Source organism: Oncorhynchus mykiss, chromosome 3 (assembly GCF_057628025.1).
Source record: "Oncorhynchus mykiss isolate SJ-2025 chromosome 3, ASM5762802v1, whole genome shotgun sequence".
NCBI lineage: Eukaryota > Metazoa > Chordata > Actinopteri > Salmoniformes > Salmonidae > Oncorhynchus > Oncorhynchus mykiss.
Genome location: NC_143024.1, coordinates 26261875 through 26396631, shown reverse-complemented (window position 1 = coordinate 26396631; position 134757 = coordinate 26261875). Strand labels below are relative to the sequence as shown.

The 134757-nt window shown below is 45.2% G+C and overlaps 2 protein-coding genes, 1 long non-coding RNA gene and 1 pseudogene across 4 annotated transcripts; 1 reads left to right on the top strand and 3 right to left on the bottom strand.

Moving 5' to 3' along the window:
• Window positions 1–7875: 7875 nt before the first annotated feature.
• On the bottom strand, window positions 7876–23642 carry LOC110510950 (uncharacterized). Its single transcript, XM_036969876.2, is given in 14 exon segments — window positions 7876–8338; window positions 8575–8762; window positions 8862–8940; window positions 9658–9713; window positions 9716–9777; window positions 10381–10426; window positions 11046–11171; window positions 11990–12031; window positions 12292–12430; window positions 12618–12755; window positions 14436–15383; window positions 15532–15781; window positions 16231–18244; window positions 23378–23642. Coding segments are annotated over 11 exon segments (1071 nt in total). The 5' UTR covers window positions 14508–15383; window positions 15532–15781; window positions 16231–18244; window positions 23378–23642; the 3' UTR covers window positions 7876–8215.
• Window positions 23643–28553: 4911 nt separating this feature from the next.
• On the bottom strand, window positions 28554–56586 carry LOC118944476 (uncharacterized). Its single transcript, XR_016493270.1, has 4 exons — window positions 56282–56586; window positions 55359–55516; window positions 31287–31346; window positions 28554–28664 (listed from the first exon to the last, which is right to left on the bottom strand). It is a non-coding gene; the product is annotated as an uncharacterized LOC118944476 (long non-coding RNA).
• A 928-nt stretch (window positions 56587–57514) lies between these two features.
• On the bottom strand, window positions 57515–79858 carry LOC110510982 (nephrin-like). Of its 2 annotated transcripts, XR_016493263.1 has the most exons (6): window positions 79691–79858; window positions 75233–75988; window positions 73345–73548; window positions 60284–60389; window positions 59597–59678; window positions 57515–58488 (listed from the first exon to the last, which is right to left on the bottom strand). XR_016493263.1 is itself a non-coding variant. In XM_090226758.1 (5 exons), the coding sequence occupies exons 3-4, from the start codon at window positions 73496–73498 to the stop codon at window positions 60313–60315; spliced, it is 231 nt and encodes a 76-aa protein (XP_090082884.1). In that variant the 5' UTR covers window positions 73499–73548; window positions 75233–75988; window positions 79691–79830; the 3' UTR covers window positions 59577–59678; window positions 60284–60312. The 2 variants fall into 2 exon arrangements, 1 of the variants encoding a protein (XP_090082884.1); XM_090226758.1 differs by lacking the exon at window positions 57515–58488 and having other exon boundaries at window positions 59577–59678; window positions 79691–79830.
• Window positions 79859–100105: 20247 nt separating this feature from the next.
• On the top strand, window positions 100106–101218 carry LOC149984485 (uncharacterized; annotated as a pseudogene).
• Window positions 101219–134757: the final 33539 nt, after the last annotated feature.

Genomic DNA, 134757 nt, shown 5'->3' with positions numbered 1-134757 from the left:
ATGTCTCTTTTTTAATGTCTCTCTCCATGTCTGCATGTCTCTTTTTTAATGTCTCTTTCCATGTATGTGTGTCTACACGTCTCTTTTGAATGTCTCTCTCCATGTATGTGTGTCTACATGTCTCTCTCCATGTATGTGTGTCTACACGTCTCTTTTTAACGTCTCTCTCCATGTATGTGTGTCTACACGTCTCTTTTGAATGTCTCTCTCCATGTCTGTGTGTCTACATGTCTCTCTTTTTGAATCTCTCTCTCCCTGACTGTGTGTCTGCATGTCTCTTTTTGAATGTCTCTCCATGTCTGCGCCTGCATGTATCTTTTTGAATGTCTCTCTCCATGTCTGTGTGTCTGTATGTCTCTTTTTTAATGTCTCTCTCCATGTCTGTGTCTGCAAGTCTCTTTTTGAATGTCTCTCTCTATGTCTGTGTCTGCATGTCTCTTTTTGAATGTCTCTCTCTATGTCTGTGTCTGCATGTCTCTTTTGAATGTCTCTCTCCATGTCTGTGTGTCTGCATGTCTCTCTTTTTTAATGTCTCTCTCCATGTCTGTGTCCACATGTCTCTCTTTTTGAATCTCTCTCTCCATGTCTGTGTGTCTGCATGTCTCTCTTTTTTAATGTCTCTCTCCATGTCTGTGTCCACATGTCTCTCTTTTTGAATGTCTCTCTCCATGTCTGTGTGTCTGCATGTCTCTTTTTAACGTCTCTCTCCATGTCTGTGTGTCTGCATGTCTCTTTTTGAATGTCTCTCTCCATGTCTGTGTGTCTGCATGTCTCTTTTTAACGTCTCTCTCCATGTCTGTGTGTCTGCATGTCTCTTTTTGAATGTCTCTCTCCATGTCTGTGTGTCTGCATGTCTCTTTTTGAATGTCTCTCTCCATGACTGCATGTCTCTTTTTGAATGTCTCTCTCCATGTCTGTGTGTCTGCATGTCTCTTTTTGAATGTCTCTCTCCATGTCTGTGTGTCTACATGTCCCTTTTGAATGTCTCTCTCCATGTCTGTGTGTCTCCTTTTGAATGTCTCTCTCCATGTCTTTGTGTCTGCATGTCTCTTTTTGAATGTCTCTCTCCATGTCTGTGTGTCTGCATGTCTCTCTTTTTGAATGTCTCTCTCCATGTCTGTGTGTCTGCATGTCTCTCTTTTTGAATGTCTTTCTCCCTGGCTGTGTGTCTGCATGTCTCTTTTTTAATGTCTCTCTCCATGTCTGTGTGTCTGCATGTCTCTTTTTTAATCTCTCTCTCCATGTCTGTGTGTCTGCATGTCTCTTTTTTAATGTCTCTCTCCATGTATGTGTGTCTACATGTCCCTTTTGAATGTCTCTCTCCATGTCTGTGTGTCTACATGTCCCTTTTGAATGTCTCTCTCCATGTCTGTGTGTCTACATGTCCCTTTTTAATGTCTCTCTCCATGTCTGTGTGTCTGCATGTCGCTTTTTTAATGTCTCTCTCCATGTCTGTGTGTCTGCATGTCTCTTTTTTAATGTCTCTCTCCATGTCTTTGTGTCTGTATGTCTCTTTTTGAATGTCTCTCTCCATGTCTGTGTGTCTGCATGTCTCTTTTTTAATGTCTCTCTCCATGTATGTGTGTCTACATGTCTCTCTTTTTGAATGTCTCTCTCCATGTCTGTGTGTCTGCATGTCTCTTTTTGAATGTCTCTCTCCATGTATGTGTGTCTACATGTCTCTCTTTTTGAATGTCTCTCTCCATGTCTGTGTGTCTGCATGTCTCTTTTTGAATGTCTCTCTCCATGTATGTGTGTCTACATGTCTCTCTTTTTTAATGTCTCTCTCCATGTCTTTGTGTCTGTATGTCTCTTTTTGAATGTCTCTCTCCATGTCTGTGTGTCTGCATGTCTCTTTTTTAATGTCTCTCTCCATGTATGTGTGTCTACATGTCTCTCTTTTTGAATGTCTCTCTCCATGTCTGTGTGTCTGCATGTCTCTTTTTGAATGTCTCTCTCCATGTCTGTGTGTCTCTTTTTGAATGTCTCTCTCCATGTCTGTGTGTCTGCATGTCTCTTTTTGAATGTCTCTCTCCATGACTGCATGTCTCTTTTTGAATGTCTCTCTCCATGTCTGTGTTTCTGCATGTCTCTTTTTGAATGTCTCTCTCCATGTCTGTGTGTCTGCATGTCTCTCTTTTTACATCCTCTTGTACCCAAAAAGTTTAAATAAAAAAAATACTTAATTCTCACAGTCCTCATACATTTAAGCATCATCTAAGATTAGTGGGAAGGGAACTGTCCTTCACATATTCAATTGGTGCAGAACTTCCAGTAAGAAAGTGCATTGAAAAGCACAGTACTGTACTGAGAAACACAACAAGGAAATTAGCCCCACTGGGCACAGACGTTGTCAACTAAAGTGAATTCAAAGTGAAATCAACAAATAAATATCACGATGTCATTGGATATAGGTTCAAAGTTAGTTGAAAAAAATACTAAATACCCTTTTGTTCATGATAATTTTTTTCAAATGCAATTTGTTTTCCATGTTGATTCAACATCATCACATTTATTTTTGTGGGTTGAAATTATGCAGAAACAGCATTGGTTCCATCAGTTATAGCCCAGTGGGGTGATGCTCTTGGAGAGTTGTCAGCACAGCCTCTCCAGCCACTACAAAATTACACAACAGTGAGACACCAGTCCAGGCCGGTCACAATGGACAATGGGGCCAATTCAGGCCCTCAAACAGAGGACACAGTCTTCGCTGCAGGAGTTGGGGTGGCTTTTGGACTGTCCCCATCCAGTCACGTTCTTTACTTCTCAACATGCTGCACATCCTCCTTCTCCTCCTCCTCACAAGACATGCCAATGGCCACACTGCACCAGACCACTGGATATAATACATTTTCTTAACCTTTTCTTCTCTTGAAGATGTCAGCAGGTAGTCTTCAAATAGGTGAATACGATCCAAATCAAATCAAATCAATGGTATTGGTCACATGCACATGGTTAGTATATGAGGTTGAAGACTATACTGTCTATGTGGGTGGAGCATTTCAGTTTGTCCGTGATGTGTACGCCGAGGAACTTAAAACGTTCCACCTTCTCCACTGCTGTCCCGTTGATGTGGATAGGGGGGTGCTCACTCTGCTGTTTCCTGAAGTCCACTGACCATGGCTGAGAATCACAGGCACATAGGCTACTGTATTCTACAGATGTCTGCAGCAAGCTTACAGTAATGCAGTGCTGTCAACATATTGTAAAATGGTGAACATTGGACATTGAAATAATACTTTACATTCAATAAAAGACTGTCAGTTAAGCATTGTTTTTCTATTACCTCTATGGCTATTGAATGGCAAAAGACATACCTCAATGCGTGTTACACATCTTTAAAAGCCCTGTGCTGTTGTAGCCTACCCAACATGCAAATGCATTTAGTCACTATGTACTCTAAATGCAATGCTAGAATAACTGGTTTTATTGTATTCTGGTGTTCTTTAAACCAAGTGGTCCAGACATGACATTAAATCCATTAGCCAACATCAATAGTTAAAGAGGTTCACCATACTCCTTTAGCTTTAGCATGTATTCAAATCAGCCTTCATCAAATATTAACCATTAATTCTGTTTTTATTTCAAAGCTGCCTTTCATAAGACAACTCTTCTATTTTCTTTTTAGTTTCACCCAAATCTAAAACTCACTTTGCATTCTCTTTGCTCACAAAACCCGCTCCAGGAAACTGTGCTAAAGATGTCTGTATGCACTCTCATGTTTTTGTAGAGCAGGACTGGGGTCATTTCTATTTCAGCTCTACTTAGTTCAAGAAGTGAAAATGTGGTGCAGCATGTAGGGAAAGGTTTTACTGATTGTATGGTTTGTGTTACTGCATTGGTTCAGCGACCTTATTAGACACCTGGGATTGACAAATGTGTATTCACTTTTATTCCAGTGTATTTTGTTCTATTGTGTAGAAAAGGGGTATAGAAAAGAGGTGTATAAAGAGGAAAAACCATCTCATATTAAGCTAATTAATTTCTCAATTTGTTTTCCATTCCTACTCATACCGTTGGGACCTTCTTCTGCACATAATACATCAAACTACCCATGACATGAGAGAAGAGAAATGGACGTTGCCGTGCCTGTATTAGGCTGTCAAACCTTCAATTTAGCAGATTATAGTTCCTCTCCACTCCATGATGCATCGGCAGGAGAGAATAGATTTCTATTTGAATACCTGCTTGTCACTTTGACTGGAACTTAAGACAATTTTTCAGTAATGAGACAAATGTGTCTTGACAGTCCATGATGGAAAATAACACACCTAATTGAGAGACAGCACCAGCCGTCTGGTGAATCATTGGAATGAATCTCTTTCATATCTGGGTAGCTGGGTAGAGAGAACCGCAGATGCCTGGCAATGTGGGGGAAACTCATGTAGAATAGACTGTAGAAGAACAGACTTCATCATTATCAGTCACGTACAGTGGGGAGAAAAAGTATTTGAAACACTGACGATTTAGCAGGTTTTCCTACTTACAAAGCATGTAGAGGTCTGTCATTTGTATATCATAGGTACACTTCAACTGTGAGAGACGGAATCTAAAACAAAAATCCAGAAAATCACATTGTATGATTTTTAAGTGATTAATTTGCATTTTATTGCATGACATAAGTATTTGATACATCAGAAAAGCAGAACTTAATATTTGGTACAGAAACCTTTGTTTGCAATTACAGAGATCATACGTTTCCTGTAGTTCTTGTCCAGGTTTGCACACACTGCAGCAGGGATTTTGGCCCACTCCTTCATACAGACCTTCTCCAGATTCTTCAGGTTTCGGGGCTGTCGCTGGGCAATACGGACTTTCAGCTCCCTCCAAAGATGTTCTATTGGGTTCAGGTCTGGAGACTGGCTAGGCCACTCCAGGACCTTGAGATGCTTCTTACGGAGCCACTCCTTAGTTGCCCTGGCTGTGTGTTTCGGGTCGTTGTCATGCTGGAAGACCCATCCACGACCCATCTCCAATGCGCTTACTGAGGGAAGGAGGTTGTTGGCCAAGATCTCGCGATACATGGCCCCATCCATCCTCCCCTCAATACGGTGCAGTCGTCCTGTCCCCTTTGCAGAAAAGCATCCCCAAAGAATCATGTTTCCACCTCCATGCTTCACGGTTGGGATGGTATTCTTGGGGTTGTACTCATACTTCTTCTTCCTCCAAACACGGCGAGTGGAGTTTAGACCAAAAAGCTCTATTTTTGTCTCATCAGATCACATGACCTTCTCCCATTCCTCCTCTGGATCATCCAGATGGTCATTGGCAAACTTCAGACGGGCCTGGACATGCGTTGGCTTGAGCAGGGGGACCTTGTGTGCGCTGCAGGATTTTAATCCATGACGGCGTAGTGTGTTACTAATGGTTTTCTTTGAGATTGTGGTCCCAGCTCTCTTCAGGTCATTGACCAGGTCCTGCCGTGTAGTTCTGGGCTGATCCCTCACCTTGATCATTGATGCCCCACGAGGTGAGATCTTGCATGGAGTCCCAGACCGAGGGTGATTGACCGTCATCTTGAACTTCTTCTATTTTCTAATAATTGCGCCAGCAGTTGTTGCCTTCTCACCAAGCTGCTTGCCTATTGTCCTGTAGCCCATCCCTTACACAGTGTTCTGGTCTTGGCCATTGTGGAGAGGTTGGAGTCTGTTTGATTGAGTGTATGGACAGGTGTCTTTTATACAGGTAACGAGTTCAAAGAGGTGCAGTTAATACAGGTAGTGAGTGGAGAACAGGAGGGCTTCTTAAAGAAAAACTAACAGGTCTGTGAGAGCCGGAATTCTTACTGTTTGGTAGGTGATCAAATACTTATGTCATGCAATAAAATGCTAATAAATTACTTAAAAATCATACAATGTGATTTCCTGGATTTTTGTTTTAGATTCCGTCTCTCACAGTTGAAGTGTACCTATGATAAAAAAGTACAGACCTCTACATGCTTTGTAAGTAGGAAAACCTGCAAAATTGTCAGTGTATCAAATACTTGTTCTCCCCACTGTACGTGCATGATCTCAAATAGACCCTAACTGTAAATATTATGTTTTCAGACCAATTTGGTGAGAATGTTCCCAATACAGAGTAGTAATAATAAATAATATCTGAGATCTCATGGGAGACTTCCTACAGAAATAGAATAGGTCTTAAAGCAGGCAGAATGATCCTCATTAAAATAGAACCAGTGGTTATTCTATTTTCCCCCTTGGAATAAAGACTACGTTTTCGACTCTGTCTGTCTGTCTGTCTGCCTGCCTGCCTGCCTGCCTGCCTGCCTGCCTGCCTGCCTGCCTGCCTGCCTGCCTGCGTGCGTGCGTGTGTGTGTGTGTGTGTGTGTGTGTGTGTGTGTGCACTCATGTGACCGTATGAAAAATCAAGCTGAAGGGAGAATGAGGAAGTAAGGTGTTGATTGGTAGTGTCTGTGTGTATTATATTGTATGTTTTGAGTGTGTAAGTATGTGCGTGGGTGTTCAATGTGAGTTTTATGCAATTATCAGAGGGCTATGAGGAAGTAGTGTTGTTCTTTGACGTCCTGGGACACGCACACACACATATGCACGCACGCACGCACGCACCTGCACATACACCCCCCCCCCCCCACATGCACACACACACACACACACACGCACACACACAGATATTATGGGAAGTAGGAGGAAGAACAACCCTGTGTGTGCATGTGTAGATGCTATTTTCTCAGGACAATGTTGCGTGATTCAGATTCCTAATCTGAACCCTCACCTGAACAACACCACCAAGTCTTTGTAACCAGGTACATTGTCAAAATGTTCATATCAGTTCGATCTGTACACACCAGGGAGCAATATCCTGCAATGAACTTAAACTACCTTGAACTAACTACAGATCTGCACAATAAAACCAAGTTAGAGGGCTATCTGAGGGTAGACTTTCTACATAGATCTTAAATTACATCTATCTCTCATACTCTCTCTCTCCACTCGCTTAACCTCTCTCTCTGCCTTCCTCCCTTCCTCTCTCTCTCTCGCTCTCTTTCTCGTCGCACAGTAGGACTAATGGCCTGCATGTTCTCTCTCTAGAATGATGAGTTGAAACTGAAATGTGAAAGACAACAGGATTAGCAGGAGGGAGGCAGCATGTAGATACAGTGTGGTGGTTTTACCCTCACAACACATTACCACGCTCAATTACTGTCTTCATCCCCGACCTTCAGAGGCTCACCCCAGGGCTGGAGGGGCGCACCGGGAGGACTCACGGTCTCTTTGTTTCAGAGGAGGGGGGAGAGGGAGGGAAAGGGGGAGGTTGAGGGGAAGGGAGATGGAGGAGGCTTGGGCAGTGACCATGTGTTGTAATAATCCCAGGCTTCGTCTGCTGCTGTGAAGGACGTGTGTCACAGACAGGCAGGTTGTTCAAAAGGGCAAGGTGCCCACGGCAAGCAGGCGTATGGAGATGGTTTCCGCTTGGGTGACACTGCGAGTCCTGCTTCACATATGGCCCAAAAGTGCCAGCGGATGTCTGACTGTCTACCTTGACTGTCTGTGTCACTGTCTACCTGTCTGTCTTTCTGCCTGTCTGAGTGCAGGCTCTGTAGGATGTAGTACTGACTGGTCTAAAGGGAAGTGGGAGGGAGGAGAGTGGGAGAGAAGAGCGGAGTGGGAGGGAAGAGGGTGGGAGAGAGGAGGAGAAGGAAGTGGGGCATTGGGGTAGGAAGATGGTCTGGGGAGGAGGGAGGGAAACCTGTGGCCCCACGGGACTGAGAACTTGATTGAAGTTTCCTGTCATCTTCTCTGACTTTGTCTCTTCCTCTTCATCTCTCATCTTGCTGGAGTGACATTTCCAGTAAAGGCTCTTGTTGGAGAAATATTTTGGATTTGACATGTATCTGTATAAAACACTGGAGGCATGTTGGAGTTGTGTATCAGTTGGGCCTAGGCCTAGATTATCCATTTTATTTGTACAGTAGAGTATAATCAACTGTTACTAGAAAATATGTACGAAAAACTCTGCATGTTTAGTTGCTTCATCTTTTACATTTTATATCTTTGAGGTCTTTGGATCGATGGTAGGCCTAATTTGTATTGATTGACTGTCCCACAATATCACCTACTGTAAATACTGTACCTTTTGGTAGTAACAGTTGGAAGGCTTCCTATTCATATTGTACTCAATACCAACACAGCACTAAGAGGTTGTATTTGAGTCTGAGGTATTGTCCACAGTCTGGAATCAAGGCCTAAGCTTCCTAAACTAACTGTCCTCTGAGCTCAAAAGGTAAATCATAGTCGCTTCTCTCTGGGCATCGCTCATCCACCGGATTCTTCCTTCTGATTGGCTGCTGCAGGGCAATCATGTCCCTCCCACTTCCCTGTTGGAGAAGAAAGCTGTGTCAAGAAGGTGAGAGACATGACAGTACTATATAGCACTGTAGGCCAAATCCTAACTTGAAATAATTTTGATGCGAAACTTCCCATCCAATCTCTATGTTATTTGGAAAAAACCCAAGGTGATAAAACATATCTAGTCCAATATGTGAAACTATAATGGTCATCACCCCACAGGGGATCAATAACTAGTACTTCATCCCAGTAGGGTTGTGCTGACCTGAGGGTAACTGGGTGGGGGTGGTCTCCACTCTCGCCTCTGCTCTGGTAACCAGGGGTCAAACTGGGAAGGAGACAGTGGGAGAGACAACCCCAGCATGTCCTGATACAGCATGTCCTGATACATGCCCCAGTCTCTCACCTCCTCATACTCATGGCCTATGGCCTCCAGTGGGTAGTGGCGGCCATCTTGAAAAAGAGAGCCAAAGAGGTAAGTTAAACAGAGAAATGTCTCTGTCTTTGCTCTTGTGATGTATTATTCATAGGTAGTATTTTCATTTCACTCACCTTGCCCTTGTGCTCCCTCGGGGTGGGGGTAGAGAGAGGGGCAGTAGTCACTGGTGGGGTAGTAGTAGTGGGAGCTCTCCTGGGAGGACAAAGACCATAGGTGAATAACAGAGACAGATGCTGTACTGTACGTGGTGACTCTGTAGAGAGATACCTGACAAACAGTATATTTTGTAGCCTAGACTAGATGTATTGTTTTATAACTCAAGGTTAGCTAACATCTCTGAGGAGAATTTGCTTGCATTAGAGCCTATTCTAATAGTCTCTTTCTGACGGTGTTGTTATATTCTACTTAACATTTTTCTGCAGGGTTCAAAGCCTTGTTGGCCTTTCACAATGTGCAATTTCCCCAGGATCGAAGTGTATTTTGAATGCTAATTGTGGACTATCGATCTCCCTTTCCTACTCTGAGAACAGCCAAAGGTGTTTATTCGTTTATCTCTCCTCTGTTTCCCTCGTTATGCCTGACTCCTCCACTTCCTCTCTTCTGACCGATCTCCCTCTTCCTTAATCCTTCCTTTTCTGTTCACCTCTCCACCTCTGTCTGCTAGCATCCTCCTACCTCTCACCCTCCTGTTCTCTCACTTTATTCTTCTCCTATTCCTCTCTAAGCCCCTCCATCTGTCTCTTTATTTTGTCAACTTCCTCTTCTCTCCCCTTCATCCACCACTCTACTTTACTGTGTTTTTCACTCTCTCTATTATCTCCCCCTCTGCCAACTTACTAAGTATCCCCCTTTTTCCCCTCTCTTTCCTCCCCCAGCCTCTCCGCACCCCCCCCCCCCCCCCCCTCTTACCCCAGCATAGCACCCATATACGCTGCTGTCTGGTTCTGACCCGCTGTCGATGAACCCGCAGGGTTCACCAGCCCTCTGACCTCGTACCTGGTGGAGCCGCTGGCAGTGAACACAGTGAACCTGGAAATGACAGACAGAACAAAGCATTTAACCTCCATTCTTTTTTCTTTTTTTTTTATTAGAAAACAAAGTATCACATCCCAACTCCCTGACCACCCACCCACATCCTCCTATCCCAATCTTTTATTTATTTATTTTCCCATTTTTAAATGAAGGCATCCAATCAACACCCTCCATCTCATCACCCACCCACAACTCGTATGTCACTCTTTCTTAATCCTCAGGGAGAAAATAGCTAGATACAAAGACATGAACACTACAGTACAGTGCACAAGAGCATAGCACTGTCAATGCAATGTGGCGTATGGCATTTGAAGTATTTTTGGATGTGACACCTGGATTTGCCCCCAATTGCAAATTTAGACTGACAGGAGCGTCTGCGTTACTCTTTTGTTGATACACTACAATATACAAACCAGGAGACTTTTGTCCATCACAGGGTCCTGTAGTTTTGCTGTTGTGGGTCCTGCGTGGGGTCTGTCAGTAGGGCAGGGTTTAGGCCTCTGAGAGGGGATTGGACGGTTAGTCATTTGTCTGTACCCACTGGACTGGATTGGGTGCTGATTAGCCTGGACACAGAGACAGACTAAGATGATGACTCACCCATTACCTTCACTCTTCTTCCCATCTGAAACACTGCCTTTACTCTCTGGAGAAGAGAGGGAGGGAGGGAGGGAGGGAGGGAGGGAGGGAGGGAGGGAGGGAGGGTGGGGGATGAATGAGTGGGGATTAGAAATGGGATAGGGGCTCTATTGAAGAAGTAAAAGAGGTCTGACAGAGAAGGATGGATGAAAAAAATAGAGAAGTTGATGGTAGGTGAGAACGAGGGGTGGAGAAGAGAGAGTGAGATGAGAGGTACGTGAGATAGACGACCTGACAGTTGTAGGGAACCGAAACGGAGGGAAACGGATAGAGAGATAAAGGAAGTGAGGGAGGGATGGAGTGAGGGAGAGAGAGAAAGAGAGGGAAGGGGAGAGAAAACAGAAATTAAATAAATTAGATAAAGGGAAAGATAGAGGGAAAAAGTGACAGCCTTGGAGGATGGTTGCGGATGGAGGGAGGGGCAGATGGGTGTGTTTGGAGGGAAAGGAGGAAGAGAAGAGAAGAGGACACAGAGAGAGAAATTGCGGGAGAGAGAAAGAAAGAAATACATGAGAGTTGCATTAAGATTCAGGCTCAACTCTTTGGTAACTTGGGCAGAGGTTTCTGAGACTGAGATACAGAAGAAAACAGTCACACAACCTTGACCATGGTATTGCCACGGTTACCTGTCTGGCCACGCCTCTTCTTCCACCTCAGACACAGAAAGCAGCCCAGCCAGTTGAGAGCCAGCAGCAGAGCCCCACCAACCACCGCCATGATCACAGTCTGATACAGCGACAACCCTCTCGTGTCTGGTTTACAAGAGAAACAAGAACAGGAATGAGTTGATCCACCATGATGACATCATAAGGAAGCAAGAACCAGGAACAGGTTGTTTGATTGTAAATAATTGTGGTTTGTGTGATTAATAGCTTTTGTGTGATTAAGGGGAAGTAGAACAATGTTTTGTTATTGTAAGGTGATGGTAAAAGTAGAGAAATAGGATTAGTTGATATTAGGGAGTGTGTAGTTTTAAGTAACTGTCTGTTAGGGCTCCGGTCACTGGAAACCACAAGTATTCTCAATGGCCTAAACAGCAACAAGATAAGAGGAAGTTGTGCCAGCAGTGGTTGAGATGATTGAAACGCCTTGGTCATGGTTAACAGAAGACCATGTCCTTAATCAGGGTGAAAGGCTCAGTGGAAAGCGCTGTGTGATGTGAGTGGAAAACTACTGATATATCATTGTATGGGTGGGGGAGCTTTGCTTGGATATAAGAGAGTGCTGCGCCACTCAAAAGGCAAGTATACGGCTGCACCGTTTGACAGGCGCCTATTACAGCTATTGCGTCTTCGGTATTAAACAATTGAACTTCACTCTGAGTTTTGACTCTTTTGTGGTAAATATATTTATTGCATATTGAGTCAAACGTATTAAGGGATAATAATAATCAGTATGAAAGCCGGTCTCTCACTTCCTTCATTGATAGAAGACTAAAACAAGGAAAGAAGGTAGCATTTATGACCACGGCTGCCATAACTACAGTACCATTATTCAAAGAGCCAAATGAAGCTAGCTGCTTTGCAAATAGCCATTTTCCACAGTCCAAACAAAAATTGAATTAAATTACCCTCCCCAAAGGGATCTTCTTCCTGGATTGCTCCTTCCCACTCTGGTTAGAAGAACCATGGAAGACAGGGAAAAAAACATCAATGCTGTTCTAACGCTGCAAGATAAACCTGGGTCAAAGGTCAAATGACATCCTATTCCCCATATAGTGCCAAGATTATTAATGTTCTACCAAATGGGGCATAGAGACATAACATGATCTCAATACCAGCTGGGCAGAAGTCCAAACCATCTAATGTCCGACCATTGTCCCTCTCCTAGCTAGGACCCAGAAGTCATGTTGTGAACTTGCTCTAGACTGACCCTCGCTGGTGATGGTGTGTACTGAGTTGTTGTCTGCATAGCCGCTCTCTCCCATGGAGTTGAGTGCGTTGATAGAAAAGTTGTATGTAGTGGCGGGGGACAGGCCTGTCACAATGAAGATGTTTGCTCCCAACGGTAGCTGTCAATCAACAGCATCTTAGTCAGTACATGGATGGACTCTAACCTGAAAGGAGTGAAATGGAATTGACCCTTGATCATGACCTGTTCCTAATATCAAGGATGTGTTGGTTGCTTATGAATGCAAGGAAGAGATCACAATATTTGACACATGATTTTCAGTCAAACTGTAGTCAATGCTCTATCACCTGATATGGAATCTCTGCTCCAATCCCCCATCGAAGCCTGGGATCCATTCTAGAGTTGCAGAGGCATGGGTGAAGCTGACCAGGCAGATCTCTGAGGGAGGATCTGGTTGATCTGTGTGTTAGAGAGAGAGATGGAAGCTGAGATAAAGAGAGGGGGGGGGTAGAAAGAAGGGTAGTTGAAATAGGAGGATAGAAAGGATAAACAAGAGAGAACGACAGAGGAAGAGAGCAGAAGAGAAGGAGAGAGTTCAGCACTAGAATGAGAGAGAGAAGCTATACTTGCAGGCGGTATAGGCAGCTCTGTTTGCAGAGTAAATCATTTCCATTATCAGTTCCGCTCATAAGATACGAGGTTAGAGGGGTCAGTCTTATTTGGATCTGTCTTTTTTTAATCCAAACCGCGGCAGAGAGGCGGGCAGGGATAGAGAGAATACAGCCTTCTTTCCTTGCCCGGCCTTCTGATGATAAGGAAGCATATAACATTTATTATCGCTGCGTCAGATTAATTATGAATATTCAAGGCAGTAAAAAAAAACGGAGGGAGAGAAAAAAAGCAGCAGTGGATATTGGATTGTATTTCACGCTTTTTATGGTAAACATTAAATGTGTTCAATGGAGGCCAGGGGGCTCGCTGGGAGCAGGGGCAGTGTTGACATCGCCGGCGTAGGAATACGCTTGCTAGAGAGCTAGAGGGCGACTCAGCCTTTGCGCGCGGAGAGAGGAAAGCGCATTATTGCAGCGTTATCTGACAGAGAGGAGAATTAGAGCTATAGGCAGGGGAAGAAGGAGAGATATATCAATATACATGACATAGCTAAAGGGTGTCTGACACTGAGAACTTGCTCTTCCTACTGTCGAGAGAGACTGAATATTTTCTCTATAAGCTGGAGGGTCCTACCACACTAATAAAATCGTGGACAAGGCAGCGCATACACAAACGCCCAACAGTATTATATGAGAGGACGTAGCTAAATTAGGACCAATGGGACTCTAGCAGTTGGCTGTAAAGTACGTGTTTTACATCATAGCAACATCCCTGGGCCCTGATGTCTGACCTAACCTCTGACCTTTTACCCATTCACACATACACACACTCTTACACACACACGCACGCACACATACTGGTGCTGAGCAGTTGTGTCACGTTCTGACCTTTATTCCTTTGTTTTGTCTTTATTTAGTATGGTCAGGGCGTGAGTTGGGGTGGGGAGTCTATGTTAGTTTTTCTATATTTTCTATTTCTGTGTTTGGCCTGATATGGTTCTCAATCAGAGGCAGCTATCTATCGTTGTCCCTGATTGAGAACCATATTTAGGTAGCCTGTTTTCCTTTGTGTTTTGTGGGTGGTTATTTTCAGTCTTTGTGTGTCTGCACCAGATAGAACTGTTTCGGTTGTCACTTTGTTGTTTTTGTATTTTTGAAGTGTTCAGTTGTTTATTAAAAAGATGAACACTAACCACGCTGCGCTTTGGTCCTCTGCTTCTTCTACCCAAGACAGCCGCTACAGAAACACCCACCAACCGAGGACCAAGCAGCGTGGTAACAGGCAGCAGCAGCAGCAGCAGGAGAGGCAGCGATATTTGGAGAAATGGACTTGGGAGGAGATTTTGAACGGTAAAGGACCCTGCGAACAGCCAGGAGAAAATTGCCTCCCCAAAGCAGAGCTGGAGGCAGTGAAAGCAGAGAGATGGCATTATGAGGAGCTAGCACGGCAGTGTGGCTGGAAGCCCGAGAGGCAGCCCCAAAAATGTATTGGGGGGGCACACAGGGAGTGTGGCGAGTTCAGGTAGGAGACCTGCACCAACTTCCCGTGCTTACCGGAGAGCGAGAGGGACCGGGCAGGCACCGTGTTATGCGGTGGAGCGCACGGTGTCCCCGGTGCGTGTGCATAACCCGGTGCGGTACATTCCATTTCCTCGTATCGGCCGGGCTAGAGTGGGCATCGAGCCAGGTGCCATGAAGCCGGCTCTACACATCTGGTCTCCAGTGCGTCTCCCCGGGCCGGCGTACATGCACTAGCCTTACGCATGGTGTCCCCGGTTCGCCAGCACAGCCCAGTGCGGGCTATTCCACCTCGCCACACTGGCCTGGCTATGGGGAGCATTCAACCAGGTAAGGTTGGGCAGGCTCGGTGCTCAAGAGCTCCAGTGTGCCTGCACGGTCCGGTCTATCCGGTGCCACCTGCAAGCACCAGCCCTCCGGTGGCAGGCTGTCTCTCCGTCTTCTCCCTACAGGTGCTCCCGTATGTCCTGAGCCGCCAGAGTCTCCCGTCTGTCCTGAGCCGCCAGAGTCTCCCGTCTGTCCTGAGCCGCCAGAGTCTCCCGTCTGTCCTGAGCCACCAGAGCCGCCAGTCTGTCCTGAGCCGCCAGAGCCGCCAGTCTGTCCTGAGCCGCCAGAGCCACCAGTCTGTCCTGAGCCGCGAGAGCCGCCAGTCAGCCAGGAGCTGCCAGAGCCGCCAGTCAGCCAGGGGCCGCCAGAGTCGTCAGCCAGCCAGGAGCCTCCAGAGCTGTCAGTCAGCCAAGAGCTGCCAGTACACACACACACACTCACACACACACACACACACACACACACACACACACACACACACACACACACACACACACACATACACACACAATATGGCTATAGGGCAGGCAGGAGAAGCCCAGGAGAAGTGGAGCTGAGGGATGCCCTCTCCCTGGCACACCACCTCTGCTGTTCTGGTGCTATCCCCTCTGCTCGCCACCTTATTCCACTGAGCCCCCTTCTGGAGCTCCGGCTTAACTACACAGGAAAGGACAAACACACATCAGAGATGTTCATATTGTACATGTACAAACAGAAATGGATAGACAGAAACATGAAATACATGCAAATGCATACAGATGTGCATAGAAATAGTTAACGGTGCCACACAAACAAAGACACCCACAATATACAACGCTTTTCCACTCCGTTGCACCCATGATGTATTCACACGACATGATTGATAGATCTTGGTAGAGCTCGTTAGACACACAGCGCACCACCAGCTGGACTGCCACGCTGGCAGGGGGCGCTATGTTGTTGTTGGCAGTGCACTGGTAGCGACCGGCGTTGACCTGAGTCGCCCCTTGGATGGTCAGCTGCCCAGTGGCCTCATCCTGGATCTGCTCCCCCATCTCCTCCATCTCCCCCTCACCCTGAGGAAGACAGAGAGAGGGGTAATTGAGAGGAAGACAGGAGGACAGCATGCATACCTTCGTACACCCCCACCCCCTCCTGTGCAAGATCAGTACAGGTACTCCAGGGGGAGCGGAGAAAGAGAAAGAGAGAGAAAAAGAGTAAAAGAGAGAGAAAAAAGAGAGCATTAGATACAGGATAGAGAGCGTACGTTGATAAATGTGCCCTTTAGTCGACGCTCCGTAATGAAAGCTATTTTTCTGGATTTGGGCCGAGTGTGGAGCCGGAAGCCGGGAGAGGTGGGGCGGAAGGATAGTTAGAGCCAGTGAAATATGGCACGTCTCTGCATTTAAGAGGGGGAGTGATAAACGGCAAGAAATGGTAAAATAAAAGAAACGAGGCCAGATAAAGGGAAATCAAATCAGGAGAATGGAGAGGTGAAATGAGATGGGCATATGGGGGTTCTCACCAGCCATTTCCAGGAAAACATGTCAGTGTTGATGATGGGGTTTGCATCTCCTACACAAAACAGGTCTGCTGTCTCCCCCCGTGCACATACACTGGGTCATTCTCCATCTTCACACTAGGGGCATCTGGGGAGTAGACAATTAGAAAGTAGGACGAGAGAAACAATATAAAAGTACAATTCTACTTTGGAACTTAGGGAACAATCAGTCACTCACCACCCACCAACTCCCAACTCTTTCTGCAAATATAATAATTATAATTTATTTTATTCCATTCTAATCTATTCCATTATATTGTATTATATTCCACTCTATTCTATTCTATTCTATGCATCACTGATCCTACAGACACCCTATACATACTGTAACTAATTACCTTTCTGACCACTTTACATTAAATATTTGCCAATCAATTTAACCCCAGTATATTTTGGATCTGTCCCAACCCCCTACTGTCAAACACCCCTGCCCAATTCAGTGTCCATAAATTGGGCCACGTCACGCTGGAGGTTCTTCATTGCATGCTGCCTGTCCCCTACCTTAACTTTGAGCGAGACAGAGGCAGGGAGGTTGCAGTCATCATGGCCCACTTTCCCTCATTCCATCGCTCCTTCAGTCAGTCACTATGTCCTGGATACAGCAGCACTATGACTCCATCAACATACTGTAGTGTAATCCCTTTCCACCTGGCTGTGTGCTCTTCTCTTCCTGTGGGTACCATCTACTTATAACAGTAGTGGCATTAGTGTCCCAACGCCCCCGTCTGTGTTCATACACACAGCACACTGATGGAATCACCAGTGACACTTACGGCCTTCTCACATACCACATTAATTTCAACCAGGAACAACATTGTTAAGTGGGCTACAGTGCCACCCATAAAAGCTATTACAATCCTCTATACATTATGGATGCCTTCAACTGTCAGGTTCCATCGGATCAGGACAGCGCTGTGCTGTCTGTCCATTAGGCTCATTCTGCACTGTAGGTTTTACTGGAACATTCAGACCTGCTATTATTACATCATTAAGAGTGGAGGCAGTGGGATGGAGATGTGTCGGTCGGTTGGTTCAAGGTTGTGACAGGATTGGGGTTGTATTGGGTGTACAACACTGGCATGTAATGTAAGTGGCTTGATGAACCACACTTGCGTGAGGACTGAGAAACCTTGCCCAAGTCCTGAAGACTTGTGTTCAGTCCCTGAGCTAATGCCTAGACTTGAGCTCAGTGGGCTAACACAGTGTTGAGGTGAGTAGACAAACCAGATTCAACGCCAGTGGGTCAGACTTACACTGTACGTCCAGAGTGATGATGGTATTGTCAAACCCCACCTCGTTGGTACAGTTCACAGTGTAGACCCCGGTGTCTCGCCTTGTCACATTCCAGATCTCAAACTCTGTGCTCTCAGTAAAGTGGTACCGAGGATGCATTTCTGTTCATAAACACACACACACACACACACACACACACACACACACACACACACACACACACACACACACACACACACACACACACACACACACACACACACACACATACACACACACACACACACACCCCTAAGCCACTCATGGCTTATACGTGACATCTAATGCTTAGATTATTGATTGGCCTGGCAATATTCCCACAGAAACAATAGCCCAGACCACCACTGTACCGCAACATCTCTCCTTTAATGGCTGGGTAACCCCTCTGGGAGGATGGTGCGGTGGTGGAGGTTGAGGTGGGAGGTTAGGGACAGGAGTGTGGTGGCTGTGGCCCGATGACAGGGAATAGAGGGTAGACCAGGAGAGGAACGGCTGTGATGTATTCAGAAAAATAGCGACCCACATTTACGTCATTTGTACAGAATGTTTCCATCAGACCAGTGATCACTAACCTCAATTTGGATGAAGATTTCTACTTCAACGATTCGTAGGCGCAGGACATAGTGCTCACCTTGGACCGGGCCCTGATCCACGAGACACGGAAAAGAAGCGAGGCTGATGTGCGGGCACCCTGAGGAAACTACGTCTACGAGTACAAAAAACGTCTCTATCCTCCGTTCTATTGGCGAATGTACAATTACTGGAGAATAAACTGGACAAGCTCCGTTTGAGACTGTCCTATCAATGGGACCTGAAGAACTGTAATATCCTATGTTTCTCTGAGTTGTGGCTGAACAAGGACATGGATAATATACACTGAGTGTAGAGAACCTCTTAGGGATCCCTTAAGAGCAAATCCCGCTCGAATCCCGTTAGCGGGATTGATTTGACAACATCCAGTGAAATTACAGTGCGCCAAATTCAAACTACAGAAATATCAATATTCCACATTCACGAAAATATAAGTGTAATACATCAAAATAAAGCTTAACTTCTTATGGCTGGGGGGCAGTATTGAGTAGCTTGGATGAATAAGGTGCCCAGAGTATACTGCCTGCTACGCAGGCCCAGAAGCTAAGATGTGCATATTATTAGTAGATTTGGATGGAAAACACTCTGAAGTTTCTAGAACTGTTTGAATGATGTCTGTGAGTATAACATAGTATACATAACTCATATGGCAGGCAAAAACAAATCCACCAGGAAGTGGAAAATCTGAGGTTTGTAGGTTTTCAAGTCTTTGCCTATCCAATATACAGTGTAAAATGTGGTCCGATTGCACTTCCTAAGTCTTCTACTAGATGTCAACAGTCTTTAGAACCTTGTTTCAGGCTTCTACTGTGAAGGGGGAGCGAATAAGAGCTGTTTGACTAAGGGGTCTGGCAGAATACCATGAGCTAAGTCTCGCTCGCGGCCGTGAGTTCGAGCTGCGTTCTCTTTCATTTCTAAAGACAAAGGAATTGTCCGGTTGTAATATTATTGAAGATTTATGATAAAATCATCCTAAAGATTGATTCTATACATCGTTTGACATGTTTCTATGAACACTTCCTAATGTTGAGTTGCACCCCGCCTCCCCCTTTTTCTCTCAGAACAGCCTCAATTCGTCAGGGCATGGACTCTACTAGGTGGTGAAAGCGTTCCACAGGGATGCTGGCCTATGTTGATTCCAATGCTTCCCACAGTTGTGTCAAGTTGGCTAGATGTCCTTTGGGTGGTGGACCATTCTTGATACACACGGAAAACTGTTGAGCATGAAAAACCCAGCAGCACTGAAGTTCATGACACAAACTGGTGCGCCTGACACCTCTGAATGGCACACATACACAATCCATGTTTCAGTTGTCTCAGGCTTCAAAATCCTTCTTCAACCCGTCTCCATCCCCTTCAACTATTCTGATTGAAGTGGATTTAACAACTGACATCAATAAGGATAATAGATTTCACCTGGATTCACCTGGTCCATCTATGTCAAGGAAAGAGCAGGTGTTCATAATGTTGTGTACACTCAGTGTACGTCTAGCTGGTTTTTCTATGCATCGGCAGCACAGAACGGCAGCGTTGGGTAACCTCAAGTAGGGAGGAGTGTGTCTCCTTGTTAATAATTGCTGGTATGCAATCTCTAATATTAAAATAGTCTTTAGGTACTGCTCACCTGAGTTAGAAAACCTCATGATAAGATATAGACCATACTATTTTCATCTCTATTTTTAGTAACTGTCTATTTGCCACCATAAACTGATGCTGGCACTATGACTGCACTCAACCAGCTGTATGGAGCCATAAGCAAACAAGAAAATGCTCATCCAGAGGCGACGCTAGATTACCTTCACTCCACACACGGAAGCACATTCAAAGCTCTCTCTTGCCCTCCATTAGGCAAATCTGACCATTACTCTATCATCCTGATTCCTACTTACCAGTAAAGAGTACAAGTGACGCGCTCAATACGTAAGTGGTCCGATGAAGCGGATGCTAAGCAACAGGACTGCCACTAATCCGGGACACTAATCCGTATGTTTATAAGAAATCCCGTTACGGCCTCCAGTGAACAATCAAAAAGTCAAAGCGTCAATACAGGACTTAGATCGAATCCAACTACACTGGCTCTGACTTTCGGCAGATGTGGTAGGGTTTGCAAACTATCACGGATTACAAAGGGAATCCCAGCTGCGAGCTGCCCTACTATACAAGCTAAATTCCTTCTATGCTCACTTTGAGGCAAGCAACACTGAACCATGCATGAGAGCACCAGCTATTCCAGATGACTGTGTGATCACTCTCTCCATAAAAGATGTGAATAAGACATTTTAACAGGTTAACATTCACAAGGCCGCACGGCCAGAAGGATTACCAGGATGCGTACTCAGAGCATTTCCAACCTCTCCCTGACCCAGTAAAGCAGACTACCATAGTCCTTCTGCCCAAGAACGCTAAGGTAACTTGTCTAAAAGACCATCACTCCGTAGCACTCACATTTGTAGCCATGAAATGCTTTGAAAAACTGGTCATGGTTCACATCAACGCCATCATCCCAGACATCCTGAACCCACTTCAATTTAAATACCAGTACAACAGATCAACAGATGAAGCAATCTCTATTGCACTCCACACTGCCCTTTCTCACCTGGACAAGAGGAACACCTATGTGAGAATGCTGTTCATTGATTAAAGCTCAGCGTTCAAAACCATAGTGCTCTCCAAGCTCATCACTAACCTAAGACCCTCGGACTGAACGTCTCCCTCTGTAACTGTATCCTGGACTTCTTGACAGGCCACCCCCAGGTCAATAACACATCCACCACGCTAACCCTCAACATGAGGCCCCTCAGGGGTGCATGCTTAGTCCCCTCCTGTACTCCCTGTTTACCCACGACTGCGTGACTGGGCATGACTCCAACACCATAATTATGTTTGCTGACGACTTACGATGACAGCTTATAGGGGAGGAAGTCAGAGACCTGGGAGTTTGGTGCAAGGACAACAACCTCTCCCTTAAAGTCAGCAAGACAAAGGAGCTGATCGTGGACTACAAAAAACTGAGGCCGAGCACGCCCTCATTCACATTGACGGTGCTGTAGTGGGGCTGTTGCGGGTCGAGAGCTGCAAGTTCCTTGGTCCCTAAGGAGCTATCATGGTCCACAAACACCAACACAGTCGTGAGGAGGGCATGACAACGTCTCTTCCCCCTCAGGAGGCTGAAAAGATTTGGAATGGGCCCTGGCTGAATCACCACTTGGTATGGCAACTGCTTGGCATCCAACTGTAAGGCACTATAGAGGATAATGCGTAAGGCCTAGTACATCACTGGGGCCGAGCTCGCTGCCATCCAGGACCTCTATACGAGGCGGTGTCAGAGGAAGGCCCTAGAAATTGTCAAAGACTTCAGCCACCCAAGTCATAGACTGTTCTGCTACCGCACAGCAAGCGGTACCAATGCACCAAGTTCGGAACCAACAGGACCCTAAACAAGTCATAAGACTGCTAAATAGTTAGTTAAAACTTCATAAGGCGGAGCGCTCGACAGCATCCGCTGAAATGGCAGAGTGCGAAATACAAAAATATATTTTTGAAATATTTAACTTTCATACATTCACAAGTGCAATACACCAAATTAAAGCTTAACTTCTTGTTAATCTAGCCATCATATCCTTTTTCAAAAAGGCTTTACAGTGAAAGCACACCATACGATTATGTTAGGTTAGCGCCTAGTCACAGAAAAACATACAGCCATTTTCCAGCCAAAGAGAGGAGTCACATAAAGCAGAAATATAGATCAAATGAATCACTAACCTTTGATGATTTTCATCAGATGGCACTCATAGGACTTCATGTTACACAATACATGTATGTTTTGTTCGATAAAGTTCATATTTATATCCAGAAATCTCAGTTTACATTGGCACATTATGTTCAGTAATGTTGTGCCTCGAAAACATCCGGCGAATTTGCAGAGAGCCACATCAATTTACAGAAGTACTCATCATAAACTTTGATAAAAGATACAAGTTTTGTGCATATAATTAACCGTGGTGTCCAATTTCAAAAAAGCTTTATGGTGAAAGCACATCATGCAATAATATGAGTACAGCGCTAAGCCACAAAAACAAGCCATACAGATACCCGCTATGTTGTGGAGTCAGTAAAAGTCAGAAATAGCGTTATAAATATTCACTTACCTTTGATCATCTTCATCAGAATGCACTCCCAGGAATCCCAGTTCCACAATAAATGTTCGATAAAGTTCATCTTTATGTCCAAATACCTCCTTTTTGTTTGTTTGTTTAGTTCACCAATCAAAATTCACAAGGCGTGGGCAAATCCAGACGAAAGTCCAGACGAAAAGTCAAAACAGTTCTATTACAGTTCGTAGAAACATGTCAATTGATGTATAGAATCAATCTTTAGGACGTTTTTATCATAAATCTTCAATAATATTCCAACCGGACAATTCCTTTGTCTTTAGAAATGAAAGGGAACGCAGCTCGCTCTCAAGGCCACGTGCGAGACTTAGCTCAAGACATTCTGCCAGACACCTGGTTCAAACAGCTCTTATTTGCTCCCCCTTCATAGTAGAAGCCTGAAACAAGGTTCTAAAGACTGTTGACATCTCGTGGAAGCCTTAGGAAGTGCAATGTGACCCCATGTACACTGTATATTCGAAAGGCAATGACTACTATTTCCAAATTCCTGGTTGGATTTTTCTCAGGTTTTCGCCTGGCATATGATTTCTGTTATACTCACAGACATCATTCAAACAGTTTTAGAAATCTACTAATAGTATGCATATCTTAGCTTCTGTGCCCGAGTAGCAGTCAGTTTACTCTGGGCACGCTTTTCATCCGAACGTGAAAATACAGGTTAAATAGTTTACCAAATAGCTACCCTGACTCTCTACATTGACCCTTTTGGCATTAACTTTCAACACGCTGCTGCTACTGTTTATTATCTGTCACATTATTCCTAGTTATATGTACTTAACTACCTCGTAGCCCTGCACATTAACTCGGTATTGGTACCATGTGTACAGTATATAGACAAGTTATCATTACTCATTGTGTATTTATTATTACTTTTATTATTATGTTTTACTTTCTATTATTTATCGATCTTATTTCTCTCTGCATTTCACTGTGGTTTACAAAGCATATGACAAATAAAATACAATTTGAATTGATTTGAATGAGAATCAGGCAGGTTCTGGCTCAGCTCTAGAGAGTTAGTTGGCTGGCTATAAAGAGATACCACAGCGAGAGAGGAAGAGAGCAGGGTAGATCACCTTTGTGCAGCTCCTCCTTGCGGTAGAGCCAACTGCAGGAGATGTTGGCAAGGGAAGAATGGCTATCTCATCCTCCACTACCTGTATCTTCTGGGGATGGTCAGGGCTGAACTCTGGGGGATCTGACACACACACACACACACAAAGGGAGAAAAACACACAAACCCAGACACGAAGAAACCATGTCAGCCATGAAAGGCGACAGCAGTGCAAATAAAATAAAAACCTGTAGAGAAGCGGCGTCCACCAATATCAAAAAAAGACTGAATTCACACAGGAGGCAGGGTGAGAGGTAGGGAGAGAACGAGGTAGGTAGAGAACGAGGGAGGGAGGGAGGGAGGGAGGGAGGGAGGGAGGGAGGGAGGGAGGGAGGTGGAGGGACAGGCATTAAAACAGCGAGTGACAGTAGTGTTGTCCAACAGCAGCTGCACACAAACACACAGTGACATTCCTTCATGCTCGCACGGAGCAGCAGGCTTTGAAGAGCTGGCTGGCTACAGCCTGCGAAACAGCATCAAAGAATAACATGGCTGTGCTGCAAAGCACACACACAATTAGAACACACTGCCACAAAGCCTGTCTAACTCACAGTCACAACAAAGGAAAACATTAACACACACTCATACACACACACACATACACACACACACACGCAAACACAGAGAACAGCACAAACACACACAAACAAAACTGCCTGCCATGCACACTATCGTGTCACATTACCATCATGCTTCAAGCCTCATTACCCACCAGCACACACTTTCTTTTTCTCCTACTCATAACTGTGCACACACATATTCAATACTTTATTTGGATCCCAGTGAAACAAATTGAGCATTCACAGTGAAACAAATGAAGTATTCAAAAGCTGTGTATAACAAACAGAGAGAAATATACACATGTATACAACCCACACACTTGAAGAAGCTTGAAGAAGGTGTTGAGCTTGAAGAAGGTGTTGACTCCCTCAGACAGCAGAGAGCTGTAGGCCTGACAGGTGATCCTCTGGCCTTGGTGCTGGGAGGACAGGGGGAGGGACAGAGTACTGCTTACTGACACATCACCAAACATTGTGTTCCTAAGAGCCTGATGAGAGGTGAGAGGAAAACATTTGGTGAGTCTATTTTGAACATTCTACAAATCCGTGGCCAGGTTGCAGTTTAAATTAATTAAATAACAAATTCACATTTTTTTCTGTGCTTTGACAGTTGATGAATTTATTCTGTGGTGTGTGTGTGCCATCAGAGCGGCACTGAGACAGGCTGCTTGCACAGAACGCTCACAGTGGTGCTGAGGAAAACATCAGAGAATGATAGAGGCCTCTAGTGGCCAAATGGCCATTTTATCATGCGCAGCATCAATGAGGGCTTCCACCATGCTTCCTCCATTTTAAAGTAGTCAAAGTAGTCAACTGGGTGGGGATTCCTATGGGTTGTAGCCTCAATGGTGGTGCCCACGCTGTCACAGATCCTAGAATGGCACAGATATAAAGATTAAACCTCTATCTATCTCTGTGAGTAAAACGCATTATCCTCTCCTGCTTTCCCACTCCTTGCTCTTCCCCTCATATGACTTTCACTCACTACTCACCGTTCTTACCTGAGCTAGCTAGCTAACTAATGTCTACACGTAATGGCAGCGTTTGATAACACAATTAATGCAAGTGTAAAGCCAACTCATGGAAAACAGTTCACAGGTGAAGTTACAATTATGTTAACAGGATATTGTTGCCTAATCGTTGACGTTAGCCCATTTTGACGTAGCATGCAAGTCTGTGTTGATGAGGGCAGTCCAAAACAGGCCCCTCGTCCTGCAGGTAGAACAAGGCTTTTCAAAACTCAGTTAGGCCTATTGCTTGCCTGTTTTTTCAAATGGCTGCATGCAATCACGCAGTTCTTTGAATAGGCTATGGCAATGGGATAGGCTCCTACTGTCTATAGGCCTATATGCCCTAGGCCTACTACTAGTCATAACAATGAAATCAATTGATATGATCTGGCAATTTGCGGGCGGGTTTTGGTACAAATTACGGGCCGGGTTGCGGCAGCTCTCTGTCCTGATTGGCAGGGTACGGTGCAGTCACGGTATTGTGGCAGGTGCAGACCGGGTGCGGTTTGCAAAAACTTTACCTGCACAAGACTGTAGTTTAGGGTCTCCATTGACTCCTCCACGGCCCACAGACTGGCTCCCCTTTAACATTCCCTCCCCTCACCTGGTTGGGCCCAGGCTCCAGGAGATGTTGGCCTGGGGGTTGCTGCTCCCAGACAGGCAGTCCAGGCTGAGGTTTTGGCCCCGACGCAGCTCTTTCTGCTTGGCTATGATTGTCACACTCACTGCAGGGACTGGGGAGGGGTGGAGGGGTAGAGGAGAGAGGACAAGACACCGCTGTCAACATACTGAGGCTGCTGATTCTGTCTTTGTAGCATAACTTTAGGCTATATCTTGAATGTACCTATCATCTTGAATATACCTATCATCCTGAATCCGCCTATCATCTTGAATCTACCTATCATCTTGAATCTACCTATCATCTTGAATTCACCTATCATCTTGAATCCACCTGTCATCTTGAACATAGCTATCATCTTGAATCCACCTATCATCTTGAATATAGCTATCATCTTGAATATACAGTGCCTTGCGAAAGTATTCGGCCCCCTTGAACTTTGCGACCTTTTGCCACATTTCAGGCTTCAAACATAAAGATATAAAACTGTATTTTTTAGTGAAGAATCAACAACAAGTGGGACACAATCATGAAGTGGAACGACATTTATTGGATATTTCAAACTTTTTTAACAAATCAAAAACTGAAAAATTGGGCGTGCAAAATTATTCAGCCCCCTTAAGTTAATACTTTGTAGCGCCACCTTTTGCTGCGATTACAGCTGTAAGTCGCTTGGGGTATGTCTCTATCAGTTTTGCACATCGAGAGACTGACATTTTTTCCCATTCCTCCTTGCAAAACAGCTCGAGCTCAGTGAGGTTGGATGGAGAGCATTTGTGAACAGCAGTTTTCAGTTCTTTCCACAGATTCTCGATTGGATTCAGGTCTGGACTTTGACTTGGCCATTCTAGCACCTGGATATGTTTATTTTTCAACCATTCCATTGTAGATTTCGCTTTATGTTTTGGATCATTGTCTTGTTGGAAGACAAATCTCCGTCCCAGTCTCAGGTCTTTTGCAGACTCCATCAGGTTTTCTTCCAGAATGGTCCTGTATTTGGCTCCATCCATCTTCCCATCAATTTTAACCATCTTCCCTGTCCCTGCTGAAGAAAAGCAGGCCCAAACCATGATGCTGCCACCACCATGTTTGACAGTGGGGATGGTATGTTCAGGGTGATGAGCTGTGTTGCTTTTACGCCAAACATAACATTTTGCATTGTTGCCAAAACGTTCAATTTTGGTTTCATCTGACCAGAGCACCTTCTTCCACATGTTTGGTGTGTCTCCCAGGTGGCTTGTGGCAAACTTTCAACGACACTTTTTATGGATATCTTTAAGAAATGGCTTTCTTCTTGCCACTCTTCCATAAAGGCCAGATTTGTGCAATATACGACTGATTGTTGTCCTATGGACAGAGTCTCCCACCTCAGCTGTAGATCTCTGCAGTTCATCCAGAGTGATCATGGGCCTCTTGGCTGCATCTCTGATCAGTCTTCTCCTTGTATGAGCTGAAAGTTTAGAGGGACGGCCAGGTCTTGGTAGATTTGCAGTGGTCTGATACGCCTTCCATTTCAATATTATCGCTTGCACAGTGCTCCTTGGGATGTTAATAGCTTGGGAAATCTTTTTGTATCCAAATCCGGCTTTAAACGTCTTCACAACAGTATCTCGTACCTGCCTGGTGTGTTCCTTGTTCTTCATGATGCTCTCTGCGCTTTTAACGGACCTCTGAGACTATCACAGTGCAGGTGCATTTATACGGAGACTTGATTACACACAGGTGGATTGTATTTATCATCATTAGTCATTTAGGTCAACATTGGATCATTCAGAGATCCTCACTGAACTTATGGAGAGAGTTTGCTGCACTGAAAGTAAAGGGGCTGAATAATTTTGCACGCCAAATTTTTCAGTTTTTTATTTGTTAAAAAAGTTTGAAATATCCAATAAATGTCGTTCCACTTCATGATTGTGTCCCACTTGTTGTTGATTCTTCACAAAAAAATACAGTTTTATATCTTTATGTTTGAAGCCTGAAATGTGGCAAAAGGTCGCAAAGTTCAAGGGGGCCGAATACTTTCGCAAGGCACTGTAGCTAATGCTTTCCTCCTCTATTAGTCAGGCCCATAAAGGCTAATATTAATCCACTCATGCACAGAGCCCGGTCTGTAGGTCTGTAAGACTCACACTGGACTATAAGTTTGACAGAGGCGTTGAGGACAATCTTGGCCTTATTGGTGGCATTACAGCGGTAGGTAGCCATGTTGTCACTGGGCTGGAGGCGCACAACCAGTTCTTTGGACATGCCTTTATCAGAGGGCACCTGTTTGGGGTAGTCTAATAAAACCTTACCATCCTGCGGTGTGGAGAGGAGAGTAGAGAATGGAGGACATGGTACTGTACAGACAGAGAGTCTCAACTGCTACAACCTATTACAACTTAAACAATCGCAATGTATGCTGTCATACAATACACACATGTACACACTCTGTACCAGTTAAGGGTTCCTTTGGGGCTTCCCCCACTAGAGAAGCAGATGAGGCGTATGATGGTCCCTGAGCTCAGAGGAACACCTGGGGGAGGGGCTTCTATCCACACCTTCTGAGGAGGGTCTGAAAGGGGAGGGGGGAGGAGGAGAGATAAATATGAGTGAAGGGGAGGGGGGGACAGAGACAAAGGGGGAGAGAGAGGGGAGTGTGTAAGGGAGAGAGAGACCAGGGAGGGAGAGAGAGAGAGAGAGAGAGAGAGAGAGAGGAGAGGAGAGGGAGGGCGGGAAAGAGTGAGGAGGTTGTGTCTGTATTGTTATAGTTATCGAAAGCACACATTGCTATTGTTGGGATTGTTACTGTACAATGCATAGTTAAGTTCTGGTTGTGCAAGGTTTGTTCAAAGTTATACTTGTCATAGTCATTCAATAGAGATTCACAACAACCATTCGGGTTATAGGGTTGTTGTTGTCATAGTTCTATCCAGAGACTCACAGAAAACAATGAGGTTGTTGGACTGGCTCTTGGAGAAGCGTGTGCCATTGCTGAAGGTCTCACAGGTGAGGGGCAGCCCGTTCTCCTCCCGAGAGACAACATGGGTTAGACATGGTTGTCTTCCCCCCGTGGTCTCCCTGGAGACAGGAAAGGACACGTGACAACGTCAGGAAGAGACAGGAAGTTCTAGTGTCCCTGAACATTTTCCTTGGTGATAAATACACAGTAAGCTGCTCACAGGAAATACAATAATAATACTGTTTTGATGATGGAAATTAGCTTTGTGGCTCTCTAACTCTTGTGCTCTACTTACATTGTGCCTGGTCCCTGATAATAAACAAACAAATAAATCACATTCATATGCTTCTTCCTGCAGGCAAAACCCGTAATAAATTGAATCAAACACCCATTTGCTCCTGTATGATGCTAGTCATGTCTGTTTTGCACACCGGGTTTAAGGCTTTTATTGAGATGATTAGTGCAAAAGCCTTTTTTAGAGAGAAACAGACACAAGAAGGAACGCGCTCACAAAGAATCACCACTGAGGTGTCAGTCTTTATTAACCCTCAGACGTATTCAGGCACATTAAAGCTGGATAGAATGCAGCTGTAAATGCTAGATCAAATGAAAAATTATTTCTCCAAATGAACAAAGAGCCGGGAAAATGGTTCTCTCAACTCCCATGTCAGCTTTTATTCACTTTTATCTCATTAACATACTAAAAAGCCGAGAGAGAAGAATACAGGGACACTTTTTGAGGCTTCACTCATTGGCAAAGCCTTGTGTAGTATTTCTTTTTTATTTCTTTTTTTATTTCAGTTGAGAACAAGTTCTCATTTACTGTCACGCCCTGACCTTAGAGAGATTTTTATGTCTCTATTTTGATTTGGTCAGGGTGTGATTTGGGTGGGCAATCTATGTTCAGTTTTCTATGTTTTGTATTTCTTTGTTTTGTCCGGGTATGGTTCTCAATCAGGGACAGCTGTCTATCATTGTCTCTGATTGGGAACCATACTTAGGTATTCTTTTCCCACCTGTGTTTTGTGGGTAGTTATTTTCTGTTTAGTGTTTTCTGCACCTGACAGAACTGTTCGTTGTCGTTTCTCACTGTGTTATTTTGTTTTAGTGTTCAGTGTTAATAAAAATCATGAACACTTACCACGCTGCACTTTGGTCCGATCCTTCCTCATGAGATGACCGTTACAGAACTACCCACCACAAGCGGATCAAGCAGCGTGGTATGGAGGAGCAGAGGGTTCAGGACTCCTGGACATGGAAGGAGATACTGGACGGAAAGGGAATATCGCCATCCGAAAGAGGAACTGGAGGCAGCAAAAGCTGAGAGGCGGTGATATGAGGCAAGTCAGCAAAGCAGGCACGTGAGATAGCCCCCAAATTTTTTTGGGGGGGGGCACATGGGGAGATTGGCGAAGTCAGGCTATAGACCTGAGCAAACTCCCCGTGCTTACCGGAAGCAGCGTGGTACTGGTCAGGCACCGTGTAAAGCGCACGGTGTCGCCAGTGAGCACTCATAGCCCGGTGCGCTATATGCCAGTCCTCCGCAAGTGCCACACGAGAGAGGGCATCCAGCCAGGGCAGATTGTGGCAGCTCAGCGCGTTTGGACTACGGTGCGTTGTTTCGGCCCAGGATATCCTTCGACGGCTCTGCGCACTGTGTTTCCAGTGCGCTGGGACTGTTCAGTGCATCCTATGCCTGCGCTCCGCCCGTGCCGGGCTAAAGTGGGCATTCAGCCAAGTGGAGAGGTGCAACTGGTAAGCACCAGATCTCCAGTGCTCCCCCACAGCCCGGTTCGACCTGTGCCTGCACTCTGGAGGGGCCGGGCTAAAGTGGGCATTCAGCCTGGAGGAGTGGTGCCAAGGCTGCGCACCAGAGCTCCAGTGCTCCCCCACAGCCCGGTTCATCCTGTGTCTCCTCTAGGGACCAGGCCTCCTGTAGGTCTCCCCTGCCTGGTGGGCTCTGTGGCAGCTCCGCGCACTAGGCTGTCTCTGCATCTCCTCCCTCCAGCGACGCCCTCCAGTCCGGAGCCTCCAACAATGGTGCCAGGTCCGGGGCCCGCAACGAAGGTCCCCAGTCCGGGGCCCGCAAAGAGGATGCCCAGTCCGGGGTCCCCAACGAGGGTGCCCAGTCTGGGGACCCAAGGAGGGTGCCCAGTCCGGGGGCCCGCTACGAGGGTGCCCAGTCCGGGGCCCGCAACGAGGGTGCCCAGTCCGGGGCCCGCAAAGAGTGTCCCCAGCCTGGGGTCGGCGGCGAGGGTCCCCGCACTAGAGGCGCCACGAAAGTGGGCCAAGCCAGAGGTGGAGCGGGGTCTACGTCCCGCACCAGAGCCGCCAACGCGGAGAAATGCCTTTGGGGGGAGGGCACTGTCACGCCCTGACCTTAGAGAGCTTTTTATGTCTCTATTTTGGTTTGGTCAGGGTGTGATTTGGGTGGGCACAGTTTTCTATGTTTTGTATTTCTATGATTTTCTATCTCTATATTTTTTGGCCGGGTATGGTTCTCAATCAGGGACAGCTGTCTCTGAATGGGAACCATACTTAGGTAGCCTTTTCCCACCTGTGGTTTGTGGGTAGTTGTCTCTGATTGGGAACCATACTTAGGTATTCTTTTCCCACCTGTGTTTTGTGGGTAGTTATTTTCTGTTTAGTGTTTTCTGCACCTGACAGAACTGTTCGTTGTCATTTCTCACTTTGTTATTTTGTTTTAGTGTTCAGTGTTAATAAAAATCATGAACACTTACCACGCTGCGCTTTGGTCCGATCCTTCCTCATCAGACGACCGTTACATTTACAACTGCGACCTGGCAAAGAAAAGGCAAAGCAGTGCGACAAAAACAACACAGAGTTACACATAGAATAAACAAACATACAGTCAGTAACACAATAGAAAAGTATATATACAGTGTGTGCAAATGTAGTGAGATTAGGGAGGTAAGGCAATAAATAGGCCATAGTGGCGAAATAATTACAATTTAGCAATTGAACACTGGAGTGATAGATGTGCAGAAGATGAATGTGCAAGTAGAGATACTGGAGTGCAAAGGAGCAAAAATAAATAACAATATGGGGATGAGGTAGTTGGGTGGGCTATTTACAGATGGGAAATGTACAGGTGCAATGATCGGTAAGCTGCTCTGACAGCTGATGCTTAAGTTAGTGAGGGAGATATAAGACTCCAGCTTCAGTGATTTTTGCAATTCGTTCCAGTCATTGGCAGCAGAGAACTGGAAGGAAAGGCGGCCAAATGAGGAGTTTGCTTTGGGGATGACCAGTGAAATGTACCTGCTGGAGCACGTGCTACAGGTGGGTGCTGCTATGGTGACCAGTGAACTGAGATAAGGGGGGGCTTTACCTAGCAAAGACTTATAGATGACCTGGAGCCAGTGGGTTCGGTGACGAATATGAAGCGAGGGCCAGCCAACGAGAGTATACAGGTCGCAGTGGTGGGTAGTACATGGGGCTTTGGTGACAAAACGGATGGCACTGTGATAGACTACATTAAATTTGGTGAGTAGAGTGTTGGAGGTTATTTTGTAAATGACATCGCCGAACTCAAGGCTTGGTAGGATAGTCAGTTTTACGAGGGTATGTTTGGCAGCATGAGTGAAGGATGCTTTGTTGTGAAATAGGAAGCCGATCCTAGATTTAATTTTGCATTGGAGATGCTAAATGTGAGTCGGGAAGGAGAGTTTACAGTCTAGCCAGACACCTAGGTATTTGTAGGTGTTCACATATTCTAAGTCAGAACCGTCCAGAGTAGTGATGCTAGATGGGCGGGCAGGTGTGGGCTGCGATCGGTTGAAGAGCATGCATTTAGTTTTACTTGCATTGAAGCTCTTTTGGAAGTTTGTTAACACAGTCTCCAAAGAAGGGCCAGAAGTATACAGAATGGATTCGTCTGTGTAGAGGTGGATCAGAGAATCACAAGCAGCAAGAGCGACATCATTGATGTATATAGAGAAAAGAGTTGGCCCGAGAATTGAACCCTGTGGCACCCACATTGAGACTGCCAGAGGTCCGGACAACAGGCCCTACGATTTGACACACTGAACTCAATATGAGAAACCAGACGAAGCAGTCATTTGAGAAACCAAGGCTGTTGAGTCTGCCGATAAGAATGGTGTGATTGACAGAGTCGAAAGCCTTGTCCATGTCGATGAAGATGGCTGCACAGTATTGTCTTTTATCGATCGTGGTTATGATGTCGTTTAGGACCTTGAGCGTGGCTGAGGTGTTCCCATGACCAGCTCGGAAACCAGATTGCATAGCAGATTCGGTACGGTGGGATTCGAAATGGTTGGTGATCTGTTTGTTAACTTGGCTTTCGGAGACTTTAGAAAGGTAGGGTAGGGTAGATATAGATCTATAACACTTTGGATCTAGAGTGTCTCCCCCTTTAAAGAGGGGGAAGACCGCTGTAGCTTTCCAATCTTTAGGGATCTCAGACGATACGAAAGAGAGGTTGAACAGGATAGCAATTGCTGCAGATAATTTTAGAAAGAGAGGGTCCAGATTGTCTATCCCAGCTGATTTGTAAGGGTCCAGATTTTGCAGCTCTTTCAGAACATCAGCTATCTGGATTTGGGTGAAGGAAAAATGGATTAGGCTTGGGAAAGTTGCTGTGGGGGGTGCAGAGCTGTTGACCAGGGTATGGGTAGCCAGGTGGAAAGCATGGCCAGCCGTAGAAAAATGCTTATTGAAATTCTCGATTATCGCAGATTTATCAGTGGCGACATTGTGACATGATGTATATATATCACTAGCCACTTTAAACAATGCTACCTTATATAATGTTACTTACCCTACATTATTCATCTCATATGCATGCGTATATACTGTACTCTATATCATCGACTGCATCCTTATGTAATACATGTATCACTAGCCACTTTAACTATGCCACTTTGTTTACATACTCACCTCATGTATATACTGTACTCGATACCATCTACTGCATCCTGCCTATGCTGCTCTGTACCATCACTCATTCATATATCCTTATGTACATATTCTTTATCCCCTTACACTGTGTATAAGACAGTAGTTTTGGAATTGTTAGTTAGATTACTTGTTGGTTATTACTGCATTGTCGGAACTAGAAGCACAAGCATTTCGCTACACTCGCATTAACATCTGCTAACCATGTGTATGTGACAAATAAAATTTGATTTGATTTCATTTAATTTGATTCCTAGCCTCAGTGCAGTGCGCAGCTGGGAGGAGGTGCTCTTATTCTCCATGGGCTTTACAGTGTCCCAGAACTTTTGAGAGTTTGTGCTACAGGATGCAAATTTCTGTTTGAAAAAGCTAGCCTTTGCTTTCCTAACTGACTGTGTATAATGGTTTCTAACTTCCCTGAAAAGTTGCATATCGCGGGGGCTATTCGATGCTAATGCAGTACGCCACAGGATGTTTTTGTGTGGGTCAAGGGCAGTCAGGTCTGGAGTGAAGCAAGGGTTAAATCTGTCCTTAGTTCAACATTTTTTAAGTGGGGCATGCTTATACAAGATGGTGAGGAAAACACTTTTAAAGAATAACCAAGCATCCTCTACTGATGGAATGAGGTCAATTTCCTTCCAGGATACCTGGTCCAGGTCGATTAGAAAGGCCTGCTCGCTGAAGTGTTTTAGGGAGTGTTTGACAGTGATGAGGGGTGGTCGTTTGACTGCGGACCCATTATGGATGCAGGCAATAAGTTAGTGATCCCTAAGATCTTTGTTGAAGACAGCAGAGGTGTATATAGATGACAGGTTGGTCAGGATGATATCTATGAGGGTGCCCGTGTTTACAGATTTAGAGTTGTACCTGGTAGGCTCCCTGATAATTTCTGTGAGATTGAGGGCATCTAGCTTAGATTGTAGGATGCCAGGGTGTTAAGCATATCCTAATATAGACTGAATAGTGGGACTTTGTTCAGAGCGGAGAGAGAATGAAGAACAGATTCAACGTGGTCAAGGTGGAAACTCTACACGGGGAAGAATAATATGTGTTCTTTCAGAATCTAAGGCTTCTCTCACAGATGCTTGTCATTGGGCACTCGAGATGTACAAATTGGACTGTCTGAAATCTGAATTAAGTATTTTAAGTGTGTATTGACCTCAATTCAATTTAAAATACATAAAGAAGCCACAGCAGGCAACCAATTCATGTACCGAAATTACAGATGGTTTTACACAAAAAGTCAAAGAGTTCTTTCCATTGCTGTCCTCTATTGGTAGGCATAGGCACTATAAAGGGAAAGCTAGCTGTGAGCTGCCAAGGGACACAAGTCGCCCAGGGACGCGAGCCTACCAGACGAGCTAAATGCCCTTTTAAATTATTTGTATTGTCGTTTTTATTGTTTCTTTTTACGATATTACAACAATGCACCCAGGCTCCCCGCCCGCATCCTGCCATGCCACAGCCCCACTCCAAAACAGACCAAATAAAAAACAAGGCTGCAAAGCAACAAAATGTGGAAAAATTCAGGGGTGTGAATACCCCCCAAATGCACCGCACACACAAAGATAGAAAAGAAAACAAACTTTTCATTTTTCACCCAACCCCCCCCCCCCCTCCCCCCATAACAACTATTACAACAAAAGGAACATTTAAATAATAATAACAATTAAAATTATAATAAAATACATCCCTACCCCAACCAGTCATCTATGTATGTCTGTAGTATATCAGGCCATTACATATTGTTATCATTTTCTATCTCAAGTTTACCATTCATTTTATGAATCAATCTGTCATATGAAGCTGTTTCTGCCAAGGCCACATTCCATTCCTTATAAGAGGGAGGATCCTTCTGGGAATTTGTTGTTGTTTTGTTCTACCTTTAGCAAACAATCTCTAAGCTGGAGATACCTCCAAAAGTCTTGTTTCTGTAAATTATACTTGGACTTTAGCTCTTCAAAAGAGGTAAAAGTAATTTTCTTGATTAAGACAACCAATGTTCTTTATCCCCTTTCTATACCAATCTTTCCAGAAAACCATGTGTCCATCTATTTTCAATTTAGGGTTGTTCCATAACGAAGCATAGCTTAACAAGAAAGGTGAAGATCTCTCTCTCCTATGAATCTGGCTCCATAGATTTTTAGTATGAGACATTATTGGATTCTGGGGTCCCACATTTTGTTGACTCAAATAATCTGATGCTCCGAAAGGTGTCAACCAAGATTGACCTAGTCGAGTTCTCAATAAAGAGAGAGACTATTTGGGAAGCCACAAAGGCTCCTTGACACAATTGCATGTTAGGGAGCTTTAATCCTCCCTTCTCAGTCTTCTCAGTCCTCCCTTCTCAGTCTTTGCCTATAATATCACTAGTTTCATCTTGGCCCAAACAAACTCAGTAATCATTTTGTCTATGGATTTAAAAGTATAGACAGGTATGGATAGCGGTAACATGCTGATGACGTAATTCAGTTTAGGAGCTATGACCATCTTTATAACCTGTATCCTACCCCATAATGAGATTTGTAGTGTATCCCAGCTCTTAAACTGGAGTTGAATTTTTTTGTTCAATAGTGGGTCAAGATTTTCAGAAATCAGACACTAGACACTATCCCCAGGTACCTCAAGTTTTTAGGGACCCATTGAAACCTCAGACATTTCTCATTTCTCATTTCTCAGACAATTTTTGATAGAGGCATTGCTTCAGATTTGGTCCAGTTTTCTTTATAGCCCGATATCTCTGAGAATCCATTTACCAGGTCCAGTAAAGGTGGTATGGAGAGTTGGAGGTCTTATATTATTTGTAATATGTCGTCTGCATAAAGCAGTAGTTTATTCTCCCTACCTCCCATATGAATCACTTTGATTGACTTATGCAGCCTAATGGCTTCGGCTAATGGTTCTAATGCTATAATAAATAGGAGGGGTGAGAGACAGTCACCTTGTTTTGTGCCTCATCCTACAGAAAATTGAGATGATCGTAATCCGTTAGTGACTACTGTGGATTTGGGGTCATTGTACAGAAGTTTCATAATATTTGGAAGCCCTGTCCAAATCCAAATGTATTTACAGTATAATGCAGGTAGTCCCAGCCCACCCTATCAAAGGCTTTCTCTGCATCTAGGGATAAGGCTGCCACTGAAGTATCAAAATATTTTGCCTTCCAGATGACATGCAATAGGCGTCTAAGATTATCAGATGAAGTTCTGCCATTCACAAATCCACCCTGATCTGGATTTATGATTTTCAAAATGATATGATTCACCTTCATAGCCAGAATTTTTGTTAACAATTTTCCATCACAACCCATGGGGATCTGTTCCCTTTCTGAGGAATAGGGGGATTACTGCATCACTCATAGAAGGTGGGATCTCACCTGTGTCAATCGATGTGTTAAATGTTTTCAATATTTCTGGGCTAAGCTGCTCTGCAAACCTTTTATAGAAATCACTGGGTATCCCATCCAACCCTGAAGTTTTACCACTGGGTGCTTGTCTTATAGTTTCGGTCAATTCCTCCAAAGTAATAGGGCGGTCGAGCCAGATCCTGTCTTCCTCTGTTAATTTAGGAAGGTTCAGATTCTGAAAGAATGCCTCTGCTTTCTAAAGGGCCATCTGAAGTATAAAGTTCCTGATAGAAGTCTCCAAATACATTGTTTATTTCTTTATGATTGGTAATCAGCTTGCCTGTCCGATTTCTGATTCCACCTACTTGCCTATCTGTTTCTCTAGATTTCAATTGACTGGCAAACAATTTCCCTGCCTTTACACCAGATTCGTACCATCTCTGCTTCAGCCTGTACAGGGAATATTCCGCTTTTTTACTGAATAAAATATTCAGCTCGTATTTGGTTTTCGTCAGATTTACCAGATACATGTTTTAAGCTCTGTTTCAAGTTGATACATTTTCTGTTTATCTAGTTTGTTAATAGTAGCGGATTGTTGTATCATTACTCCACATACTGTATGTACGCTTTAAAAGCTTCCCAGGTATGTATCTGTTTCACACTGTTGTTGTTTGTTTCAAATAATATCGTAATGTGTGTTTTAAGGAATTCACAAAACACCTTGTCCTATAAGAGGCTGGTGTTCATTCGCTAATATTTACAATTTTCTCTTATTTCTCCTATTCCAACAGTCAGATCAATGATTGCATGATCTGTTATAGCTATCGTGCCCACATTGCAAGAACCCACTTAACTCAGACAGAGTGTGAGATCAGAAAGTAGTCAATGCTTGAATAAACAGTGTGCCTATTTGAAACTAATGTGTAATCGTGAGCGGTTGGATTGATCAATCTCCATATTTCATAAAGACCAACATCTTTACACAGTGTTTTAATTGCTTCTTGAGTTTTTGAGGCCCTGGTTAGACCAGTTTTTTATTTATCTAAATAAGCATCAGAGCCTGATTATAATCCCCCCCTAGTATCAGACAAAAATCACCGAAATCCAATGTTATTTTGTTAAATTGAAGGAAGAAGTCTGGGTCCTCCTCATTTGTGTAACGTCTGCTTCCAACGCACACCCTCAAACACGTAGATAGCCTGAACGCAGCTCACTTTCCAGCCCACTTTCCAGCTCACACTATCAAACACTTAGATACCCTGAATGCAGCTCACTCTCTAGATCCCAATCACCTGAATTTTAATCACCTGTTCACACACCTGTATGCCATTATCACACACTATTTAGTTCAGTTCTTTGCACCCCATCACTGTGAGGTATTGTTTGTTTTGTGACATTTTTCAGAGCGCTGGGTTTCCTGTGATTTACGCCACCCATGTATGATAGTTTTGGCCTGCCTCAATAACAACGCCTCTTGCCTATACCCTACCTGTACTTTAGCCTATCGGATTTCCTGTTATCAACCTATTGCCTGATCTCCCGGACTACATTACTAGCCTTTTCCCTACCTGTACTGTTGCCCTTTTGGACCGCTGTGTATGACCTTCTGCCTGCAACTGGACCCAGCTACCTGCCTCCTTCTGTGGTCCTTTACAATAAACACCTGCTGCACCCTGTGCTTGAAACCAGCACTCTGTGTTCATTAGAATTTGGGGCATGAATATTTCCCAATATTATATTTTGTCCTGTAATCGTTAAATTATTTTTCCACTTGAACATGTATACCTTTGGAAAATAGAATAGAAACACCTATTTTTGGGGGGTTGAATGTATTATGGTAAGCACTAGCCACCCATCTGTCTCCCACCCTAGGAGCATCCTTTTCCAGTAGGTGGTTCTTGGAGCATAACCACGTCTGAGTGTTTTTGTTGAAGACAATTCAATACCTTAAGTCTTTTTAAATATGAACCTAGTCCGTTCATATTCCACAACGTAACTTTAATCACATTGGTCATATCAGAAAGGTTGTAAATATATTATTACCACAACATGACGAGTGTTAGAATATTAAAAAAAATGCGTTTCTGATAGCCACTGCTTAGCAAATCAATGAAAGCGAACGACTGGTAGTACCCCCCACCTAGAACACCAAACTTTCCATAGAACAAATATGTCATAAACATCCCCCAACCCCACAGGGTACAAAAAAATGTACGTCCAAAATTAACAAACTCACTACCCCTAAACCAGGCTTTCGTCCATGTGAAGTGTCCGAGGTCTTCCGAGCGATGAAGCTCCAACTAGAATTACCATGTTTACCAACGCCAAATATAGGCATGACCATATTCATTTTGAAATGACAGATATGACATGTCATAGAGATTACATAAATCAACCAAAACATCGAAAATAAAGACAGGCTGACCCTTATTCTCGCAAAGACAAGAGATGACCTTTCTCGTGAAGACTGATACATGAACTGTATAACTCCAAAAGTCAGGAATGTAAACTGAGGTCAGACACAAAAGAGAGACTGGTATAAGTCATAATGATAACTTAAAATAAGCTGACTACCACTGGCTTGTGCCCGTCACTCATGGCACGAACACGCCTGTTGTGGTCTATATTGGCCCACTATTGCTGTTATTAGAATGAAAACTAAAATAATATATAGTATGTTTATCCCCACTATAGTCATAGTACAGCATGGAATGCTTTGACTATAGTCTTGCTTAATCTAGTACTATAATGATGTCAGCTGTAAACCAGAAAGATAAATTACAGGCAACATTCATAGCATAAACACTCGATGAGACAGTTACTCACAACATGGGAAGTTCTATCGCCTTAGAGAAAAATGTTAGTCCATCCGTGATGAACCATTGCCACCATGTGGAACTTCCAAAGCCTACCACGCTACTCAATTTGTTCGGCCTCATTGACGTCCATGACGCACTCATTTGCCTCTTTTGGGTTCGTGAAATGATGTAATGATCCTCTCAAAGTAACCCAGAATACGGCAGGATATTGCTTCGAGTATTTCAGTCCTCGTTTCATGCACATATGCCTCACCTCCGTGAACGCATTTCTCTTGTCTTGAACCTCTTTGGAAAAGCCAGGGAAAACTCACATTGGTCCCCTTCCATTGAAAAGTCCTAAGTTCTTTGGCTCTGAGCGGGAACTTCTCCCTGTCAATGTATGGTAAGAATTTCACCAGAATAGGCCGGGGGTTGCGTGCGGATGGTCCTGGGTTCAGTGTCGTCGGTGTCCGATGTGTTCTCTCGATGGGCATGATGTTAACATCCTCCGGTGTGTTATCAAAGTTGCATAAAGGTTGCATAAATTGTCTTTCACACAATCTTCCATATTTATGTGGATCTTGGGAACTCCTCTGATCCGAAGTGTGTTTCTCCGACTATAATTGTCCTGGTATTGAAGTAGTTTTGTGAGTTTTTCGATCACAGTCTCCATTTTTTTAACAGTGTCGTTTAGGCGGTTGTTCTTGTCCTCCGCGTTTGATATCCTCTCTTCTGCGTGTGTAACTTGGTTGTCGAGTGTGTCCACTTTTGTTTTCAGTGCACCCATTGTATGTTTTATTTCAGCCACATTTCGCCCACTTTCGCAATTTTCTCTTCGAGATTTTTGTTCATTTTGCGAATCTCATTTTGAACTCGGTCATCAGCCTGTTCTTCTCCGCCATGTTCCTTGCTAGCTGCAGGTAGGGACAAGATGTTCATGTTTTTCGTCAAAGTGTCTGCTTATGTGCGTTTCCAAGTAGTTTTTTCGTGTAACCGATATTTGGACAGTTAGTTAACAAAATGTGTAACTAGGAGTTGAATAATTGGTTAAAATATAGTTGGAGCTCCACAGCCTCTTAAGGGCTTGTAACTAAGCATTTCCTGGTAAGGTCTACCTGTTGTATTCTGCGCATGTGACAAATACAATTTGATTTGATTTGAAGTGGCTGCAGAGCAATACAAGTGACATGGGCACTCTGTACCATACATTCCATTATACACAATGTCCACATATTTACGTATTTACAAAAAAAGCAGATATGCAGATCTACCAAATCACTCCTCTAGTGCAGAGTGGCTTTACACTTTGCTAGGAGGCTATGTCAACATTAGCCAAGCCTTGCAGTAGTGTTTGAACCTAAGACTGGCAGAAACAGTTTTTATCTCAGCCGGGAGTTTGTTCCACTCTACCTCTGTCGTTCTGAACTGAACTGCTCTTGAATCGACATGGCACAAAATCTGTGGCACTGCCTCTCGTGGCGTAGGAATGAGAGTCCCTAACAGTAGTAAGATAGTTCTTTAGATGGTGGGGGACTGTACACTGAGGCCAATCTCAGCTTCAACTGATAGCCACTGTAGTTCACTGAGCTAAGAAGGGCCAACATGAGCCTGAGGGCTAAAATTCAGAATGGCCCATTATGTTTTATTCTGAGCTGTCTGTAGCTTGTTCTTGAAGAACTTAGTGAGCTGCTGTACCAGGTAGTACACACCAAAGTGAGGCTGCACTAATGCTGCTGGAAGTGTTTTCTGCCCCATGCTTAAAAGCTTAAAAGCTTCCTTTATCTAGAAATGTGTATTTTCTGTCCATAAATGTCACTTTCTGGTTGACCTTGGCAATTACTTTCTGCCCCATGTGCTCTCCTGTCTGGAACCTGTCTGGTTTAGCTCACTCAAACATTTCCTGAGCTATTTCATGCAAGTAGGTTGATAGTGTATGATGCAGCAGTGGCGGATTTAGGTATGGGCGACATGGGCAGCCGCCCAGGGCTGTATCTTTCCTGGGTTGGCATGTGGCACCCGCACAAAAAATGGTGGCATTTGCGCGATCAGTTTTCTATCGCTCATTGGCACATTACATCAATGATATCAAGTCACCGTGTGGGCCTGTGGGTCAATTAACCTTATCGGAGTGGGCGCCCTGATTCTAGTTTGTGAGCTAGGCAGGGTACTGCCTGGGAAGGTCTCCCACTCAGAAGTACCAGATGGGGAGGGGGGCAGGGGTGCAGGGGAATCTATCAAATAGCGCACCTCTAACTTTGTACAGTACTAATGCAATTAGTCCGGGTAACAATTGGTTACCTGTTCATGAGTCTTATGGCTTGGGGGTAAAAACTGTTGAGAAGCCTCTTTGTCCTGGACTTGGCACTCCGGTACCACTTGCCATGCGGTAGTAGAGAGAACAGTCTATGACTGGGGTGGCTGGGGTCTTTGACAATTTTTAGAGCCTGACACCGCCTGGTGTAGAGGTCCTGGATGGCAGGCAGCTTTGCCCCAGTGATGTACTGGGACGTACGCACTACCCTCTGAAGTGCCTTGCGGTCGGAGGCCGAGCAATTGCCGTACCAGGTCAGGATGCTTTCGATGTTGCAGCTGTAGAACCTTTTGAGGATCTCAGGACCCATGCCAAATCTTTTTAGTTTCTTGGGGGGGAATAGGCTTTGTCGCGCCCTCTTCACGACTGTCTTGGTGTGTTTGGACCAATCTAGTTTGTTGATGATGTGGACACCGAGGAATTTGAAGCTCTCAACCTGCTCCACTACAGCCTCGGCGATGAGAATGGGGACATGCTCGGTGCTCCTTTTCCTGTAGTCCACAATAATTTCCTTAGTCATGGTTACATTGAAGGATACGTTGTTATTCTGGCACCACCTGGCCAGGTCTCTGACCTCCTCCCTATAGGCTGTCTCGTTGTTGTCGGTGACCAGGCCTACCACTGTTGTGTCATCAGCAAACTTAATGATGGTGTTGGAGTCGTGCCTGGCCATGCAGTCGTGGGTGAACAGGGAGTACAGGAGGGGACTGAGCACGCACCCCTGGGGAGATCCAGTTTTGAGGATCAGCGTGGCAGATGTGTTGCTACCTACCCTCACCACCTGGGGGCGGCCTGTCAGGAAGTCCAGGATCCAGTTGCAGAGGGAGGTGTTTAGTCCCAGGATCCTTAGCTTGGTGATGAGCTTTGAGGGTATTATTGTGTTGAACGCTGAGTTGTAGTCAATGAACAGCATTCTCACATAGGTGTTCCTTTTGTCCAGGTGGGAAAGGGCAGTGTGGAGTGCAATAGAGATTGCATCATCTGTGGATCTGTTTGGGGGGAATGCAAATTGGATTGGGTCTAGGGTTTCTGGGATAATGTTGTTGATGTGAGCCATTACCAGCCTTTCAAAGCACTTCATGGCTATGGACATGAGTGCTACGGGTCTGTAGTCATTTAGGTAGGTTGCCTTTGTGTTCTTGGGCACAGGGACTATGGTGGTCTGCTTGAAGCATGTTGGTATTACAGACTCAATCAGGGACATGTTGAAAATGTCAGTGAAGACACCTGCCAGTTGGTCAGCACATGCCCGGAGGTCACGTCCTGGTAATCCGTCTGGCCCCGCAGCCTTGTGAATGTTGACCTGTATAAAGGTCTTACTCACGTTGGCTATGGAGAGCGTGATCACACTGTCGTCCGGAACAGCTGATACTCTCATGCATGCCTCAGTGTTGCTTGCCTCAAAGCGAGCATAGAAGTGATTTAGCTCGTCTGGTAGGCTTGTGTCACTTGGCAGCTTGCGGCTGTGCTTCCCTTTCTGGTCTGTAATAGTTTGCAAGCCCTGCCACATCGGACGAGCGTCGGAGCCAGTGTAGTATGATTCAACTTAGCCCTGTATTGACGCTTTGCCTGTTTGATGGTTCGTCGCAGGGCATAGTGGGATTTCTTGTAAGCTTCCGGGTTAGGTTCCGCACCTTGAAAGCGACAGCTCTACCCTTTAGCTCAGTGCGAATGTTGCCTGTAATCTATGGCTTCTGGTTGGGATATATACGTACAGTCACTGCGGGGACGACGTCCTCAATGCACTTATTGATAAAGCCAGTGACTGATGTGGTGTATTCCTCAATGTCATCGGAGAGAATCCCGGAACATTCCAGTCTGTGATAGCAAAGCAGTCCTGTAGTTTAGCTTCTGCTTCATCTGACCATTTTTTTATAGACCGAGTCACTGGTGCTTCCTGCTTTAATTTTTGCTTGTAAGCAGCAATCAGGAGGATAGAGTTGTGGTCGGATTTACCAAATGGATGGCGAGGGAGAGCTTTGTGTGTGTGTGAGCATCTCTGTGTGTGGAGTGCAGGTGATCTAGAATTATTTTCCCTCTGGTTGCACATTTAACATGTTGATAGAGATTTGGTAGAACTGATTTAAGTTTCCCTGCATTAAAGTCTCCGGCCACTAGGAGCGCCGCCTCTGGGTGAATGGTTTCCTGTTTGCTTATTTCCTTATACAGCTGACTGAGTGCAGTCTTAGTGCCAGCATCTGTCTGTGGTGGTAAATAAACAGCCACGAAAATAGCTGAGAACTCTCTAGGCAAGTAGTGTGGCCTGCAGTTTATCACAATATACTCAACTTCAGACGAGCAATATCTAGAGACTTCCTTAAATTTAAACCGCCCCCCCCCCCCCCCCCCCCCGTCTGTGCATATTTGTAAACAACAGCTGGTGCAAGAAATTTAAGGAAGTCTCTAGATGTGCTGTTCTATCCTGCCGATGCTGTTCTATCCTGTTGGTGCTGCGTGTATCCCGCTAGTTGAATATCCATGTCGTCATTCAGCCACGATTCCGTGAAGCATAGGATATTACCGTTTTTTTGTCCCGTTGGTAGGATATTCGTGATCTTACCTCGCCTAGTTTATTGTCCAATGATTGCACGGTGGCGAGGGATATTGACGGTAATGGCAGCTTTCCTAGTTGTCTTCTGCGGGTCCAGACGAGGCATCCGGCTCTTCGTCTTCTGCGTCGCTTCCTTTTGCGAATAATTGGGATGTCTGCCCTGTGGGTTGTTTGGAGAATATCGTGTGAGTCCTGCTTGCTTGCTGTTGTTGTTGTTGTTGTTGAAGAAATCTTTGTCTAATCCGAGGTTGTCATGCCCTGGCCTTAGTATTTTGTGTTTTCTTTATTATTTTGGCTAGGCCAGGGTGTGACATGGGTTATTTATGTGGTGGGTTTTGTCTAGGGTTTTTTTGTAGGTTATGGGATTGTGGTGTAGTATAGTAGTCTAGGAAAGTCTATGGTTGCCTGGAGTGGTTCTCAATCAGAGGCAGGTGTTTATCGTTGTCTCTGATTGGGAACCATATTTAGGCAGCCATATTCTTTGAGTGTGTCGTGGGTGATTGTTCCTGTCTCTGTGTTTGTTTGCACCAGATAGGGCTGTTTCGGGTTTTCAAGTTTCTTGTTTTTGTATATTGTTCGTTTTATCATCTTCATTAAAGATGTATAAAGATAACCACGCTGCATTTTGGTCCTCCTCTCTTTCGACGGAAGAAAACCATAACAGAGGTGAATGAACGCAGTCCTGATATCCAGAAGCTCTTTTCTTACGGTTGCAGAAACATTGTGTACAAAATAATTTACAAATATTGCAAAAAAAAACACATAATAGCACAATTCGTTAGGAGACCGTAAAACGACGGCCATCTCCTCCGGCGCCATCTTGTTAGCGCCAGAGGAGGTGTCTTCACAAATGTTGTCTGAGTCTGAGTCTGAGGATGAGGATGAAGACCCATTTACTCCCACTTGTCCCCAGCAGGATTCTTCAGGTGTGTTTGTGCGCACGTGTGTATGTGTGTGTGCATGTCATGACTTCCGCCGAGGTCGGTCCCTCTCCTTGTTCTGGCGGCGTTCGGCGGTTGACGTCACCGGTCTTCTAGCCATCGCTGATCCATCTTTCACTTTCCGTTGGTTTTGTATTTATTTTCTACACACCTGGTTTTTATTATCCTATTACATGTTCATGTATTTAACCCTCTGTTTCCCTCATGTTTGTTGTACGTGATTATTTCTATGTTCAGTTCGGTTCATGATGGCTGGTTTTTCGACGGGTGCTGTGTGCGTAATATTTACCGTTGATTATTGGTCAAGTGTATTTGTTTACCTTGTGCCTTTATTTTTTGAGTAAAGTACGTTGCGCACTCACTACGCCTGACTTCATGCACCAGCTACACTCACATTCTGACAGAATCATGCACCTACCATATGGAGTCAGCAGGAACAGACAACCCTGGTATAGGGGTCGAGGAGCGCGTCCAGCAGCATGCGGCCATGTTACAACATCTCGGCATCGCCATGGATCGTGTCCTGCAGAATCTGGACCACTGGGAGAGAAGGAAGTTCCTCCAGTGCCTCCACCATCACCACCAAGGACGCCACTACTCACCCCTCCTTCACCCGGTCCCAGTGGGATTCGGCTCGATCTTCCGAAAGAGTATGATGGGACGGCTGCGGGAAGTCAGGGGTTCCTACTCTAGCTGGAGCTCTACCTAGCAACCGTCCACCCGGCTCCTTCGGGCCGTGAGAGCATGTCCGCCCTCATCTCCTGTCTCTCAGGGAAAGCCCTGGACTGGGCCAACGCCGTATGGAAGGAAGGAGGGGCGGTGATGGACCAATTCGAAGATTTCACCCAGTTTTCGACCACCCACCTGAGGGTAGAGCGGCGGGTGAACGTCTCGTCCAACTTAGCCAGGGGACGAGTTCTCTCTGGACTTTCGGACCCTGGCCGCCAACGCGGGATGAATGACAGGGCCCTGATCGATCACTACCGTCGTAGTTTAAGTGAGGACGTCCGTCGAGAGTTGGCCTGCAGGGACATCACTCTCACCTTTGTCCAGCTGGTGGACCTGTCCATCCGGTTGGATATCCTGCTGACTGCCCGTGGACGTCCAGATCGGGGTCTTTCAATTCCATCCCCCAGCACCACAGCTCCTACGCCCATGGAGCTGGGAGGTGCTGCACGTAGGGCGACCGGAGTAGGGGCCGGTCCATCCATCTGTGGCCGCAGAGGGCACACTGCCGGTCGGTGCTGGAGAGGTTCCTCTGGAAGTCGAGGAAGCAGGCAGGGCACTCTTGTATCACCCCAGGTAAGTCGGCACCAGGCTCACCCAGAGGCCTCTGTTGCACACCTGTTTGTGTATATACATTTTCCTGAGTTTTCCCCGCATTCCCAGCAAAAGGCGCTCGTAGATTCAGGCGCAGCTGGGAACTTTATTGACAGATCATTTTCCCATAGTTTAGGGATCCTATTGTTCCAGTGGATATGCCCTTCCCAGTTCACGCCCTATATAGTCGAGCATTGGGTTCGGGGCTAATTAGGGAGGCCACCACTCCACTGGGCATGGTGACTCGGGAGGATCACAAGGAGAAAAGTTTTTTCCTTATTGATTCTCCTGTGTTTCCCGTGGTGCTGGGTATAGCCTGGTTGGCCTGTCATGACCCCACCTGGTCACGAGAGTGCTCTGGGAGGTGTTTAGGGGGTTTCCGTTGGTGCGACTATGGTGGAAAGTCCAGACCAGGTCTCCACCGTGCGCATCCCCTCTGAATATGCCAATTTGGTAATTGAGGCGACTCAATTACCACCCCATCGACGGGGGGATTGTGCGATAAATCTCCTGCTAGACGCAGCACTTCCAAGGAGTCACGTGTATCCCCTGTCACAAGAGGAGACGGCGGCTATGGAAACATATGTCTCCGAATCCCTGGAGCAGGGGTACATTCGGCCCTCCACTTCACCAGCCTCCTTGAGTTTCTTTTTTGTGAAGAAGAAGGATGGAGGTCTACGCCCGTGTACTGACTATTGAGGCATCAACCAGATCACGGTGAGGTACAGTTACCCCCTACCTCTCATAGCCAGTGCGATTGAGTCAATGTACGGGTTGCGCTTCTTCACAAAATTGTATCTCAGGAGCGCTTACAACCTGGTGCGTATCCGGGAGAGGGACAAGTGGAAGACAGCATTTAGTACACCCTCAGGGCACTACCTCATCATGCCGTACGGGTTGATGAATGCTCCGTCAGTCTTCCAGGCCTTTGTAAAGGAGATTTTCCGGGACCTGCACGGGCAGGGTGTAGTGGTGTATATTGACGACATTCTGATACACAGGGACACATGCTTGGTCAACTGTTGGAGCATGACCTGTACGTCAAGGCTGAGAAATGCCTGTTTTTCCAACAGTCCATCTCCTTCCTAGGGTACCGCATTACCACTTCAGGGGTGGAGATGGAGAATGACCGCATTACAGCCATGCTTAATTGGCCGACTCCCACCACGGTAAAGGAAGTGCAGTGGTTTCTAGGGTTTGCCAACTACTACCGGAGGTTTATTCTGGGCTTTGGTCAGGTAGCGGCTCCCATTACCTCACTGCTGAAGGGGGGACCGGTGCGTTTGCAGTGGTCAGCTGAGGCGGACAGGGCTTTTGGTCAGCTGAGGGCTCTGTTTACTTCGGCTCATGTGCTGGCTCATCCGGATCTCTCTTTGGCGTTCATAGTGGAGGTGGACGCGTCCAAGGCTGGGATAGGAGCCATGCTCTCTCAGCACTCGGGTACGCCACCAAAGCTCCGCCCCTGTGCCTTCCTTTTGAAGAAGCTCTGCCCGGTGGAGCGAAACTATGACGTGGGGGACCGAGAGTTGTTGGCTGTCGTCAAGGCTTTGAAGGCTTGAAGACATTGGCTTGAGGGGGCTAAACTCCCTTTTATCATATGGACTGACCACCACAATCTGGAGTACATCCGGGCGGCGAGGAGACTGAATCCTCGCCAGGCAAGGTGGGCCATGTTTTTTACCTGTTTTGTTTTCACCCTATCCTACAGACCAGGTTCCCAGAACGCAAAGGCAGACGCACTGTCCCGGATGTATGACACAGAGGAGCGGCCCATGGATCCCAATCCCATACTCCCGGCCATTTGCCTGATGGCACCGGTAGTGAGGGAGCTGGACGCGGACATCGAACGGGCATTACGTACCGAGCCCAATCCCCTCCAATGTCCAGCGGGGCTGTCTGTATGTTCCGTCTGCTGTCCATGACCGTTTGATCTATTGGGCCCATATGTCACCCTCCTCTGGTCATCCGGGCATCGGTCGGACAGTGCGCTGTCTTAGTGGGAAGTACTGGTGGTCCACTTTAGCTAAGGACGTGAGGGTTTATGTCTCCTCCTGCTCGGTGTGCGCCCAGTACAATGCCCCTAGGCACTTGCCCAGAGGGAAGTTACAACCCTTACCCTTTCCACAACGGCCGTGGTCGCCCCTGTCAGTGGATTTCCTAACGGATCTTCCTCCATCACAGGGTAACACCACTTTGCCCGGTCTCCCTACGGCCCTACAGACTGCGGAGGCCCTGTTTACACACGCCTTCCGGCACTACAGGGTGCCTGAGGACATAGTATCTGATCGAGGTCCCCAGTTCACGTCAAGGGGCTGGAGGGCGTTCATGGAATGTCTGGGGGTCTCGGTCAGCCTTACCTCGGGTTTTCACCCCGAAAGTAACGGGAAGGTGGAGAGAGTGAACCAGGATGTGGATAGGTTTCTGCGGTCCTATTGCCAGGACCGGCCAGGGGAGTGGGCGACATTCGTGCCCTTGGCAGTGATGGCCCGGAACTCGCTCCGCTGCTCCTCCACTAACCTCTTCCCCTTCCAGTGCGCACTGTGGTACCAGCCGGTTTTGGATACTTGGCATCAGAGCCAGATCGAGGCTCCTGCGGTGGATGACTGATTTAGGCGCACTGAGGAGACATGGGACTCCACTCATGTGCACCTTCAGCGGGCCGTGAGGCACCAGAAAACCTGCGCAGATCGCCACCGCAGTGAGGCCCCAGGGTTTGCACCGGGGGACCAGGTCTGGCTCTCGACCTGAAACCTGCCCCTGCCTGGAAGCTGGGCCCGCGGTTTGTGGGGCCTTTCAAAGTCCTGAGGAGACTGAACAAGGTATGTTACAGGTTACAGCTTCCCCCCGATTATCGAATTAACCCCTCGTTCCATGTGTCTCTCCTCAGGTCGGTGGTGGCTGGTCCACTCCAGGAGTCCGAGGTGCGGGAGGTTCTTCCGCCCCCTCTGGACATCGAGGGCTCCCCGGCGTATGCAGTTCGATCCATACTGGATTCGAGGCGTTGGGCGAGGGGCCTTCAGTACCTCGTAGAGTGGGAGGGGTACGGTCCGGAGGAGAGATGCTGGGTGCCCGTGGAGGACTTGTTAGACCCATCGATTCTGCCGGAGTTCCACCTTCTCCATCCGGATCGCCCTGCCCCTCGCCCTCTGGGTCGTCCCCGAGACCGGTGTTGGTGCGCTGCTGGAGCTGCGCGTCAAGGAGGGGGTACTGTCACGACTTCCGCCGAGGTTGGTCCCGCTCCTTGTTCGGTGGTGTTCGGCGGTCGACGTCACTGGTCTTCTAGCCATCGCTGATCCATCTTTCATTTTCCATTGGTTTAGTCTTTATTTTCTACACACCTGGCTTTCATTATTCTATGACATGTTCATGTATTTAGCCCTCTGTTTCCCCCATGTTTGATGTGCGTGATTATTTCTATGTTCAGTTCGGTTCAATGATGGCTGGTTCTTCGACGGGTGCTGTGTTCACCCGTGCGTAATATTTACCATTGGTTATTGGTCAAGTGTATTTGTTTCTTGTGCCTATTTTTTTAGTAAAGTACATTGCTCACTCATTTTGCTCTTCTGCGCCTGACTTCATGCACCAGCTACACTCACATTCTGACAGTGCATCCCTGCATAACATAAACAAAGTCAATTTCCCTTTTGCAAAGTTTTACGTTTTCGCATTGTAGGTGACAATGATGATTTTATTATAACTGGTTATGTATGCGGGAATCTCCACCACTATAAATGCTGTGAATAACGTGTGTAAACTAATGCCCATGTGCTCTCCATTAGAAATGCCTTGTGGCAGCATCCCCACCAAATCCTGTTGCTGAGGATGAACCACTGTCTACAGAGCCTGCTGCTGAGGATGAACCACTGTCTACAGACCCTGCTGACTGGCATTCAGTTCTGACTGACAGAATTCAGACACAACTAGTTCGCAGAGGAGCAGGTGAGGTACCACCTAACTTTCTTTTCCCAAGGAATGAAAGTCATGGACGAAGTTGCCACCACCAGTATTTCAGGAAGACCTTAGGTGAGTGGTGAAAAAATCCCTAGAAGTTGGTTGGTGTATTCTAATAGAAATAAATCAAATCAAAGTTTATTTGTCACTTGCGCCGAATACAACAGGTATTACATTGAAATGCTTACTTACAGGCTCTAACCAATAGTGCAAAAAAGGTGTCAGGTGAACAATAAGTACAGTGCCTTGCGAAAGTATTCGGCCCCCTTGAACTTTGTGACCTTTTGCCACATTTCAGGCTTCAAACATGAAGATGTAAAACTGTATTTTTTTGTGAAGAATCAACAACAAGTGGGACACAATCATGAAGTGGAACGACATTTATTGGATATTTCAAACTTTTTTAACAAATCAAAAACTGAAAAATTGGGCGTGCAAAATTATTCAGCCCCCTTAAGTTAATACTTTGTAGCGCCACCTTTTGCTGCGATTACAGCTGTAAGTGGCTTGGGGTATGTCTCTATCAGTTTTGCACATTGAGAGACTGACATTTTTTCCCATTCCTCCTTGCAAAACAGCTCGAGCTCAGTGAGGTTGGATGGAGAGCATTTGTGAACAGCAGTTTTCAGTTCATTCCACAGATTCTCGATTGGATTCAGGTCTGGACTTTGACTTGGCCATTCTAACACCTGGGTATGTTTATTTTTGAACCATTCCATTGTAGATTTTGCTTTATGTTTTGGATCATTGTCTTGTTGGAAGACAAATCTCCGTCCCAGTCTCAGGTCTTTTGCAGACTCCATCAGGTTTTCCTCCAGAATGGTCCTGTATTTGGCTCCATCCATCTTCCCATCAATTTTAACCATCTTCCCTGTCCCTGCTGAAGAAAAGCAGGCCCAAACCATGATGCTGCCACCACCATGTTTGACAGTGGGGATGGTGTGTTCAGCTGTGTTGCTTTTACGCCAAACATAACGTTTTGCATTGTTGCCAAAAAGTTCAATTTTGGTTTCATCTGACCAGAGCACCTTCTTCCACATGTTTGGTGTGTCTCCCAGGTGGCTTGTGGCAAACTTTAAACAACACTTTTTATGGATATCTTTAAGAAATGGCTTTCTTCTTGCCACTCTTCCATAAAGGCCAGATTTGTGCAATATTCGACTGATTGTTGTCCTATGGACAGAGTCTCCCACCTCAGCTATAGATCTCTGCAGTTCATCCAGAGTGATCATGGGCCTCTTGGCTGCATCTATGATCAGTCTTCTCCTTGTATGAGATGAAATTTTAGGGGGACGGTCAGGTCTTGGTAGATTTGCAGTGGTCTGATACTCCTTCCATTTCAATATTATCGCTTGCACAGTGCTCCTTGGGATGTTTAAAGCTTGGGAAATATTTTTGTATCCAAATCCGGCTTTAAACGTCTTCACAACAGTATCTCGGACCTGCCTGGTGTGTTCCTTGTTCTTCATGATGCTCTCTGCGCTTTTGACGGACCTCTGAGACTATCACAGTGCAGGTGCATTTATACGGAGACTTGATTACACACAGGTGGATTGTATTTATCATCATTAGTCATTTAGGTCAACATTGGATCATTCAGAGATCCTCACTGAACTTCTGGAGAGAGTTTGCTGCACTGAAAGTAAAGGGGCTGAATAATTTTGCACGGCCAATTTTTCAGTTTTTGATTTGTTAAAACAGTTTGAAATATCCAATAAATGTCGTTCCACTTCATGATTGTGTCCCACTTGTTGTTGATTCTTCACAAAAAAAATACAGTTTTATATCTTTATGTTTGAAGCCTGAAATGTGGCAAAAGGTCGCAAAGTTCAAGGGGGCCGAATACTTTCGCAAGGCACTGTAAGTAAAGAAATAAAACAACAGTAAAAAGACAGGCTATATACAGTAGCGAGGCTATAAAAGTAGCGAGGCAACATACAGACACCGGTTAGTCAGGCTGATTGAGGTAGTATGTACATGTAGATATGGTTAAAGTGACTACGCATATATGATAAACAGAGAGTAGCAGTAGTGTAAAAGAGGGGTTGGTGGGTGGTGGTGGCAGGACACAATGCAGATAGCCCGGTTAGCCAATGTGCGGGAGCACTGTTTGGTCGGCCCAATTGAGGTAGTATGTACATGAATATAGTTAAAATATAGTTAAAGTGACTATGCATATATGATAAACAGAGTGCAGCAGCAGCGTAAAAAGAGGGGTTGGGGGAGGCACACAATGCAAATCATCCAGGTAGCCATCTGTTTACTTCTTCAGTAGTCTTATGGCTTGGGGGTAAAAACTGTTGAGAAGCCTTTTTGTCTTAGACTTGGTACTCCGGTACCACTTGCCATGTGATAGTAGAGAGAACAGTCCATGACTGGGGTGGCTGGCGTCTTTGACAATTTTTAGGGCCTTCCTCTGACACAACCTGGTGCAGAGGTCCTGGATGGCAGGCAGCTTAGCCCCAGTGATGTACTGGGCCGTGCGCACTACCCTCTGTAGTGCCTTGCGGTCAGAGGCCGAGCAATTGCCTTGCCAGGCAGTGATGCAACCGGATGCTCTCGATGTTGCAGCTGTAGAACCTTTTGAGGATCTCAGGACCCATGTATCATAGCTGATGAAAGGAGCGGACCAAGGTTCAGCGTAGTGAGCGTACATGTTCTTTAATTAAGATAAAGACGCTGAACAAAACAATACACACTACAAAACAAAACCGTGAAGCTTAAGGCTAAGTGCCATAAAGAAAGTCAACTTCCCACAAACACAGGTGGGAAAAAGGGTACCTAAGTATGGTTCCCGATCAGAGACAATGATAGACAGCTGTCCCTGATTGAGAACCATACCCGGCCAAAACATAGAGATAGAATATCATAGAAACACAAAACATAGAAATTCCCACCCCAAACCAAAATAGAGACATAAAAAGGATCTCCCCCCTCCAAAGGTGGCACAACCTGAACCTATAGGGGAGGGTCTGGGTGGGCATTTCTCCACAGTGGCGGCTCTGGTGCCGACCCCAGACTGGGGACCCTCGTAGCGGGCCCCGGACTGGGCACCCTCGTAGCAGACCCCGGGCTGGGCACCCTCGTTGTGGGCCCCGGACTGGGCACCCTCGTTGTGGGCTCCGGACTGTAGAGCGTTGCTGGAAGCGCCGGACTGAAGGGCCCTCTGGAGGCTCCGGACTGGAGGACGACGCTGGAGGCTCCGGACTGGAGGACGACACTGAAAGCTCCGGACTGGAGGGCGTCGCTGGAAGCTCCGGACTGGAGGGCGTCGCTGGAAGCTCGGGACTGGAGGGCGCAGGCACAGGACTCACCAGGATGGGGAGACACACAGGAGACCTGGCTCTGGGAACAGGCACGGGACTCACCAGGCTGGGGAGACCTACTGGAGGCCTGGTCCATGGAGGAGGCACAGGATATACCGGGCTGTAGGGGAGCACTGGAGATCTGGTGCTTAGCACTTGCACCGCTCCTCTTGGCTGCAAGCCCACTTTAGCCCGGCACGTTCGGGGAGCTGGAACAGGCAGCACTGGGTTCTCCTGGCGGACTGGGGAAACCGTGCATAGAGCCGGCACAGGACTCACCGCACTGGAGGTCTGGAGCGCCAAGTTGGCACAAGACGTGCAGGGCTTGGGAGGCGCACAGGAGGCCTGGTGCGTGGGGCTGGCACAGTCTTCACCAGACGGCTAGCAAGCACCTCAGGACGAGTATGGAGAGCTGACTCAGGTGACATCAACTCGAGGACAAACTCGTAGGGCGAATGTCTTGCCTCATGCACCAAACACAGCAGCTCTCTCATAGAGATTTTTTTTTGGGGGGGCTGCCTCTCCTGGCCACACGGCTTGGTCCTCTGGTGGTGGGAAGTTCTGTCACGGCTGATGAAAGAAGCGGACCAAGGCGCAGCGTGGTGAGCGTACATGTTCTTTAATTAAGAAAAGATGCCGAACAAAACAATACACACTACAAAACATAACCGTGAAGCTTAAGGCTAAGTGCCATAAAGAAAGTCAACTTCCCACAAACACAGGTGGGAAAAAGGGTACCTAAGTATGGTTCCCAATCAGAGACAACTCGGCCAAAACACAGAGACAGAAAGTCATAGAAACACAAAACATAGAAATGCCCAAATCCTGCCTAAGGTCCACCATGTCACAGGAACGCCATAGTGGCCTTGCTCTCATCAGTATGAACCATGCAATTGCTGGGCAGATTTCTTATGATGATGTAATTGATGACTTTGCATCAAGGAAGGCAAGCAAGGGTTTAGATGGCAGTTGTGCAATTTAGTTTGTGTGTTTCTTGTTTGAAGTTCAATAGTGTAATAATCAGGTTCTCTTCTTTATAAGTGTGTTATTCTGTTTGTGTATTTGTGTGATATAGGATTTGTGCAATTTAGTTTCATTTGTGTTTTTTGTTAGCAACAGGGTAACAGTGTAATGATTGGATTGTCTTTCTATTTGTAGTTATATACTACCATTTGTTTCTATTTGTCTTTGTTACCTTTTTGATATTTACGAGTCTTATTTTTGTACATATTTTATATTTTTTATTTGTGTTGTTCCAAATGTCTGAATAAAAATGACAGTTAGTGCAGAATGGTGCTTTTTTTGTGTGTGTGCGGGGGGGGGGGGGTGTCGAAGTAAATGGGGGCCCCTACCTCTTCCACATTTACCACGGTGGTGTTGAGTTCCCTGAAGCCCAGCCACCAGCGGATGTGTACAGGTGGGTTACTGGTATAGGTTTAACAGCACAGGGTCACCTCCTCCCCCTCTCTTGCCTCGAACGACCCCAGCACCATCACCTTCTTTGGCTCAACTGAAACACGCACGAGCACGCACGCACACACACACACACACACACACACACACACACACACAGTAAATTCAGTCAATAAAGTGCTCTGTGTCAGGATCAATATTTTAGCAAGGATGGAAAGACTGGATTTGAAGGTAAAGGAAGAAGTAAAGAAACGATCTCTAGTCCATCAACATCACTTTAAGAAGTCTTGTCCTCTCTAGGAATAGGTAGGAGGAAACATGGCTTTTACATGGAATAGGAGAGGAAGAAGAGAGGGGTTTAGACCGTTGACTGACGCAGAAAGACAGCAAGTGTTGGCGTGAAGGAAGAGTTGGTGTGATGCGAAGTAAGAATCATTCTCTTTTTGTTTTCCAGTCGTGGTAGTAGAGAAATCTCCAATGCAGTGAAGTGAAAATGCATCATTTATTACCTGGCATTATTATCGTCACACAAAGTGCCGGCTTTATTGCCTTTGGATTGTGCATTGAAGCGATTCAGTTAAATTAGCTCACTGTAAAAGACCAAGCTGGGATTCAAATGAGTTTCTGTGTGAAATATGGGTCCGGGTCATAATTGCCATTAGTTTCACTAATGAAATTGATATTAGAGTTTGTGTTAATGCAGAATTAGTTTCAGTATTGGAGCTAGGACTAATGTTAATATCATTGTGATTGGGATGAATGAATAAACAGAAACATGCCACAAACATGCCATCGCTTTTGTGTGTCTGTGTGTGTGTTCTAGCATTCAAGTGCATGTATCTCTTAGCAGTCGGGGACTCACAGAGGACAGTGATCTTGAGGCTGTCGGACAGAGGGACAGGGGTCACCTGGTTGACACTTTCACAGTGCAGCTCGGCCTGGTTGTCCTGTGGTTTAACCTGCAGGGTCAGGTGGCTGATGGCCCGTCGCGACTCTGTGTCCACCTCCCAGCTGGTGGAAATCACCTCCCCATTCTGATCCACAGGACAGAATTATGAGTTAGTAAAAAGCAGACAGGACAGGGCTATGGGTTATTCACTAACATAATAGGTGACTGACTGGCTGCAGTAGGAAGGGAGTGAGTTCTGAAAGAGAGAGTAAAGAACTAGAAGATGGAGAAAACACCAAGAACTACTGATTCTAAGCTTTAGCCGAGTGTAGTCTCTGAATCTTGGTCCAGTGTAGGGTGGCCAGTGGGTTCCCTCCCTGGGACACACAAACCAGCTTCAACATGGTCCCCCTCTTCACCGGGCCTTCTCTGTCCAGACCCTGGATTACTGGATGCTGGGGTGGGACTGATGTTGAGAGGGAAAGAGAGAGATGAAGTAACATCTTGGGAAAGAACGGCAGAAAGTGAGGAGAGAGGAAGAGAGGCAGCAATAGAAAGAGAGAGGGAGAGATGAAGCACCAGAAACAGAGAAGATGACAGAAAGAGAGAATAGAGAGGGTGAGAAATATGCACTGGGATGAGCGGACACTTGGCTTTATGAGCAAGGGAGCATCCTTTCTATTTGTTGAGACAGGGCCAATAAATTGGCAACATTTATCCTGACTGCAGAGTAAGGGCTCTAGCTCTGATGAAAGCATTAAGTATTAAGGGAGCAGCCAGCTAGATCGACTCCATAAAGCAAAATAACAGATGTTTAAACAGTAATAAAGTAACGTTTGGAAATATGAATAAATTACAGCCTCCCTGAATAAAATATACAGCGTAAAATAAATTAGGGGAGGGCCAGCCTTTGTTATTGCTGCAATGAGTTTGGGTACGCAGGCAGTGCAGGCGGCTGTATGTGGACCCTGGGCCGGCGTGACAAATTGCTACCTCACTAACAATCTGTCTGACTGAAAACGGACACGGTGCTCCAGGCTTTGATGGGCTGGCGTGCTGAGTAAGGACTACATTAGGTCTTACTGTGGAAAGATGTTGTTTAATATGGTGTAGAGAGAGAGGGGGGGGGGTGGAAGGAGGGAGGGAGGGAGGGAGGGAGGGAGGGAGGGAGGGAGGGAGGGAGGGAGGGAGGGAGGGAGGGAGGGAGGGAAAGAGAAAGAAAGAAAGAAAGAAGGAAGAAAGAAAGAAAGAAAGAAAGAAAGAAAGAAAGAAAGAAAGAAAGAAAGAAAGAAAGAAAGAAAGAAAGAAAGAAAGAAAGAAAGAAAGAAAGAAAGAAAGAAAGAAAGAAAGAAAGAAAAAGAGGGAGGGAGTGAGAGAGGGGAGGTGTAGAAGCATTTCCAGTTCTGGGCGGTGGTTAAAGTGTAGGAGATAGAATCGGACAGTGTCTAATTCAGAGGGAGATAGATAGAGATAGATAGAGACAGTATTTCATATGGACGGCTGTGGATAATATGGCGTGGGTGAAACGAAAACAAGGAGTAGAATGGGAATGTTCACCATTGGGTGTCTTCAGTAACAGTAGCATTTAATCAGCAGCTGATTTAGACCTGGGACAGAACCAGGTGGGTGGACTCCAGAACAATCAGTTACTGAAACTGATCTACAAAATATTGAGGAACAACTAAAACTAGCAAACAATAGGCTGGGTTGCCATATTGTTTCAAAGATATAATGTTTATCCAAACAAGACAAAGGGTAAACAAGGAAACGATCCTTTGAGATGTTAAATCACCCACCCCTATTATGTTGTGTACTGTAGTTCCTACACCGTTGGAGATGTTATGGTTTCACAGTCCTGACAATTATATTTAGCATCAGTAGAGTTTAGAATTTGGGCTTGAGTTTCATTCCCAGGCTCCTCTGATCAGTATTATCAGAGTGTAGCAGGCTTGAGTTGGAGTTTGGATTGCACTGATACCAGAGGAATTGACAGAGTTGAATGGGTTGAATGTGACAGCAGTAGAGACGTCATGTCGACCTCTAACACTCCAGGTTGAGCGTTGGGATTGAGTCCCCAGTAGGTGTGAGTTCATCCGGGGTTGAAAGTCTCCCCTCAGAGTGGTTGCTCAGTGTGAGGATGTTTTCCCCAATGCCAGCCTGGGGTCAGGGTCCACACGTGGCTGGAGAAGGGAATAAGTAAAGGTAAAGGTGTCTGTGAGTCTATGAGGTAAGGAACAACACACACTCACAGTATACATTCATCACCAGGCTGGTCTCCAGGGCCCGAGGAAGAACCGGGTTCGTCGTACGACACACCAGCTCCCTTCCGTTGTCCGAACTGCTTAAGAACATGAACCTGCATGAGGTGTGTGTGTGTGTGTGTGTGTGTGTGTGTGTGTGTGTGTGTGTGTGTGTGTGTGTGTGTGTGTGTGTGTGTGTGTGTGTGTGTGTGCGCGTGTGTGTGTGTGTGCTTTTGTGTGTGTGTGCGTGTGTGTGCGTGCGTGCGATGGAGGGGTGGGTGAGGAGCGTGGGGGAAAGGGGGTCATGGGGAAGGAAGGATTGGATGGAAGAGAAGAATAGATGATGGATAACATTAAAGATCATGGCTTAACATAGGACACATCACCCCTTATTAACACTCTAATTGAGCCCTTGAGACCTCCATAAGAACAGACAGATTTATGCAATCTGTGGGGTCTGGATATCAAGAGCCACATAAACCCCCTGAACATCATAACAATGTGAGCATTACACCTCCAGACCCATGACAAACCCAAAGTCCACCATGTTATCTAGATTCCTCTCCAGATTTATAAGCTCCGATACAAAATATTGTTGCTATTTATACCCACTATCTACACATAGAGGAATTAGTTGGAGACCAGGCTATTCTGCGTTAGAGCTGAACTATGTCCTTAATACCCTCTACAGCGTGTTATCTTTGCAGATGACAAGGGGTTATTATCTTTGGAGCTGGATTAGGTACGTATGCACCACCAGGTGAATCAGATAGGATTGGATCTGTCTAGCAACTGAAATGTAATTCTGTGTCTATGACAAAAACTAATTTGATTTGACACAAGGCACCGAGTGACAGTTCACAGTAGGCATCAATTCATTACACTGTACTGTGTATCTGTGGGAATACAGATGTTCTTCAATTAGGGATAACACTCACACGCACGCACACGCACACACACACACACACACACACACACACACACACACACACACACACAGAGAGAGAGACACACACACACACAGGAAACAGAGAACAGGAACACATACCCTTTTGTAGCGTGTGTGTTCTGGAGCTTTTCCTCAGAGCCAGACATAGGGAAAGACTCTACACCTGTCAGCTCAACTCCGTCTGAGAGAGAAAGAGAGGAGGAGGGGGAGGAGGAAAGCGAGTGTGAGTGTTAGTGCAAACAAGGCAAGGGTGTTCTTTTTGAAGGTAGGGAGGGGCAGCTCCCCACTCACGTGCGTTTGACGACAGCTGATAATCAGAATAGGGGACGTGCTCTACAAAAATTAACGAATGGCAGGGAACAAGCACGACTGTGCATTAGATTGGCAATTTTAATAAAGGTACAACATTTTAAAAAAGATGACGCCTTCTCAGTATGGATGAGAAGTGTTACGATATTTGTTGCTTACTGCATATGTTTTACTAACCAGTAAATTCTAACTAGTATGTAGTACTATTAGTACACAGTGTGTAGTTTTAGTAAGTAGTAGGCAAGACAAATTTCAGACACGGCCATAGTTTTAAAATGTCATTGTAAAAACAGGGCATTGAGATATAGTGTACTACAATTATAGTGTAGGTTGAAACATGTCTTTGCAAACATGTTTTTCCCTCAACTCAGTACTGATTCACATTTAACGTCTCTGCTATTCCTAATGGAAAAACATGTATGTACTAGCATTATTAAGTTTGTGTGTAGTGGGTTGATACCGTATTTGGTGACCTACCTTTAAACAGAGTGATCACTGTGACAGTGTCATGTGACATTGTAGCTTTTCCCTGCTACCCATGGGTCTGTGGTCTCCAGCTCAAAGTAAGGTTTAGAGGGAGGAACTGAGGGGAGAACAGAAGACTGGTATCTATCAAAGTGGTTCTGGGTCACCTTAAGACATATGCAGTACAGACTAGGCTTTGACCAGAATTATTGATTCTGTTTACAGATCACAGAAAAATAAGCTTTTGGTAATTAATGCATTAAAAACATTTGAGATCCTTAGATATTGAAGAAAGACAGTTATACCAAGCTAATAAGGCAGGTTCTGTTATATTCCTGGAGAATCAGTGGGTCCATATCATTAGTGTGGTGTACAGTAGATAAGACTGGGATGTGCATACAGAGATGGGTTGGTGATGAAACGAGACAGATGATAATCTGTGTTAGCGCCAAACATTTCTCCTCTCAGATCACCCCCCAGCTGAATACGTGCTTGCACAGCAGATCAAAGCACTACCCACTCCTTTTCTCTTCCCCCCTCTCTTTCATTTCTTTCGGACCATGCAGGGAATTCAGAGAAAGAACATTTTTGTTGAAGAGAGTGGAAGTTATTTGGACGGGAATTCAGAGGGAAACTGTCACCAGATGTGCTAATCAACAAACAGGCTTCAGCACAACTGTCATTTACTCTGGACACATGATCATCTACTCCACAACAAACTGTCACAGAATAGGGGAAAGGAGCAGAAAGAAAGAGGGAAATGGAACGAGGAGAGGAAAGATATCTTTCTGTGAGTGTGTGAGAGCCAGCACAGCACACAATAAACAAAGGTCATTGCTACTTTTCAACATATATCAACTGACAGCATGGTTTAGTGAGAGGGATATAGAGAAGAAGAGAGAGGATGATGAGAGAGAGAGAGAGAGAGGGAAGACAAAGAAAGAATGAAAGAAAGAAAGAGAAAAATAGAAAGAAAGAAAGAAAGAAAGAAAGAGAAAGAGAAAGAAAGAAAGACAAACAAGCAGCTATCATTTGTTTATCATGCGAGTCATCCAGGGGTACAGCTATATGTTTCATCAAGGGGTAATTCCGTCATCCGCTGCTGAATGCTGACATAAATCCAATGGTTATGGCTGGATAAACAGAACACGAGCTAGTCAGCCAGTCAATCAGTCAGTCAGCCAGCCAGATAGTTTCTCTGCTCTCCTCCAAATCTGGGTAATTCACCTAGTGCCACTGGGTGGAGCTGTTGCTGTGTGCAGTAGAGTAGTCATATTGGCTCCAGCCCTGCTATTGAGACAGATGAGATCTGGCTGCAGCTTCAAACTGATTTAAAGGAAGCAATTGGATCTGTGTGGACTGTGATGGGTTACCCGGAGCACTGCAGAGGCGAGCACTGAAATAATGAGATTCATTTGTTTGTGTGTTTTTTCCCCTCCCTCACCAGTCTCCACTCCCCGGGATGCTTGGCCGATGACTGGGCCATGTGTCTATTGACAGGCCCCTGCACGCTCAATCTACTCAAGCCCACATGATTCACACGGCTGCATCACTTGTTGTGCTCCAGGAGAGCCTCGCCACCTAACAAATCTCCTAAAATAAGAATAATGATGTTCGCAAACGAGCTGGGCAGGTATGTCATTTATTCTCTCTCTCTCCCTCTCCCTCTCAATCTCATGCTCGCCTCCTCTTCCTATCTCTCACTCACTCCATCATCCCCTATCCCCTTCTTCCCCCAGCCCTAGCCAACCACCTTCCTCCCTCCCTCTCTCTTTCTCTATCACTGCGGTTTAATCTGCAGAGGGAGGTGCAGTATGGTGGAGGGTGTGCTGTAGCTTGTGTTGAGAATGAGAGCCCCGTATCCACCACAGCCACTCAGGTGGACCATGTGACTCCAATGAGCCCCACCTGAGTTCCCCCTACTACCTCCCAAAACACACACATACAACCCCCCCCCCCACACACACACACACACACAAATGCATTTTCACATGTGCACAAACATGCACAGTCATGCATAAACACACACACACTCATGTGCACACACACACACACACACACACAAACACACCCATCCACTCTCAACGCAGACAAACATGCAGACATGCTGCTGCCATGAAGGCGAGAGACAACGAGCTGCAAAATTCGATTCATTAGACAAATACAGACGGATGGATGGATAAGGCAGATAAGAAGCAGATTAGCGCAGACACACATCGATAAGAACATACACACATACGGATACAGACAGACAGACAGACAGACAGACAGACAGACAGACAGACAGACAGACAGACAGACAGGCAGACAGACAGATCAACAAGTCTGAAAACACATTTGCACACACAGATCCTGACACAGACCCCTGATCTTTCTTGATTCAGGTAGCTGTATGTCTCTAACACAGCAAGTGGTCACCATACAGTAACTTCATAGAGAACACAAAGCTCCTCTGATCTGTTTGAATAAAACATCTGATCAACAGGAAACAGATAAACAAGAAGAGAGTTTAGAGAGCCTACGTTTCCATCAGTGTCATTGTTGACGGTCTCACACACACACACACACACACACACACACACACACACACACACACACACACACACACACACGAACACGAACACACAGACACAGATGGACTCCAGTGTGAACACACGCATGTGAAGAGTTTATTTCCAAAATGCTATATTATCCACAGATTTTTCATATTTGTGTTTTTTCACCATAAATGATTGACATTTGTGCATTATAATTTTTTATTTTTTTTGCAAAACTCTATTTAACCATTGTTTAGCTGGAAAGGAATGTTCGTAACCTGTATCTTTGACTCAGATATGTGGTAGTCTCACCTAGTTATCTTTAAGCTAGATGCACTTACTGTAAGTTGCTCTGGATAAGAGAATCTGCTAAATGAGATAAAAGGCAAACTTTATTGTTTTACATACAGTACATTTGGCTGTGTAAAACCAAGCAGTACTACTTATTTGATACATTTGGCTGTGTAAAACCAAGCAGTACTACTTATTTGATACATTTGGCTGTGTAAAACCAAGCAGTACTACTTATTTGTTACATTTGGCTGTGTAAAACCAAGCAGTACTACTTATTTGATACATTTGGCTGTGTAAAACCAAGCAGTACAACTTATTTGATACATTTGGCTGTGTAAAACCAAGCAGTACTACTTATTTGATACATTTGGCTGTGTAAAACCAAGCAGTACTACTTATTTGATACATTTGGCTGTGTAAAACCAAGCAGTACTACTTATTTGATACATTTGGCTGTGTAAAACCAAGCAGTACTACTTATTTGATACATTTGGCTGTGTAAAACCAAGCAGTACTACTTATTTGTTACATTTGGCTGTGTAAAACCAAGCAGTACTACTTATTTGATACATTTGGCTGTGTAAAACCAAGCAGTACTACTTATTTGATACATTTGGCTGTGTAAAACCAAGCAGTACTACTTATTTGATACATTTGGCTGTGTAAAACCAAGCAGTACTACTTATTTGATACATTTGGCTGTGTAAAACCAAGCAGTACTACTTATTTGATACATTTGGCTGTGTAAAACCAAGCAGTACTACTTATTTGAAACATTTGGCTGTGTAAAACCAAGCAGTACTACTTATTTGTTACATTTGGCTGTGTAAAACCAAGCAGTACTGCTTATTTGATACATTTGGCTGTGTAAAACCAAGCAGTACTACTTATTTGATACATTTGGCTGTGTAAAACCAAGCAGTACTACTTATTTGATACATGTGGCTGTGTAAAACCAAGCAGTACTACTTATTTGATACATTTGGCTGTGTAAAACCAAGCAGTACTACTTATTTGATACATTTGGCTGTGTAAAACCAAGCAGTACTACTTATTTGATACATTTGGCTGTGTAAAACCAAGCAGTACTACTTATTTGATACATTTGGCTGTGTAAAACCAAGCAGTACTACTTATTTGATACATTTGGCTGTGTAAAACCAAGCAGTACTACTTATTTGATACATTTGGCTGTGTAAAACCAAGCAGTACTACTTATTTGTTACATTTGGCTGTGTAAAACCAAGCAGTACTACTTATTTGATACATTTGGCTGTGTAAAACCTAGCAGTACTACTTATTTGATACATTTGGCTGTGTAAAACCTAGCAGTACTACTTATTTGATACATTTGGCTGTGTAAAACCTAGCAGTACTGCTTATTTCTATGAGAGTGAGGCGGATATACAGCATTTTGCCTCCAAAAACATGATTATTTGACTCTCTGAAAAGAAACCATCAAATTATATTTGAAACAAATACATGTCTGTCATTGAACACCCCATGCCATGATTAGATAAACACACCCATCTATTTCCTAATTTCTTTAAACAATTAAAGCTCAATTAGAAACATTTTTGAAAATGGATATATAGCGTTTCGGGAATGATTAAACCAGACATGCATGAGGTTGAAAGCCATTGAAGTGGTCCCCCCCTTCATCCTCCCTGATTCCTCATCCCTCTCCTCCTCTCCTCCGTGCTGAACAGGAAGCTAAGCAGGTGTCCAGGACAGAAATAGGCCTCAGTCAGTCCTTCTCCCCCTCATCTCTCAGCCACATTACATAAGAAATAACATCTTCCTCAACAACCCATCCCCTGTCACAAAGACACAGAATCTTCCTTGTGAGTGAGAACTGGATACTAGAGATAGACAACACAACAGAACACTCACTAGCCTTTTGACCTGGCCTTGAATGCCACATATTGGACATTATTGAGTAATAACTCATAAAATCCTTCTCATATCCGCAGCACACCACATACCTAGCTAAGGCTCATTTTTTTATCCACAGCCTTGGGCAGCTAGTACCTGTTTGCTCACTGTGCTGAAAAAGAGGTCCTATTTCACAGGCAAATAGAACAAAGATATACCCATTGAACAAAGTCACTCTGCCTTCTATTCTGCTTGTGTAAATGCCCCCGTTTATGACTTGCTGTATTATTCATAAAGAAGTGCCATAACATGAAGGCTCATTGTACAGTACACTCTTTGTGTGCTAAACTCGTTAGCCAAATGCAAAAACCTTACCACCGTACTGTCGTACCGTCGTACTCTAACTGTTGTCTCTAACTCCCAACCAACACTGATAACAAGCTTAAACACCCTCCTTTCCCCCAATCCCCGTCTACTCCCACAGAAATATCTAACTGCAGCTTAACTGCATGAGTAACGTATTCTTAAAAACAGGGAAACATCAAACAAAAACATTTAGAGTATTATTTGCAGGATCCGGATATACAGGCAGGCCTGTGCTTAGAGAGGAAGAGAGAGAGAGGGGGGGGGGGGGGGGGGGGAAGAGAGATAACGGGAAAGAGAGAGAGAGAGAGAGAGAGAGAGAGGGGAGAAAATGGAAAGAGGGACTTGTTAATTAATAGGATTATATGGTAAGGCTAATGGTTTCAAACAAAAGACAGTGGATGTGTCAGGTGTTCTGGTATTCTGACGGGCGGGGGCCGGGGGTATAAGTTTTGGCGGGAGGACACGGGGGTGGTGGAGAGGTTGTTATTGTCATGGATTACTTGCTGCCACTTGATCTGCCTGTTGCCGTAATCCCCTATCTGAACTCGGCAGGAAGGGAAAAACACAGGAATTACGTCGCCCCTGATAGAAATGTCTCGAAAATGACTCTTTGTTGGCCCGCTGAGAGGACTTATTGACGTTTGTATGCCTCCCTCTCGGCTGTTCGCTGCCTGTGGTGATCCATCTTGAATTAGCTGGTGATGATACCCACAACCCACCACTCCGACTAGAGAGCAAGGCTGGCTTTTCTTTTGGTTTTACATGATCTTTCGTTGGCTTTCTCTCTCTCTCTGCATCTCTACCTCTGTCTCTCTCTTAAATCAGATAGTGCGATAGTGTTTTGGTTGGCTGACTGGTGAAGGCTGTCTGTGTTATCATGGGAGCTGTGGTAGTCTGGGGGAACTCTTAACTCATCGGAAGGCTGTCAAGCTGTGTTACTCATTTCACTCATAGGTTGTACAGTACTGGCTTTGGTTCTAACCCAGTATTACAAGTACAATAACACATCTGATTCAACTCATCAACTAATATTAAAGCCTGTGATTAGTTGAAGCAAGTTTTGCAAGTTTTTCTGCTGTTACAGGATTTAGATTAGTCTGTGGCCTCAGGCTAGTCTGTCTGTCTGTCTGTCTGTCTGTCTGTCTGTCTGTCTGTCTGTCTGTCTGTATCCGTGTGTGTGTATATTCTTACACACACACACACACACACACACACACACACACACACACACACACACACACACACACACACACAACAACAACAACAACAACACACTTCACGTCACAGCAGTGATAAATGTGGGACTGAGTCCTGCTGTATCTGCAGGTGTATAAAGATGGAGCTGACTGGAACAGGGGGAAGTGTAGAGAGAGCTGGGGTTCACTCCCCCCTCCTTCCTTTCTCTCTCAGTCTCTCCTATTGATGTCAGAAAAATATGCTCCCTTCCCAGGAGAGCGAGAGAGGCAGCGAGAGTCACCAAGGCAACGCCCCCCCACCCCCAGCACCCCGGTATACACACTCCATGGCCCCCAAAAAGAAAGAGCAAAAGAGCGAGAGATGAATGGAGAAGGGGGAAATGAATACACCGTAGCAGGAGAAGAAAGGCTCTTTCAGAGTCACCGTTCTCTCCACATATGGCATAGCTCCCAAAAGCAAGGAGGCCGAGAAAGCCAGCGCAGAGAGAGTGAGAGAGAGGAGAGAGGAGAGAGGACAGTGGACAGAGGAGAGAGGAGAGAGAATAGAGAAGAGAGGAGAGAGAAGAGAGGAGAGAGAAGCGAGGAGAGAGAAGAGAGAGAGAACGAGAGAGATAGGAGAGAGAGGAGAGAGAAAGAGGAGAAGGAGAGAGGAGAAAGAGCGTATGCTGTTCATCATAAAGTGACAACAGGCGGCCTGGTGTACTCACACAATTACATCCATTCCTTCCCACGTCTGTGTGGAAACTTTTCATTCACTCCCATTCTATTATGATTTACTTCTCCAGGAGCTACTGACACAGAGCACCACGGTGGCTGTTACGGACGGAGGCTAACACACTGCTTGTAGTGTGTGTGTGTGTCTGCTTGCGTGTGTGCGTGGTCCATAGAATCTAAAACATATCTCAATTGTCATATTTCTCTATTGTGTGCGACAAGGTCATAGTCTTAGATATGTCCTGTAGTTCATGGTCATAGGAGGAGTGGATGGACTGTGCACCTGTTGGGTTGGGGTTACAGTATTCACCTTGCTGTCTGCCTCTCTGAACTCTGCAAACATTTAGCATTTTACAAATGAGACCGTCCTCTGTCATGGAGAATGAGCGGTGTCCTGATGATACAGCAACTGAGCCAGGCAAAATCGTGCATCGGCATGATTATTATGGATGTGTCCAAAGAATTTTCCATTTAAAAAAAGTACAATTAAGAAAATACAGCTAGTTTGCTGTCATTTTGTTTTCTGCCGATGGCGAGCTAACAAAAGACAAGAACGTTAGCCAGGCTGAATGGAAAATATTATTCGACTGCATAGCAGTGATGGGAAAATATTTCCTTTGGTGGAAGGATGAAATAGTATGAATTGACTTATCAAAATAATGTTTTTAATGAAAATTTGTCTCTCATTATTTTAATATGTTGATAAGCAGTTTATTAAAGCAATAAGGAACCTTCTGGGGTTTGTGGTGTATGGCAAATATACCACGGCTAAGGGGTGTATCTACTTCGCTTTCATAGTGCCTAAGAACAGCCCTTATCAGTGGTATAGTACCACACCACTTCAGGCCTTATTGCTTAAATATCCAAGAAGTAACAAAAATGACCACTATGTTATTGTACTCTGTTTATGTACGAATAAAAGTAAGAAATTAGTTTAATCGTGATAATTTTGAGCCCAAAATAAGCCTAAACAGCAGACTCAAGTTGCACAGCAACACAACACATTATATCATGGACAAGGACCAAGAGGTCAAGCGTGTGGCTGAGCTGCTGAAGATTTTCATACATACATTATTGTCATGCTTTGTCTTGAATAATATGACCAACCACCCTGCACCAAGTTGAAGCCCTTTGAAAAGAAGAGAGAGAGTGGTATTGACTACCGACCGCTGTGAGAGAGCTTGGTTTCCACACATACAGAGGAGGATCTTAGCATCAGATACACACTGGAATTCCATCTATTTATAACACCAGGGGCTTTAGTCCAATTCATTAAACATTTTCTTTAGCATCGTGTACCCGAATTCGGGGACATTTTGCTTGCGACTTGATCTCATGCCCTGTTGATTTACCATTAGGCTACATAGGGTTAGAAAGTAGCAGACACACACTAACCAACGAAGAGGGATAGCTGTGTGGTGTAGGACGTCTGACTCCAGATCTGTCATGTTGTTTTATATTGGTTGGAACATGGTATGTATCGATTGAGGAGGACAGACAAAGTGTTTATAGTGTTGATAGTGTTTCACCATCCACGGGTTAATATGTTGACTGATGTCATAAAACGTGTGTATTATAGGATGTTTAGGGTCTGGGAGGCTTTTTCCTGCTCTGTGTCGCTCTCTGACTCACAGTGTACTAACATGTATAAAATAGCATCTTGGTGTGACAACCTCCCAGTCCTAAAAAAGGACTCATCATCAAAGTTGGCAAGATAATTAATACCAACCAGCAGCAATTTTCACATCTATGCTATCATACAGCGGAGAGGGAAGACTTCATTTTCCTCTTTCCTGAAATTACTCACCACAAATGCCGCAATCAACTTGCCAAGTGTGTGTGTGTGTGAGAGAGTGTGATAGCTCTTTCAGCGCCAACAGACATCACTGATGGTGACAATCATCGAGTGGTGTCAAGTGTTGACGCTTGTGTTTTTGTTTCTATAGTATTTAAGTATGTGTTTGGCACAAGCATATATCTGTCTCTTTGTTTGTGTGAATATGTGTGTGTGTGTGTGTGCATAAGTGTGTGAGTGCAAATGTAGGTGTCTGTGTGTTCAGCAGTCTGTGTGTGTGGTTGTTGTTCTTTTATCCATTGACCCAGTTTCAGTGGAGAGCAGAGCAGAGCGTGTGTGTGTGTGCGTGTGTGTGCGCGCGCGTGTGTGTGTGTGTGTGTGTGTTTGTGTGTGTGTGTGTGTGTGTGAGTGAGTGAGTGAGTGAGTGAGTGAGTGAGTGAGTGAGTGAGTGTGTGTGTGTGTGTGTGTGTGTGTGTGTGTGTGTGTGTGTGTGTGTGTGTGTGTGTGTGTGTGTGTGTGTGTGTGTGTGTGTGTGTGTCTGTGTGTCTGTGTGTGTGTGTTCGCGCCAGTCTGCCTATCAGTGTCTGTGAATATGTGTGCATCTGAATGTCTGTCGGCTCACGTTTGCCAGTCTGCTAGTGTTCTGTGTCTCACGACAGCCATGGCACCGTGGAATAGCACCATGTGGCTCGGTGCTGGTTGATCATGAGCAGATGCCATGCTCTTATTTAGGATTGCCTTCTAATTGGCGATTACTTTTTATACACGCCATGTGCGGATCCTGCTACATTATTTTATCCTTCTCTCTCTCTCTCTCTCTCTCTCTCTCTCTCTCTCTCTCTCTCTCTCTCTCTCTCTCTCTCTCTCCATTTCAATTTAAGGGGCTTTATTGGCATGGGAAACATACAGTTTGGACATTCCTACTCATTCAAGGGTTTATCTTTATTTTTGATTTTGTAGAATAATTTCTACATTGTAGAATGATAGTGAAGACATCAACACTATGAAATTACACATGTGGAATCATGTAGTAACCAAAAAAGTGTTAGACAAATCAAAATATATTTTATATTTGAGATTCTTCAAAGTAGCCACCCTTTGCCTTGATGACAGCTTCACACACTCTTGGCATTCTCTCAACCAGCTTCATGAGGTAGTCCCCTGGAATGCATTTCAATTAACAGGTGTGACTTGTTAAAAGTTAATTTGTGGAATTTCTTTCCTTCTTAGTACGTTTGAGCCAATCAATTGTGTTGTGACTAGGTAGGGTTGGTATACAGAAGATAGCCCTATTTGGTAAAATACCAAGTCCATATTATGGAAAGAATAGCTCAAATAAACAAAGAGAAACAACAGTCCGTCACTACTTGAATACATGAAGGTCAGTCAATCCGGAAAATGTCAAGAACTTTGAATGTTTCTTCAAGTGTAATCGCAAAAACTATCAAGCACTATGATGAAACTGGCTCTCATGAAAACCACCACAGGAAAGGAAGACCTCTGCTCCAGACAATAAGTTCATTACAGTTTCCAGCCTCAAAAATTGCAGCCCAAATAAATGATTCACAGAGATCAAGTAACAGACACATGTCAACATCAACTGTTCAGAGGAGACTACGTGAATCAGGCTTTCAAGGTCAAATTGCTGCAAAGAAAGCATTAACCACTAACCAATAATAAGAAGAGACTTGCTTGGGCCAAAAAACAAGAGCAATGGACAATAGACCAGTGGAAATCTGTTGTTTGGTCAGATTTTTTGGTTGAGATTTTTGGTTCCAACCGCCGTGTCTTTGTGAGACGCAGAGTAGGTGAACAGATGATCTCCGCATGTGTAGTTCCCACCATGAAGCATGGAGGTGGTTTGATGGTGTGGGGATGCTTTGCTGGTGACACTGTCAGTAATTTATTTAGAATACAAGGCACACTAAAGCAGCATGGCTACCACAGCATTCTGGAACGATACGTCATTCCATCTGGTTTGGACTTAGTGGGACAATCATTAGTTTTTCAACAGGACAATGCCCCAACACACCTCCAGGCTGTTTAAGGGCTATTTGACAAAGAAGAAGAGTGATGGAGTGCTGCATCAGATGACCTGGCCTCCACAATCACCCAACCTCAACCCAATAAAGATGGTTTGGGATGAGTTGGACCGCAGAGTAAAGGAAAAGCAGCCAACAATTGCTCAGCATATGTGGGAACTCCTTCAAGACTGTTGAAAAAGCATTCCAGTTGAAGCTGGTTGAGAGAATGCCAAGATTGCCAAGATTGTGTGAAGCTGTCATCAAGGCAAAGGGTGCCTACTTTGAAGAATCCCAAATTCAAAGTAAATTTTTATTTGTTTAACACTTTTTTGGTTACTTCATGATTCTATATGTGTTAATGTCATATTTTTGATGTCTTCACTATTATAATAATTCAAATAAAGAAAAACTCTTGAATAGGTGTGTCTAAACTTTTGACTGGTACTGTATGTTTACATTGCCAAAGTGAGTGAAATAATAATAAACAACAGTGAAATAGACAATACAAATAAACAGTAAACATTACACTCCTTCCAAAATAATCAAGATATTTCAAATGTCATATTATGTCTATATACAGTGTTGTAATGATGTGCAAATATTTAAAGCACAAAAGTGAAAATAACTAAACAAATGTAGGTTGTATTTGCAGTGGTGTTTGTTCAACACTGGTTGCGCTTTACTTGTGGCAACAGGTCACAAATCTTGATGCTTTGATTGCACACTGTGGTATTTCACTCAATAGATTTGGGAGTTTATCAAAATTGGATTTGTTTTCGAATTCTTTGTTGATCTGTGTAATCTGAGGGAAATATATGTCTCCAATATGGTCATACATTTGGCAGGAGGTTAGGAAGTGCAGCTCAGTTTCCACCTCATTTTGTGGGCAGTGTGCAGATAGCCTGTCTTCTCTTGAGTGCCAGGTGTGCCTTCGGGGGCCTTTCTCAATAGCAAAGCTATACTCACTGAGTCTGTACATAGTTAAAGGTTTCCTTAATGTTGGGTCAGTCACAGTGGTCAGGTATTCTGCCACTGTGTAATCTCTGTTTTGGGCCAACTAACATTCTAGTTTGCTTGTTTAAAAAAAAATGTATTTCCAATGTGTTAAGTAACTATCTTTTTGTTTTCTCTTGATTTGGTTGGTCTAAATGTGTTGCTGACATCTCTCTCTATCTCCATCCCTTTCTCTCTCTCTTGCCTCTTTCATTTTCCCTTTATTCACTTCTGAGGGGGACAATGGCGGTACACGCGAGGCTATTTCACATTCACATAGTCTCTGTAGTCACAGATGGCCTCTGTTTAGGCGTCCTCTGCTAAGCCACTACCATCAGGTCCCCATGGTAACTTCATTTAGGCCTATCACTGTGTCCTCTATGCATATCAAGGCTATACAGTGTAGGTTTACTGCTACTATGTCTGTCTTACAGCCAATGCAATTAAAGCTGACAGATGCACCGTTCACCCTCACAGCGAACAACCTGTCATTTGAAATATGTCACAGTAAAGAAAACCATCAAATTCACACACTTCTGAGAGCAACAACACAATGCTTGAACTCTTGGCCCTTTTGACCTGTTTGTGTGGCTTTTGTAGGCCTTCATTCTGCGACTGCATCTCTGTGCTCATAATGCAGACATATTCCTCATGTTCATCTTGTCCTATGGGTTGTTTACCACTCAATGTTTTCATTTTGTAGCTTGTATACTGCGTCTGCTCAAGCTGTAAAAGCACATTTTGTCTTGGGCTCCTACCCATGTGTGTTATCATTTTCTGCTTCCCTGTCATTATTTCTTACCCAATTTTGATATATTGCTTTTCCCCACCCATTTCCCCCTACTACTAATATTTCCCTACTTTGTATTCAACCCTAATGCAAACACCAACCCTACACCTAGCTACATGTCCACATCCTGGTTCATCTCTAACCATAAACCACAACCCTAACTCTAACCCTAGCTTCTTGTCCACAGCCTGGTTCATCTCTAACCATCAACCACAACCCTAACTCTAACCCTAGCTTCATGTCCACAGCCTGGTTCATCTATAATTATCAACCACAACCCTAACTCTAATCCTATATTCATGTCCACAGCCTGGTTCATCTCTAACCATCAACCACAACCCTAACTTTAACCCTAGCTTCATGTCCACAGCCCGGCTCAACCCTGGCCATAACTCTAACCCTAGCTTTAAGTCCACATCCCGGTTCAGCTCTAACCATCAACCACAACCCTAACTCTAACTCTAACCCCAACCCTCCCTGGGCTCTCACCTCTCTTAGGGTCCCCCAACAGGCTGTAGTGAGGGAACCCCGGCAGACTCTGTTGTGGACCCAGAAGCAGGTCATCCTTCACCCACTGGACGGCCCCTGAGGGCCTCAGCACCTCACACCTCAGCACCACCGTAGTCCCCGCACGCACCGTCATGTTCTTGAGCTGGGTCCTGAACGCCTGCAGGGCCCCCAACTCCACCACACCTTAAGAAGAGAGGGAGGGAAAGGATGGAAGATGGTGAGAGGATGGAGAGGAAAGAGGGAAAGGAGGGAGGGATGGGTTAAGGGTATTGTAAAATGGATGGAGGGAGAAGAGGAGGGTGAAAAGATGGAGAGGAAGAAGGGAAAGTTAGGAAGGCAGGGGATGAGAGCTCAAATAAACATGGTAGTCGGGCCACCTTATTCATCACATCGTATGTTTTATTGATGGGAAATTGGAGCAGTTCGGCCCTACAAATTAGTCAATAATGTAATTACTACGAATTAAACCCCTCCTCGGTCCAGGAGATAATGAATGGAAAGGAAGAGAGGGCGAGGGGGGTGGGGGGGACCGAGCCCTCGTTCACCCATTGCTTTTTCTTCACTGTCGATGTCCCTTCGGCTAATTCCTACAGATGAGAGTAATGATATTTGGTTTAATGCCCTCGTTTGTCATATTGTATGTGGTGTGGGGGTGTCAGGAGGTAGGGGTGGGCAATCCCTCACTCCCTGTATAAAGTGAAACGCTCCGGTACACTGCACTGGTGGCTGGAAGGTAACCTTACTGCCACTCAGCCAGCCCGGTAGTGAGTGAGTGAGATGGAGGCTAGAACAATGAGACCAGGATCACAAGGTAATGCGATTGTAGCTCTGCATGCAAAGTCCTATGCTAATTAGGGGCCCTAATATATAAGCATGCATCTTATTTTTAAACTATGCAGTGGAGAGGAGAGCAGCTATTTACACCGCCTAATTCTGGAAGGTTGTTTGAATCTTGACCCTCTTTGAGCCAATCACAAAGTTGTTTGCGAACTGCATGCTCGGCTGCGCCTCGGCAACGTGAGTGAGAGGGAAAACTCTCAGATCAAGGGGACATCAGTCACCTCACATCAAACGTGAAGGGCAAGATTGACCATTATAGACGTCGCATACAAACAAACAGCCACAAAATCACATTTGCATATCAGTTCACATAAATGAATACACAACAATTTTGTGTACCAACGAGCAGTAAAAGGAAGTTGAAAGACAAACAGGAACAAAATGGATGCTTCTCTTCTTCTACTGCCACTGCCTAGAGAGGTGCATGGGGGATGGAAGTGGTAAGACAGGCAAACACCGTAGGCCATTGATTTCCTTTTCCGAACCAGTGTTTGGCGTCAATTTGAACTAGATAATGGCTTGGGATTATGCTATAGAGCTGATGCTGCCCACAAAACTCTATGGCCTTCGCTGTTGCAACAAGTTAGAAGCAGATGCTAGCCATACTCTGGAGTATAAGCTGAACAACTGTAATAAGCATCTGTAATAATTGCAGTTGAAGTTTTTAGTATAAAAACATTGGACAGGGTCAAAAGAAAGCAAGTAGAGGTCATGCGAAGATGATACCTGTCACCTGTTAACTTACTGTACACTGTCTCTCTGTTTTTCTCTGTGATGCTTTCAAAGGCAGGAGAGAGAGAATGTAAATGTAAATCCATGCTATCAGACCTCATTAACTTGAAATAATTATGCCAGCAGTACAGTGGGATCTGTTCCATTAACAGATTAGTTTGGATGATAAATATTGGTTGTGATTGTTAGATTTATTTTGGAGGTGATTTACTGTATGTGTCAGTAAATGTACTGTAACTGCATAATGATGCTATGAGCATTGTAACTATATTTGTTTCACAGAGGAAAGGCTTACAAGTACTGTGTGATTTCCTGTTGATTGACGGCCACCATTTTTGAATATGATTTACAAAATAATCCGAACAGATTGTCGTTGTCTGAGGAGGTCCAGCAGCAGTAAACAGACCGTTGGAAAAACAACAACCTTGACAGCTTGGTGATTCGACAGCGTATTTTGAGAAAACGATTAGCCACTCGTCACAGCATCCTTCTCTTCTGACAATGTGTTGTCGTTAAGCTGTCCTGTTTCTGCTCCCATTCAGTTGGTTTTGCTCTTCCGAGAACCAGCTGATCCATTGGCAAGGCAGCGTAATGGGCTAGAATGGTAATGGTGAGGCCTTAGCACAATGTCCAATTATATCAATGTGATTGTCGATAAATAACAATCCAATGCCAGAAGTGTGCAATGCAAGGTAAGTGAAAAGCAAGGGGTATTAGCGAGGAACAATTCATGTGCTGCATACAATTATCAACAACACTACAGCAGTCCACAGAAACCTTGATGCAAACTCATCCATTGAGTTGAACAGCGCTCTAGGTTATGCCTCTCATAAAGGCAATGAGAGCACAGTGCTGTAGAGCAGTATAATGGTGTGTAACTTAACAGAAGACCTTGCTGAGTTCGAAAGGAGACAATAGGTCCATTGTGGCTGTTTTTCTTTCCCCATTGCAGAGTGAGGAGAAGAAGAAGTGGACTTGGGAAGCACGTTGTTGATGACAAACCCATCTCAAACCTCAGGCTCCAATCGTTTAATCCAGGCCCTGCGGAATCCTGAAACGACAAATCACAGAGCAGACAGACAGTGAACTGTTTGTCAATGTTGGTGAAAGTTGAGTCAGTCAAGGCTTAGTTGACTCAATGTCAAGTTTTGAGTTACCGAGCACATACAAAGTATTCTCAAAGCCATAGCCACATATTGTGCTAGCTATTGTAGCTAGCTATGTTGGTGAAGACAGACTAACCTGGCTACTGATCATTGGATGACTCTTGCATGCACTAGTGAATTAACCCATCAACAGTTTTGAGTTAAATCCATGAGTAACACTCTGTCTACGTCCATTACATTCTGTTCTAATCTAACACTCCCCCTCTGCCTGTTTCTTTTGGAAAGGGATCCGATGTGCATTTTAAGTTAGTTTGCAATCAATCAATTTATCTGTCGCGAATGGAACAAATAATAGTTATTTACTTGATTGAAAACTAAACATTTTCTCATCTGAATAAACAAATTGAATTAAAAGCAACGGTTCTTTGAGGCATCTCCCCTCAGTCGATTAGTTGCACTCCAACAGGCTTTGATAAGAATTAGCTCACACTCAATTATTCCTGGCTCTCAGTGTATTTCAGAGCCCCCAACATGCACTTTGAACACACAAGGGCAATTTGCTCCCCCTTCACCACATTAGATGTCTGTTCTGAGCTCTCAAAAACTAATCTGCCCTCCCCTGCCTCTCTCTCTCTCTCTCTCTCTCTCTCTCTCTCTCTCTCTCTCTCTCTCGCTCTCACACTTCCACTTTCTTTGTTTCACTCTCTCTCTCTCCCTCTTTGTTTCTCTCACTCTCTCTCTCTGCCTCCCTTTCCTCCTTTCTAATATACCCCTTAAAGGGGCAATCTGCAGTTTCTATATGTATATACATTTTTGGGCTTACTGATATGTACCCACTCTTGAAGAATATATTTATTCAATATAACTTGACCTCATGAGCTTGGTTCAACTGTTGTATCCCCTCAGAAACCAAAATAGAAGCTTGTTTTACTCCAGTGTTTGTAAACAACATAAATGTAAACTGATTTGTTTTAATTTCACCTGCTGATTTCCCCTTAAAACACCATACGCATTTCAACCCCGACCAATGTACATGAATTGATTTTCCTCATACATTATTTTCCATCCCAGTCTGCCCTTTGCCTTGCATCCGATATCTAAATACCAGAGAGAGTAAAGTTCTGGCTGGTTGGTTTCTATATGTGTAATGAAAGCTCCCCATGCCTTCCCTCTTCCATTGTGAGAGCGGGTGCTGTGACGGCAGAACTACAGAACTGCAGGGGCCCAACTTGGCTGAGAGGCAGAGAGGTCTGGATAGGTCTGGCTGAGTGTCAGAGAGGCAGAGAGATCTGGATAGGTCTGGCTGAGTGTCAGAGAGGCAGAGAGGTCTGGATAGGTCTGGCTGAGTGTCAGAGAGGCAGAGAGATCTGGATAGGTCTGGCTGAGTGTCAGAGAGGCAGAGAGGTCTGGATAGGTCTGGCTGAGTGTCAGAGAGGCAGAGAGATCTGGATAGGTCTGGCTGAGTGTCAGAGAGGCAGAGTGGTCTGGATAGGTCTGGCTGAGTGTCAGAGAGGCAGAGAGATCTGGATAGGTCTGGCTGAGTTTCAGAGAGGCAGAGAGGTCTGGTCTGGAGAGGACGGCTACATGACTCAACACGTTTCTACCGGACATCTTAATGAAAAGAGCCGCAGCCTACTGACTCTGACCTCCTGTCCCCTCCCCGCACTACCGCCACCACTGCTAACCCAAACACAGGGCTTAATTACTGGGAAAATAGGTCTGTGCACAAAATGGAGGATTGGTTCATTCTCTAGTGTGTGTTTTTGTTTAGTTTCGTTGTCCTTGACAATGTTTATTTTGGGGTTGGGTCTGGGCTGTGTCTGTTGGATGGGCTCTGATAAACTCATGTTAGAATGAAAATGAATGCAGAAAACAATCGCAGAAAACAATAATCCAAAAGATAAATAATGTATGTTTTATTGTCACAAACACCAGATAGGTGCAGTGAAATGTGTTGACTTCCAGGGTCAGCTATGGTAGGTTAAGTGCCTTGCTCAAGGGCACATCGGAAGATATTTGACCTTGTCGGCTCAGGTATTCAAACCAGCAACTTATTGGTTACTGGCCCAGCACTCTAATCACTAGGCTACCTGAGAAAACCATACACACGAGTATGCACACATGAACACATGCGCACAAGCACACACACAAACACATATTCAAAATTCACAATATGAGACACAAACAACTAAAAAGCAGGCCTTCAGCCCTGGCTGCTAATCGAGTTCTTGTCCTTGCACAGATCTCTGTCATTATCCAGAACTAGCTCAACAAGCTTCATAACACGCACACATGCACACAGTATAATGGAATACATGAACAATTACATTCATTCAGTATCTACAGTGCCTTCAGAAAGTACTCACACTCCTTGAATTTTTCCACATTTTCTCAAGTGCTATCAAACTAAGTAATTTATTTGTCTAGAGAAACCTTGTACTGTATAATATAATCTGTATTTCACTGACAACAATAGAGTTGTATGAGTCAGGATGAGATTGACCACCCAGGATAAGCATTGTTGAAACTTTCCTGTATAAGTCAGTAGATATTCTACCTTCACTGCTACTACAGTTTCTGACCTTGTCCCTCACTAGCTTTCCACAAATGCAAATGAAAAAGTTTGATTCGAAATTTGATTCGCTATCAGAGACAAGTCAGGCTTTCTCCCCTCCAGGGTATTGGAGAAAGCAGAGGCATCGAGCGTGACCCCGACAGGTAGATTTTTAATGGCTTCTTTCATAACATCATCAAACGACTCAATACACTCAATCCTGGACCAATTTGATGCGAAACCCCATGAAATCACTCAATGTGCAGAAAATGAAGCCTCAACCTCATGCAACCATGCAATTCAGATATGGTCCTACATCTTAATATCAGTCTCGCCCACACACCACCAATCTCACCATTAGCCTGTGGGCCCAATTACAGTGCCTCATAGGGGAGGTCTGTTGTGAACCCATTACCCCAGTGACACTCACCAGCAGAATCAGTTATAGGCCAAAGATGCAGATTAGGTTATCCACACGGCTTAATCGAATCCAAATCATTAATTGTGCATGAAAACATGGTGGTCCTCTGACAGTCTGATTAGCGTTGCCTGGGTGAGCTTGCCTGCTTGTCCAGATGCAAATAGACAGAGCAAACTTCAAGCCAAGTCAAGGACGGGCAGGTGGACGAGCCAGATTGCATCAGCCTTGTCCAGCAATTTACAGTGGCAGTTGAACAGCATGTCTCCGAGAAGCTCTTCTCACAATCCTGAGCAGAGTGTTTGTCTGCTTGGCTTGGTTTCTGTTTCTGCTCTGCAGAGTCGTCAACTTCGACTCAATGTGTCTCTCTCTCTGACTCCCTCACATGTCACTTGCCTCGAGAGAAAGTTAAACCTCTCAAAGTGATGGGAAGAGAGAAAAAAGAGAGACAGAAGGAGAGAAGACCTCCTTTCAAACCTCCATTGACTCATCCTTATCTGTCTCCTGAGAGCTCACAGAGAGACCGAGGTACAGAGAGAAAAAGAGAGCGATAGTGAGAGAGAGAAAGAGTAAGAGAGACAGTGCATCTCTCATAAAGAATAAAGACAGTGCATCTCTCATGTCTTTGAATATGCATAGGGATTTGCATGAGAGAGAGAGAAGAGGTGTGCTTACCTGTTGAGCAATGTCGAGGCCCCGGAGCCACTCTCTATGTCTCGCCTGATCTCACGATGCCGCTTGGAACAAAAGTGTGCAGCGTGGATGAGAAAGAATGCCAATAGGACTCTCCCTCTCTCTGACTCCACATGTACTGTATCCTCCTCTTCATAGACAGGGAAAGACACAGGAGGAAGAGAGAGAGGAGTGCGTATGTGGAGGGTTAGGGGGTAATCTTAAGGAAAAATAGATCACAAGAAACCAGCTGACAACAAAAAAGTGATGCCTCACTTTTTTTTGCATTAGATTGAGATAGGGAGTATATATGCTAGGGATAGGGAGTACATAGGCTAGGGATAGGGAGTATATATGCTAGGGATAGGGAATACATAGGCTAGGGACGGTGGGTACATAGGCTAGGGACGGTGGGTACATAGGCTAGGGATAGGGAGTATATAGGCTAGGGATAGGGAGTATATAGGCTAGGGATAGGGAGTATATAGGCTAGGGATAGGGAGTATATAGGCTAGGGATAGGGAGTACATAGGCTAGGGATAGGGAGTATATAGGCTAGGGATAGGGAGTACATAGGCTAGGGATAGGGAGTATATAGGCTAGGGATAGGGAGTATATAGGCTAGGGATAGGAAGTATATAGGCTAGGGACGGTGGGTACATAGGCTAGGGATAGGGAGTATATAGGCTAGGGATAGGGAGTATATAGGCTAGGGATAGGGAGTACATAGGCTAGGGACGGTGGGTACATAGGCTAGAGACGGTGGGTACATAGGCTAGGGATAGGGAGTATATAGGCTAGGGATAGGAAGTATATAGGCTAGGGATAGGGAGTATATAGGCTAGGGATAGGGAGTATATATGCTAGGGATAGGGAGTATATAGGCTAGGGATAGGGAGTATATAGGCTAGGGATAGGAAGTATATAGGCTAGGGATAGGGAGTATATAGGCTAGGGATAGGGAGTATATAGGCTAGGGATAGGAAGTATATAGGCTAGGGACGGTGGGTACATAGGCTAGGGATAGGGAGTATATAGGCTAGGGATAGGAAGTATGTAGACTAGGGATAGGCTAGGGATAGGGAGTATATAGGCTAGGGATAGGGAGTATAGAACATAGGGATAGGGCGTATATAGGCTAGGGATAGGGAGTACATAGGCTAGGGATAGGGAGTAAATAGGCTAGGGATAGGAAGTATATAGGCTAGGGACGGTGGGTACATAGGCTAGGGATAGGGAGTACATAGGCTAGGGATAGGGAGTATATAGACTAGGGATAGGCTAGGGATAGGGAGTATATAGGCTAGGGATAGGGAGTATAGAACATAGGGATAGGGAGTATATAGGCTAGGGATAGGGAGTACATAGGCTAGGGACGGTGGGTACATAGGCTAGGGACGGTGGGTACATAGGCTAGGGGTAGGGAGTATATAGGCTAGGGATAGGAAGTATGTAGACTAGGGATAGGCTAGGGATAGGGAGTATATAGGCTAGGGATAGGGAGTATAGAACATAGGGATAGGGAGTATATAGGCTAGGGATAGGGAGTACATAGGCTAGGGATAGGGAGTACATAGGCTAGGGATAGGGAGTATATAGACTAGGGATAGGCTAGGGATAGGGAGTATATAGGCTAGGGATAGGGAGTATAGAACATAGGGATAGGGAGTATATAGGCTAGGGATAGGGAGTACATAGGCTAGGGATAGGAAGTATATAGGCTAGGGACGGTGGGTACATAGGCTAGGGATAGGGAGTATATAGGCTAGGGATAGGGAGTATATAGGCCAGGGATAGGGAGTATATAGGCTAAGGATAGAGAGTATATAGGCTAGGGATAGGGAGTATATAGGCTAGCGATAGGGAGTATATAGGCTAGGGATAGGGAGTATATAGGCTAGGGATAGGGAGTACATAGGCTAGGGATAGGGAGTATATAGACTAGGGATAGGCTAGGGATAGGGAGTATATAGGCTAGGGATAGGGAGTATATAACATAGGGATAGGGAGTATATAGGCTAGGGATAGGGAGTATATAGGCTAGGGATAGGGAGTACATAGGCTAGGGATAGGGAGTACATAGGCTAGGGATAGGAAGTATATAGGCTAGGGACGGTGGGTACATAGGCTAGGGATAGGGAGTATGTAGGCTAAGGATAGGGAGTACATAGGCTAGGGATAGGGAGTATATAGGCTAGGGATAGGGAGTATATAGGCTAAGGATAGGGAGTACATAGGCTAGGGATAGGGAGTATATAGGCTAGGGATAGGGAGTATATAGGCTAGGGATAGGGAGTATATAGATTAGGGATGGTGGGTACATAGGCTAGGGATAGGGAGTATATAGGCTAGGGATAGGGAGTATATATGCTAGGGATAGGAAGTATATAGGCTAGGGATCGGAAGTATATAGGCTAGGGACCATGGGTACATAGGCTAGGGATTGGGAGTCTGTAGGCTAGGGACGGTGGGTACATAGGCTAGGGATAGGGAGTATATATGCTAGGGATAGGGAGTATATATGCTAGGGATAGGGAGTATATAGGCTAGGGATAGGGAGTATATAGGCTAGGGATAGGGAGTATATAGGCTAGGGACGGTGGGTACATAGGCTAGGGATAGGGAGTATATATGCTAGGGATAGGGAGTATATAGGCTAGGGATAGGGAGTATATAGGCTAGGGACGGTGGGTACATACGGAAGCAATATAATTTCAAGTCTACTAGAATATCCTCCATTTCTGATGAAAATCTTCAATATGCCTGTACAGTGTAGTTGTAATATACAGCTGCAGCAGCAGGAGAGAGTGATTCCCCTGCTCATCCTTTCCGAGGGAGACTACAGAACTCAGTGTCTGGGGTTTGAGGGAGCAAGGGAACCTTCAAAGATACAAAGGCAACATGGATGTCTCCACTGCCGCCCGTTTTGTAACATTTATGCTCATACATAATGCATGGGACAGCAAGTATCCACTTTATTTTATATACTGAATACTCCTGGGGGGATTCAGCTGCGCTGCTGTAGAGTTGGAGACTTTACACTGAATTCATTTTCCACTTCAGAATATTTGATTTCGTGCTGAAAGGTTCCAATATGCCTCCCAGTCTCCAGTCACCATTCACTTTCAGGTGTATACTTTATTATATATAAAATCCTTTTCATATCAACGTACACACCTGAAAGTGAATGGTGACTGGAGATTGGGAGGCTCATTGGAACCTTTCTACAGTGACTAACTCAAAGGTCACATTTCTTTACAACCAGTACGTATTTTATATTTGACCTTAGGATAGACCCCACTTAGTGTGTTTTATGTACAATCTGCAGTATTCAGTCCATATTCAACCATGTACAGTAAACACAGCATACATTATACAGTACTCACCTACGGCCGTTGTACAGTACATTCATTATGTGCTCAGCCATGCTTTAGGAATATACCCTCTGCAGCAGGCATTGTCTGTGGTGTTAATAAGCTTAACACAGCTTCTACAGGTAATAAAGAGAGGACAGCGGCACGGAGACCCTCTAGTGTGCTGTGTGTGTGCGCGTGTGTGTTCGTGGGGGGAGGGGGGGGGCAGATGCCAACAGCTGGGCCATGTAGTTGGAGGTGGCCCCTTAGACAGTCGTTAAATACAGAAACCCAGGGCTGAAAGGTTAATTCCCTTGCATGGAGGGGGTAGATAGGGAAGGAGGCAGGGAGGCGAGGGAGGCCATGGAGGAGCTCACTGCTCACACAAACAGCACTGTCAGCAACACGACTAACGCAGGAGCCTCTGCAGCTATACAGAAGGAGAGGAGAGAGAGACTGGGCCTGACAGAGAGATAGAGAGAAAAAAGAGTGATGCAGAAGGGAGGGGTAGAGGGAAAATAGTGAGAGGAAGGCAGACAAGAATGATGGAAAGAAGTAATGGAAAGAGGGGAACGAGGGATCGATGGAAAGAGAGAGAGAAATAAGGAGGAAAATGCAAGATAGAAGAGAGAGGAGTAGAAGGAATGAGAGGAATGAGAGAGAAACTGAAAGGAGTTTCTATAGGAGAGATGAATGACATGAACAAGTTGTTAAAAAAAGAAAAGGGAACAGGAAGTCTTCAGATGCAAAGCAGTGCATGCATTCGCTTAGGACCCCCGGCCGCTAGGGGTACCCCAACTCAAAAATATGTATGGGATCTCAGTCGGGGTCTCAACTTACAGTTGAGAGTTAGAATAATAGAATACACAAGGTGTAATTTCGACATTTTGTTGTGCATCAGCAGTTTTTCTCTTGTAATGTCAGTCACTGACATTCGCTCAATTTGCCCATGTCAGCAAAACATATTTTAATTGGTAAGTTAATATAGCCAGCTATCTGACTGACCAGGCACGTGCCCAGTGGACCTTAAAACTGCAACATTTTCTGTCCACTCCATGGCAAAATGTGTAGAATTCCATGAAACTAGCTTTAAAAGTGCAACTTTTTCTGTCCGCTCCTTGGCAAAATTGGTAGAATTCCATTAAATGAGTTTTAAAAATGCAACATTTTCTCTCCAACCCATGACAAAATGTGTAGAATTGCAGGAAATTAACTTGAAAACTTGAAAACATTTCTTATCTCTGCCATCAAGAAGGACACCACTAAAATAGTTTACCTGCGAAGTTGGGTGCCCTCAAACCAAATCTTGCTTAGGGCCTCCAGAAATGTAGGGCTGGCCCTGAGGTCAGAAGCAGAGATGGGGTAAATCAATAAGCACTGCAATGAAAAAGGAGGGCAATAAGAGAGAAAGAGAAAGTTGTATGTGTGTGTGTGCACGCATGTGTGTGTGTTTGCCTGTGTGTGATGTGTGTGTGACAGGGGTGCTATGGTAACAGTTGGATCAGTGACTGTAACGTAACAGATCAGAGCGTGCCACTTGTCACCACCAAAAAAAAAAGTTTAATTATGAAATGCACACGGCAGCAGCTTGGGCCGATCGGCTTAGAGCAGAAAGGCAGACCGAGGCAGAGACAGACAGATACAGTATGTTCAACATCCAATATGGGATCTCTACCAATAGCAGGGTTTAACGCTTTCAGCCGTCTAGGTCTTAGGGCAGCCTGTTTAATGAAAAACGACCCCGCGTGACCCTACAGGGTCTCTAAGGGCCCTGCACAGGGGCCTCTGGGTCTCTCCATTCCCTGAGCTAAAGAATTACATCCCAACCCTTTTGGCCTACCACTAATTACAACAGGCTAACCTGCTTCTACTATTTGTTGTTGTGCTGTTGTTGCCCTGCTAAAGATGCTGTAGCTGGCATATCTGTGTGGCGCTACGCTCCGTGTCAGACGGCAAGGTCACAATGCTTTTCTCTTGACAATCTGGCTCCCGAGCAGCCACAGGAGATGGAGCTAAAGGTCTTGAGACAGCCTAAATAACCCAGAGAGGAAAGAGGAAGGCAGTGTGATTACATGCCAGACGTCACTACGCTATAGTAGGGGAGAGTGGAGACATTTTTTACATTCAGCATCACTCCCTCAAGGGAAATATAGTATTCTTTCTAACAAAGGTATTTAAATATATTTCAGGATGTTGTGTATCCCTGGAAATATTCAGAATTCATGTAAAGATTACAGTTTGGAAAACATAGCTTGTCCAAAAAAACGTGCACTCTTGGCACAAGTTGAGTTGAGCCAGCGAAAATTCCTTGCATTAAGCCTGGGGAAAAAAACACTTCAATTTAATAAACTTTCCATTGGCTCAACCATTGACTGAACTTGCACCATGGCCATTGGCTCAACTTACCCAAGGCAAACATTTTGACTATATTAGCCCACACAGCTACAAGGATGCACTTTTATGCTACTTAGGTTTATGGCCTTATATTGAATCTGATAGAGACCCCAACTGATGTATAGAACAATCTTAAAAGTATCTGCTTTGGTTTAGATACAAGCATCATGAAACCTTGGACCTAACTTACTTACAACCTTTTCAATGTGAATTCTTCCTTCACAGACTCCAATTTTGTTTATGGCTTTCCAGAAACAAGGGTGGCTCAATTGACCCCTTTGGCCTAACTTACCTCACTCTCCCCTACCACATGGATCAGAGCGTAGGCAATCTGGCACAGGTAGTCAGTTAATCTGCAGTAGCAAAGCTTGTTGGATTCTCTTGTTGGATTTGGAGGACATTGAGTTTCGGAATGACGTGCCGGGATCAGGGACTTGAAGCTGTTTTATCTTTCCAAGAGGGTCTCTGTGTGTGTGTGTGTGTGTGTGTGTGTGTGTGTGTGTGTGTGTGTGTGTGTGTGTGTGTGTGTGTGTGTGTGTGTGTGTGTGTGTGTGTGTGTGGGTGTGGGTGTGTGTGTGTGTGTGTGTGTGAGCATGAGTGTGTGTGTGTGTGTCTAGGGTTTCCATCCTAATTCCCCTTTGTGACCCAGCCATGTTTGAGTAGGTGGAGGGGCCATGGTTATCTGGGTGAAGAGGGATTTGGAAGAGGGAGAACCCAATCAGACATCCACTGCCTCAAACGGTATATCTCTTCCTGGCCCTCTTCCTATCTCTGTTTCTCTATCCTTATATCTCTCCTGACCCCTCTTCCTACCTCTGCCTCTCTATCCCTATATCTCTCCCTGACCCCTCTTCCTTACTTAATACCTCTGTCTCTCTATCCCTATATCTCTTCCTGACCCATCTTCCTATCTCTGCCTCTCTATCCCTATATCTCTCCCTGACTCATCTTCCTCTCTCTTACCCTCTATCTCTGTCTCTTTATCCCTATATCTCTCCCTGACCCCTCTTCCTCTCCCTTACCCTCTATCTCTGTCTCTCTGTCCCTCTCGATCCCTCTCTCTATCTCTCTTTCTGTTCCTGTCCTGTGTTGGTCAGAGTCAGGGGGTTGAAGAGGAGGATGTGTGTGTGCGCACACATGTGCGTGCGTGCGTGGGTGGCGGTGGTGGCTGGGTGGGTGGCGGTGTTGGAAGAATCGAGGGGGGCGACGGGGGAGGTTGAGACATCCAGCTGTGGTTCCCCAGATTGGGGAAGGATTATTCCCCAAATCTGTTCCATTTATCCCAAGCCCCCTAACAAGCTTGTGCATAACAGCTATTAAATACATTGATATTGTGAGTCAGATGCTCGACATCAGCACGTTAAATAACACACCACCTTCCGTTTTGGTGGACCAATCAAAAGGAAGGTCAAGTGTTTGTTTGCACTTTGACCCTGTTATGACACCCTGTGTATGAAGCAAGGCTGCACACGTCTGAATGAACACACCACAGAACGTTACGATGGCAACCTTGGTGAAGGGAGCATGATGCAAAGGTGTGGGGGGAAGTGAGTGAGACTTCATCAAATAACTTGCCTTGACTTGAAGTATCACATAAATAGAACCAACAACATACTAAACAAACAGAATAACTTTAAAATTAGTAGAATAGGATAATGATAATTCAACCAACACGATACAGATATTCATACTTTGATATTTGACTTTACTTTTTTTTTTTTTTTATTGTTTTTGAAAGATCTGGCTCTTGACCCTCTTCTGAGACATTGTGTAGGAGGCAAGGCCAAGATGCAGGACTAAATGTTAAACACTTCTATAATGTGCTCGCTCTGGATCTGGGCTGGGGAGTGCATGACTGTGCTTGTGACATATTTAGAAAATGTATATATTTTTCACCTTTATTTAACCAGGTAGTCTAGTTGAGAACAAGTTCTCATTTACAACTGCGACCTGGCCAAGAATCAAGCAAAGCAGTTTGACACATACAACAACAAAGTTTTACACATTGAATAAACAAACATACAGTCAATTAATGAGGTAGAAAAATCTGTATACAGTGTGTGCAAATGAGGTAAGATAAGGAAGGTAAGGCAATAAATAGGCCACGGTGGCGAAGTAATTACAATATACCAATTAAAACACTGGAGTGATTGATATGCAGAAGATGAATGAGCAAGTAGAGAGACTGGGGTGCAAAGGAGCAAGATAAATAAATAAATACAGAATGGGGATGAGGTAGTTGGATGGGCTATATTACAGATGGGCTGTGCACAGGGGCGGCAGGGTAGCCTAGTGGTTAGAGTGTTGGACTAGTAACCGGAAGGTTGCAAGTTCAAACCCCCAAGTTGACAAGGTACTAATCTGTTGTTCTGCCCCTGAACAGGCAGTTAACCCACTGTTCCTAGGCAGCCATTGAAAATCAGAATTTGTTCTTAACTGACTTGCCTAGTTAGATAAAGGTTCAAACAAAAAGTGCAGTGACTCAGCGTGCTTGGGCCTCTCCTTTTTTTATTGTATATTAATGATTTGAAAGAGGCTTGTTCTTGCCGTCTTTTTCTTTATGCAGACTATTATCTACACTTCTGGTGTCTCACAGAAGTAAAACTATGTTGGAGAGCATACTTAGCACAGAGCTTACTAACACTAGCAAATGGCTTGGAGATAATAAGCTATCTCTGCACTTAGGGAAAACTGAAGCAATTATTTTTGGATCCAGACCTAAATTGTGTAGGTTGTCTGAAATCAGAGTGGAGTTAGGGGGTGAGGTGCTGACTACTAAAACCTCTGTTAGCTACTTGGGATGTATCCTTGATGGAAGCTTGGGAGGTGTGAGCATGGCCAATACGGTGCTAGGGAAGGGTAATGCCAGGACTACGTTTTTGGCTAGAAAGTCCAAGTTGCTTGATAAGGACTCCATGAAGGTGCTAGCTACTGCCCTCATGTAATGCCATTTTGACTATAATAGTACTTCCTGGTTTGGGGGCTTATTTAAATTTATGAAGGGGAAACTCCAGATAGCCCAGAATAAGTTGATCAGGGTAGTATTGAAGGTGAGTCCACGTACTCACATAGGCAGGAGCTGCTTTCAGGATCTAAACTAGCTGCCTGTTGAGGCTAGGGTGTCCCAGATTAGACTAGGTTTGGTTTACAGGAGTATTTATGGTCCTGCGACCAGATATTTAAGTAATTACTTTCCTCGTGTTAGGGATGCACACAGTCACAGCACTAGATCAGGTGTTGCTGATGTGTGCATATACAGGTTCAGGAGTAATGCTGGGAAAGGTACTTTCTTGTATACTGGAGCCTCAGAATGGAATGAGTTGCCTCTGCCTATAAAAACAACGTCCTCTCTGGGCAGCTTTAAACATAAAGTAAAAATATGTTTGATGTTCTCTGTGCCCACATGAATAACCCCTATGATGTAACTGGAATGATGAGATAGATGTTCTTCTTTTATGTTTTTGTTTTATTATTTCACTGCCATACTGTGTTCGATCTTGTATAGCCATCTTGTCTCAAGAGGACCACAATGGAAATAAGTCCCAGACTTTATGATGTGTTATCCTCGATGATTTTATTCATGTGCATGTATGGCTTTTAAGTTTTATGTGTGCTTGTTTTTTAAAATGGTTGAATTAATAAACTAAACTAAAAGACATATGACTTGAAAATGACAAACATCCCTTTGGGGACAATACAGTATGTCTTATTTTATAAATAAACAAAGAACATTACAAGTATAACGCTAGTTCAATTCAAGTGATATGGATACTAGTGGTGCATATGATCAGGCCAGAGTCTCAGAACAAGCTAGCTAAGCTACGCTGCAGTGCTTCTTAGAGGAAGTATGGTAGTAGATTCCTTTGTGATGTGACGATGTTAGAGGCTGGCTGGGGATCACCACCACAATATTATTAGGTCACTTTTAATAAGACTCTCTTCAGCTGAGTGAAATGTATGGAAAGAAAAGTGCTGACACCTCCCTCTTTCCCTCCCTCTCTCCCTGTCTTTCTCATCCAATTCCGAGTGCTTACTCTACGCCAGTGATTTTCATGCAGCGCCGTCGGTCCACGGCCCACAAACTTTAACGCTTGCTGTCTCTGCCGCTCCATCTATCACCACGCATGGGTTTGATGGAGGGAAGATTGGAGGGAAGGAGGGATGGAGGTAGGGAAGGGGGATCATATTTAAATTTGAGGTCAGAGAAGACGATGTGTTTTGCCCAGCCTTGTGTATCCCATTTTTATTTAGTGGCCCGTCAGCTGCGGCCCGTCTCAGACACATGAATATCTACATCTTCACAGGCCAGGCAATAACCCACCCAGATAGACATGATCAGGGTTTGACAGGCCAGGCAATAACCCACCCAGATAGACATGATCAGGGTTTGACAGGCCAGGCATTAACCCACCCGGATAGACAGAGATAGACATGATCAGGGTTTGACAGGCCAGGCAATAACCCACCCAGATAGACAGAGACAGACATGATCAGGGTTTGACAGGCCAGGCAATAACCCACCCAGATAGACATGATCAGGGTCTGACAGCCCAGGCAATAACCCACCCAGATAGACATGATCAGGGTTTGACAGGCCAGGCAATAACCCACCCAGATAGACAGAGACAGACATGATCAGGGTCTGACAGCCCAGGCAATAACCCACCCAGATAGACATGATCAGGGTCTGACAGCCCAGGTAATAACCCACCCAGATAGACAGAGATAGACATGATCAGGGTTTGACAGGCCAAGCAATAACCCACCCAGATAGACATGATCAGGGTTTGACAGGCCAGGCAATAACCCACCCAGATAGACATGATCAGGGTTTGACAGGCCAGGCAATAACCCACCCAGATAGACATGATCAGGGTCTGACAGCCCAGGCAATAACCCACCCAGATAGACATGATCAGGGTTTGACAGGCCAGGCAATAACCCACCCAGATAGACAGAGACAGACATGATCAGGGTCTGACAGCCCAGGCAATAACCCACCCAGATAGACATGATCAGGGTCTGACAGCCCAGGTAATAACCCACCCAGATAGACAGAGATAGACATGATCAGGGTTTGACAGGCCAAGCAATAACCCACCCAGATAGACATGATCAGGGTTTGACAGGCCAGGCAATAACCCACCCAGATAGACATGATCAGGGTTTGACAGGCCAGGCAATAACCCACCCAGATAGACATGATCAGGGTTTGACAGGCCAGGCAATAACCCACCCAGATAGACATGATCAGGGTCTGACAGTCCAGGCAATAACCCACCCAGATAGACAGAGATAGACATGATCAGGGTATGACAGGCCAAGCAATAACCCACCCAGATAGACATGATCAGGGTTTGACAGGCCAGGCAATAGCCCACCCAGATAGACAGAGACAGACATGATCAGGGTCTGACAGGCCAGGCAATAACCCACCCAGATAGACATGATCAGGGTTTGACAGGCCAGGCAATAACCCACCCAGATAGACAGAGACAGACATGATCAGGGTCTGACAGCCCAGGCAATAACCCACCCAGATAGACATGATCAGGGTCTGACAGCCCAGGTAATAACCCACCCAGATAGACAGAGATAGACATGATCAGGGTTTGACAGGCCAAGCAATAACCCACCCAGATAGACATGATCAGGGTTTGACAGGCCAGGCAATAACCCACCCAGATAGACATGATCAGGGTTTGACAGGCCAGGCAATAACCCACCCAGATAGACATGATCAGGGTCTGACAGCCCAGGCAATAACCCACCCAGATAGACATGATCAGGGTTTGACAGGCCAGGCAATAACCCACCCAGATAGACAGAGACAGACATGATCAGGTTCTGACAGCCCAGGCAATAACCCACCCAGATAGACATGATCAGGGTCTGACAGCCCAGGTAATAACCCACCCAGATAGACAGAGATAGACATGATCAGGGTTTGACAGGCCAAGCAATAACCCACCCAGATAGACATGATCAGGGTTTGACAGGCCAGGCAATAACCCACCCAGATAGACATGATCAGGGTTTGACAGGCCAGACAATAACCCACCCAGATAGACATGATCAGGGTTTGACAGGCCAGGCAATAACCCACCCAGATAGATATGATCAGGGTCTGACAGACCAGGCAATAACCCACCCAGATAGACAGAGATAGACATGATCAGGGTATGACAGGCCAAGCAATAACCCACCCAGATAGACATGATCAGGGTTTGACAGGCCAGGCAATAGCCCACCCAGATAGACATGATCAGGGTTTGACAGGCCAGGCAATAACCCAGCCAGATAGACATGATCAGGGTTTGACAGGCCAGGCAATAACCCACCCAAATAGACATGATCAGGGTTTGACAGGCCAGGCAATAACCCACCCAGATAGACATGATCAGGGTTTGACAGGCCAAGCAATAACCCACCCAGATAGACATGATCAGGGTTTGACAGGCCAGGCAATAACCCACCCAGATAGACAGAGATAGACATGATCAGGGTTTGACAGGCCAGGCAATAACCCACCCAGATAGACATGATCAGGGTTTGACAGGCCAGGCAATAACCCACCCAGATAGACAGAGATAGACATGATCAGGGATTGACAGGCCAGGCAATAACCCACCCAGATAGACAGAGATAGACATGATCAGGGTCTGACAGGCCAGGCAATAACCCACCCAGATAGACAGGGATAGACATGATCAGGGTTTGACAGGCCAAGCAATAACCCACCCAGATAGACAGAGATAGACACGATCCAGGGTCTGACAGGCATGGAACTTGACATGGCCACACAATCTGGGTTGCTCCCCGAGTGTCACTGATAAAACAGAGGGATTAGGAAACGGATGGATGCAACTGAGTTAAATCTAGGAAAGCTAAAAATGGGGAGGATAACAAAGCAGGGGCAGAAACGTTGTCGAATGGATCCAAAAAAGCGATTAAGAGGTAAAATGACGCTTTAATAACATAAGCTGTATGGCCTATCATCTCTGTTCCGCTGGCCACACGCGTGCACACACACACACGCGCCTGCGCACCCACACCTACCTCAGCCAACAGATGGGTTTTGGGTCGGCTGAGGTGGAGCTTGCCATCCTCCCTATCCCTCCATCCCTTTTTCAGAAATCCATTTTAATTAACATATCAGAGATCCAAACGAGGTTAAACCCTTCTCCTGCTCTCTCTAATCTCCTCCAGTTAAAACTGACCAGGCATGGAGCCCACATAATCAGCCCGGCCGATGGCACCACAGGGCCTCATGCATCTATACCTTTTCCTACTGCACACTGCCAACTTAATACCCTGGACTTTACATTGCCTTACATCTCTACTATAGCTGGTATATCGGTGCATATATAGAGGACATATCCTAATGTAAAAACAAGCTGCGTCAAGTGGATATCAAGTCCCTTGACACTGGTATTGAGAACAGTGCTGTGGTGTATCTTTTAATGATTTGTCCAATATGTTTTGAGTATAGCTGAACGAATAGACTAGTAAACCCCCGTTCTTGGTGATTATAGTGCCAAAAGCCAGTGTTGGTCCCAGTTACAGCTGCATGACTTATATTCTCCTCAGCAGCAGCTGTCGGCTATTGGATCTATGATGGGACCCTGGTGGTTCACCTCACCCCGAACCCTGAGACCTACTCCCTCTTTCCCTCTCTCCTTTTATTCCTCTCTCCCTGCATCAATTCACTCCCACCCCAAAGCTCACTCCCTCCTTTCCTCTCTCCCTTTCTAACTCTATCACTTCACCACCCTAGAAACACATTCTCTCCTTCCCTGTCTTCCTCATTCCCTCTCAAACTCCATCACCCCCACCCCGTCAAAAATAAAATGATCTCTTTCCCCCATGGCCTCACTGAACCGTTAGAACATACTCCTTCCCTTCTTCCCACCTTCTCTCCGTCATCAGCGAGGTGTCTGAGAGGTGACTGTCACCCCTCCGCCTGCCATACTGGGCTCAGCTCTCAGCCTCACAGCCCCCCAGAGTCCTGCCAGGGAAAGTTGAGCTGCCTAACAGATGGAGCCTATTGTCTTGGGAGGAGAGTAAGACAGGGTGCAGTGCCGTGGTGGCGCATAGAATAGAGGGTCTGGCTGGAGTAGAGGAGGAGAGGGTGGGGGGGTGTAGGGGGGTTAACACATGATGGTTCAAATCTGTTGGTCCTGACAGCATTTCAGGAGGAGTGCTTGGTTAATAGTATCCTGGAATGTTCCTCTCCTGGAGTTTTAATGAACCCTGAGCCAAAAGGCCTAATGAAGCGTGCTCCTTTTGCCAAAACACATCCCTCAACCTGACCCCCCTGACCCCCCGCCCCTCCCACGCCTCTGGTGGGGGCGTCTCCATGTCCCCGCCGAGAAAGTTGTCAGAGGGACAGAGTTAGTTATAGAGTGAGGGCCAGCAATTAAGACAATAGAATGCCGGAGCATGTGCCTGCATATGTTTTCAAGATGGGGGTGGCTTCTGTCTGCCTTTCTTTTTCGATTTTGTTTTGTTTTGCATATTTCTTTGTTTCTTTGTGGTCCCTGACAGAAAGGGGCGGTTGGCAAAAGCTGGGGTTCTTCATCCTTTTTAACCAATTACTCCCCCTTCCAGGACACACACAGAGACCCTCCTTAGTTGGTCCTTATTATGGTTTAAGTGTCCTTTGAACAACCGAGGACCTCATTATTTGTTAACTTAAGCCTTAACCAGACAAAGAGACAGGAGTGAGTGAGTGCGTGTGCGTGTGTGTGTGTGTGTGTGTATGTGTGTGTGTGTGTGTGTGTGTGTGTGTGTGTGTGTGTGTGTGTGTGTGTGTGTGTGTGTGTGTGTGTGTGTGTGTGTGTGTGTGTGTGTGTGTGTGTGTGTGTGTGTGTGTGTGTGTGTGAATGTGTGAGTTAAGGATTAATAAAGTGCCAGGCTACTAATGAAGCATCCTTTGTTTACGTTCTACAGCAGTGGTATAAACTCAGTGGGCTCAATACGGTGTGGTATGCCAGGTCGCTATGCTCTCATTTAAATAAGAAGAAACAAAGCCAGGACGAGAGAGGGGGGGCATTAACTTCAAAAGAGATTCTTGCTTAATTGCAAAACTGTGAGAAAACAAACTCCCTCGGAAGAGAGAAAAAAACAAGGATTAAAGTTGCATCATCGAGTACAGACAGTCTATAGAATGATGCAGTTGCTTTGATCCTATCGGAGGTAACGGACATATTTTACACTGGACAGATGCTGGTGATGCTGTGGCATTTCACTGACCTGACATTCTGAACATTCTACCTACTCATTTTCCCTCTCGTTCTTCCATCATTATTTGACTGTGTTGGTATTCATCTGATTGTTTGCATGGTACTTCTTCATTCACAGAAGGTTCATTTTAAGTACAACTGTACCAATTAATGTTGTCCTGTTGTAAATTATACCAGTCGCTAATGCATTTGAAGAAGTGAATAACTGTGTTTGATTTGGAGACAGAGTGGACATCCTAAAACATATCCTGACATCTTAACCTTTCCTCCTAATCATCTTCATTTTACACAGTTCTAAAATGCAGCTTTGATGGAAAAGTGACCAGTATGTAGGAGGTTAATCTATAAAAAAGGAGCACCACACTCAGCCAGCCAGGTGGCTTTCTCTATTTGCCTTCCTGAAGTGCAGTTCCAACAACAGGCAGAGAGCAGTGTCTTTAAACCAAAGAGGATAACGGGCACTGGGCTGGAAAGGTTCACTCCTGAAGCAAAACATATAGAGAAACAAACTGAGTATGGATGATCGCCATTTTTTAATTAAATGGGAAGTTACTGAAAAAAATGATAATGAGAATCAGACTCTTTTAAGAAACAGGGTGAACAACCTGAATGGGCAATCACTGTGGTTCCGGCGGTGAGCATTCCTGAACCCAGCGGTCTAATGGTGCAATTCATTACAGGCCTTATTAGAATAAGCGAAGACTTTATGATATAATAATAAACAGACAGCTACGGCAGCACACAAATCCACGCACGTACACACATCTTCGGCAGAGAAATACAGACACACACGTAGAAATAAAGCAATCAAGTTTATTTAAATGAGTGCGTGGGCTGCATAAACAGTGGAAACGGGGCAAAACATTAAGGGCAGAACGTGCCTGTGCATTCCTGATCTGACAGAGGTGGGGGGGTTGGTGCAAGTGGGTTGCGAGGGAGAGGTGTTTGTGTGTGTGTTGAGGCAGCTGTGACCATTAGTGCTGGAGGATGCATACTCACACACTCACACACCCACACGCCTAGACATACAGTACCAGTCAAAAGTTTGGACACACCTCAAGGGTTTTTCTTTATTTGTACTATTTTCTACATTGTAGAATTATAGTGAAGACATCAAAACTATGAAATAACACGTGGAATCGTGTAGTAACCAAACAATTGTTACATGTATTTATATTTGAGATTCTTCAAAGTAGCCACCCTTTGCCTTGATGACAGCTTTGCACACTCTTGGCATTCTCTCAACCAGCTTCATTAGGTTGGAAACGGGAATGCATTTCAATTAACATGTGTGCCTTGTTAAAAGTTCATTTGTGGAATTTCATTCCTTCTTAATGCGTTTGAGCCAATCAGTTGTGTTGTGACTAGGTACGGGTGGTATACAGGAGATAGCCCTAGTCCATACGTCAGGAACAACTCAAATAAGCAAAGATAAATGACAGTCCATCATTACTTTAAGATAAGAAGGTCAATCAATCTGGAAAGTATTTGCAGTCGCAAAATCCATCAAGCGCTATGATGAAACTTGCTCTCATGAGGAACGCCACAGAAAAGGAAGACCCAGAGTTACCACTGATGCAAATGATAAGTTCATAAGAGTTAACTACACCTCAGATAAATGATTCACAGAGTTCAAGTAACAGACACACATCAACTGTTCAGAGGAGACTATGTGAATCAGGCCTTCATGGTCGAATTGCTGCAAATAAATCACTACTAAAGGACACCAATAAGAAGAAGAGTCTTGCTTGGGTTAAGAAACACGATCAATGGACATTAGACTGGTGGAAATCTGTCCTTTGGTCTGATGAGTTCAAATTTGAGAGTTTTGGTTCCAACTGCCATGTCTTTGTGAGACGCAGAGTAGGTGAAAGGATGATCTCCACATATGTGGTTCCCACTGTGAAGCATGGATGAGGTTGTGTGATGGTGTGGGGGTGCTTTGCTGGAGACACTGTCTGTGACTTATTTAGAATTCAAGGCACACTTAACCAGCTTGGATACCGCAGCGATACGCCATCCCATCTGGTTTCCGCTTAGTGAGACTATCATTAGTTTTTCAACAGGAAAATGACCCAATACACCTCCAGGCTGTGTAAGGGCTATTTTACCAAGAAGGAGAGTGATGGAGTGCTGCATCAGATGACCTGGCCTCCACAATTGTCACGTTCGTCGTATGAATCGGACCAAGGCGTAGAGTGGTATGCGTACATTCTTTATTATTATAAGAATGAACACTGAACAAATTAAACAAAATTACAAAACGACATGTGAAGCTATACAAATGTGTGCTGACAGGCAACTACACATAGACAAGAACCCACGAACACAAAAGGGAAATGGCTACCTAAATATGATCCCCAATCAGAGACGACGATAAACAGCTGCCTTTGATTGGGAACCATATCAGGCCACCATAGACATACAAATTACCTAGACCTACAAAACCCCTAGACATACAAAAACCCTAGACAATACAAAAACTAGCATACCCACCCTCGTCACACCCTGACCTAACCAAAATATAAAGAAAACAGAGATATCTAAGGTCAGAGCATGACAGTAACCCCTCCTCCCCCCCAAAGGTGCGGACTCCCGGCCGCAAATCTGAACCTATAGGGGAGGTTCCGGGTGGGCATCTACCTTCGCTGGCGGCTCTGTTCTGGACACAGTCCCCCCTCCTTACGCTGATCCCTCCACCTTTGTGGAACCAGACGGCTGATTATCGCCGGAGGCTCTGGACTGCGGATCATCGCCGGAGGCCCCGGACTAGGAACTGTCGTTGGAGACCCCGGGCTGGGGACCGTCGGTGGAGGTTCTAGACTGTGGACCGTCGGTGGAGGTTCCGGACTGTGGACCGTCGTTGGAGATTCCGGACTGTGGCCCGTCGGTGGAGGTTCGGACTGTGGACCGTCGGTGGAGGTTCCGGACTGTGGACCGTCGTTGGAGATTCCGGACTGTGGCCCGTCGGTGGAGGTTCGGACTGTGGACCGTCGGTGAAGGTTCCGGACTGTGGCCCATCATTGGAGGTTCAGGACTGTGGCCCGTCGTTGGAGGTTCCGGACTGTGGCCCTTCACTGGAGGTTCTGGACTGTGAAACGTCGGCGGAAGCTCTAGACTGGGAACTGTCGCCGGAAGCTCTGGACTGTGTACTGTCGCCGGAAGCTCTGGACTGGGTACTGTCGCCGGAAGCTCTGGACTGGGTACTGTCGCCGGAAGCTCTGGACTGTGTACTGTCGCCGGAAGCTCTGGACTGGGTACTGTCGCCGGAAGCTCTAGACTGGGAACTGTCGCCGGAAGCTCTGGACTGTGTACTGTCGCCGGAAGCTCTGGACTAGGTACTGTCGCCGGAAGCTCTGGACTGGGTACTGTCGCCGGAAGCTCTGGACTGGGAACTGTCGCCGGAAGCTCTGGACTAGGAACTATCGCCGGAAGCTCTGGACTAGGAACTATCGCCGGAAGCTCTGGACTGGGAACTATCGCCGGAAGCTCTGGACTGTGGAGGCGCGCTGGAGACCTGATGTGTGGTGCCGGCACTGGTGGTACCGGGCTGAAGACACGCATCTCAGGGCGAGTGCGGGGAGCAGGCAATGGACCCACTGGACTGTGGAGGAACGCTGGAGACCTGATGTGTGGTGCCGGCACTGGTGGTACCGGGCTGAAGACACTCATCTCAGGGCGAGTGCGGGGAGCAGAAACAGGACGTACTGGACTGTGGAGGCACACTGGAGGCCTGGTGCGTGGGACCGGTACAGGTGGCACCGGGCTGAAGACACGCACCTCAGGGCGAGTGCGGGGTGCAGGCACAGGACGTACTGGCGTACTGGAGGGAAAGGGAAATGACTACCTAAATATGATCCCCAATCAGAGACAACGATAAACAGCTGCCTTTGATTGGGAACCATATCAGGCCACCATAGACGTACAAATTACCTAGACCTACAAAACCCCTAGACATACAAAACCCCTAGACAATACAAAAACTAGCATACCCACCCTTGTCACACCCTGACCTAACCAAAATATAAAGAAAACAGAGATATCTAAGGTGACAACAATCACCGTGACAACAATCACCCAACCTCAAAACAATTGAGATGGTTTGGGATGAGTTGGACCGCCCGAGTGAAGGAAAAGCAACCAACAAGTGCTCAGCATATATGAGAATTCCTTCAAGACTGTTGGAAAAGCATTCCTCATGAATCTGGTTGAGAGAATGCCAAGAGTACAAAGCTGTCATCAAGGCAAAGGGTGGCTAATTTGAAGAATCGAAAATTGAAAATGTATTTTGATATGTTAGCAGTTTTTTACAATCACTCTGGCACTAGTTTCGGAACCTTGATGTCCTTTTTCAAAACTCTCGACACAAAACTCACAAACAATGATCAAAATGCACATTTTTCAAAACTCTAACACTTTTTCCAATTGCTTGGATACAATACACATAAAGCTAAGATCATTTGTTCATTGAACTAAAATCACCTGTTTAAAATGACACCATTTAACATTAAAGTATTACCATTTCAAAATGCAATTCACACATTACATCTGAGATGACTGTCTATTCATGTCATTACAATAATCTAACTATCAATTGATCCAACTGCTCAAAATGATAAGTAACTGTTGCATTACTCTTAATGCATAGTTTTATGGAAACTGACAAACAATATTCCATGTTAAGATCACAAAAGTTTCAGGATAACGAGATCCATTGACACCAATTACAGTGGAACATGAACCAATTGGACTACATTATCTATGGGTGTAATATTTGATCATCATTCTTTATCAGACACTGTCTCTTTGGTCCCATGTACCACACATGTTTTTAGATTTGACATTACTGTACACTTTATTAGGTACACCTATCTAGTACTGGGTAGGACCCCCTTTTGCCTCCACAGCAGCCTAAATTATTCATGGTGTTGTACGTTAAGAGATGCCCTTCTGCACACCACTGTTTTAAACGGCTGTTATTTGAGCATTTGTGACCTTTCTGTTAGCGTGAATGAGTCTGGATATTCTCCTCTGACCTCTCTCATTAGCAAGGTGTTTTGGCACAAAAAAATCCCAGGAGGGCAGCTGTTTCTGAGATGCTGGAACCACCATGTGCGGCACCAACAATCATACCACGGTCAAAGTTGCTTAGATTACACATCTTGGTCAAACAACAACTAAAGTTCTCTACTCTATATACTCTATATATTGAGTGGCAGGCAGCCACATGATTCGCTGTTCGAAGGAGTAAGCTATTTGCGTTAACGCGCAGGTGTACCTAATAAATTGGCTGGTGAGTGTATGTATGCAGGCCCTTGTAATTGTTTTTCCAATACTGCCAACTAGTTACTGATGATTGATTTCACATTGTGAAAGGAGTATATAATGAAATGAGTGGAATCCACCTGCAACAACATAGGGATAACATGGAGCTGGCAGGTGATCTAGGTCACAATAGAGGTCAAGCAGTGGGAGGAGGAAGACGGGGAAGACAAGGTGATCAAAGGAATGGCAGGGGACAAGCACCTCTTCTGAGAGGGGGTCGTGGGCCTCGTTCGAGAGGTGTGGGGGAATGTGTTAGAGGACATGGACCAAGACAGTGGCAGCAACAGCAAAGAGTGTCCATTGAAATCCGAGCAATAGTTGTAGACCATGTCGTAAATCATGGCATAACATTGACTGAGGCAGCTACATTGAGTCAACCAATCCTCAGAAGATCAACGGTGGCCTCAATCATCATCCGCAATGAGAACCGGTAAGTCTTCAGCATGCACTAAACATTAGGCTCCTCTCAATTGTCAAATGACTACTGCATGCCAGTGTGTACCATAGAGTAGGTGATGTGACTAAATGTATTCTTACTGTAATTGTCCCTGCAGAATTGAGACTAGGCCACATAGGGGATAGCAGGAGCAACATTTTGACTGACCAACAAGAGCGGGCTGTGGTCAATTTGGCTTGGGCCAGAAATGATATTCACCTTACAGAAATTTGGCAGCACATCTTGGACAATGATGACATGTTCAACAAGTTTGCCGACTATTACACGCATGCTGAAATGGCACCAGGTGTCTCTAAAACAGCTATACCATGTACCTTTTGAAAGAAATGCAGACAGAGTGAATCAACTGAGGACTGAGTATGTTCATTTTCAATATGCCTGTTGTGAGAAATTCCCCAAAAATTCTACATCAATTGTAATCAGTAATTCTCTTTCCAAAATATATTTTTAGAGGGTGATCGAGCTGGATACTGATGAAAACCATCACAAATTCCTCTTTTTGGACGAGGCAGGCTTCCACCTGGCCAAGACATGGAGCAGAGGTCGGTATTTCATTGGCCAGCGGGCAACCATCCAAGTACCTGGACAATGTGGGGCCAACATCACTGTGTGCGGCTATAACAGAAGATGGTGTAGTGGGACGCAGACCTCGTATTGGATCATATAATGCAGCTCTCCTTGTAACCTTCCTTGATGAGCTAAATCAGGTCTGTAGAGCTGATGGCGTGACCTATGTCATTGTGTGGGATAATGTCAGGTTCCACCATGCTCAAATGGTGCAACCATGGTTTCAGGCCCATCCACAATTTACCACCCTGTACTTACCCCCATACTCTCCTTTCCTTACAGTTTTTACAATACCTTTGGCACTAATTTCAGAACCTTGTGATCCTTTTTCAATACTCTAGACACAAAACTCAAAACGGTCATGACTTGTAATACAGGCTGTCCAATGTTCAAAATATTGCATTGTGCATTCATATCTTTAAAGAAACCATGCACTTGCAGAATCATTGGTTCAAATAACTAATGTATCATGAAATACCATGGTTTCACTGTGTAGTTGTTCATTCAATCATTAAATATTGTAGTACAAAATATGTGATAGAATACTACAGACACAGTAGAATCAGTGAACAAAATCTGAAATGTAATGATGAAATACAATAAAATCATTCATAGGTTTCTTTGAATCAAAGCAAAAATAATTAGCTACAAAAAAAGGAACAAAAAGAAACAAACTACAGTAAAACATCACCTGCAGTGTTCCTCACCTGGCTTACCGTAAAAAGCTAAACAAAGGATTGATTACTGAACTTCTATATTTCCCTCAACCCTGTCTTGTGGATTTGGCCAAAGGTTCTCATCCACATCACAATGGATGTTTTCATGAGCCAAACATCTTGGGAAGAATCTTCGGGCGAATCCAGGATTGACACTGGTCTGCCGTGATGTCATTGCATGCGTCATCCATGGCCTGGAGAAGGGTGGCTTGTTCGTGAGGGCACTTATCATATACCTTCCTTCCACCATGGATGACGCATGCAATGACATCACGGCAGACCAGTGTCAATCCTGGATTCGCCCAAAGATTCTTCCCAAGATGTTTGGCTCTTTTTACAGTAAGCCAGGTGAGGAACACTGCAGTTTACGTTTTACTGTAGTTTGTTTATTTTTTGTAGATAATAATTTTTGCTTGGATTCAAAGAAACCAATGTTGTGATTTTATTGTATTTCATCAATCAATTTCAGATTTTGTTCAATGATTCCACTGTCTGTAGTATTCACTCTACTAGTCCTTTGACAGTGATGCATTTACGTGTAGTGCCATAATGAAACATGTATCACGTATTTTGTAATACAATATTTAATGATTGTACAAACAACTACACAGTGAAGCTATTGGTATCTTGTGTGTGTAATGTTCCTATGGTATTTCATGATAAATGAGTTGTGACAAAGTAATTGTAAAAAACTGTAACACATTTTTGGTTTCTACATGATTCCATATGTGTAATGGGGTGCGTGCTGGTGGCAGGGAAGTCAGACGCAGGAGAACGAAATTGGTATAAACGGAGTTATTTAATAAATGCTAACAAACTACGAAAACCAACACACAAAATAAAGAAAGTGGGTGAAAACCTGTAGCACAAAATATACAACATGTAATTAGGGAGTTGAAACCAGGTGAGTGTGAAAACAAGACAAAACAAAAGGAACATGAAAAATGGATCAGTGATGGCTAGAAGGCCGGTGATGTCAACCGCCGAACACCACCCGAACAAGGAGAGGAACCGACTTCGGTAGAAGTCGTGACAATATGTGTTATTTCATAGTTTTGATGTCTTCACTATTATTCTACAATGTGGAAAATAGTACAAATAAATAAAAACCCTTGAATGAGTAGGTGTGTACAAACTTTTGACTGGTACTGTACACTCACAGGCACACACACACACACACACACACACACACACACACACACACACATATACACACACACACACATACACATACACACACACACACACACACAGGTATTCTCTGTTTTTCCTAGGCCTAGACCTACACCCTCCAGCACACGTAGCTAAGTTTCAAATACAGTCTACTCTCTCACAAACAGACAGCCAGTCAGCGAGAAAGGGAGAGAGGAGGTGGACAGAGGTGGGGGTAAAGTAAGTAGGTGCTGTAAGATTTGTGTCAGCATGTGAGGAAATGAGGCTGGAGGGGGGGCTGAACGCTACCAGCCGACATTCCTCTGCAATCCAGAAACGAATTGATTATAGGACCCAGAGTGTCAGTGTGTGTACTTGTGTGTGTGTGTATTTGTGTGCATGAATATGTGCCAGATGGATTGCACTTCGATTAGTGTGAATGGGATAGCTGTGTTGTGCGTCTCTTTTGGTGTGTGTCTGTTAGAGTGTGTGTGAAAGAGAGAGTGTGTGTGTGTGTGTGGTGTGTGTGTGCGTGTGTGTGCGTGCGTGCTTGGTGCAGGGTCAGGGTGAGGGAGTCAGATGCTTCCAAGGCACATGTTGCAGTATTCCTGGCAATACACACACACCCTTCCAGTATACACACACACACACACACACACACACACACACACACACACACACACACACACACACACACACACACACACACACAACCCATCCCCCTCCTCAAACACACACAACTCACACCCACACACACAATTAATATCTGAGCTGTGGCGCTGTAGCAGACAGGTAGGTAGGGTTCTCTCTCTTCAGCTCTAGCACACAGTGTTTCTCCACCTTTAGCAACACACAGCAGTCCAGAGCTCCTCCTTGACCGTGGACCTCCTGGGTGGAAGAGAGAGATGATACATGATCTGAGATTGAGACTCCCAGCATGGCTCCCCTCACGACGCCCACAGTTCTGTTACACCAGGTTACCATGGAGATCTCACACATAATCCCCACAGATTAATCTTCATTCACAGCCAACAAACTGAAATGAATGCGAGAACACCATATCTTGGCTGAATCTAATAGGGATCACCAAATATGATAATTATTTATTCAAAAAACCTTAACTTCATACACTCTTAGAGAAAAGGGTTCCGAATTGATTATTTGGCTGTCCCCATAGAATAGCCTTTTTGGTTCCAGATCGAACCCTTTTGGGTTCCAGGTAGAACCCTATGTGGAAAGTATTCTACATGGAACCCAAAAGGGGTTCTTAAAAGGGTTCTCCTATTGGGACAGCTGAAGAACCCTTTTCGGTTTTAGATAGCACCTTTTTTCTAAGAATGTAGAGAATCAGAAGGGAGGAACTGCTGAATCCTTTTCCTTAGCTATTAACCATTTCTGTCACAGATAGCACTTATACTGTATAGAGTAGAGGACACACAACTATTATCAATAAACTAGAATGGATTAGGATGCTGTTGGTGCCGATTCTATATGTATTGCAATTCGATACTTCAATTTTATTGCGATTCGATGTTCCAAACATATTACTCACCATATGTCTGCTGCAGTGGGACAAGAGAGACATGAGAAAAGTTTTCATCAGTCAGGGAAATAAAAAAGTGCTGAAAACATGTTGGTTTACAATTTTCTTTAAAGATGAGGACAAGCAATAGCAATAGGATGAAAAATAGCTGAGTTTTGGCGCAGAGACAGCTGACTAGCACTAGCTAACGCTACCTACAGTAGCAACATTATATTTTTTTAAAGTACAAATCGCTAAAAAAAAATGATATCACGGTATGTAAACTAGATTTTCTTTAATGTTATGTTATCAAACAACTTTACTTCACAGAGCTGCTTCAGTCCGTATTTACCTGGAAGGTTCTTCAGATGTGTGGTCTATCTTCTGTTTACTTATGAGAAACGCTACTTTGCAGTGCTTGGTTACAGATATTATCACACATTACATGCCAATGTATAACACATATTACATTTTCTCACAGCATCTGAGTTGTACAGATTACCTCATATCTCACTTCTTATCCTAAATTGAATCCCAAATGTCAAACCAGTGACAAAACACGTGTTCACAAGACAGATACCGTGCAGCGCGCTATGTGTGTAACCGTAGCACAGCTTTCCACACTGATTGTGCAGATGAAGAGTTGGCAACAAAACACTGTCCCTTTGTGTTCTGCCAGGTATCTATTGAAACAGCACCTTCTGTTCCAGTGTAGAGCTGGAGTGTTCTATGGCCCCTCTGCTGGGGTTGGTCACATATGCAGGTGTTATTAAGGGGGCACTATGGGGGTTTGTGTATGAGGGGGGAATTGTGTGTGTCTTTGTGTCTGTGTTTTTGTGTCTGTGTATTTGTGTCTCTGTGTGCGTGTTTTTAAATGTGTTTATTGCCTCCTGCCCTGTGTATTTCACTGTGTGCGTGCCATAGAGCTCGCCCTCCAATCCTATCCACATGCCCAATTGTTTCTCACTACCATGACCGCCTCACTAACCCTCCCTTCACTGTTGAGGGATTATAACACAAGCTGGCTAATATTTAACAAATGGCTCTTCCTTGCAGCCTCCCTCCACTACCTTCCTCCCTCTCACCAACTGCCAGGGCCAGAGACATCCTCCTCAGGCAGCGCCACTGAAGTGTGGCTATGTGAAATAGAACAGGGAGGGAAGGGGCTGTGTACTGTGACATGGGAGATGGGTAAGAGAGAAAATAACCAAGGAGAGAGAGAGACAGAGAGAGAGAGAGAGAGAGAAAAGAGAGAGGGTGAGAGAGACTGAGAGTGAGTGAAAGAGAGCGATGGAGACAGGACGTTGCGTGGGAGGGCAATGAGCACAACAGTCTTGGAGAATGCCATATGCTACCTTTAGGCAAGCATAGTCTTGTGACAGCCAGGCAGTGCCTGGAAATATCAGAACTGCAACTGTGTCGTCTGGCTATCTTCCATCGGCACTGCTATCATATGTTTCTGGTTTGTATGTTTCTCTTTTCCTGCATCACTCCTTACAGATACAGGACTGACCGATGGAAAACAGTCAGAAATAGAGAGGGAGAGAGGGAGGGTGACAATGAACGACTTAGGCAGAGAGATTGATGGAACTAGAAAGGAAAGGAGGTCCATAATGATGACCGAGGAGCTCGAGTGAATGAAGGAAAGATACAGAAAACAAGCAAGGGAAGAATAGAGGTAGAGTAGAAAACAGAACACATGAGGTATTGTAAGTGAGAGTGAGAAAGATGTGGGGAGGGATAAGAGAGAGGATAGGGGGAGGATTCAAGGAAAGGGAAGGAAAAGAGAGTGAGAGATGGCAATAGCGTGGGAATGGAAAGATAGAGAGGTTGAGAAATGTACGGAGAAGTGGATATGGAGAGCAAAATATTGGTAGAGGGGGGGGGAGAGAGGAGAGTGGCAGACTGTTGTTGTGTGGCCACCACAGTGGATGAGAGAGGGAAGGCCAGTGGTGCTGCCAGGCAAATTTCTCCAAGACCGCTCACTAAACTACATACAACACACTCAACTACCACTTCCTCTCCTCCCTATCTTTATTTAGTGAAGTGAGGGAGGATGGCCCAAGTCCTCTGGGTCAAACAGACAATTGTACTTCCCACATTCCCAGGATTAATCATGGGAGTCTGTCTGCTCTTTTCTCTCTTCCTTCCAGTCAACTCAAAGCCCTATAGAAGCCATGCAGAGAGAAACAGAGAGAGAGAGAGAGAGAGAGAGAGAGAGAGAGTGAAACAGAGAGAGAGAGAGAGAGAAAGAGAGCGAGAGAGAGAGAGAGAGAGAGAGAGAGAGAGAGAGAGAGAGAGAGAATAGTGAGGGTAGACTGTGTCCTGCTTGCCTGTCTGTGTCCTGGCTGGTGAAATATGAAGCCAATATGTGGGGTTTCCCCTCTAAAAGGAGGGTCCCAATTGGGCTCCTTCAGGACTTTGATGCTCACCACTACAAAAGCAGATGGTTACGTCCAACCCTTCTCTCTTTATCCAGCCCTATCTGGGCCTCTTAGCCCCCTACCTGTGCACTACCAAGCAGCCTCTGCCTAGGCCCCAGAACCTAGTCAAGCATCCCTCATTCAAGGAGGGTCACACTGGCTTGGCTTGAATTGAAGTCAACTGAGTGAAAAGGCATGTTGTAGAGGAGAGAATAACATAAAGGTAGGGGTTGGATCAATACTGCACTGTTGTGCCCCCCTCCCTTCAATACTTTGCTTTCCACTTGCAGGTACAAAGCAACAGTGGACAGCAGGCAGCCAGGAATCTTTCCAGACGCTACTTGTCTAAAAAGAAACAAAAGGAGTGTTGAATGGGGAGAGAACCTGCATGTGTCTCTGAAAGAATATGATCAAAGCAGAGACAGCCTCCCGCTGTGTGTTTTGTGTCCATCGATACTTCTGTGTCTGCCCCAGTCAGTCCCTGAATCAAGTTGGAGGACAGTCCCTAAGGTCCAATCCTAGTCAACCTGCGTTGCACCCAGGCAACTTTTTGGAAGCAGGAAGGTAATCAGCGATTTAACAATGCAAATTGTTCTGAAAGCCCATCTGTAGTTCTACAGGGAGTCAGTCTCTCCCTGCTCTGCACTGCCTCTCCTGCGCTCTCTCCTGCTCTCTCTGGCACAAGCCAATTAACTGCATGAGGTCAGAGATTAACCCCTAATTGATTACATGGCGATAGTCAATTCAATTATCAATTAAAGCACCAAAAAACGTGAGGAGCGGCGAGGCACCGGGAAGTTTACTAAATGAGTTCCTCTGCAGCTTGGCTGCTGGGAAGAGAGAGAGGAGAGGGAGGAGAGGGAAGAGAGAGAGGAGAGAGATGAGAGAGGGAGGACATTTAGTACTGCTTGTTTACTATACTGTCTATACTATACTGACTAACTCAACCTGCCTTCCTTCCTTCCTTCCCTCCACAAGCACTTTCACAAAGCACAGACAGCCTCTGCACAGTGCACACATACAATGTAGGTACACATACACGCGAACACGCACACACACACTTCTTCATATTCTAAAGTTGTCTCTCTGTGAGTGAGTGTATTTATGTGTATGGTGGAGGGGGTTCTAGCTACCACCGGCCCACCCCCTCAAAAAAAGGTTTGTTTACTTGGCCATGGTAGAGAGTTGCCCCGTTCGATCAGGCCAGAGAGGGAGGGACTTGTGCTGTGCTCTCGGCTAACGAAGCCTTAGTGTGCCGTCCGTCGGACAGGTCACTTCCCTGGGCAGCCTTTAAGGCTCACACCAGTCCCCCGCCTGGTAAAGACAGGTGATGATCAAAACCTGAGCCTGAGAAACAGAGAATCACCTAACCTCAGGAAAGTAACAGTATTCCTCCCCAACCCCAACCCCAATCAAGCACTCTCTGCCGTAGCAGTGTCTTTTTATGTCAGTTTATCTGTAAAGAGGCCCTGGATTCTCTGTCATTATGGCTCCTCACTCACACTGACAACCACTGAAATGATGACAAATAAAACTCCCCCATACTCCCAAAACACCCCTGGGGACTGGCCAAACAATAAACAGGCAGCTGGAGGGGGCTAGATGGGGCTGGATGGGGCTGTAGAGGGCTGGAAGGGGCTGGAGAGGGGCGGATGGGTGGTGGAGGAATGTGCAGACTCTGCAGGGGTGAGTAGGGGGTGAGGGTGGGGGGGGTGGTGGGGGTCGAATAAAGGAGGCACCGGGAGGGGGACACCAAAGTGTGCCATAGGGAGGCATCTCCATCCCTGTGACAGAGGCCTCCTTGGCCCAGCATGGTCCAGGGTGGGTGGCGGAGGGGGGTGTATAGGGCTCAGAGGGAGGTTCCAGATGGTAGCATCCCAGTACCAGTGGGGGGCCTGGAGTCTTTATCTATGGCAGACAGTGTGCTACTGACTGCATCCCTCCCTCCCCTGCCCTCGCCTACACAGAGCAGCCTTCAGCCCAGTGCCTCACAGACCAGCCTCCAGCCCAGAGCCTCACAGACCAGCCTCCAGCCCAGAGCCTCACAGACCAGCCTCCAGCCAAGAGCCTCACAGATAAGCTTTCAGCCCAGAGCCTCACAGACAAGCTTTCAGCCCAGAGCCTCACACCCACAAGGCTAAAGTTATGAGAGTAAAGGGCAGTGTTTTCCTCTCTCAAACACACGCAGACTTGCATGTGCACATACAGTAAAAAGTACTTATTTACAATGATGACCTACCAAAAGGAAAAGGCTTCCTGCGGGCATGGGGGCTGGGATTAAAACTAAAATAAATAACAAATATATAGAACAAAACACACATCACAACAAGAGAGACAACATAACACTACATAAAGAGAGACTTAAGACAACAACATAGCATGGCAGCAACACATGACAACACAGCATGGTAGCAACACAACATGGCAGCAGCACAACATGGTAGCAGCACAAAACATGGTGTGAAACATTATTGGGCACCGACAACTGCACAAAGGGCAAGAAAGTAGAGACAACAATACATCACGCAAAGCAGCCACAACTGTCAGTAAGTGTCCATGATTGAGTCTTTGAATGAAGAGATTGAGATAAAACTGTCCAGTTTGGGTATTTGTTGCAGCTCGTTCCAGTCGCTAGTTGCAGCGAACTGAAAAGTCGAGCAACACAGGGATGTGTATGCTTTGGAGACCTTTAACAGAATGTGACTGGCAGAATGGGTGTTGTATGGGGAGGATGAGGGCTGCAGTAGATATCTCAGATAGGGGGAAGTGAGCCCGAAGACAGTTTTCTAAATAAGCATCAACCAGTGGGTCTTGCGACGGGTATACAGAGGTGACCAGTTTACAGAAGGGAATAGAGTGCAGTGATGTGTCCTATAACAAGCATTGGTGGCAAATCTGATGGCTGATTTGCCGCTCGAGAGACTACCAGTATAGGGGAAGCTACTCTGAACAGATAGTTTACCAAGCTACCAATTACTTCACACTGAAATAAGTTAAGCTACACTAAAGCTACCTTAAGAAAAATATAGCTTACTTAACTAAACTACTTGAAAAAAAAAAATTATGTGTAAATCTGAAATGTCATCCACAACAAATTGCAAGAACAAAACACTTTGGGGTAATTTTTTAACAGAATGTGTAAATAAACCTATTCAACACAAAAACGGTGTTTCAAGGGAGAATTAGGCAGGTCTGATGCCAAAAAATAAAATACATTCTTGCCTACTCCACCCATATTTTATTTTTGCAAAAAAGGTCATGTGTAGTTCCAGTAGTTAGCTACACTGCTACATGGCAAAAAATATATAGATTAACTACTGAAAACACTACCAAGATTTGAAATTAGTTCAACTACCACCAAGCAATTGTAAAATGTAATTAAATTACTGGTTGAAATATGTGTAGTTCACTACTCCCCAACACTGAGGACTACAGTACCCCTCATACCTTCACCACCCCTGACCCCAACACCACCCTAATATTTGGCATCTGCCTCCATAAGCTCCCAAAGCTCAGTGAGGCTCCCTCTATCCCCCTTTGAGGCACAAAGCCCAGTGAGGCTCCCTCTATCCCCCTTTGAGGCACAAAGCCCAGTGAGGCTCCTTCTATCCCCCTTTGAGGCACAAAGCCCAGTGAGGCTCCCTCTATCCCCCTTTGAGGCACAAAGCCCAGTGAGGCTCCTTCTATCCCCCTTTGAGGCACAGAGCTCAGTGAGGCTCCCTCTATCCCACTTTGAGGCATAAAGCTCAGTGAGGCTCCCTCTATCCCACTTTGAGGCACAAAGCTCAGTGAGGCTCCCTCTATCCCACTTTGAGGCACAAAGCCCAGTGAGGCTCCCTCTTTCCCACTTTGAGGCACAAAGCTCATTGAGGCTCCCTCTATCCCCCTTTGAGGCACAAAGCCCAGTGAGGCTCCCTCTATCCCACTTTGAGGCACAAAGCTCAGTGAGGCTCCCTCTATCCCACTTTGAGGCACAAAGCTCAGTGAGGCTCCCTCTATCCCACTTTGAGGCACAAAGCCCAGTGAGGCTCCCTCTTTCCCACTTTGAGGCACAAAGCTCAGTGAGGCTCCCTCTATCCCACTTTGAGGCACAAAGCCCAGTGAGGCTCCCTCTATCCCACTTTGAGGCACAAAGCTCAGTGAGGCTCCCTCTATCCCACTTTGAGGCACAAAGCTCAGTGAGGCTCCCTCTATCCCACTTTGAGGCACAAAGCCCAGTGAGGCTCCCTCTTTCCCACTTTGAGATACAAAGCTCAGTGAGGCTCCCTCTATCCCACTTTGAGGCACAAAGCCCAGTGAGGCTCCCTCTATCCCACTTTGAGGCACAAAGCCCAGTGAGGCTCCCTCTATCCCACTTTGAGGCACAAAGCTCAGTCCAGAAACACAGCCTACTTGGAGGGACATTGGAGACAGAGATATGCCAGAAAGACGCTGAGCATTCATAACGCTCATTCATAATGGAATTGCTGCAGTCACAAATCCACAACACTCAGCCAGGCTATAGCTGTGTCAATGGTGTGATGCACAAGGGTAAACCATAGGCTGAGACAGATAGCGAGAAAGAGTGTAAGTAGTGCTGAGAATAGCCATTATCTGAAGGAGACGAAATAGAGAGAGAGAGAGAGAGAGAGAGAGAGACTGAGGGAGAGAGAGAGAGAGAGAGAGAGAGAGAGAGAGAGAGAGAGAGAGAGAGAGAGCGCGTTCCTTTTTAGGACAATGTGCGGCTGCTGCAAAGCACGCTGGTACAGTGTAGGGCTGGGAATTGACAGGGACCTCACGATAGGCTATTATCATGATACTTAGGTGACGATACGATATGTTTTGCGATTCTCCCGCTACTATATGTATTGCGATCCGATACTGTGATTGAATTCCAATTTGATGTTCCAAACTCACCGTATGTCTGCTGCAGGAGGACAAGAGAGAGACATGAGAAAACAAGTTTTCATCAGTCATGGAAATAAAAGTGCTGGAAAACAAATGGCCTCCATATTTAAAAAGAAGATGGAGAACAAGCTATGAAGGAACAATCCTGGAGTTTTGGTGCAGGTACAGCAAACTAGCACAAAAATAATACTGTGGTATTGTCAAAACAATACGATATATTGTTTAAAATAATATCCCGATTAGTAACCTTATAGATTTTTTCCCACTATCACTAGTCAGGTCCTGTCTATATCAGGTGGTATTATAGAGCTAATGCCTTCAGTGTCCTCCACATTTCTTACCTTTTTACCAGTACATGCTCTTGGTTGTCTTTTCTTTCTCACTGTGGTTGGTATGTGTCTGAATATACCAGTGTTGACATGTCTATGAGTTGATGTGTGTGTGTCTTTGTCTGTGTGTCCATGTGTGTGCTTGTTCATGTTTAGGTGTCTGTGCGTCAATGCCTCTGTGTGTGTGTGTGTGTGTGTGTGTGTGTGTGTGTGTGTGTGTGTGTGTGTGTGTGTGTGTGTGTGTGTGTGTGTGTGTGTGTGTGTGTGTGTGTGTGTGTGTGTGTGTGTGTGTGTGTGTGTGTGTTTGTGTGTGTGTGTGTGTGTGTGTGTGCATGTGTGCTTGCAAATGTAGGTGTCTGTGCGTTCATCAGTGTGTGTGTGCTTGTTGTTATTTTATCCTTTGACCCAGTTTCAGTAGAGAGCAGAGCAGGGGACCTCCCAAATGAGTAGGGTTCATGTGCAACCTGAACACTGGCACACAACGACCTGCACAGCCACGCACTGCAGCAGAAAAACACATGAACTCACACAAACACACACACACACATATACAAACACACATAGATGCACACACAAACGGAGACACTTAAACCCACTCACAAGCACGCGCATACATGCATGCACACACAAGACACACACATACACACACACCCACACACACACAAGACAAAAAAACATCACACACCAGCAGAGACATACACAGGCCTACACTTCAGCTTTCATTCATGCAAATGCACACAACATAGTAGGGTCTCATGAAAGAACACACAGACACATATGTTCACACTGTTTGCATAAATAGACACACACTCAAGTCCAGAACACATTTATACCACTATACAAAATGATCATGACACACATGTAAGCCTTCATTCCTGATTTCCACCAATTCCATAAACCTTGCAAACAGCAAGGTTCTGCTCAAACGTCCACTAAAAATGACATGGTATGTAACTGTTATTGTAAGGTTTAAAAGGTTTGAATACCTCCTATAGAAACACATCTCAATTGCGTAACAATACAAGACATTTCCAAGAAACACACAGGCCTGACAAAGGTTCAGCAGCAAGGTTACCATCCTCAGAGAGCAGTCACATATCCTCAGCAAACCGTCACAATAGAGAAGTAAAGTCAAGTGAAAGAAAGTTTGAAAGAGAGAAGTACAGAAGTGGATATCAGGAAGGAGGGGTGAATAAGACAAATATTAAGGTGTGTGTGTGTGCGTGTGCGTGTGTGTATGTGTTTGTGTGTCTCTCATCAGGGCTGAAAAGACAGGAATAGATAAGGAAGGAAGGAGAGACGGAGAGGGAAAGGGAGAGGTAAAGAACATGAGGCGGCAGAGATAGAGGAGAGAAATACAAACACTGATTGGAAATACAGATTTTGTGTGTGTTTGTGTGCATGCATGTGTTAAAGAAAAGACCTGATCTGATGCGCCTCCATCCCGCTTCCATCCCTCCGTCCATCCCCCATCTCTCTCTCATCAACAGTCTGCTACATCTCCCAGAGGGAGGTTGACGTTAAATGCTGTCGCCACAGCAACCTGATGGAGTGCCTCTATTTATGTTCCAGAAACCATGAGCAGGGTTATATAGTGGCTTGTAGGGCACTGAGAGAAAAACATAGCTTCCCCTTACATGTGGAGGAGGAAGAAAGCTCCCGAACAGCCATTACAGGAGAGAGTAGAGCCACCCGCAGGCCCAAAGTGCCACTGAACAAAGTGGGCCAGCAAGGTATTCTGGGAAATCTCCCTGTTGCCATTTATTAGCTTTGTCTGGGTATCATGCTGCCAATATCGAGGGTTTATTTCTTTCTTCAAAAAAGTATCTTGAATTTAAAGTACTCAGTGTTTAACTTGAATAAATCTAGAACTTTTCCTACCAGATGGAGGAATAAAATGTTGTAAAATATGTGTGGACGTTTATCTTTAAGGACAGTTCGAAATTTACTGGGGTTGGGAGGGGGGGGGAGTTCAAAACAGGGGAGGGTTTTCTAACAAAATGTTTTGCTTTGGGGAGGGCTGTGTGTTTTTTTATTGGGACAGGGTTGTCCAATTCTGCACTAGGCTAACTAGCAATCACACCATACATAAAATCATTCAAAGCTGCACCAATTTTCAATATAAATCCACAAGAACATAGAGGAATAGCTAATAGGCAGTGGAGAGGCCATTGCACATAAAATAACAGTGAAGCTCCCCTACTGATCCTGTTTAGGGACCAAATGATCCTACATAGACTAGCCTACAAGTGAGTTCCACATTGTACCCGAAGGCTGTAAAATGCAGTGAAAATGTCATTTGAATAATGCCTCAAAAGCCCTGTAATTTGAATGTTTCATTCCCTTCATTTCATTTGAATCAGTTGTGGATGTACCCTCGACCATTTGTGCCTCTAGAAGGGCACAGTAGCAGGCCAGTCTGGCTGTATTTGTACTTCTGATGCTGAGATGCTCTGTCTGTTACAGATCATCATTCTCCCAAGTTGTCCTATAATAGCCTGCGCACACGTTCGTCCACTCCACTCGAATATAATTCCAGCATCCAAACTGTGCAGCGGCCATTTGAGGAATGGAAAAAGACATCTGTTACAAAACACCAAAAAGTTTCATGACGTTGGGAGATTGTCAAGCCAAGCCTTGGATACGGCGTACAAGGTAGGGAGGGATTGTTCTCTGTTTGTCGAGAAGATTGACATACTCTATTTGATTGTGGTGTTGAAAACGCAAACCATGATGTTGAAGCTGTTCTCGGTATGCAGTTATTCTTTGTTACTGGTTGTGTGGTGCCCTGGCACAGAAACCTGTTATTGGAAAATGTGTTGCATATATTTTATATAATTTTAAATATAGCATTACATGTTGAAAATCTGATTCCCCCCTAGCTGATCATTGTCTGCAGCTGGCTCTGATCATAGTGTAATGAGACATGCTGAACTGATAAAGTTGATATCCACGTTTATGAACACAGGTTCACTAATGACCCCCCAACCCCATATTCTCAATCATCTCACCTGGTAAGATAAGGAATAGATATTTTTTTAAATGTGAGGCCTAGGAGCCCATCCACATGTGCCAGAGCCTGTGCTATCAGTGCAGCGTGGCGGAAGAGGGGAAGGAGGAGGGGGGTGCAGGGAGGTCGGGAGCATAAAAGCCCCTTTCTTCTCCTCCCTTGACTCTTCCTTTGAGGAGAGAACAGAGGGGTTGCCAAGGCGATGAGGTTGGTCTGTCTCCCACTGCGTGGTCCGGGAAGCGCTGCAGCTTGTTCTGACATTTACCCAGCCTGGGTTAGGGAGGGAGGGAGGGAATTGGAGAACAGAGAGAAGAGGGGGGAAGAGAGAGAGAGGGAGGTATAAAGAGAGATGAAAAGAGTGGGAGAGGGAGGAGGTGGTTGCACCTGTAACATCAGGGGGGGTTGACTCTCGTTCTCTTGGGAAATTAGCTGTCTCTCCATTTATCTGTGCTTTTTATCTTCACTTTTCTCCATTCAGACTCTATTTCTGGCCAACTCTTTCATGTGGTCTTTCATTGAGACATGGCAGAGAGACAATTAGACAAAAATAATCCTACCTCGAACACACATGGACCCAAGCCCTGAGACTGAGAACAGCATGCTAAAACTGAAACACACCACGGTGATGGGCAAAGTTTACTACACAAAGTGCTACGATGCTCAACGGCCTTTGTTTCCCAACACAGGAAAAGTTCTAGCTGAGTAAAATAACTCACAAATTGATGCCAGAATGTTTCGTTTTAGTTTGCAGCCGATTACTGTGTGTTTTGCAGATGAGAGGATAGTGGTTCTCCCACTCACCATGCATCAAGCCATGGTGTCAGCCCAGCCGGCAGGTCTCCTAAGCCCCTCAAAGTGACGTCAAAGGCCCCCGGCATCTCAAACGGCCCCTCTGTCATATCAAGGTGCATTCAAAAGCAATCTGTGTTTCCGCTTAAAAGGCAAATGGTGCTTTCAGACGACCCATATCTCGCAAATGCAAGCTGAGCAACAGAGGCAGAGGGGGAAATGTGTGGCATGGCGTGGGCAGAATACACAAGCTACCAGTGCGGTCTATTCTACAGTACACACCCATGTATATGCCCGGTACCCTTCTAATGAAATGGTTAGCATGTGACAACACACAAAGAGAAGGACAATAGTAGGAGGGAATTCAATACAATGTGTCACAGTGGCACCAGTCTGGTTGATATCAAAGATGCGACACATTGTCCATTAAAGTGACGGTAGTTAGTGTGCGGCAGGTCCATATGCGGCGCTTTATGAACTTGAGAAAGACTATGCTAATGTGGAGTGTTTATGGAGAGACAGTGGAAGTACACAAGGCCCTCTGTCAGTTGCAAATGAGCTGTGTATTTCCTTGGCAGTAGAGAGATACTCTCTCTCTTTAAGCCTCCCTCTGATTTTCGGGAAATCTTAATGAAGATGATGGGTTCTATAGGAATGCAAATGCTCAAGGCTACAGTAACCCCCCTCTCTCTTCTTGAAAGTGAGTGAGCGCACACTCACGCACATGCATGAGCATGAATGCGACACGCGCACAACCACACATGCACACACACACACACACACAGACACACACAGTCACACAAACACCATTCCCCCCTCCTTTCTCCCCTCTTCATCTCTAGACATCATAAACATACTGATGAGCTGAGTTCACTCCTGGAGCTGTAGAGCTTCATCTCAGTGCTTGAGAGAGACAGGGAGCGAGACATTCCTACATCTGACGAGTAATAGTAACATTCCCAACTTTATGTTAAAGTGAGAAGGAGTAGCTGTTGTTGTGGAAATGTTAGCTGTACTGGTACTCACGGGTGGTGGTAGTATAGCAACAAGTGGTGGTGTTAATGTTGTAGTCATAGTGGTAATGGCAATGGTAATGTAAGTAATTGTAGGATACTGGTCATGTGAGTCATTGTTAGATAATGGTAATGTTAGTCATTGTAAGATAATGTCAGTCATTGTAAGATCACAGCCATACTTGAGGGACAAATTATCTCCTTCTACAACTAGCTAGGTATTTACCTATCCAGGTCCCCACGGGCTACTTCCCAGCTATCCCTCTCTCCTCAGTCCTCAGTGACTGTTGCCATCTCTGCTGTGCCTAGAAAGAAAGAAAGGAAAAAGAATGCCCCCCCCCTGACATGTTCCCCCATCATCTTATCAGCAGCCCGAGGCACTTTTCCACAGACCAATGGGGGTCTCAAACTGTTCCTCTCAGAAGCACGTCCCACCTGGCCCTGTGGTCCCGGGGGGTCAGTGTGTGTGGAGCGAGGCAGAAGGTGGGGATTTGAAGCGGGAGGATACAGAGATGAACCCAGAGGAGCCCTCAGCACCCTGAGACTAGTATTGCCACCACTAATATATGCTAATGCATTCATCTCCAAAAGCGCCCGTGATTATTTAGTTCTGAGTGCTGAGTTCCTCAGCAACTGTTTTAGATTTTGCTCGCTTGCCTTTTTATGCAAAGACCCTTTTTTTCTCTTTTCTCCATCGGCAGAGTGCACTTGCAGAGTTGCGGGAGATAAGGGGGGAGAGAGTAGAAATTTAAAAGATCATTGAATACTTTGCCCTCTATGTTAATGTGCCCTTGATGTGAGAGTGAATGCAAATAAAAACATGTCTACTTTTTGGGTCGGAAAATAGGAAAAGGATAGATTTTATTCACTCACATGTTGCAATTTTGCTAAATTCTGATGGGAGGTATATACAGTAATAGATTAAAATACCATTTCCATCTTCCTCTTAGCCTTTTATATTGCCTTTTTGTTTTCTTAACAGGGTGATTGCATTCTCTTCCCTCATAAAAGCTAGTGTGTCTCTGTTTGTGTTCTGAAACCGACACCAGTTGTTTCTGGTATTGGGTGAAGCACGCATCATCATCGTTGTGATGCTGCTGTGACGTTCCGCTTTGCTGTCTGAGAGGCTTGCGTTCCGACTGCCGTTCTGGCTGGCCTGCATCCTGGCCCGGCTGTGGTGGTGCTGTGAAGCAGCATCGTTGAGGGGATATCAGCGTAATACCAGACTGAATATGTTAGAGCATATTCCCTCTAATCCTGAGCACGGTGTAATCGGAGGAGACTGGGGCTCTTTACTCTGACAGGCCCGTGCGCACGCACACGCCAGGGGACCACATCACCGGGGAGAGGCCAGTGTGTGTGTTTGTGTGTGTGTGTCTCTGAGAGGGCGATGGATACAGGGAGGTAGAGGAAGAGAGTGGTAAGGTGTGGAGAAAGGCGGTGAAGGAAGGAAGACAGGAGGAGGTATGAAAGAGAGGAGAGGGGTCGAGAAGAGGAGAGAGGAGATGAGGGGAGGAGAGAGGAGGTGAGGGGAGGGGAGGAGAGAGGAGAGGAGGCTTGCTTAATGTAAACAGAGTGAGGCACAGGGAGGGAACAGAGGTTAGCCTGAAGACAAGCAGAAGAAAATGAGCTTGAGGGGAAAAATAAATCAGAGAAATTAAAAAAGGGAAAATAGACAAAATCACAGAGAGATTTAAAAAGGATTTGGAAAGCCGCAGGGATTTGCAGAGAATTTGGAGAAGATATATGGAAATGATAGTGCTGCCCAGATGCGCTGCAGAGAGCAGCATCTGCAGCATTAATTACAATAGTACCTCCTCTCCCCACCCCACCAGCCCACCCCTGCTTCTCCACCACCTGTTTCCTTTCCAGGGTACTCACTGTACGTGAGTGAAATCCAGGAATCTGCTTCCATCCACCAACCGCCACGCCTGATGCAACTGGAGAGTAAAGCCCAGGCAGGGACAGGCATGCCTCCCTCCCTATATCTCTCTCTCCCGACCTACCTACCTCCCTCCCTCCCTCCCTCGCTCCATCTCTCCCTACCTTCCTCCATCCCTCTCTCCATCCCTCCCTCCTGCCTCTCTCCGTCAACCCCCAGCGGGTATCTTGATGTCCAATTTATTAGGTAGTGAGACACAGAGTAAATAAAAGCTCTCTTTCAACTGAAACGCTTTAGCCCTGTGCTGTGCTAGGCTGTGTTTTATTTTTGTCCTGCTGCAGAATTGAATTCAGTGATTCATCCATAATATCACGATGGAAAGATTGCCAGGACCTGTGCAGGGAAATACTTGTTTGTTGTGTGTGCCTATGTCGGTTCTAAGATGTGCGGCTATGAAGATTGCTATGTGGTGTTTTTATCATGTATAGCTATTAATCACAAAGATTACATCTGCTAAATAGGGGTTGTTTTCATTCCCCTTTCGTGTAATAGGAGAGGTTAAACACTGTTTTACGAGATTAAACCGAACAAAACATTAATACGAATACACAAGCCTAAACAACCTTCAGATTGTGGGTTTGAGAGGCAAGAGTTGTAAGAGGCATCATACCCAGATAGGGCAGTAGGGAATGGTAAGCGATCCAATGTCCAGAGGTAAACACAGCGTTGTGCAGTGTCAGGGGTCTTGGCAAGAAAGATTTGCAAAGAGGATTTGTGGTGGAAAAGTATGAGATCAACTCTAAAAGTTGGCCGATTTCTCTCTAAAGTTAAACTGGTAAAGGCCTTTGGGCTTATCTGAATGGATCCCGTAGCTGGGGTGGGGGTGGGAATGAGGGATAGGAGAGTTGAGAAGGCATTACAAGCTTCTTAGCATCAAAGATCTCTACACCACAGAGCATACTCTGACTGTTTCGCCCCTCTCTGCTTAACCCATCTCCCTATTTTCTCTCCACTATCCTGCTGGCCCCAACCACTAATGTTTTTTCAACAGATCAATAATTTTGTGTCAATTTAGTAATTACGACCACTGGTTCTGGATAAATGGTATGGATTCCAAAAGTCAAGGCCTGGTCCGACCCGTGTCAGTCAAAGAGAAGGGAAGTTAAGAAACAGAAACTACAATCAGCACATCTCCTCTCCATTCCTCCAAGACAGACTGCCAGTCTGTGGATGTTTCCTGCTGTCATCTCCATACCTCTACACCCCTCCCTTCATCACAGCACCCTGGCTGGGTTTAGGTAGATGTGGGGTGCTGAGATAGAGACGGTGGCCAAGGACAGTCGAGATGGATGCGAGAGCAAACCACCGTGAAAAATAATAATAACAGTAATACTAACAAATAACAAAATAGCGATAGTGAGAAAGAGATAGAAAATTGCATTTGCTTTTTTTCTCTTCTATCTGGCCTCCAGCTGAGATTTGGATGCATTACTTCTAGCGGTGATGTCGGGATCCAAATAGCTACAGCGAATAAACAAGATTAGTGATTTGGACATGCCAGTAAATCTTATCATATTGGAGCAGAGAGGGAAGCAGGGAAACAGGACCAAAGCAATGGGGTCGGCAGAGGCCAAGACACAGGCAGAGACGGACGCATGAAACAATCTATCCTTTTCTTATTTCTACTCTCGTCTTTTGTTACTCACACTGGAGAGATGGAGAGATGGTGACACTATATTCCGGCAGCAGAAATTGCAACTTTTGTTCTCCACGGGCTCGTGACTTGGTCAAGTCCTCTGTTCTAGATGCAGTGTTTCCACTCTCAGTGTGACAGAGGCATACTGTGAAGAAGTGCTGGGAGGCATCATCTCAGAGAAGCATGGAGAGACACACCTCATTTTTCTTACCGTATCAAAAAAACATGTCTTACCCCAAGACCATCATCAAAACCTCTTTATAGAATGAAAGAACAAGTGAAAACAGAGCTCAATGTCAGAAAACTATTCTGCCATTGCTTTTTCGGTTGGTTGTTTCATCAGTTGAAATTGCCAGTTGATGAGGACAACATGGGCTGGTGATGGGGAATTTGAGGAGGGTCTTTGAGCCCAGATTCCAGCCTAATTGTCTTGCTCAGTGTAAAAGGATACGGCACAAAGCCTCGTGACGTTAAGCAGCCTTGTGTCAGATTGGAGGCTTAGCAACGCCCACCACCCGGGTGGTATTGGGCTGTGTGGTACGGACGGAAAGCACACTTGGGCAGCAGGGTCTGTAACTGACTGTGGGCACCAGTGGTGAAGATGGAAGATCGGGAGTGGGATTGGAGTGATTCCTGATGGAGAGAAAATGTCAAAACAAGTCCAACTAAATCATCAGTTATCAAGGCAGATATTTTGGAGACTATAGCCGGATGTAGAAATTGTTCAAAGGGAAAATTAGATATGGTATTTGGGGTTTTGCCATACTGTAGAATCATCACTGTCTATACTTTAAGTATACTTAAGAGTAACAACAAGGGGTAATCGCCATAAGGATTTAGGCCTGTCACAGTGTCTTGGCATTAGTACAACAATATCTTTGACATGAACATGAAAAAACAGATTATGAAGAATAACAATCTGGGGCACTCCCTGCTACATGCAGGGATGACAACAAAAAAAGAAATGATAAAAATACAGATTTTTCTGTTTCTCTGTCGGTGAACAGACGTTGATCTCTTCAAATCCCTGTGTTTCTCATGGTAAATCCTAGTAATGTGGATTAGGACGGGTTCAAATATATATATATATATATATATATATATATATATATATATATATATATATATATATATATATATATCACAGGAACAGATTGGGCCAGACTTCCCTACAAAACAAATCCTCAAAGATACATGCCCGGGAAAAAACAGGAATTACTCAAAATTAAGGCCTAGAATAGCAACAGTCCATGTCATCGCCCGTCATGTCTGCCTAGTGCCTAAAACACTCACAAATTCACTCACTCACACACACAAAAACACTGACACCCACACACTGTGCAGGCCTGGAACACACCTTCCCATCCATTTAATCCAGGCTCTCCGTAGCCTGCGTCACCTCCTGTCCATTAGGGCGAGCTTTTCTCCCAGCATGCAACCAAATCCCCTCCACTTTGGACTCATCACTGTATAAAGAGCCACAGCTGCTCCGCTCTGTCTCACTCAGTTACACTGTGATGTGGTCACTCTCTCATCTCTTTCAGCTCAATTTTCTATCTCTATCTCTGTAACTCACTCTGTTTCCTCTCTTCATCCCCTTCCCCCTCTCCCTCTGCTTTCTCTCTCTCTCTCACTCTCTCTCTCTCTCTCACTCTCTCCCCCTTTCTCTCTATTTGCTTTCTCTCTCCATTTCTTTCTTTCTTTCTTTCTTTCTTTCTTTCTTTCTTTCTTTCTTTCTTTCTTTCTTTCTTTCTTTCTTTCTTTCTCTCTCTCTCTCTTGCTCTAACTTTCTCTCTCTCCCTTTATCTCTCTCTCTCTCTCTCACTCTCTCTCTGCTCTCGCTCTTTCTCGCTCTCTCTGCATACACACACACAGTTAAAGTCGGAAGTTCACACAAACCTAAGCCAAATACATTTAAGCTCAGTTTTTCACAATTCCTGACATTTAATCCAAGTAAAAATTCCCTGTCTTTGGTCAGTTTGGGTCACCACTTTATTTTTAGAATGTGAAATGTCAGAATAATAGTAGAGAGAATGATCTATTTCAGCTTGTATTTCTTTCATCACATTCCCAGTGGGTCAGAAGTTTACATACACTCAAATAGTATTTGGTGGCATTGCCTTTAATTTGTTTAACTTGGGTCAAACGATTAAGAATAAGTTGGGTGAATTTTGGCCCATTCCTCCTGACAGAGCTGGTGTAACTGAGTCAGGTTTGTCTGCCTCCTTGCTCACACACGCTTTTTCAGTTCTGCCCACAATTCTTCTATGGGATTGAGGTCAGGGCTTTGTAATGGCCACTTCAATACCTTGACTTTGTGGTCCTTAAGGTATTTTGCCACAACTTTGGAAGTATGCTTGGGGTCATTGTCCATTTGGAAGACACATTTGCGACCAAGCTTTAACTTCCTGACTGATGTCTTGAGATGTTGCTCAATAAATCAACATAATTTCCCCTCCTCATGATGCCATCTATTTTCTGAAGTGCACCAGTCCCCCCTGAAGCAAAGGACTCACACAACATGATACTGCCACCCTCGTGCTTCAAGGTTGGGAGGGTGTTCTTCAGCTTGCAAGCGTCCCCCTTTTTCCTCCAAACAAAACGATGGTCTTTATGGACATACAGTTCTCCAAAATGGAAATGGACATTTCTCCAAAATGTACAATCTTTGTCCCCATGTGCAGTTGCAAGCCTTAGTCTGGCTTTTTTTATGGCAGTTTTGGAGCAGTGGCTTCTTCCCACCTGAGCGGCCTTTCAGGTTATGTCGATTTTATACTTGTTTTACTGTGGATATAGATACTTTTGTACCTGTTTCCTCCAGCATCTTCACAAGGTCCTTTGCTGTTGTTCTGGGACTGTTTTGCACTTTTCGCATCAAAGTACGTTCATCTCTAGGAGACAGAACATGTCTCCTTCCTGAGCGGTATGAAGGCTGCGTGGTCCCATGGTGTTTATACTTGCATACTATTGTTTGTACAGATGAACGTGGTACCTTCAGTCGTTTGGAAATGGCTCCCAAGGATGAACCAGACTTGTGGAGGTCTTTAAAAAAAACGGAGGTCTTTTTCTTTTGATTTTCTCATGATGTCAAGCAGAAGCACAGAGTTTGAAGGTAGTCCTTGAAATACATCCACATGTACACCTCCAATTGACTCAAATTCTGTCAATTAGCCTATCAGAAGCTTCAAAGCCATGACATCATTTTCTGGAATTTTCCAAACTGTTTAAAGGCACAGTCAACTTAGTGTATGTACACTTCTGACCCACTGGAATTGTGATACAGTGAATTATAAGTGAAATAATCTGTCTGTGTGTAATTAATGCATGTTACATACCACATAGTGGTCAATCTTTTTATAGGGTGAGTAACTCTGATAGACCTGACTTATATCTCAGGAAGCTGATTAACTTGGTTGGTATATTCATAGATAGTCATTAGGATACACATGAAGACACAATCTTGAGAGTTTATTTCAACAGTTATGTAATAAACAAACTTTCCAAAGGAGAAGTAACAGTAAGGTAAATCCATTCACTAATTGACAGCAATTTTTTTTATTTCAACAAAACCTTCCATACCAATTTGAAGTGCTCAGAAATTGTATTTTTGGACCTGAATACTAAAATATTCAAGAGATAAAGGTGATCAAAGTCGACCTATTTTAGATACCCCCCCAATACCATGAGACATCCGTGTCTTTTTTACTGGTATATATAAACAGTTGAGATTGATATGATTTAAAAGCAGACTGTCAAACTGTTTTATAATTTTTTGAGAAAGAAAAAAACGTTTTGTTATATAAATTGTTAAATGTTTTAAACATAAACGTAAATGATCTAAAAACGCAAAAACTCCGATTTTTCTTCATATTCACATATGTTGTAGGCTAGACCATATTTGACATCATCTGAGGTTTTCGTGTTGTACCCGCGTAAGGTTGAGACTCAACATGCTCTTGGCTGATATGTACTAAAATGTGGACTTCAGAATGGAACCACAAGATGGTTGAAATTCAACACATCAAAGAATGTTGACTTCAATAGCTATATCTGTTGTTTCAAATTATACTCTCAATCCTCCATAGAAAACCTATTGAAATCATAGAAATGTAGATAATAGAATATACATGACCATGGTGGGTGGACCGGCGGACATCTTCGTGGTAGTAATTAGAAGTTAAAATGTCAATTCAATTCAAAGCTGCAATATGTAACTTCTTAGGCGACCTGACCAAATTCACATGTGTCATAGATATGTCATTCTCATTGAAAGGATGTCTAAGTAGTGGTAAATCTGTTCTATGTGCACTATTTCTATTCTTGTACCTTTTACTTTCAGTTTTGTACACCAGCTTCAAACAGCTGAAAATACAATATTTTTGGATATGGAAAAGATATTTCACAGCGGTTTAAATGGTTTGATTCTCTACACTATAAATGATCAAATACAGTAGTTTGACAGCCTGTTTGTAAGCTTTGAAATGATATCAAACTCAATTGTTTATCTTTTTCTATGATGAAGACATAGATGTCTCATGGTATGGTGGGGTGTGCAAAATGGGTCAGCTTTGAGCACCTTTATCTCCTGAATGGTTTGGCATTCAGGTCCAAAAACTCACTTTCTAACCACTTCTTCCATGAGCAAACATGCATGATAAGTTTTGTTTAAATTTAAAGGGATGCTTTCAAAAGTGATTGAATTCACATGGATTTACCCAGTACATAGTTTCTGGAATGTTCTCCGAAAAGAAAACGCTCAAGACATCCACTACAAACACTATGTTGTAGATATGTCAATATTCCCCAGAAGGTGGAGAAATAAATAAATTAGGAGTTCCATCCCCGCCACATGCGCTGAACACCTGCTCAATCCTGGGGATTTCTGTGTACCAAGCTGTGATGTTTTTATCTTCAGAATAAATAGCAGCCAGGTGAAAACGGGAGTTTTCTCCCGACTCTGCAAGGAGCCACAGCTCATCCCACCGGAAGCGCTCAGCATCTGTCGGCTGACAGTGAGCATAAGGCCCCAGCACTGCCCAAATAATGACTAGACCAGATCACTGCGACTTAGGCCTCTAAAACCTATTTAGGATAATATCTATAAATATATTGCAATTGTCCCCAGTAATTCACTGGACTCTTTCCCCCCTGGGACATCCCTATCTGATACCTTTTGATCCCAAACTGGATTATGTGGGACTAATACACCCCAATGCCTTCTCTGTGTGTGTGTGTGTGTGTGTGTGTGTGTGTGTGTGTGTGTGTGTGTGTGTGTGTGTGTGTGTGTGTGTGTGTGTGTGTGTGTGTGTGTGTGTGTGTGTGTGTGTGTGTGTGTGTGTGTGCGTGTGTGTGTGTGTGCGTGCGAGTGCGCATGTGTGTGCATGTGTATGTGTGTGAAGGATGGAGAGGAGGTAGAGGTTACAATACAATAGAGAACTATGATCCAATCCTGCCATAAATGACCATGCTTGGAAGTTCAAATTGCTGCTTGGAATGATGAAAAATTCCTGCCACTAGTTGGTGTTGGTGAGAACAGATCGCTGGGATTTCACCTCCACTGTTTGATTTCCTTACTTGCCAGCTCAGCGGACACTATCGTATGATTGGACCAGGAGAAAAATGCACTTAAACCTGACAAGACCCAAGCTATTACAGCAGACGGCCCTTTAGGCAAGGTAATATTGTGTGAGTGTGAGATCGGGTGAATGTGTGTACTAATCTGTATGATGTGTTTGCCTCAGATGATATGTGTGTGTGTGTGAATGTATACTGGTGTGTACGTGTGTAACTGTGTGTTTGTACTGACCGAGAGCCAGTGAAGGTACTGTATGTGTGTTGAATATTAAACTGCAGGAGATCTTGTAGAGCTCTGATAAATGCATTTATGGAAAAGTCAGCCCGGCTTTATCTCGTCATTGCAGGTTAGATCGCCAGATAAATTGGGGCTCCAAAAATATAAATAAAAAAACAGCGCAGGGAGATAAGAAGCAGGCTCCACGTTGGTTCAGAACCTGATCCTCGCTCCCCTCCCAGCCCACACTGCCTGCCTCCACATTCTGCTGCTCATCAGGATGGCCCCAATCACTAACCCAGGGCTCTTTTGAGGCCCTATCACTAACCCAGGGCTCTGTTCAGGCCCCAATCACTAACCCAGGGCCCTGATCAGGCCCCAATCACTAACCCAGTTCCCTGTTCAGGCCCCAATCACTAACCCAGGGCTCTGTTCAGGCCCCTATCACTAACCCAGGGCTCTGTTCAGGCCCTATCACTAACCCAAGTCTCTGTTCAGGCCCCTATCACTAACCCAGGGCTCTGTTCAGGCCCTATCACTAACCCAAGTCTCTGTTCAGGCCCCTATCACTAACCCAGGGGCTCTGTTCAGGCCCCTATCACTAACCCAGGGCTCTGGTCAGGCCCCTGTCACTAACCCAATGCTCTGTTCAGGCCCCTATCACTAACCCAGGGCTCTGTTCAGGCCCTATCACTAACGCACGGCCTTGTTCAGTGATATGATGCCATTCTCCTTATGGAACCTGATGGAATGACTCAGACATTCTCCTGTATTGTTCTGCTATGGGGATGTAGAGTACAGTACATGTTTTATTTATTACTTTTTATTTTATCTTTATTTAACTAGGCAAGTCAATTAAGAACAAATTCTTATTTTCAATGACGGCCTAGGAACAGTGGGTTAACTGCCTGTTCAGGGGCAGAACGACAGATTGTCTGGTAGCTACTTCCTCACTGTTATCTACTCCACCTCTCCCCATACGCAGAATACTTTTTCATAACCTAAGGCTGCTGTGCTGTGGCACAAACATTTCATGTAACCTTTTGCTGTGGAGGAAATATATTCAAGCAGAATACCTTGAAAGCATTTAACCCCAGTCTCTGGCGCTTTTCTATTCCCTCTCTGAGCCTCTCTTACACTTCCTCTCTCTCAGCATCTCTTACTCATTCTATAACAACCCGGTACTTCTCTCTTTCTCTCACTATATATCTCCTTTTTTTTTACCTCTCTCTGTGTCGTTCCACTTATCTCTGGTTCTCTCTCTCTAGCTATCTCGCTACATCATCTCTCTCACTCCACATCATCCCCTCTTTCTCTCATCTCTCATCTTTCTCTTTCTCTCTACATCTCCCTCTCTCTCTCTCTCTCTCTCTCTCTCTCTCTCTCTCTCTCTCTCTCTGTCTGTCTCTCTCTCTCTCTCTCACTCTCTCTCTCTCTCTCTCTCTCTCTTGCCTCCCCATCATCTCTCTCTCTCTCCAGTGTGCAGGCAGATACATCATCCCCTCTCTCTCTCTCAATCCTTCTCTTTCTCTCTACATCTCTCTCTCTCTGTCTCCCTCTCTCTCTCTCTCTCTCTCTCTCTCTCTCTCTCTCTATCTCTCTCGCCCTCTCTCTCTCTCCTCCCCATCATCTCTCTCTCTCTCCAGTGTGCAGGCAGATACATCATCCCCTCTCTCTCTCTCAATCCTTCTCTTTCTCTCTCTCTCTCTCTCTCTCTCTCTCTCTCCCTCTCTCTCTCTCTCCTCTCTCTCTCTCTCTCTCTCTCTCTCTCTCTCTCGCCTCCCCATCATCTCTCTCTCTCCAGTGTGCAGGCAGATACATCATCCCCTCTCTCTCTCTCAATCCTTCTCTTTCTCTCTACATCTCTCTCTCTCTCTCTCTCTCTCTCTCTCTCTCTCCTCCTCCTCCTCCTCCTCATCTCTCTCTCTCTCTCTCTCTCCTCCTACTCATCTCTCTCTCTCTCTCTCTCTCTCTCCTCCTCCTCCTCCTCCTCATCTCTCTCTCTCTCTCTCTCTCCTCCTCCTCATCTCTCTCCAGTGTGCAGGCAGAGCCAGCAGACAGGGTTTCCAGCCTTGACCCCTGGGGGTGTTGCTGATGAAATGTGTTTGGGAGGCCTGCAGCTTTCTCTCTCTCTCTCTGAGCCGCATGGAAAACGGTCCCACTGGGGAATGGACCAGTCCCTGTTTACAGCACAGAGGAGAGGCAGCACCATGGAATCACCACCGGCCATCCTAAACACCCTACAAAGATAGGTCCGTTTTACTACTGGATGAAGAAAGAGAGAGAGAAAACCTGCCAATGGCTGAAAGTATGCTGGCTTACATCCAGTCACGGTGGAAGTCTCTTTTTTAATTCCTGTTTCATGTTCCCCGGCATGAGAATTTAATTTATGAGCATGACAGAGGAAGAGATGCCTTTATACTCACAGTAGACACATACACAGACACACCGAAATATAGCAGCCGCTCACAAAGGACTTGGCGAAAGCCTACAATGGAAATATACAAAGTAGCACACACACTCACACAATGCTGTCACAAATTGCTGCTAATTCTCTCAGGCAGGGATCTCAGGAGATTAAACTCAGAGTAATTTACAGTAGTTTTGGGTGAGACCCACTGTTTCACACTGACTTCCATTTAAAAATCTAATTTATTGATTTTCACAATTGAGTTTTTCAGTCGGGTGACCCCCCTGCAGTGAAATATTCATAAGTCATTAAAAATAAAAGATGCACATTTTGTACATTTGACCTGTTGTATAATATGCTCAATCCAGTGTACTGTCCCACTCTGTCCCACTCTGTCCCACTCTGAGGTGAAGCGGGTAATGCGCAGGCGGAAAAACAACATTAGCAACTTGCATGATCCACGTTGATTAGAACTTGATGAAAGAGACACTGCAATCTCTGCATTTGGCAGATAGAGTGCCGGCAAATATCGTCATAACATTACAGTTGTTGATGTGGTAGTTTTATAAATGCAGATTCTTAAAATTGTCTCCCAGCATTGCATTTAGATAAGATAACTGCACAGAGCAACACAAAAATGTAACTTGGAAAAGCTATAAAAAAAACTTTAATTAAAGAACTACTGCTGTTCAGACAACAGGGGAGATAGAACAGGATGTATGCCTTGAAAAAGAGAGGGAGAGCGAGAGCGAGAGGGAGAGAGAGATGGAGAGAGAGAGAGAGAAAGGGAGACAGCGAGAGAGTGAGGGAGAGAGCGGGAGAAGATAAAAGAGTGACAATATAGGGGTGACTTTTATTCCCAGGGTAAAGCTGGGTAAATCTGACCTGTCTGAATCCAATATAAAACATTAAGACAGATTGAAACTCAAATCTTCAATGCATCACTTTTGTGAGAGGGGAAATAACGGGTAAGCTTTTTGCCCTCTGTTTCAATTCTCTCTTCTTCTCTATTTCATTTCTCCAAGCAGCTTTTCATGCTTCTGCCATGGCAGGAGAGTGGGGCGAGCTGGCACAGTGTGAGTCTACCCATCTTGAGAAATGATGCATTGGATGCGACGCTCCCTGATGAAACCCTGCTGGGACTGAGCTGTCGACTGAGACACGGCCCAACTCTAATCAACCAACACCAGTTTAAAAGTAGCCATGGGTAGTTTTACAGGGCTGCAGCAGAGGGAGGACTTGGAAGGAAGGACCAGTTGGGCTTTTCAGCTGAGGCGGCGAGTATAGTCGCCAGTCACAAAGCGCCAACCAGGAAAGGAAAGGAGAGGGGACAGGAAACATGGTTTAGGGAGAGACGCCTACCCTTAATTAGGAGCCCCATCAGGGGACATCCTGGAGACATGAGCTAGTGTGTGTGTGTGTGTGTGTGTGTGTGTGTGTGTGTGTGTGTGTGTGTGTGTGTGTGTGTGTGTGTGTGTGTGTGTGTGTGTGTGCGTGCGTGCGTGCATACGTCTGTCAGCAGATGGAGGCACGCTGAGGTTATCTCTAGGGCCTACGGTGAGAGGCAGACGAGGATATATTGACTGACAGAAAGAGAACACACAGACAGACAGACAGACAGACAGACAGACAGACAGACAGACAGGCAGCGCTAGCTGCTCATAAGACCACAGCAATAAAGACAACACCCAGGAGGATCCTCATCATGGTTTGTCATCTTAATAATCAGCCTCCCCTCCTTCTTCCCCCCACGTCACCCTTGTCCTCAAAAACACACATCTTAATAACCACCCCTCCCCATCATCTCCCCATCAGCATCAAAAGAACAGCTTCCCCCACCACCAGCACTACCACCCCCTCTCTAAAAATGTGTTGTTTTACAGTCAGCTATAGTAGTATGGGCACCCCTGGAGGATATTTGGGTGAACTGCCTTGCTCAAGGGAATATCAACACATTTTTTGTCTTGTCTGCTCAGCTATTTGAACTAGTGACCTTCAGGTTACTGGCCCAACGCTTTTACCGATAGTTTACCTGCCACCCTAAACACCTTGAGGTTAATGAATACCTCTCCTGAATATGCTTAATTAAAACAGGGCCGCAAAACAAGTGGGAACATGGACTACAACAGGAGAAAAGCAAGATTTTAAAAAACTACAGTGGAAGAAAAACCATCATCCAGTGGCCATGTTCATTTTACAACATTTACAAAAGATCAACAACATATTCTTGAGTAATTTATATGTTTTGCAGCATGTACAGATACAGTAATCCCCCAAAATAATTTGTACAAATATTTACACCCCAAAAAATATTAACGAGAACTTTTCAAACCTATCACATGGTCACTGTCGCCTGCAGCACATGTCCTCATACTAGTTGTTGCCATGGCTGACAAGTTGATTCCAGAGAGCTAGGATCAACTAGGAAGTCATGCGACTCAGATATCTGCTATATGATACTATTGACTATTTCATGTTGGGATGGAGTCTAGATACTTTTTGGAAAACAAGTGGTAACATTGACATGATTACCTACAAGAAAACAACAACATCAAAACAACCAGAAAACAACAAGGGAACAACAATTGTCTAGAGGATATAATCAGTTGATTGTTGAGGATGGGACTCGCGTGTTATCTCCATGTGATTCAGAATCCAAGAACAGAGAAGAGATGCCGTTAAAACCACTGCAGAAATCACTGTGCTTCTCTCTCTCTGATGAAGAGAAATGAGCAGTATGTCTATGCTGTACATATGAGTTATATTGTATTCACTATTAGCCAATACATCCAGTGATTGTAATGCTTACTAAGAGTTTCTCAAGCCTGAAGTGAGCCAAACAGCTATCGTAAATCAGGTCAGCATGGATTAAGTCCAGCCAGGTGATCATATCAGGGAACCCTCTCTCTCACTCAGCACCTATAGCTGGCCGGCCCCAGCCCGGCCCGACATTCAGATCCTCTGGCTCTCTGGCATGGGGAGATTTGACATGGAATGCTGACTGTGAGAGCAAATCTGCCCCTGATTCTCATGCCTTCGCCACAATCCCCCCTCTCTTATTAAAGTAGGTCCTTGTCAGGCAGAGCCAATCTGGGAGAAGAAGGAAAACAGCCTAAAAATAAGGAAACAGCAAATAAACAAAACAGACAAGAAGAAATCAAAAACGTATCTTGGTTCCATCTTTGGATGAGCCGCAACTAAATGCTTCCAGTCTGATCCGTAGAGGTGGAAATGAGCCTGCGAGCCAAGACAAAGCATTGTCTTTTGGATGAGGGGTTATGAGAAGAAAGCCCCTTGTAGCCTACATACAAGAGTCGGCACGGCGCACAGCTCTCAGCAACAAAAAAAACAGGAACAGTGAGCCGGTGTAATCCACCCAAGACATAAGCTGGGGGGTGTAATTGAAGCAGCGCCGACAGGAGCACAAAAAAAAACACAAGATTGGAAATTGAAGGGGGTGTGTAGGGAGGGGGCAGGGAGAAATGATGGCAGGCGCCACCAGATGGTTCATTTCCTGTTTTGTTTTTTTGGGACATGGCAAGGCCAGGGTTATAGCGTCACTGCTTCCCGGGTCACTTGATCTCTCTAAGATGCAGGGGTAAATCCACACCCCCTTCCCGCGTAGCGTTTCTCCAAGAGTATCAGCATCCTTGGTTAGGCCAGTTCATTTCCTCCCAGACACTCTGCATTTTCCCTCCTTTTCCCTTCCTCTGTCCTTCCCGTCCTCTGCTGTAAAAACCCTGCATGCATGCACCATCTTCTGCACCATCTCCTCTCCTCAACAATTCCAGAGCACCTTGAATGTGTCTCTCCAGAGAGTCGAAGAGTAAAAAGAGGGAGTGAAAACAGCAGAGGAGAAATGGAGAGAAGGAAGGAAGGAAGGACGGATGTTGGGGGAAAATAAGCAGGTTGTTTTTTTATAATGTTTGCAGTCTGTCCTTTTGATGTACACACCAAAACAGCCTGGATCCCTGAGCCGCCAATCCCACAATCCCACAATCCCACAGGCTGATGTGACAGTCGGCTTGGCAGCCGCCCCGCTACAGGCCAGACTCACCCCACGCCTACCCTCCGCCCCGTCCTCCACGCACCGCTCACCGCCATCCTCCTGCCTGGCGTCCCCCGCACCTCCTCCTCCCTCTTCCCTCACTACCCATCCTCCTATCCCACATGCCAGCTCTCAGTTTGCATTCCAGGATCAAACCTCGCCACTCTGCCAACCGCTCTCCCCGTGATGCCAATGCCTTGGCATCGAGCAGGCGCCATAAAACTGGCACACCGTTGCACGGCGGATACTGCTGCCCGCTTACACTCAACTTTATAAAAAAAACAACACCGCAAGAGAAGAGCAGGGGAGAATCCTCCATTAAAGCAGCCCAGAGCTGACAGAGACAATAACACAACATGGCTGTGGAGGCTGTGGTGCTGGAGCCCGACGCAGCGGAGCAGCACCACCAGTCTAATGCAGGCAGGCGTCAGGAGCAGCCTTGCCAGACAGAGAGAGAGGGATGGCACCCCATCTAAACACAGACACCTCCCAAACCAACACCCAATTTCACTGAGAAATTCATAACGATACTAACACGTATGCTGAATGATAATTAAATAACAATAGTGATTATGATGAGAGAGGCATAATAATAATGATGGGTATATATAGTCATTATATACAGCAGTTGCTGGCAGGGGTGTTTGTGATCATCGCCGTCATTGTTCTTTATTGTCTGTCACGGCCATTAAGAGGCGATGAAAATCAATCGCGGGTGCCCCGCTCTCCCTGCGGCCTGCCAGCACGCCTCGCTCCCTCGCTGCAGTGCTCCCTCCCGTCCAGAGCTCTTGAGGGCGGTGATGGCTCTCCGCAGAGCCCCCCTTCCCTCTCTATCTCCCATCCCTCCCTCCCTCCCCTCTCTCCAACACCACTTATCCTCTATACTCTGCCGTGGGTTGAGATAGCTATCACGGCGAGGCACGCTTTTAATTGATCTCGGTCACAGTTTAATGTGAGGCGCGGATTAGCTCTTATCACCGCCTCAGAGAGAGGAGAGAGTTTTTCGGGAATTAGAGATCACACTCCCCAACGTTAAAACCCCAGCGCCCTCCTTGAAATGGATGCTCTGGCTCTGGAGCGACCCACATAGACAGGAGAGAGAGAGCGGGCTGGGTGGTGGGAGCATGAGGGACGAGGGACAGGGGACATCAGGCTGGGCCCTTATCCCAGTGTCGGTGTGATGTGTTGAGGCTGACTCTGGGCTATTTATGGCCTAGTGTGGAGCTATAGTGTGGTGCTGGAGCTGGGCCTGTGGCTGTTTAATCACCAACTGTTATGTTAGTTGAATTTATAGGACAACCACTTCATATGGAGGTAACGCATGTGGAGAGATGTGGCTGGGTGAATCACCAGAGAGCCACTGGGGACCATGGGGACAGCCAGAAAGCATGTCTGGGACTCTCTATCTCTCCCATTCATATTGGCATCCATCATCTGAACTCCTGTTCAATCATACTGCAGTCGTTGCCATTCCCCTTGGTTCAATAAACCGCCAGATAAATAAAGTACAGGGCAGAGCGGACAACGTTAATCAGCGAATTACACAGGTTCAAAACACGGGTGAATATTATGAACATCCTGCTGCGACCACCACACACACTCACATCAGTGGAGGCTAAAATTACTTTCCTCTTTTTCTCCGAGGTGAATTTCAAAGTGCTCCTCCACTGTAGTTTAAATGCCAGGGCGACATGAAAAAAAAGAACACAGAAAATGCGGCGCAGTGTGCCAACTGGTAGCGATTCAAACCGAATGAGAGGAACGTCATTACAGCTGAATAGAAATGGCAGCTTCCTTGTTTTGTTATTTTCAGTAGGCAGAAAGAGTCCCTTTTCAAATAAGGGAACGTTGTGAAATTCTCTGTCAAACGAGCCGGAAGAGGGAAATACAATGAAAGGAGGAACAGAAGCTTGGTTAACAGAAGAGTGTGACATCAAAGAGGACAAAAGGAGGGGAGGATGAGGGGATGAGGGAGGGAGGGATGAGGGAGGGATGTGGGGGTACATCATCGTTGGTGGTAAATCTCCTTTAACACAATGTCCCGGTGGGATTTCGTAGGCC

Bases quoted from the DNA above. Each gene is read 5' to 3' on its own strand.
- LOC110510982 (XM_090226758.1), bottom strand. From the start codon at position 73,498: ATGACGGTGCGTGCGGGGACTACGGTGGTGCTGAGGTGTGAGGTGCTG. The intron at 60,390-73,344 runs GTGAGAGCCCAG...TTCTCCCCTCAG, and splicing joins GTTGGGGGACCCTAAGAGAG to TTCCTCCCTCTAAACCTTAC.